Genomic DNA, 144,179 nt, shown 5'->3' with positions numbered 1-144,179 from the left:
ATACCCAATCATATATAATTCCATCTTTATTATAATTTTTTAGCATGAGAAACAAAACATTGATGAATAAATGTTGATTTCAAAATTCAACCACCAACGCGAGTTAGCTAGGAAGTGAAGATAGATTGATTCCCCACAATCAAAGGTATGAAAATCATTTTTCTTAATTTAATTTTTTTTTTCTTGATAAGTTGTTTAGTCCTGTAGGCCAGCCACATTCCTAAGCGTCCAGCCAATGGCATAGGCAGCGGCGGCAGCAACCGCACCATTGAAGAGGGTAACCGCCGCCGACAACACGTAATTCTGACCGGCGATCTTTGCTTTGGCTATCCCCAGAAGCGCCAGGGCCAGCGCCGACATCACGCACGCCCCCACGAACTTCACCTTGTCGCTGTGAGTGAAAGGAATCAACACAATGAATGACAGCAGAGGCGCACTCCCAAACACAAGGAACGCCCCCAACGTTACGACGCCGTTTTTCCATGGCTTCTCTGCTTCGTCCGGCGGCACCATCCCTTTCTCCGCCACCATCTTCTCCTCCACCAGTCTGTCCTTGTACTTTGCAAATATATTCACCACCTAATCACGTAAATTATTGATTTGTCACTGGATATTTAATTTTCTCTTGTTTTCGTTTATTTTCCCTTCTATTATATCTTTTGATTTCATTCTTGCCAATCAAATTAAAATAATCACGGTTGAGAGGTGGGTACGTAGGTACCGCGGTGGCATCGTCGGCGTCCATGCCAAGGGCTTGATACCGGCGAAGTAATTCGTCCCGTTGCGACCGGCCTTCGTAGATGACGTCCCACTCCGTCACAGCCCTCTCCTTGGCCGCCACGTCCTTCTCCGTGCTGCTCGACACAAAATCTCCGAACCCCATCGAGATCCCATCCGCCACCAGATTTGCAAAACCCAGCACCAGCACGTCCACTAACACAATTCCACATTAATTGAAAAATTAACGCAAAACACACACACACAAAAGCATATATACCGGAGGAGAGGTGGCCGGCGGAGATGGAGGATATGAGGGAGAAACAGGTGACGATGGCGTCGAGGCCGGCGTACACAACGCTCTTCACGAACTCTCCCTTCCACGGCTGTTTCGGTCGACCTTCTCTCGATCTCCCATGATTACGTCCTGATCCACTTCCTCCTTCTTCTTCATCGCGCGATCTGAGTAAAGGGACGTCGGTGGTAATGGCGGCGCCGGCGACGGAGTTCAAATTATTCTTCATTTTCGAGCTATAAATACTAATACACCACTCTTTCAGCTGAATTCCCTTTAATTGTTTCGTACTGCTTTAATTTTTTCCTTTCACAGTTTGGTAACCTGGGAGATGAGAGATCCGCTGACGTGTAGATAGAGTTGAAACTTGAAAGTATACATATGCGGGTTTCGTGTCGCCATGCATGTGATTGAGCCTCTACACGTGTTCGCCCATAACCAGTACTATTCCACGTGAATTATTATTATTATTATTATTGCCCTATCAATATGATCTTTTTGAGGACTCGAGCTCTCACCTTCATTGTTTGCTTCTTTCCCCCTTCTCCTAAAACACCGTAAATCACAAATTGTTAAGTATATTTAGTGCAAAAATATTACTAATTCTAACATAATTTTAATACTTAGTAGATTGTATATAAAATTACCGATTCTAATATGATATCAGTGCTTAATAGATTATACATTTGTAGTCTGTCCAAATTAATTTATAATTGAATGAAGCAAACATATCATTTGGGAACGAAACCGAAGAGGTACAACGTATTCACAAATTAATTCTGTAACAATTGGATAAAATTGAAGAGGCTCCATGGCATCCAATTGAAATAAGAACAGTGTTCCATAAAATTCAATTGGAATAGCAAATTTTTAAGAGCATTTAGATAATATAGGATATGTTTGGACATAATAGGAATTAATATTTAAAGTAAAGAATATTGAAGGATAGTTTGGTCATTTTAAGGTTAGTCACCTAGGACTACCAAATTTTAGGCTTTTACCTCAGTTAAAAATTTACATTCATGAAAATTATAAAATTAATTCAAATCCAAATTATTAAAAAAAATATCTACACCAAATTACTTTTGCGTTTATACACATTAAAATTAAAAAAAATGTAATTCAAATTATTTTTAAAATATATACATAGGCATATCATGTATGCTCATTAATTTTAAGATCTATTGTGTGTGTGTGTATATATATATAATTTTATAAATATAAGTTAAAATTTATATATGACTTCATACATATGTTATATATTCCTTCATACATATGTTATATATTCACACATACTAATATATATATATATATATATATATATTTACAACATTATTTTTTTTTTGCGGTATATATTATTGAGATATTATAATTATTTGAAAATATAGCAATGAAATGTGTCAAATTAATTTTTTGTTAATTTTACATACCTTAATTTATTTTTATCTGCCTAATTTATTGAAATAGGTTATATACTATTATTAAATTATATATTTATTTTATTGAGTTTTAGAAAATGATATTGTTTTAAAAAGTAATATATATTGTGCATAATAAAAATATCTAAATTATAAAATAATTGATTATATTAAAATTAAATGTATATGTCGGCCACCAACCTCACCAACCAGCCCATAATTTTTTATTTTATTCTTCACTTGTTCTGCTATAAATAGATTGTGTTTGTGTAATGTAAAGTGTGGTAAAGTGAGGGTGAACAACCAGTGAGAGATTTTGTTTTGAATTCCTCTGTATTTTTTTTTAGATTGAAATTAATTGTTTTACAATTGAAATACTCATTGAGTTTCAATCACAACCAATGACTGAGTGAGTTTCCTCCACCCATCAGTGGTATCAGAGCATCCAAGTTCACTGAAATTCGCCAAACAGTGGCGAACAGAGAGAAATTCAAATTTTCTTCTAGATTTGAAGTTGCTCAAAATCCAAAATTAAGCATACCATTGTGAAATTCGCGTCGAGACGATTTCAACGGTGAAAACTATGCTTTGAACGGAGTCCGAGAGCCCCCACTGCGCCATCACGCGCCGACAGACAAAACAGCGTCTGCCACACACACCGCATGCACCGTCAAGAACACTGACCGCCGGCTTCATGAGCTCCATGCGCCCACACACGTCTTCTTTTCCCATCTGGTGAGATCCGACCTGAGACCCAATCCGCGACCTGGCCCAGCAACCAAAAACCTGGCTCCAGCCCCGCGAGCATGACCCAACCTGACCTCCAACCCACGTCCAATCGCTGACACGCAACACACGCAGGATCCGCCACGTGTCCTAATGGTATTATCTGACGCGGTCTTTTGGCCATTAAGTCAAACTATTTTTTAAAAAAAAAACCGGTTTAGAATTGTTTTGGCCGGTTCAATGATTTTTAAACCGATTCTTTGCAACCCAAAACTGATTCCTAAGGTTTTTCATCCTTCTAAATACATTGGTGGCATTAGATTTTCCGAAATTAATCTCTATCACTCTATGTTTTGATATATTAAACCCGATGGCAAATGGTGCTACCCAAGCGATCATTCCAAAGTTGACACGGGAGAATTATGACAATTGGTCTATTCAAATGAGAGCCCTTCTAGGTGCTTAGGATGTCATGAACATCGTTGAATATGGGTACAGAGAAAGCCCATCAAAAGAAGCCAAAGCAGCTATGTCTGATGCTCAAAGAACAACCTTACGAGTCGATTGAAAGAAAGATTGCAAGGCGAAGTCCATAATCTACCAAGGCCTTAATAAGGCCATGTTCGAAATCATCACCTCCACCAAGACATCCAAAGAAGTTTGGGACTCTCTCCATGGAACACACAAAGGTGCAAACAAAGTAAAAAAGATTCGTCTTCAAACATTGCGAGGTGATTTCGAATCCTTAAGAATGAAATATACTAAATCTATTTCTGATTACTATACATAAGTTATGGTAGTATCAAATCAATTGAGAAGAAATGGAGAGACTTTCAACGATGAGAGAATTTGTGAAAAAAATTTGCATTCTTTAGATCAAAAATATGATTATATAGTTGTGACCATGGAAGAAACAAAATATTTGGAAACCATGTCCATAGAAGAACTTGTAGGATCACTCCAAGCCTATGAGCAGAAAGTCAAAAGAAGGAGTGATGATAAAGCATTGGAGCAAGCCCTCCAAACAAAGTTGTCCCTCACTACAGATAGATACGATAAATGAGGGATGTCACGGCGAGGAAGAGGACGAGGTCGAGGATCTCGTGGAAGAAATTATGGAAATTTTGACTCCAGAGAAGGTGGAATAGGTAGAAGAGGTCCCACTAGAGAAGGAAGCAATCAATGAAACTATATCCCACGAGGTAGAGGATAAGGAAGAAGAGGGGGATACAATAACCATCTGAATGTAGACAATAGAAACATTCAGTGCTACAACTACCACAAGTATGGACACTACTGCAATGAGTGCAGAGGTAATCCCCAAAAATCACGAAGTAAATGAAAATGCTAACTTTACAGAAAAATAGAAACCGAAGGAGAACCGTTATTGCTGATGGCACACAATTCAAACCACCAGGGCCAAAATGTTTGGTACCTTGACTCTGGAGCCAGCAATCACATAACTGGAAGAAAGAACCTGTTTAATGAACTTGATGAAAAAGTTCAATGAGAGATATCATTTGGTGATCTCTCTAAAGTCCCAGTTCCAGGAAGGAGAAATGTCCTAATCAAGAGCAAGGATGGAGACCATGCTTATATCTCCAATGTGTATTATGTGCCAGCCATGAAGACTAATATTCCTAGTCTCGGACAACTTGTGGAGAAAGATTACCGAATTAGCCTCAGAGATAAGTAGATGGTGATAACAGATGCTCGAGGTAAGCTCGTTACTCAAGTACAAATAGCAAAGAATCGAATACTTCCACTCGCCATTCAACATGATACTCCAAGGTATTTGAGAGCTATCATCAAAGACAAAGACTAGCTATGGCATCTCAAGTACGGACATCTAAATTTTGAAAGTTTGAAACAATTGGGAAGCAAGAAGATGGTGAAAGCTTTACCCAACATCCATCACCCAAATGTGATATATGAAAGTTGTGTTCTGAGCAAGAAAAACAGAAATAACTTTGGAAAGCAAGCCGACTGGAGATCTACCATGCCACTCCAGTTAGTACACATAGACGTGTGTGGTCCATTGAGACCATTTTCAAATGGACAGAATTGATACTTCCTCACTTTCATTGATGATTACAGTAGGAAGACTTGGGTCTACTTCCTGAAAAGGAAGTCAGAGGTCTTCGACAAGTTCAAAGAGTTCAAAGCACTTGTGGAGAAATAAAGTGGCTATTGCATCAAGTCACTCCGATCATACCAAGGAGGAGAGTACAAGGACAAAGTTTTCTTAAAATTTCATAGGCAACAAGGGATTCAAAAGCAGTTCACACCGACCTACACTGCCCAGCTGAACGGTGTAGTTGAGAGAAAGAACCGCACAATCCTTAACATGGTCAGGAGCATGCTAAAGAATAAGAATGTGCCCAAGAGTTTTTGGGCAGAAGCAATGTCATGTGCAGTCTATCTGCTCAACTGGTGTCCTATGAAGAATCTTGATACAAAGACACCATATGAAGCCTAGAGTACTCACAAGACTAGTGTGAGTCATCTTAGAGTGTTTGGATCCATAACCTACGCTAAGATCCTAGAGGCAAAAATGAAAAAGTTGGAAGATAAATGAAAGAATATATCCTTGTTGGATACGGCGACAACACCATGGCATATCGACTCTACAATCCCATCAATAAGAAATTCAATCACAGTTGGGATGTCATTTTTTAAGAAAATGAATCCTGGAAATTGGATCAGGCTGAATCTACCAAAGATGCAGAATTAACGCTTGAAGGAGAAGAACTCACACAAACAAGAGAAGTGGCTATCGAGTCACAAGTTTCTTAGTTGCAGACACCACCACACGATTCACCATATAGGAATGGATCTCCATCACCAATTGAGCGTGAAATCTCATATATGAGGCCTAAAGGAGCTCGAAATCTAGCTGATCTGTATGAAACTACAGAACTAATAGAATAGTATGTTACATTATATTGTCTATTGTTGACAAGCTCGGTTAGCTTTGAGGAGGCTAATAAAGAAGACAAATGGAGAAAAGCGATGGATGAGTACACTCAATTCATCGAGAAGAACAAGACATGGGAACTAACAAATCTCCTAAAGGGGCACAAAACTATTGGTGTGAAATGGGTCTACAAGACCAAGAAGAACGCTCAAGGAGAAGTTCAGAAATACAAAACAAGACTTGTCGCTAAAGGGTACAAGAAGAAAGAAGGGATTGATTACAGAGAAATATTTGCCCTAGTTGCCAGGCTTGAAACCATCAGATTACTAATTTCATTATCAGTACAAAATAGATGGAAGATTTACCAGCTAGACGTGAAATCAGCATTTTTGAATGGTTTTCTAGAAGAAGAAATCTATATCAATCAACCACCTGGATATGTGAAGAAGGGCAAAGGAGATAGAGTGTACAAGATGAACAAAGCACTCTATGGCTTGAAGCAGGCACCTCGTGCATGGAACATGAGGACTGATGACCATTTTCAGAAGAATAGATTTGAGAAGTGTCCCTACGAGCATGCGTTATATATGAAGATGGAGACAGACGAAAGCATGTTGATTGCCTGCCTATATGTTGATGATTTGATTTTCACCGGCAACAATCTAGAGATGTTTGTCGCTTTCAAAAGGAGCATGGTCAACGAGTTCGAAATGATAGATATTGGCCAGATGGCTCAATTTTTTGGCATAGAAATCGTGTAAAGCAAGAAGGGAATTTTCATCTCCCAGAGCCACTATGCAAAAGAAATACTGAAGAAGTTTGGGATAGACAAATGCAACCCTATGACAACTCCTGTAGTGATCCAGGAGAAATTATGGTATTTTAAATAATAACAAAGAGAGAGAAAATAGAAATTGGAAAGGAAAAGAAAAAGGTAGCAGGCCTCATCAACGAAGTTACAATTGGACTCATCGACGAGGGTACGTTTCGTCGATGAGAAAATACCGAGAAAGGTTTTGGGAGATTCTAAATTTCTTCGATGAGGAGAGATTTCATCAACAAATTGCCTATTGACCTCGTTGATAAGGTGACGTGGCTCATCAACGAAGGCCAGTGTATAAATAGTGTTAAACGCAATTTTTTCATCTTAATCTTGCCGCAGAAACTCTCTCTCTCACTCCCTTCGGTTCCCCAACCTTCTCTCTAGTTTTCTGGGTCCCTTCTTTGCCTGATCGATGATCTAAAGCCACCATGACACTCCTGGGAGAGTTCTCTTCAAATCTTCTGGATTGAATCGTCGGTGGGGCTGAGTTGGAAACCATCCCAAATTCAGGGTAAGACTTTCTACTCAGTATTTGGCTACTTCACAGTTGTAGAAAGCATAGTACGCGTAGAAATACTAAACTTTAGTTCTGAAAAATGTCATTTTCAGGATGTTAAACGGGAAACCCTGCGGGTGTAGGGCTGTTTGTTTTAAGGGTTTTTTAGGACTCAGGTAAGGGGATAAACTAAGCTAGTTATTTTATGAAAATGTATGTATGTTATTACAACATTTGATTTCAGGAAAATAAATATATTTATATATGATTTATATTTGGTAAATACTGCTAAAAATGATGGTATGTTAAATATACGAAAAACCTGTTCTGTGTAGCATGAGTAGAAACTATTATGAAATACTGTTTTATAGGAATAAGATAAAGATATGGATTTTTATAATGGAAAACCGACGTATGGGTCGAGATTTTTATATAACTTGCCGGCGTACGGGCCGAGCTATAGATATGTTTTGCCGGCGTACGGGTCGTGCTATGTATATGATTTCTCAACGTACGGGTCAAGCTATGTATATGATTTTCCAATGTACGGGCCGAGCTATGTATATGATTTGTCGGCATATGGGCCGATCTATGTATATGATTTGCTGGCATATGAACCGAGCTATGGATATGATTTGCCAGCATACAGGCTGAGCTATGGATATGATTTGTCGGCGTACAGGCCAAGCTATGGTAAAATATGAAATACGGACATACGGGCCAATGATTTTCATTATATACGTAAATATGCAAAATGACATGATGATATTGCTTTGGCAACTAATAGTATGAAATATTCATGTATTACAGTTTCATTATATGTTATATGCTATCAAAACCTGGTCTAGGCTAGCGCTTGCATGGTACCGATACTATGTGTTAATGATTCATCATGATATTTGTGTTGACGTCGCTATACGGAGTGGTGTGAGATTGGATGGTCGATGTGGTTTTAAGAAGTGTGAGCGCCCCTGGTATACAAACCAGATCTGGAAGACCGTTCAGACTTACAGACTCTACTATTGACTTGGCAGTGATCGGTCAATCATTGTCAGGTCCCGCCTTCGAGCCACACAACCTAGTCATATGAGGGTAATACATGACAACAGCCAGCTAACCCACTGGGGTTGTTTTTGTATTATTATTATATGAGATGAGCTATGTTATGAGAACACAGTATGTTCTGTCATATTATGATTATACATGTTTTTCCCAGAAATATATATACAATTTTATTGGTTATGTTCATGATTATATATATATCATAGGAATGCTCATGTTGCCACGCACTAGTGTTAGTTTATTTCCCTTACTTAAAGGTGTCTCGCCTCAAAATTTTATAAACATTTCAGGAGCCCCTGATAGGAAAGCGGGTAAAGCACTGCTGATTTAGTACTGTTAATTTGCCCTCTCTGAAGGGTAAGTTTTGGTAGGGACAATTGGATTTTTTTGAGAAATTTCCTTAGGTCTTTCTTTTGAGATGTATATACTTAAATATAGTGGATGTAGTAACTCTGCTATTGAGATGGATGGTTTTTGTGTATGATATTATGATATGCTTATGATTTTATGTTTCTTACTACTTAGGCTTCCGCATTGTGTTACTATTATATCCCTGGTACCCACGGGTCCAAGTTGATTATGATCTGCTAAGTTTTGTGATATTGCTATTATATATATTAAAAAAATATATGGAAATAGAAACAGGTCGCCACAGTTTGGTATCAGAGCCTAGGTTGCTGGGTTCAGTAGACTTTAGAATGCAGCGGAAACGATACCAGAGTATAGGAAATGATTTAAGGTTGTTCTATAGTCTAGAGGCAAGACTTTCGTGGTACTTTCTATGTTTTTCTTGAGGTGATGATTTCAGAAAAGCCATAGTAAGCTATTGTTGGGTTGTGTTCCTAAAATGTAGAACTGGGGTTAGAAATAAGATGAGAATGTTAAGATAAGTGGTGAGGTTAGGTGGGTAAATTATAAGGATAGGATTTCTAAGTTACGTTTGTTGTTTTTCAGGATGGATCTAGGAGGAGGTAGTGCCCATACGAGTGGCAGTGATGGAGCAGGGCCATCAGGTGCAGGTAGGACTGACTCTGATATGTTATTACGTAGCATGGCTCAACAGATTATAGATGAGATCTCTAGGAACTCTAGAGAGCAGGGTGGTCCATCGGTTAGCCATGGGTGCACTATCGAGAAGTTTATGAAGATGAATCCTCCTGCATTCTCAGGGGGAGTTGATCCTACAGCCATTGAGAATTGGATGCAGGAGACCGAGAAAGTCTTGGTTGTGTTGCAGTGTACTAAGGAACAGAGGGTCCTCTTTGCCACCTATAGACTAACAGGAAAGGCTGAGAGGTGGTGGGCTGCTGTGAGGCTTCTGGAGCAGTAGAGGACAACGCCGATAGCCATGACTTGGGATCAGTTTAAAGAGTTATTCTTCGATAGATATTTTCCAGCCACTATCAGAGAGGCTAAGGTGGAAGAGTTCCTAAGTCTGAAGCAGGGACAACTATCCGTCCAATAGTATGCGGCGGGTTTCATCGAGCTCTCTCTTCACCCCGTATATTGTTCGTGATGAGGCGAAAAAGGCGAGGCAGTTTGAGAGAGCCTTGAGGCGAAGTACATACAAGCAGGTGGTGGTACTACAAATCCAAGATTTTGCTGAGCTAGTTGATAGAGTAGCCTTGGCAGAGGTTGGTGAGTGGCTGGATGTAGAGGAGCAGGAATAGAGGAAGAGATCTGCATCTACAAGTTATCAGTAAGGTCATAGACCGGATCAGTGGAGGAGTGGAAATCATGGCAGAGGATGGAGACAGGAGGCTAGAGAACGCGAGGTTCAGGCAGTGCAGGATCCCCCTATCTCCCAGACTTGTGGGAGGAGACACTGGGGAGAGTGTCGAGCAGGTGGAGTTATTTGCTACCATTGTAGTAGACTTGGGCACATGGTGTGAGACTGCCTTACACTACCAGATGTAGTTCCAGCTCGCAGACTATACCGAGGAGGTTATCAGGCGCCACGTGGGGGCTAGTAAAGGAATATGGCTCCAGCCAGGGTGTTTACTCTGACGCCGGGTGAGGCTAAGATGACAGGTGACGTGGTGACAGGTTTGGTTATTATGTTTTCTTTTAAATTAATTGCACTATTTAATTCAGGAGCCACACACTCGTTAGTGTCCTTAGGGTGCACTATACTATGTGGGATAGAAACACAATTATTAGATACTGAACTGTTGGTATCTGCACCAACTGAGCTGGCAGTGAGGTGTAGTAGGGCGCTCCGGGGTTGTCTAATTGATATTCAAGGGAAAATTCTATCTGCTAATCTGATAGTGCTAGATATACATAGATTCGATGTGATCTTTGGCATGGATTGGCTAGCAGCTAATTTTGCTAGCATAGATTTCCATTCATGAGAAGTGATATTCAGACCTCTAGGACGAGCAGAATTCAAGTTCGTAGGGTCACGAGTGTAATCCCCGCCTCAGCTAGTTTCAGCTATCCAGGCTAGGAGACTTCTACTGAGTGGTTGCCAAGGATCTGTGGTTGTTATAAAGGAGATGTCAGAGAATGAATTGAAACTTACTAACACGCCTGTAGTAAAGGAGTTTACAGATGTTTTTCCAGACGAGTTGCCAGGTTTGCCACCCGATCGTGAGGTAGATTTCTCTATTGATCTACTTCCAGGTACGACGCCAATTTCTAAAGTACCTTATCGAATGGCGCCAATGGAATTGAAGAATCAGCTGCAAGATTTTCTGGATAAGGGCTTTGTATGACCTAGTGTATATCTGTGGGGAGCTCCACTTCTATTTGTGAAGAAGAAAGATGGGTCTATAAAGATGTGTATAGATTATAGGGAGATTAATAAAGTGACGATCAAAAACAAATATCCTTTACCCCATATAGACAATTTGTTTGACCAGCTCCAGGGTACATGGGTGTATTCGAAAATTGACCTCAGATATGGCTACCATTGGGTAAAAGTGAAAGCAGAAGACGTCTTGAAGATGGCCTTTAGGACCAGGTATAGGCATTACGAGTTTCTTGTTATGCCATTTGGTCTGACAATTGCTCATGTTATATTTATGGATTTGATGAATGGGATTTTTCTTCCATATTTAGATCAATTTGTTGTTATTTTTATTGATGATGTACTGGTCTATTCGAGGAGCATGAGACACACTTGAGGCAGGTTCTGCAGACACTACGGGAAAAGAAATTATACGCCAAGTTCAGTAAATGTGAATTCCGGCTTGAGAAGGCTGTGTTCTTGGGGCATGTTATATCTGGAGATGGCATTTCTGTGGATCCTAGTAAGGTTGAGGCCATAGTGAATTGAGTTAGACTGAGGAATGTTCAAGAGATCAGGAGTTTCTTGGGGCTAGCTAGGTATTACAGTCATTTTGTAGAGGGATTCTCAGCTTTATCGGGGCCGTTGACACGACTGACTAAGAAGAATGTCATATTTGAGTGGGACAACAATTATGAGCAGAGTTTCTAGGAATTGAAGCAAAGATTAGTCATAACACCAGTATTGGTCATCCCGTCAGGGGTGAGGGGTATGTCATTTACAATGATGTGTCCTTGAAAGGACTTGGCTGTGTATTGATGCAGCATGGCAGGGTGGTGGCGTATGCCTCCAAAAATTCAAAAGAATATGAAAAGAACTACCCTACCCATGATCTTGAATTGACTGCAGTTGTACATGTATTGAAGATTTGGAGGCATTACTTGTATGGCGAGCGGTGTGAGATCTTTTCCGACCAGAAGAATTTGAAGTACTTTTTCACGCAGAAGGAACTGAATATGAGGCAGAGAAGGTGGTTGGAGCTAATTAAATATTTCGACTGTACCATCAGTTATCACCCAGGGAAAACAAACGTGGTAGCTGATGCGTTGTGCGGGAAATGTGGGGAATCAATATTGGCGGCTATGGAGATCCACTATCCGATCATGATGGATTTGGAGAGACTCAGCATTGAATTAGTGGAGAGTGGTTCTCAGGCTCACATTGCCAGTTTAGCGGTGCAGCCTACTTTACAAGAGAGGATTAAAGCTGCCCAGAAGGAAGACCCGGAGTTAGTAGAGATGATGGACAGAGTGCAGAATGGTCAGAGGGAGGAATTCAATATTGCAAATAAGGGGGCCTTGCGGTTCCATTCCAGATTATACGTTTCTTCCGATACTGAGATCAAAAATACTATTTTAGAGAAGGCTCACAGATCTTTATATACAATCCATCCCGGCAGTACGAAGATCTATAGGGATCTGCGGGAGTCGTTCTGGTGAAGTGGTATGAAGAGAGAGATCACCAAGTATGTAGCCCAGTGTCTGACGTGCCAGCAGGTAAAAGTTGAGCACAAGAGGTCGGCAGGTCAGTTGCGGCCGTTATTTATCCCAGAGTAGAAGTGGGATCATATATTTATGGACTTCATGTCAGGACTTCCAACGGCGTTACATGACTAGAATGCGATTTGGATATTAGTTGACCGTTTGACTAAGACCGCCAATTTTTACCTATATAAATCAGCTACTCCCTTAACTGTTTGGTAGAGATCTACATTCAGGAGATAGTTCATTCTCATGGGGTTCCAATATCGATTGTGTCAGATGGAGACCCGCATTTTACATCACACTTCTGGAGGAGCTTGCAGGAAGCTCTAGCGTCTCAGTTATCATTTAGCACGACATTCCATCCTTAGTCAGATGGGCAGACTAAGAGGACGATACAGATATTAGAGGATATGCTCCGAGCGTGTGCATTAGATTTTGGGGGTAGTTGGACTCAGTTCATGCCGCTGGTGGAATTTGCGTATAATAACAGTTATCATGCTAGCATTGGCATGGCACCGTTTGAGACTTTATACGGTAGGAGATGTCATTCTCCTTTATTTTGGGATGAAGTGGGTGAGCGGTGAGTAGTGGTACCAAAGCTTGTTCACCAAGTGCGTGATAAGGTTTGACTTGTCAGAGATAGAATTAGTGCAGCTTAGAGCTGACAGAAAAGTTATGCTGATAATCGCCATAGGAATCTGGAGTTTGATGTTGGTAATCATGTATTTTGAAAGTAGCTCCGTTAAAAGGAGTTATGCGATTTGGGAAGAAAGGTAAACTTAGCCCTAGGTTTATCGGTCCATTTGAGATTCTAGATAAAGTATGGTCGGTTGCCTACATGCTAGCTTTGCCACCTATGTTGTCCAAGATCCACGATGTATTCCATGTTTCTATGTTGAGGAAATACGTCCCAAATCCTTCTCATATCATCAGTTATGGTGAATTAGAGTTCATTGATTCACTGGTGTATGAGAAGGTACCAATACAGATTCTGGATAGGAAAGTACAGGAATTACGTAACAAAGAGATTCTTCTGGTAAAAGTTTTATAGAGGAATCATGAAGTAGAAGAGGCTTCTTGGGAGTCCAAGGAGCAGATGAAGCATAAGTATCCACAGCTATTTTAAGAAGCTTAAGTAGCCAGGCAATATTTCTTTTGTAGGTACATGGAATGGTTTAATTAGTGTAGCATTTTAGTTTTCGGAAAATTTTTATTTTGTATACGTGATTTCCCAGGACTCGAAATGTAACCACGGTATTCCTCCACCATAAGTGAGGGTAAGTAATAAATTAAGTAGACTGCTTTGTTTTAAGGGATGATGAGTTACGTAAACAGTAAATTTCGAGAATGAAATTTTTATAAGGAGGAGAGAATGTAGCGATTCAGGAGAAATTATGGTATTTTAAATAATAACAGAGAGAGAGAAAATAGAAATTAGAAAGGAAAAGAAAGAGGCAGCAGGCCTCATTGAAGAAGTTACAATTGGACTCGTCGACGAGGATACATTTCGTTGACGAGAAAATACTGAGAGAGGTTTTGGGAGATTCTGAATTTCATCGATGAATTGCCTATTGACCTCATCAACGATGTGACATGGCTCGTCAAAGAAGGCCAGTGTATAAATAGTGTTAAACACAATTTTTCAGCTTAATCTTGCCGCAGAAACTCTCTCTCTCACTCCCTTCGGTTTCCCAACCTTCTCTCTAGTTTTTTGGGTCCATTCTTCATCGGATCGACGATCTGAAGCCACCACGACACTCCTGGGAGAGTTCTCTTCAAATCTGTTGGAGTGAATTGTCAATGGGGCTGAGTTGGAAACCATCCCAAATCAAGAGTAAGGCTTTCTACTCAGTATTTGGCTACTTGATAGTTGTAGAAAGCGTAGTACGCGTAGAAATACTAAACTTTAGTTCTTAGAAATGTCGTTTTCAGGATGTTGAACGAGGAACCCTACGGGTGTAGGGTTGTTTGTTTTAGGGGCTTTTCAGAACTCAGGTAAGGGGATAAACTAAGCTAGTTATTTTATGAAAATGTATGTATGTTATTACAGCATTTGATTTCAGGAAAATAAATATATTTATACATAATTTATATTTGGGAAATACTGCTGAAAATGATGGTATGTTAAATATACGAAAAACCTATTCCATGTGGCATGAGTAGAAATTATTATGAAATACTGTTTTCTGGGAATATGATAAAGATATGGATTTTTATAATTGAAAACCGGTGTACGAGTGGAGATTTTTATATAATTTTCTAGCGTACGGGCCGTGCTATGTATATGATTTGCCGGCTTATAGGCCGAGCTATGTATATGATTTTTCGACGTACGGGCCGAGTTATGTATATAATTTGTCGACGTACGGGCCGAGCTATGTATATGATTTGCTAGCGTATAGGTCAAGCTATGGATATGATTTTCCAGCGTATGGACTAAGCTATGGATATGATTTGCTAGCGTATAGGCCGATGATTTTCATGATATACGTATATATGCAAAACGACATGATGATATTGCTTTAACAATTAATAGTATGAAATATTCATGTATCACAGTTTCATTATATTGTATATGATATCAAAACCTAGTTGGCTTGGTCTAGGCTAGCACTTGCACGGTACCGATGTTATGTGTTCACGATTCATCATGATATTTGTGTTAATGCCGCTGTATAGAGTAGTGTGAGATTGGATGGTCGATGTGGTTTTAAGAAGTGTGAGCGTTCCTAGTGTGCAGACCAGGTCTGGCAGACCGATCAGACTTATAGACTGTACTATTACTTGGCAGTGGTTAGCCAACCATTGTCATGTCCCGCCTTCGGGCCACACAACCCAATCATGTGGGAGTAATACATGACAATAGCCAGCTAACCCACCAGGGTTGTTTTTGTATTATTATTATTTGAGATGAGCTATGCTATGAGAATACAGTATGTTTTGTCATATTGTGATTATACATGTTTTTCCCAGAAATATATATACAGTTTTATTGGTTATGTTCATGATTATATATATATATATATATATATCACAAAAATGCTCATGTTACCACACACTAGTGTTAGTTTATTTCCCTTACTGAGAGGTGTCTCACCCCAAAATTTTATAAGCATTTTAGAAGCCCCTGATAGGAGAGTGGGTAAAGCACCGCTGATTTAGTACTATTGATCTGCCCTCTCTGAAGAGTATGTTTTGGTAGGGATGATTGGATTTTTGTGGGAAATGTCCCTAGGTCTTTCTTTTGGGATGTACATACTTAAATACAGTGAATGTAGTAACTCTGGTATTGAGATGGATGGTATTATGTGTATAATATTATGAGATGCTTATGATTTTATGTTTCCTACTGCTTAGGCTTCCGCATTATGTTATTGTTATATCTCTGATACCCATGGGTCCAAGTGGATTATGATCTACTGAGTTTTGTGATATTGGTATTTATATATATATATATGGAAATAAAAGCAGGTCATCACAACTCCAGTTGAAACAAGATTGGAATTAAGAAAAAATGAGCAAGGAGATGTTGACCCCACATATTTCAAGAGTTTGAATGGAAGCTTGAGGTATTCGACATGCACCAAACCAGACATACTCTATGAAGTTGGACTAGTCAATAGGTACGTGGAGACTCTTGACCAGTCCCACTTGAATGCAGCGAAGAGGATACTCCGCTATGTTAAGGGTACCATCACTGATGGTATGTTCTATTCATCAAGAGGTGATTGCAAACTTATTGGCTATTCAGATAGCGAGTGAGGAAGAGATCTTGATGAAAGAAAAAGCACGATGGAATTCACATTTTTCATGGGAGATACAGTGTTTACATGGTCATCAAAGAAGCAACCCATTATAACGTTGTCATCATGTGAAGTTGAGTATGTTGCTACTAGCTCATCTATTTGTCCTGGTATATAGATTAGGAATGTACTGAAGTATCTAAGATTTCTTCAAGATAACCCCACAGAAGTTTACATCGACAACCGATCAATGATTGCACTTGCGAAAAATCTAGTTTACCATGAAAGAAACAAACATATTGATACTCGGTATCATTTTATCAGGGAGCATGTCAAGAAGAAAGAAGTGGAGTTGATATCTTGTAAAGCGTATGATCAGATTGCTGACATTTTCACGAAACCACTCAGGTGTGATATTTTTTTAAGACTGAAGACAATGCTCGAAATGACAAAGCCAGGAGAGTCAAGTTTAAGGGGGAATGTTGAAAATTAAACTTGAACAGTGGGATGGTGGCAGAAAAATTTGACGGCCGACACCCCACCTCTGTTGAATTTGGGCAAGAGTCGGCCACCAACCTCACCATGTCCACAATTTTTGATTTTAATCTTCATTTTTTCTGCTATAAATAGATGTTTGTGTGCGTAATGTAAAGCGAGGGTGAATAATCAGTGAGAGATTTTGTTTTGAATTCCTCTGTATTTTTTTTAGATTGAAATTAATTGTTTTACAATTAAGTGCAATACTCTCTGAGTTTCAATCACAACTAGTGATTGAGTGAGTTTCCTCCACCCATCAGTATAATTTAATAAATATAAATTCTAAAGCCATCAAATTATTGCAGGCACCTTTTTCAATTTTTAATATTTTAACTCATTGTGAGATGATCATAGCATGAAAATTCATTTTATTGCTAAAAAAATTATAAACCAAATACTAGTAGTCTTTAATTACATGTGTATAATCATAATGCATATTATTGATATATTATATTTGAATTTAAAAATATTTAAATTAAATGTGTAGAATTAAATTTTTTTTTCAAATTTCACATTTGAAATTTTCATTGGATATTAGTATGGTGTATATTTATATTTTATTTTATTTATATTAATTGCACATTTAAGTTGTCCTTCCATAAAGTGCAAACATGCTTATTAGTTTGTGTATGAAACTTAAAATTTATTATTATTATTATTATTATTATTATTATTATTATTATTATTATTATTATTATTATTATTCTTGTTGTTGTTGTTGTTGTTGTTGTTGTTGTTGTTGTTGTTGTTGTCATTGTTGTTGTTGTTGTTTGTTAAGGATATCAAGGATATCAATTCCGAACAAGAAAATCCTAACCATCAACAAACAAGATATCGGATATCAACAAATATTCAAACAAGATGATCTGTGAAGGATATCAAGGATATCAAACAAGAAGATCCTAAGCGTCAACAAAGGATTTGTTAAGGATATCATAGGTATCAATCCTAAACAAGAAGATCCTAAGCATCAACAAACAAGATATCAGATATCAACAAAACCATCGACGGTTATCTCAAGGATATCAAATCTCGTGCTTCCTATGAATTAGGCCATTTGATTTTCAAACTTTGTATTCTGTTGGTGTATATCCTACATGATATGCTGGTTATTAATATAATCCGATATCTCAACTGTAAAGTCTATATAAGCTTAATGATATACACAGTTTTGGTATCTTGCCAAAACTATCTTTTCTATTTTATCTTTCATGGTATGAGAGCTTATCTAGCTTATGTTTTAAGATCATGCTTCTGCTTTTCTAAACATGGCTAAGTTTGGTTCCTCCTCCTCGTCCAATTTTATTTTTCCCAATCCAACGCAACTTGTCTCTATCAAACTTGATGAGACAAACTATCTTATGTGGACTACTCAATTTAAACCTATTAGTAAGAGTCACAATCGACTTGGTTTTATTGATGACTAGCTCTAACCCTTGTGCTGCTATGTTTGTCGACAATAATGTAGCCAAAAATGAGTCTGTGAATCTAGCCTACACTAGTTGGCAAAGTCGTGACCAACTTCTGCTAATTTGGATCATCTCCTCTATTTCTCCTCGTTGGTGTCCTCTCTCTGTGGTTTGGATGCATCATTTTTGGGATGACAATCCCTTGCTGCTCGTTTTGCTTCTCAATAGAAGTCCTGGATTTCCCATTTGAAACGTCAACTACAAAACCTCCAATAAGGTTCTATGACCTGCACTTCTTATCTGTCCGAAGCTAAGTTCTTAGTTGATCAATTATCTATTGTGGGAAATTCGGTTGATGATGACGATCTCATCTCTTTTATTATTAGGGGTCTTAATCCCACTTTTACACAGTTCATCACCTCTTACTCATTTCATACTCGGGAGAGTTCTATGTCTTTTTTTGATTTTAGGTTTGAACTTTTGAATCGTGAAATAATTCTCAACTATCATGCCACACTCAATCCCGCACCATAGACGACCCCCTTTGCTTTATTTATCACTCATCCAAAATTTTGGCCTTTGAAGCATAAACTACAATTTTCTAGTTCTTCTAGCTCCAACACTACCAAGCCAAATTGTCCATTAATAAACCTTCGACCTCCATATCTACCAAGGACATTCACCATGTTTCCTCTTCCAACTCTGGTGCTTGTTTGCCCTGCTAGATTTGCAAGGACACTGATCATAAGGCATTGGACTATTTTTAGTGGATGGATTTTTCATTTCAAGGATGTCATCCTGCTACAAAGTTTACAGCCATGGTTGCTGATATTAATGCTGATTTTTTGAATAGTCAATGGCTTGCGGATAGTGGTGTTAATCTACACGTAACCAACAAATGCTGAGAATCTTGATTCCAAACACTCATTTGAAGGTAATGAAACTATTGGTGTAGGTAATGGTGTAGATTTTTCTATTAAAAATATTGGTTCATCCTTTGTCCATTCGCATAATATCTATTTTCTCCTTGACAACATTATTCAATGTCCTCAAGCTGCTACCAATCTTCTTTCTATTAACAAATTTTGCGTTGATAATGATGTTACTTTTCATCTCACACATAATGCATACTCTATTCAGGACAATCAAATGAGAATCACGCTCCTTTAGGGTCAGAGTGAAAATAAGCTCTATCCTATCAATCTCGCTAACCTATCACACAATAAGCGCAGGTGGTTTACTGCTTTTATGGGAATCAATGCACCTAGCTCTCTTTGGCATCAACATTTGGGCCATCCATCTAAGTCTATCTTGCGTCATGTCTTATGTAACTCTAAATTGCCACTTGTTGGTTCTATGCAAAAGAATGTTGTTTGTGAATATTGCCAACTTGGCAAATCCATTCAACAATATTTTCCCTCTTCTCATCTTGAGACTATAGGTCCTTTAGATTTGGTATATTCGTATGTTTGGGTTGTACCTCTTGCTTCACATAGTGGTTTTAAATTTTATGTAACATTTATTGATGATTTCAGTCGATTTACATGGTTGTATCCAATTGCAAATAAATATGATGTTTTCAATTCTTTTGTTCAGTTTCAGCTACTGTGGAAAAACAATTTTCTTTTCCTATTGAACCTTTGCAAACTGATAATGGTGGAAAATACATCTTCTCGTTTTTTTCTCAGTACATCATAGAAAATGGTATTGTACATAGGCGAACATGTCTACATACTTCTCAACAAAATAGTACTGTTGAACGAAAACATTGTCATATTGTTGATATGGGACTCACTTTACTTGCACAATCTGGACTCACTAAGAAATTTAGGGTTGAATCATTTTTAACTGTGGTATATTTAATAAACAAGTTACCTATGCCATTTTTAAATAGTGAGACTCCTTTTTCTAAACTTTACAAGGTTGCACCCAATTACTCTTTCCTACGCAATTTTGGATGTCGATGCTATCCTTTGTTACGTCCTAATTCTAAAAAACAAGTCGTCATATTGCAATATCTCATGCATTTTCATTGGTTATTGCTCAAGTCAAAAGGGTTATATGTGCTTGATCCCGTAAGTGAGCATGTTTACATGTCTCGCAGTGTTGTGTTTGATGAAAATATTTTCCAACTAAAATAAGGATTCTGAATCACTATCCTACTGATGTTGTGAACCCTACTGGCACGTCCTTTTCTATAATTCAAATTCCAATTTCTCCTGATTTTTTGTGTTCATCACCTATCCGTCGGGTAAACTCTTCCATAGGTTCTCCCATAATAGCTATGCCTTCTGTGTCTGCTTCACATGTGTCACCCGAGCCACATGATCAACATGTTTCACTTGCCTCATCTCATATTCAAATTTCAACCATGATGCCTTCACCTTCATCCCATCAAGATATCCCTGTCCAACGTGCTATTACTCGCTCTGTAATGTCCCAACCCCCTAAGTGGGCCCAGAGTGCTACTAATCCATTTATTTACCTGATAATCCACATTCTAATGTCATTTATGCAGCGGAAAACATAACTATAATCTTCCAACAAATATAATACCAGAGTTTTCTAAATCTATCTATACACCGTAATAAATCATCCTTCCACCTGTATTCAACATATATACATAACCCCAAAAACATCCAGTATTCACAATCATTCTTTTCTTATCAACCTTAAAACATAAAACATAAAACATAAAATATAAAATATTAACATTCCCAAAACATCATTAAAATATTTATACCATTTTTCTTATATCTCCCAAAAATGTTATACAACCTCGAGCCCTCTAAGCTCGATCTCGAGGAGGTCCTAAAAAAGATACATTTATATTCGAGTGAGACACATCTCAGTAAGGGAAGAAACAATATATTAAAACAGTGTGTAACCAACATGAGGTTTGCATATAACATATTATTCATCATTTGCTCATTAACACAATTTCTGAAATCATTTTCTAATCCTATTCAAACACATGTAAGGTATTTTACCCACGAGATTACCTAACGATAGGGGTGATTACCTACCCATACAAGTAGCACCCCTCTGCTCTGATACATTAGGCAACCCAAAGGTCACAGCTAAAGCATACCAAGGCACTCACCTTACTTAGTAAGCTCTCAAGTGATAGATTAATCTCGTACTCACACAGTTCATACAAAAGTTTACTGATGAAGGCTCCCAAGAATAGGAAAATCTACTAGTCCATACAAGTAATTTCCCTCTGCCCTAGCACGTTATGCAGCCTGCTGCCACATCTGATACAACCAAGGCACTCGCCTTTCGCAGCAAGCCCTCGGGCAATAAGTTTGCCTCGCCCAGACGTAACACGTTCTACTAGCATAAATACTGATAATATCATAGTACATTATTTTGTTTGCTATTATTCTGCATTTCTCAATTGTTCATGTTTCCATCTTTTACTTTTCATTTCATTTCACTGTACATGGCTCTTTCCCATTTTACATTGTTCACATTTCATATTTCATTTCCATTTCATTTATTTCCATTTTCATTTCATTTCATTTTAGACCCAGCATCTTTGAGCTGTTTTACCCAGTATCTTTCAGCTGTTTTACCCATCATTTTTCAGTTGTCATTCATTTATCCAACATCTTTTAGATGTTTTACCCAACATCTTTCAGCTGTTTTACCTAGCATTTTTCAGCTGTCGAACATTTACCCAACATCTTTTAGCTGTTTTACCTACCATTTTTCAACTATTTTACATGGTTGCATTAACACTCACATGCAGCATATTTCATATAATATTTTCACACTCAGTTCATTTCCTGTATATCTTGCATCTCATACATATAACATATTTCCACACAACATTCCTATTTACTCATGTCACACTATTTAGCAGTAAAATTCAAACATTGCCTGCAAAATATGCTAACCCACATTTAACATTCATATACTAGAAAAATATTTTTAATTTCTTGCATAATTATTTTGAAAAATATTTCACTTTCGTCAGTTCAATTTCATATATACGTACTAATAAACAGCCCTAAACTCAGAAAAACATAATTTAAATGATTGGCATTTAAAACTCATACCGAAACATATACACGTATATATGACACAATTCATTTTTCATTAAATTCATAAAAATTCTAATTTAATATATATTTTTTTTCCTTACCTGATTTCTTGCACTACACCAATAAGGACCCTGAAAAGATACCTGCGGCGCTCACTTGAACCCTAAAATTAAAAATTCTAGTTCTATTAAATTAACCCTAAATAAAATATTATTTTAATATTTCCTAGGCCCATGCATTCCAAATCATTAATTATACCCTCAACTATAGTCAATTTACCTAATTTCTCAAATCCCACTCTCGCTTTGGAGTGGGATCTAGAAAACCCCAATTAGAAATTTATTCGAGGAAAAATGACGACGATCGTGACTAGGACACCGTGGTGGTGCCCGATTGTCAATTTAACGATAGATTTAAAGCAAAATTGAGAAATTAGGAAAAAATTACCTTACCCCAGGAATAGTACCTAAGCCACTTCCACGACAAGTCCGCTCTAGTAAAAATGTCAACGGCAGAACTAGGAATCTAACGGCACCTTCCGTTTCCCGATCCGCTGCAAATCCGTTGAGAAATTGAGAGAGAGAGAAAGAGAGAGAGAGAGAGAGACGAAGACGGAGGCATTGGCCGCAGGAAGAATTCTCAGGGGGGTGGCGTGAGTCTCTGGAATACCTCCTCAAGGTTTATCCTTTTATATATATATACATAAAATATTATATTATATTATATTATTTAATTAATACTAATAAATATTCAATTAATTTAATTTTTTTTATTTTAATTTTAATTTTATTTATTTATTCATTTATTTATTTATTTGTTTATTTTTATTTATTTATTTTGGGATCACTACATTCTCCCCTCCTTAAGAAATTTTGTCCTCAAAATTTTACTAACTAATCATCTTTTCACATCACTAAAATTTATCAACTCATGCAGTTCAGTATATATCACCAAATAAACTTTTGTAGCATCTAAAATTAAATACGATCATCACTATCTTAAACATAAATTCATACCTGCCCCCCTGGCATTCTCTGGTTTAGGCTGGATTAACGAGTAAACTCATGCTGGACCACTTCTGCCAAGTGGTATTGGTTGCTTTCCTCGATCCTAATTCTATGCAAGCACAACAGGTTACAGTCCCTAACAATTTTTCCTGACATGCCCTGGTTTACCGCACCTGAAACAGGTAGGAGTCCTAAACCAACATTCACCCCTATGCCTCTTGTTGCATGTCTGGCATATGGGGTAAGACTGATTACCTTGATAACCGGTACCCACTACATATTTTCCTTTCTTCCCTGACCCCTGACTGACATCAGCTTGGAAACTAGGTGGTGTAGGCCTCTTCTTCTGCTCTGCAGGCTCTGTACTGCCCTAGATGCTCTTTTCCAGCACCAAAGCCTTATCAACTAAATCTAAAAAGTTCTGAACCTAAAACCCCACCACTAGCTCACAAATTCTGCGCCTCAGGCCTTTTTCAAATTTCCTGGTCTTCCTTACTTCATTTGGGATTAGAAATGGAGCAAAACATAACAATTTAACAAACTTGGCCGCATATTCACCTACCGTCATATTCCCTTGTGTCATATTAGTAAATTCTTCAATATTATCCTCTCTGATAAATGAATGAAAATACCTATTGTTGGCCTGGTTGAATGTCTAGAGGGGGGGTGAATAGACTTTCTTCACGGATGTGCTAACTTTCTACAACCACAAAAATCTTACAAAGAGCAAGTGTATAAAGTTGCTGTGTAAAGATGCAGGAAATCACAATAATAATAAATGAGATATGAGAGAAGAGAAGCTGAATACAAAGATATTTACGTGGTTCGACACCCCACCTACGTCCACGCCTTGAGACCAACTCAAGGATTCCCAAAATCCACTATAATCCTCCTTCGGGCAGAGAAGCCAATACATAGCAGCTCACAAAGAGCTTTCAACAAGGTGCTCACTTAGAGACACCCAACAATAGCTCACAAAAAGCCTTTCTTTACAAGAAGTAGATGAGAAATAAATGTAAACTTGAATACTCCCTTTGAGCTGATTACAACAATAAAATCCTTACTCAATGTCCTCTTGTCAATAGAGTAGAAGCAAGACTAAGAGTGTCAAGAAGAGGGCAAGTGAGTGTATGAACAAACCCTAGAAAAACACCAATGAATGATCTTTTTACAATATCAACTTTCTTGGTGGGGAATAAATGTTATTTACTCCTATTTAAACACCAAATGGGCGAGGGCAAAGCTGGAGAGTCGTTGGGCATTTATGAATATGAGACAAGGGTCAAACTAGCCGTTCTACAGCATTTAATGTTCACTACTGCCTGACATTTGTCGACGAAGTTAGACCTTCATCGACGAGCTCTTCAATCAATTCATCGACGAAGCCCTGTGTTCGTCGATGAGTTGCTGGTTTTAAATTCAGGTACCTCTTGGTATATTTTCATCGACGAGAACCCTGTGTTCATCGACGAGTTCTTCATTCCATTCGTCGATGACGCCCAGTATTCGTCGACGAGTTATGGCTCTGAATTCATATGCCTCTCGGTATCTCTTCGTCGACGAGAACCCTATGTTTGTCGACGAAGTTTGTGTTACACTCGTCGACGAAGCCCTGTGTTCGTCAATGAGTTCCTTCTTATGATTTGTTCTTTTAAGTACAAAGAAGGCCCTTGTCCATTTTGGGGTTTCTTTTCACACTTTTAAATAACTTTACTTGTATTTTGTTGTGCGTGTGTGATACGCTCATTCCTTGCTCTTAGTTTTGAGTTTTACTTTATATACAAGATATTTACAAGATGGTCTCTCTCTCATTCTCACATTCATCCTTCAGATGACTTTGTATATTGTGTATCGTCCATGAATGCGTTTAGAGGCTTGTGCTTTTGGTCGTGGTATGAGTTGCTTTGACTGTTTGTTGGTTCAGATGCCGTTCTGTATAGCTGAAATATAACTTAAAGAGAAACATTAGTAGCCTTAAGAACTGCTAATGGGTTGTTGTCATCAAAACACAGTAGGAATTAAAGACCCTTAACAACTTGGTCTAACACCTTTCAAAGAATAGCTCTTTGAATCTCTCCCAAGTCAAAGCTATCTTTACCAATCTCTGTTCCTCTAGTAGCTTCACAGAAAGCCATCAACATCTCGCATCTCTGGTCATCTTAAAGGCAGCATAACGGGCCTTCTGCTCGTCCGTGCAATCGAGTACCTTCAATATCTTTTCTATCTTCTGAACCCAGTTCTCTACAATCGCTGAATCAGATCCCCCTTCAAAAGTAGGAGGTTTCAACCTCATAAATTCCTTAATGCTACTGCCCTTATCCACAGTTGAGCAGTTTTGTTCCCTGGAATCCTTTCTCATTTCTGCCCTGACCTGCCTACCTATACCTCTCAACATCACAGAGGTATCAATTTCTTCTTCACTGGAGGTCTCTGAATCATCTTTTCCTTCTGCCTCTACATCCTCATATCTAGGATCCATCCTGAAAATAGGACAAGAAAAAGATAAGAATTCCATATCATAACCTCAACAACACAATTATATAATTTAAATCTACTATACATCCAAATTCCTCATATAAAGACTAGTTTCACAGCTCAGAAACGAAATCATCTAAGGTTTATCGTGGCTTTCTGAGGCCGTCAACTGCTTCAGAAAAATCACAGGAAATGGTCGACGTATTTCCACCTCTAAACTACAAAACAATATCCTATACTTTCTTACACCAAACCTACTTCTCAACACTTAACCTAACCTATCCACTTGGCATTCTTATCCTAACTGATTCCTATACTCTGGTATAAATCATTCCTAACCTAATACTCTAACATTTCCATATCCAAGCGATGTGAAATTAGTCACACTTTCGACTGAAAATTGCCCTGATACCATCTGTAATGCCCCAACCCCCTAAGTGGGCTCGGAGTGCTACTAACCCATTCATTTACCTGATAATCCACATTCTAATATCATTTATGCAGCAGAAAACCTAACTATAATCTTCCAAAAAATATAATACTAGAGTTTTCTAAATTTATCTACACACCGTAATAAACCATGTTTCCACCTGTATTCAACATATATACATAACCCCAAAAACATCAAGTATTCAAAATCATTCCTTTCTTATCAACCTTAAAACAAAAGACATAAAATATAAAATATTAACATTCCCAAAACATCATTAAAATATTTATACGTTTTTCTTATATCTCCCAAAAATGCTATAAAACCTCGAGCTCTCTAAGCTCGATCTCGAGGAGGTCCTACAAAAGATACATTTATATTCGAGTGAGACACATCTCAATAAGGGAAGAAACAATATATTAAAACAGTGTATGACCAACATGAGGTTTTTATATAACATATTATTCATCATTTTCAAATCATTGACACAGTTTCTGAAATCATTTTCAGATCCTATTCAAACACATGCAAGGTGTTTTACCTACGAGATTACCTAAGGATAAGGGTGATTACCCGCCCATACAAGTAGCACCCCTCTACTCTGATACATTAGGCAACCCAAAGGTCACAGCTAAAGCATACCAGGGCACTCACCTTACTCAGTAAGCCCTCAAGTGATAGATTAATCTCGTACTCACACAGTTCATACAAAAGTTTACCGGTGAAAGCTCCCAAGAATAGGGAAATCTACCCGCTCATACAAGTAGTTTCCCTTTATCCTAACATGTTATGCAGCCTACTACCACATCTGATACAACCACGGCACTCACCTTTCTCAACAAGCCCTCGGGCGAAGAGTATGTCTCACCCAAGCGTAACATGATCTTCTAGCATAAATACTGATAATACTATAATACATTATTTTGTTTGCCATTATTCTGCATTTCTCAACTGTTTATGTTTCCATCTTTTACTTTTCATTTCATTTCACTGTATGTGGTTTTTTCCCATTTTACATTGTTCACATTTCATATTTTATTTCCATTTCATTCATTTTTATTTTCATTTCATTTCAGACCCAACATCTTTCAGCTATTTTACCCAACATCTTTTAGCTGTTTTACCCAACATTTTTCAGCTGTTTTACATGGTTGCATTAACACTCACATGCAGCATATTTCATATAACATTTTCACACTTAGTTCATTTCCAATATATCCTGCATCTCATACATATAACATATTTTCACACAACATTCATTTTTACTCATGTCACACTATTTAGCAGTAAAATTCATACATTGCCTGTGAAATAAGCCAACCCACATTTAACATTCATATACTAGAAAAATACCTTTAATATCTTGCATAATTATTCTAAAAAACATTTCACTTTCATTAGTTCAATTTCACATATATGTACTAATAAACAGTCCTAAACTCAAAAAAATATAATTTAAATGGTTGGCGTTTAAAACTCATGCTGAAACATACACACACACACACACACACACACACACACACACACACACATATATATATATATATATAACACAATTCATTTTCCATTAAATTCATAAAAAATTTGATTTAATATATATATTTTCCCCTTACCTGATTTCTTGCACTACGCCAATAGGGACCCCAAAAAGATGACTTCGGCGCTCACCCGGACCCTGAAATTAAAAATTCTAGTTCCATTAAATTAACTCTAAATAAAATATTATTTTAATATTTTTTAGGCCCATGAATTCCGAATCATTAATTATACCCTCAAATATAGTCAATTTACCTAATTTCCCAAATCTCACTCTCACTTTGGAGTGGATACTAGAAAACCTAAATTAGAAAGTTACTCAAGGCAAAATGACGACGATCGCGACTAGGACACCATGGTGGTGCCCGATCGTCGATTTAACGGCAGATTTAAAGTGAAATTGAGAAATTAGGAAAAAATTACCTTACCCCAGGAATAGTGCAGGAGCCGCTTCCACGACAAATCTGCTCCAGTAGAAATGTTGGCGACGAAATTAGGAATCTAACGGCACCTTCCATTTCCCAATCCGCCGCAAATCCGTTAAGAAATTGAGTGTGAGAGAGAGAGAGAGAGAGAGAGAGAGAGAGAGAGAGAGAGACGGAGACAGAGGCCTTGGCCGCAGGAATACCTCCTGAAGGTTTATCCTTCAGGAGGTTTACTTATATATATATATATATATATATATATATATATAATATTATATTATATTATTTAATTAATAATAATGAATATCACAAACTGGGCATTCTCGGTCTCGCCAATTTCCTGACTTTGTGACCTACTATGCCTTGCGTCATCCACTTCAACTATTTCATACGGTTGCCATCCCTCTTGAGCCTAAAACTTTTACATAGGTAGTCCCTAAACTGGAATGGCATGCAACTATGGAATCCAAGTTCATGGCATTTTTGGACAACGGTACATGGTCACTCTGTCCATGGCCTTCTTCTCATCATATTGTCAACAACAAATAGGCGTACAAGATCAAGCAGAAACTTGATGATTCTGTTGATCATTATGAGGCCAAGTTGGTTGGCAAAGGATTTGATTAAAGGTTTGGCATCGACTATTTTGAGACTTGTAGCCTGGTTTTAAACCGACAAATGTTCGCATTATTCTTGCTTTGGTAGTACAATTTTATTGGACTACACGACTGCTAGATGTGTCCAATGCTTTTCTTCAAGGGTACCTTGATGAAGAAGTTTATGTGGAGCAACCAAAGGGGTTTATAAGTGTTAAGCATCCTGACTTTGTCTATCAATTACATCGCTCTCTTTATGCCCTTAAATAGGCACCACGAGCTTGGTACACTCGTCTCTCACAGGCACTTTTTGATTTTGGTTTCTATGGTTCACATGTTGACTACTCACTCTTCACTCTTCACATATATAAATTGCACATTTTTATACTAGTTTATGGTGATGATATCATTGTCACTGGTAATGTGATTCTACAATTTTCTCTGTTATTTCACACTTGAAGCTTGAGTTTGTGATGAAGAATTTGGGTGATTTGAGCTATTTTTTTTAGGATAGAGGCTACACGTGATGTTACTAGTTTGCATTTACTCCAATCTAAATATATTGCCGATTTACTTGATCGTGCAAATATGGTTGGTGCTCGACCTTACAAGGCTCCCTATGTCTCTAGTTCGAAAATGTCTAAATTTGATGGTGATTTATTGATCGATCCCTCTGAATACTGTCATATTGTCAAGGCCCCCTACAGTATGTTACCTTTACCTGTCCTGATATTGTGCATTTAGTCAACCAGTTATGTCAACATACGCAAGCTCCCACTAGCACCCATTGGACTTCGACTAAGAGAGTCCTTTGTTACTTAAAGCATACTACAGATTTTGGTCTTCACTATAAACCAAGCACTATTTCCTTACATGTCTTTTGTGAAGCGGACTAGCCGCGTAGTCCGAATGATATGCGTTCCTCTACTGGCTTTGGCATCTATCTTGGGCAGTGTTCGGTTTCTTGGACTTCTAAGAAACAACCTATTGTTTCTAGATCTAGTACTGAAGCAGAGTATCGAAGCTTGGCCTTTACAACAGCCAAAGTATATTGGATCCATATGCTTTTTCAAGAATTGCGCATTTAATTATCTCCCCCCCCCCCCCCCCAAGTCAAAAGAAAATTGAGCATTTCTCCGTTATGTGCTAAACACCATGACACTCAAGGGAAGTTTCGATCCTCAAACAAGGAAAAATTTATCCTGCGTCCTTCCTCTGAAAATAAAAACCAGATTGCGATCAAATAGATTGTTAATCATTCCTTAAGTTCTGCTTATACCGTAAATAAACAAACTGAAATGCTCTGATTTGAAGCGATGACTGAAGGGATAATTTTTTATGCCCAGTAATCTCAATCTTTAAATACGCTGGTAGCACCAGCCAACGGCAAGATCCATCAAAATTTGAATTCCCATTGAGTGCAAACATAACAAGTTTTATGTTTTGGTGAAGTGCGGGTGGTCTCACAATCAGTTTACTTTAAATTAACATCATAATTTCTTATTTTGGTGAACTCTTAAATTAACAGTGGGTGATTTATTCTAGGGCTTTGACAGATGTAGAGGAGGCAGGGATTGAGACGCACGGCGGTGAGTGCTGTTCTTTGGACCCTATGGCTCAAGCAGCGCGAGAATTTTTGCAAGGCCGAAACAACCTCTTCCCATTTTTCACTTTTGGATTCAATTTTCCCCTTTTAACTCCACTAAAAATTCAAGTTTTATGGGTCCAACAATGGTTGATACCAAACTTTTTCATTCTTCGCATCTAGGTGGTTACAAACCAAGGCCATGCTCGAGTCTAATTAACCTCAAAATAGGCAAAATTTTTCAATGTCACGTATTACGTATCAAGCACATCATCACAATTCATTTTGTGGGTCTTATGCACACCTATCATATGAACCATTGTGATGTGCCCAATCAGAAGAATTTTTCCAACCTAAAATAGAAATAGGATCCGTATAGAGAAAATAAAAAAGAATCCAGCTGGGAAGGATACATAAATTGGAATACTTTTGGGGGGAGCTACGACTTCCTTGACAAATACAGAAAATTATAGAAAAGGTACGAGCTAGGAAGTGACAAATCCAAGGGTCGATCCAAAGGGAATATAAATCTTTTGGATTTGGAATCTGAATGCAACCCACTTCCCATTTCACAGTTAAGCTACTCAGTTCTCTTCACTGAGACACAATTGCAAAGCATGTTCTGCCTCCTTAAGAAAATGAGCAGTGAGTTGCTTTTGGCCTTGTCGATATACTATGCTAGACCACCTGTTTCTGCTCATCAACTTGTCTTCAATTGATCCATTTGTCTCTTGGCTGCAAGAATTCAGAAAGAAAATAGCATGCTTTAAAAATCTGATATTTCTGGTTAAAAAGGACATAAATCAAGCAATTACTGTAAATGAGGAAAAAAGAGTTCATGAAGTGTCGCACGAAAAAAAATGGTAAAACAATCAAATCAATAGACCCAATAACATGAATCAGAGCAAGAGAAAGATGAATTCAGCCATTTCATAACACAACATTCAGAAACTTGCCTGTAGTTTAGACATCATAAAATACTTATATTCCTTCTATATGAGAACCAGAAGCGTTCTATATGTTCTGCATGGCATTTGAATTGAGTCTTTCTGCTATTTCCTCACATTTTTGTAACAAATTATATCATAGCATTTGTGATGAGACCATCTAGTTGTACATTATTTTTTACCATGTGTATTCTTCACTGATTTCTGTGATAAGAGCCTTCTCAAGCAGCTCAGCGTCACGTTCCTCTTTTCCAGAGCCTTCTTCAAGATCCATCATCCTTGCACATAGAAGCAATGAAATTTCGTAAAAACAAATCTTCTTGAAATGGTACAATTTACAGTAAATAATTAATAATCTCAATTGAATAAAATGATTGAACAGAATTGAGCACATAATTTTTTTTGGAGCAATAAGGATATGTTTGGGTTCATAGAATATCTATTCTTAGAAATAGGAATAGGATGGAACACAATAAAAATGCAATGAAAATTGTATAGAGATGTAATAATATACAAAGAAGTAACTCATGCGAAAGTGTATGCTATTCCATCTAACAGAGTACGGAAGGAATAGACATTCCTAAGGTGAAATTTGGGAATAATTGCATATTCCTTGTTATGGATTCAGAAAAAATTTTGCATTGTTACTTGCATTATGGTAATAACACAATTTTTTTTACGTAAACTATCATATTCTTCTATTATAACCACTTTATTCCTAGGAATACAGATTCTGCAAACTAAACATAACCTAAAAGAATTTACAATCAGCCCACTCTATGTTTTAAGCCCAAGTCAGCTCTAAAGAGGAATTGAATCCCGGTTCCCAGTAAATATTTGTCTTTATTTTACAATATGTGTAGTCAAAATACTAGGTTTAAACTCGAATTATTCAAAGTTGAAGAATTGAAGAAATGATTGAGGAATTATTATTATGATAACATTGGATTCACTTCTCCAAAGCATCAAATTATTATCAAAGGTCTAGTTTCCAATGAAAATTTCGGAATTTGAGTACAAATTTGATTCCAATTATTAGTAATAAAACTTCAAAATACAATATGAGGAAAACTAGAAGCCATTCAGTTACTTATGTAGGTTGGATCTCTTTGATGTTCACAAATGTCTCAATTAGAAGTGATATTTTAAAACACAAACAGCATCTCATCATTCTCAACATTCTCAGTAGAAAACTCACTAGTCCAAAACATTTTGCATGTGATTTTTTGAAGTTTAAATTTGTTAAGATATAAGGTAAAACTGGAAGACCTATTCTCACAATGATAGGTTTCTGCCTCTATTTATAAAAAATGTCAAGTCCACATGACTAGCCATAATACCCTTACTGATGCTTATCAACATAACACTAGAAGATACTAATAATGCTAAATGACCAAAAGAACCATTAACACTCCCTCTCAAGCTAATCATAATACCTTTATTAACTCATGCTTACCAACATTAGACTAGCACATGCTAATAATGCTAAATAACCAAAATAACCTTTAACACTCCCTCTCAAGTTGGAGCATATATATATACATATATCATATGCTCCTAGCTTGTTATGAATTAATTTAACATGAGCAACCACCCCCAAAAAAAAATCAGCAAGCTACAAATCAGGCTTCACATGAGTGGTCGCAATGAGCTTTACACAATTTTTTCCCAAACAAAGAGGCAATCAACTTCAACATGTTATGTCCGCTCATGCAACACTGGATTGGAGGCACATCAACTCCAAAATGTGCAAAACCCATTTCTTCCAACATATTCTTCAACCAAACAAGTTCACATGTAGTGTGTGTCAACGGAACAGCAAACAGCAAAGCAAAAGATTTCTTTCCTCACTTCAGCCCACATTTATTTCCTTATATTTCAATTCATTATTTTTTACAGTTAGCATATATTTAGTTTACATGTACAGGGCTTGACAAATTATAGTTTACTTGTATAGGGCTAGAATCATGCTAGACCTTATTTACTTTCCATGTATAGCATTCTTGTAAAGTATATATAATATACAGAACTCAAGGCCAATTCATTCAGCCATTCACAAAATATTTGACATGGTATCAGAGCCAGCCAACTGCTAGGTTTTTTCTCCCTTCGATTTTTTTTGTCTTCTCGGTTTCGTGGCTGTTGTGGTTTTGTTTTCTCTTCTGAATTTTTCTCTGTTCTTTCGGTACTTCTGTGGCTGCATGGCTGTCGGCACAGCAGGTTTCTGGGTTGCCATTTATTCTTCCAGTTTATGTCCTTGTGATTCTCGGCAAGCAGACAACATTTTTTTGCTGCTGTTTGTGACTTTCAGCAAGAAGGCACATCAGGTTTCTGGTTTGCCACTTATTTCTACAGTTTCTGTTGCTGTTTGTGACTCTCAGCAAGCAGGCATAGCAGGTTTCTGGTGTGCCACTTATTTCTCCAGTTTCAGTTGCTGTTTGTGACTCTCGGCAAGCAGGCACAGCAGGTTTCTGGTTTGCCACTTATTTCTCCAGTTTCTGTTGCTGTTTATGACTCTCGGCAAGCAGGCTTGTGACTTTCAGCAAGTAGGCACAGCAGGTTTCTGGTGTGCCACTTATTTCTCCAGTTTCTGTTGCTGTTTGTGACCTTCGGCAAGTAGGCAACAACTTTCCGTTGCTGTTTCTGGCATTTATCTTCTCAGCACATCAAGTTTTTGGTTCAAGATTTAATTTTTAGGGCAGTTTTTTGGTTCAAGATTTAAATTTTTAGTGCAGGGTGGTTGTTCTTGGTTTTTCTTTGTACCTGCATTGTTTATTTTGGGCTTCTAGATTTTCTGGTTGTCTGTTTCTTTCAGCACAGTCTGTTTTTTTTGGGCGTCTCAATTTTCTCCATTATTTAGCATGGACTCTGCACCTATGTGCGCCAAGTTTACGGGCAACAATTATTCCATGTAAGCTTTTCAGTTTGAACTTTTTCTTAAGGGAAAAGATCTTTGGGATCATATTGATGGCACGGATTGTGCACCCAATCCTGATAAACCTAAGGAGTCTGCAGCTTGTCCTTCATGGGCTGTGGTTGATGCTCGGATTATGTCTTAACTTCTTGGCTCGGTTGAGCCACATATTGTCTCCAACTTGTGACCTTATCGCACCACTCAATCCATGTGGAATTATTTCAAAACAGTATATCACCAAGATAACGGTGCCCGTCATTTTCAATTAGAGCATGTGATTGCCATGTTTCAACATGATAATTGTTCCATCCAAGACTATTAATCAGGGTTTCTGACTCTTTGGAATGAATATTCTGATCTGGTTACTGCAGATGTTCCTATGGCTTCTCTTCCCATTATTCAACGTCTTCATGAGACTAGTCATCGTGATTAGTTTCTTATGAAACTCCGCCCCAAGTATGAATCTGTTTGCTTGTCTCTGCTAAATTGCTCTCCTATTCCTTCTTTGAATGTTAGTTTTGGTGAGTTACTTCATGAAGAACAACGGCTTAGTACTCAAGTTACTCTATCACAATCTCATGGTAGTTCCGAGTCTGTCCCTGTGGCTTATGTTGCTCAACGAGGAGGACCGCCTATGCATTCTAGCACTTTACAGTGTTTTTGCTGCAAAGAATTTGGACATATCGCTTGTTCGAATTAATTCTGCTCTTATTGCAAGAAGAAGGGTCACATTATCAAAGAATGTCGTATCCGCCCACAGAATCGTCAGGCCTGAGCATTCCAAACTTCTGTTACTGTACCCCCCACAGTGACTTTCGCGACCCCTAGCTCTTCTTCAGGTAACTTCTCTGTTCCTGCACCTCCTCCAACGAATTACTGCACACCCGAAATGGTGCAACAGATGCTAATTTTGGCATTATCATCAATGGGGCTCCAAGGTAACAATTCTACTAATCTTTGGTATGTCATATGTGGACTCGGGTGCCTCTAATCACATGACAAATAATCCCACTACCTTGTGTCATGTTTGGCCCTACATTGGTCAATTTGCTATTCAGACTGCCAATGGCAGTTCTTTGCCAATAGCTGCTGTCGGAGATGCCTCTTCTAAGTTCACTAATGTGTTTCTTGCTCTTCAATTTTCCACGAATCTTATTTCCGTTGGTCAATTAGTTGATAACAATTGTGCTGTTAATTTTTCTAGTAATGGTTGTGTTGTGCAGGACTAGGTAACGGGGGAGCTGATCGCAAAGGGACCTAAAGTGGGCTGCTTGTTTCCACTACTTTTGCCTGTTCCAACATGTTCTCCAGTTCCTTCTATTTAGTCTTTTTCTTGTAACAATGTTTCAAATCTTAGTATGGTGTGGCATCGTCATTTAGGTCATCCCAATACTCAGATCTTATCTCATGTATTGAACTCTAGTTTACTTGGTAATAAAGAATGTTCTTTATCTCTTGAGTGTGGTTCCTGCAAACTTGGTAAAAGCAAAACTTTTCCCTTCCCTTTGCATGCTAGTAGAGCTTCTCAGTGTTTTGAGCTCATCCATAGTGATGTTTGGGGACCTTCCCAGGTTAGTTCACATTAAATACTATGTGACTTTCATTGATGATCATAGAAAATTTACTTGGGTCTACTTTCTTTGCTCTAAATCTAAGGTTTTTCGTACTTTCACTGAGTTTTTAGCATATGTTGACAATCAATTTTCTGCTTCTATTAAGACATTGCATGCACATTCTACTGGTGAATATGTGTCTACTGAGTTTCAAGCATTTTTGGCTTCTAAAGGCATTATTCATCAACGTTCATGTCCTGCTACTCCCCAACAGAATGGAGTAGCCGAATGGAAAAATCATCATCTCCTAGATGTGGTCCATACTCTCTTGCTAGAATCCTCTGTTCCATCCTTGTTCTGGGTTGAGGCTTTGAAAACTGCTACTTACTTGATTAATCGTTTACCTTCTCAAGTCGTATTCATGGAGTCTCCCTATTTCCATTTATTTGCTAAGCAATCTAGTTACGATAAACTCTATACCTTTGGTTGTGCATGTTTTGTTCATTTATGTCCTCATGAGCGACATAAATTATCTGCTCAATCTATTCGATGTGCATTCTTGGTATACAATGTGTGTCAAAAAGGATTTGTTTGCTATGATCCTACATTACATCATACACGCATTTCTAGGAATGTTATTTTCTTTGAAAATCAACATTTCTTTCCTATGTCCTGTGCACCCTCCTCTCATACTGTGATTCTCCCCTCCTTTGAGGAGCAGTTCTTGGATCCTCATCCAGTCAGTTCTCGTTTTAAACTAGGTATTATGTATACGCGGCACCCCCGCCCACAGTCTCTTCCGGTAGCTCATCTGATATCTGATCCTACCACGCTCTTGATTCAGTCAGTTGTAGCACCTCCAAGGCCTTTGGTATGTTGCTCTTCTTGAGTGACTGTACCCCTGGACAGGTATGGGTTTCCCTCTTCAAGTTTTGGTAACTCTGTTTCAGCTCTTACAACATTGTCCAATTTAGATATTCCCACTTCCTACTCACACGCTGCCAAGCATGATTGTTGGCGACAAGCTATGCAAGAAGAAATTGCCGCTCTAGAGGCCAATCACACCCAAAACATTGAGCCTTGTCCTCCCACCATTGTTCCTCTGGGTTGTAAATGGGTTTACTCACTCAAGGTCCAATCTGATGGAAGTCTAGATTGTTACAAAGCTCGCCTTGTTGCATTTGGGAATAATCATAAATATGGTGCCAATTATGAAGAGACCTTTGCTCCTGTGGCTAAGATGACTACTATTCGTATGATTATGGCTATTGCTGCTTCCAATGAGTGGCCACTACATCAGATGGATGTCATGAATTCTTTTTTTCATGGGGATCTTAAAGAGTGTATTTATATGAAGCCACCCCTGGGCTTGTTTCCCTCCCTGACTTCACATGTGTGTAAGCTTCATCGTTCTCTTTATGGTCTCAAACAAGCTCCAAGGGTTTGGTTTAATAAATTCCGCACCACTTTATTACAATTTTCATTCAAGCAGAGCGAGTATGACACTTCATTGTTTCTTCAAAAATCAAACATAGGTATTGTTGTTCTTTCGGTTTATGTTGATGATATTGTGATTACTGGTACCGATTCAGCTTTACTTGCTCAGCTCAAGACTCATCTCTTAGAGTCCTTTCATATGAAAGATCTTGGGTCTCTCACATATTTTCTTGGTCTTGAGATGAATTGTAGTCCCTCAGATATTTCACTCAATTAACATAAGTATGCTAGTAACTTGGTGGCCACAGCTGACCTTCAGAAGGGTACTTCTGTTGATACTCCCATGGAACTAAATGTCAAGCTTCGCAAAGAGGATAGTGATTTACTTGTTGATCCTAGTTTATATCGGAAGTTGGTGGGTAGTCTTGTCTATTTCACCATTACTAGAGCATACATTTCTTTTGTTGTACAGCAAGTCAGCCAGATTCTTCAAACTCCTCATCGTTTTCATTTAGCTATTGTTCGTAGGATCATATGCTATGTTTAGGGCACTTCTGCCCGTGGTTTATTCTTTCCTACAGGCAATGCTACTTGCCTTGCTGCTTATAGTGATGCTAATTGGGCTGGTTGTGCGGATACACGGTCACTCCATCACTGGTTGGTGTGTGTTCTTAGGTGATGCATTGATCTCTTGGAAGAGTAAGAAGCAAGATAGAGTTTCTAAGTCATCGACGGAATCTGAATACCGGGCGATGTCTCTTTCTTGTTCTGAAATTATTTGGCTTTGAGGCTTGTTTGCTGAGTTAGATTTGTCTGAGACCAATCCTATACCTCTACATGCCGATAATACGAGTGCTATCCAGATCACGGCCAATCCTGTCCATCATGAACGCACAAAGCATATTGAAGTTGATTGTCACTCTATCCGTGACGCATTCGGAGCTCGTGTTATTACTCTTCCACACATTTCCACTGAATTACAATTTGCGGATATCTTCACCAAGCTCTCAATTGTCATTGACATTGCTTTCTAAGTAGCAAATTGATGCTTGTTGATCAACCCGCATCAATTTGAGGGGGGTTGTAAACAGAACAGCAAACAACAAAGCAAAAGATTTCTTTCCTCACTTCAGCCCACATTTATTTCCTTCTATTTCAATTCATTATTTTGTACAGTTAGTATATATTTAGTTTACATGTATAGGGCTTGACAGATTATAGTTTACTTGTATAGGGATCATGCTAGACCTTATTTACTTTCCATGCATAGCATTCTTGTAAAGTCTATATATAATATATAGAACTCAAGGCCAATTCATTCAACCATTCACGAAATATTTGACAGTGTGAGACATGACCTTATACTTGCCTCAACACTTGACCTCGCCACCCTAGTTTGTTTCTTACTCTTTCAATAAACCAAATTACAACAACCAAAGATATAATACCTGATTGTGGATCTTCTATCAAACTGTGACCTAGGCGAGTCCGCATCTGCATATCCCTAAATATGAGTTGACCCTAATCCTAATATAAGAGATCTCTAGGTGCATCTTTGAGATATCTCAAGATGCAAATTATTGCATCCTAGCGGCTCGTTCTCAAAGAATCAGGCAATTGAGTCACAACACTTGTTGCGAAAGATATATCATGTCAAGTGATAGTGAGATAACTTTCCAACAAGAATTTGATGTCATCCTAGGTTAGGAAACAAATCACCCATATTTCACACTAACTCTCTCTTGGAATCAATGGGTGTATCTATAGGTATAGATTCAACAACCTAGTCTCTTCTATAAGATCAAGAACATAGTTCCTCTACGATAAGACAGTTCTAATAAGAGATCTTGGGGTTTCTATACCCAAGAAGCACCTTAATAGTCCCAAATCCTTGCTCTGAAACTTAGTCTAAGAAAAGCTTTAGGCCCTAGATACCTTGATCGTCATCATCAATAATCACAATATGATCTTCATATACAATAAGCAGAATCCTGTTAGATGGAGTATGATGATAAAATACATAGTGATCTATTGCAGATCGTCGGAGGCCAAACTTAAGTACTACAACACTGAATTGACTAAACCATGCTCTAGGAGACTATTTTAAATCATACAAAGATTTCTTAACCCAACACAATATGCCTGGCTCCTTTAAGCAACAAACCCAAGTGGTTGCTCCATATAAACCTCTTGAAGATCACTATGTGGAAAAACATTTTTCGCATCTAACTGATGTAGAGGCAAGTGACGTGGAGGCTAAGGAGATGAATATATGTACTGAGGCAAGTTTGTCAATCGGGGAGAATGTGTTTGAATAATCCATACACCTGAGCATATCCCTTAGCAACAAAGCGGGATTTCAATCAAGCCACAGAACCATCTAGATTAATCATTACAGTATACACCCAATGACAATCAACCACAAACTTAAGGGGATAGATATATTAAAACCTACTCCCACCATCACTCAAGCCTTAGGGAAGATAACTAAATATGGGATTTTACAACCAAGGAAAGAGGATGGGGCATTTTATTGTTGAGGGATTGAGGGGAGATTTAGGAATGTACAGAAGAAAGAGAGATGGAGGGAGTAGGATTTAGAACTTTACTAACAGACATAAGATTGAAGATATATTTAGGAATGTACATAAAAAACACATGGAGGGAGTAGGGCCCTTGACTGTAATAGTAGACCCATCAGCAAGGGTAACTTTTGGTAAATTTTTAGCACACTAGAGGGTAGAAAAAAAGTTGATGACACCTATTATACAGTCAGTAGTAGCAATGTTGATAACCCAAGGGGCTGGTGGGAGAGATACCAGATGACATGCGACTATAGGATTACCCTTCTGAAATCTAAATAAAATATGTAATGTGATGAGATACTTGTTAGGATGCTTGATACTGCAAGAACCTTAAATAATCTTCCTCTGAAATAGTTATAGAACGTTGCTCACCTAAACAAGTGATTGATAAGGGAAACACACTTTTGGGATTTGGGGACTCCATCCCAGCATGCACACAACCTTGATGAAGCAGCAAATCAGAAATACACAGAAACATGCTTAGAATTCATGGAATCCATCCCAACTCACAAACGAAACCAATGAAAAACAAGGGAACATTTGGACCAGCTGAATGAAAGATTCACCAACAACCGGACATAGCACTGCCACAGCCCCCAAAAATTAGCCTACACATACCAACTACGAAACAACAACTAACAAATTTCTAGGAGTGAACAATCAAGAAAGGTTGAATCTTTGAAGAAAAACATGACCAACAACTTGATATTATAGTCTATGGAAAAAAATTAAAGCATTCTGAAAAAAAAATCGAAGCAAAATCAGGCTGGGAAGTGGTCTCAATTCCGGTGCATGGAGTTGGAGCTTCCAGCAATCATCAGGCGCATGGGGGTGTGTGAGGACTCTTCTGACAATGGTATTTCATCGACCTATAGATTAGAGGGTATTGTGACTACTTAGGTGGTTGTTTTTATGAAATGTGGAAAGATTCCAATGGTTTGGAGAAGGTTAGTGACAGCCAGGTTGTTTTCTTGTAACTTCTGAGTTTTCTGGCAATCCCTAAACTGGTTTCTAGGCTAAAGAGGTGTGGTTGATCCTCCTCTGATGGCATATTTGCATAGGATGATCAAGTTTAGAGTTTGGTTTGGCAATAGAGTTTTGGTTGGATCTTCTCCTGGTACGACATTAAGATGTTAGGTGAAAACGGAAGACCTAATATCATAGTGATAGGTCTCTCTCACTATTTATAATAAATGTCAAGAACACGCCACTGACTGTAATACCCTTATTAATTCACGCTTAGCAACATAACACTAGCAGATACTGATAATGCTAAATGATCAAAATAACCATTAACAAAACTAAACAATAATTTAATGCATATTATTCATTTGAAAGGTACAAGATGTTGTTGATGCAGCACTGGGCCATGAAAGTTCCTCTCTTATACAGAATACAGATTTTAAGCAGCAATATGAACAGGAAAAATGCAAAGAATGCTAGGAAATTGAAGAGGGAACAGAATAGATGAGTCTGATAAGAACACACGCCTGAAATTAAATTACCAAATTCTGAGAAAAAAAACTCAAATGGCATAAATGTCCCCAAAAAGAATGAACTGCTACAGTAGCACGAATGGTAATTGCTACAGTAACATAAACTGTAATCACTACAGTAACTGGGCAGTAAATCTGGCCTAGATGACTCTCCTGAACTGGATGCTCCTGCATCAATGGCCACTGTGCAAAGAGTCCAACTATGGCAAACAAGTCTAAACTAAACATGGATATCCAGATCAATCTTCTTCAATTCCACTTCTGCAATCCAAGAATTTTTAAGGGCTGGGTTGCACAACTTCACTGTGATGCTCTTATATTGACTTCTAGGCTTACCTCCTTGTACATCCTCAATCATGTCCATAGGCCCTCTAGGAAGTTGTTTTAGATTCGGCTGTAACTCCTTCCCATCAAATCCCTCAAATTAATACAAATATGAAATTTTGAAATTAGGATTGATTTCTAAACTTGGCAGTGGCGCAATTAAGCATGCATTTGAGCTGATCTCTTGAGCACTTTACAAGGCATAGAGTTCTTTGACTTCAGCTTGCAGTAAGTTCGTTTAGGAAATGTCTCATTTCAAGACTTCAAGTGCGCTAAAACCATATCTCCCTCTTCAAGTTCTTTAGTTCGTTGGTTCATTGGCTGTAATACCTCCATGTTGATTGGCTGTAATAGTATATGATTCATAAATGGTTTTGAGCACTACAGTTTTTCATGAAATCATCAACATGTTCTTCAAAAGCCACAATTTCAGCGCTTATTCACAGGTCATTTGGCCAAGGGACTATATCCGAAAGATGTGTGTTTAGTCCATAGCTGCTTCAAATGATGGTCCTGTTATTGAATTGTTGTATGCAATAGCATCTCATATCTTCACTACTCCCAGCCAAGCCTCTCAAACATGTTGCCCAAACTCCAGTTAACTACTTCCTTCTGGCCATCATTTGTTCGTGTGTAACATGCTGCTAGAATACCTCAGTTGAGTCCCCACCTTTTCCCCAAGGTCCTCCAAAAATGGCCCATGAACCAAGTTCTTAAATTTCGATTCTACTAAAATTTTGAGGCTTACAAAAATACATAAATTTCAACGGAAAATTTTGAGATCAATGTTGATTTTGATTTTAAAAAATTATGGAAATTACTAGTAAAGCATGGAATTCTTTTATCAAACTCTAGAAATAGTCGATAAACATAATAATGCAAGATTTAGAACTAAAATATTATAAATGAAATACATCAGTAACATGTATGTGGTGTATAAAGTGCAGTAAGTGTAATATAACAATCTTATTAACATATTCATTTAAAGTAAATGAAATTTATAAATGAGTTAAATATTATTTATTATACAAATACCAATCATTTAAATATAATTGAGAAAATAAAATGTTGTAGCGAGTATTCAACTTTAATTTTCCATACAATTTTGAAAGTATGAAGCTATCATACATATCCTTCTTGTAAGAATCTTCAGTTTCAATGAAAATTAAGATTAATTAAGAGAGAAATTTCCATTTGGGTGTCAAATTTCAAATTTAAGTTTGAGAATCTTTTTTCTTGTAGTTAGAATTTCGCCAAATTTTGAAATTTCAATAAATTTCAGATGATTAAGGGAAATTTCATCAGAAATTTTGCAACATGGAAATTGACTGCTCAATTTCAAGGGTGGCGGAGAGTGGATATTTCAACCGGAAATTTCAACAATTTCATGGAAATTTAAGACAATGCCATGAACTTCACGTCTTTAATAGAAGCAATGGACGTGGAATGCATGCTCACCACCACTCAAAAGAATAAATCCATAATGTGCAGCATCTGCTGACTTGGAATATGGGAGGTAAATGCTCCATTTTTAGATAACTAGTCATGTGCCATTTCTCCGTTTTCAAAAGACACAATAGAAAATCCAAATTAATAAGGGTTCAAGGAGCCCTAGAAATTTGTAGTCAGGTACACAAGCTAGTGCCATGTGACCCTACAAAACAAACATTTTTCTACACCTTTCACAAATCTATCCACATATTTATACATCTTCCAAGAGTAAAACTGATCAGCCACCATTGTTGATGTCTTTTTGTCCCTTCTGAAATGACCCCAAGGCCCTGCTAGCCACTTCTTAAGTCTATCTTGGAGAATACCTTGGAGCCCACGAACATATCAAGCAAGTCAACCAAGCAAAGGAACCACAAAACACTTTTCTTACCATAATTTTGTTTATGGCACAATTATACAGATAATTCCTTGATGTTTCATTATTTCTTTAGGTTTGTGCAAGGCTGGAACAATGCAATGACTCTTACTTTTGCTCACCAACCCTCTGGTCAACAAAATCTTCAACCTATTTGCATTGTAGCACTGTGCTGGATGCATTCCATAGTGTCACAGTCCGACTATTTTCACACCGTTGTGAAAGGGCCGTGCGACAAAGCACTCTTGTTTAACTAGTCAGCCTATCGTTTACCAACATTCATCCACTAAATACTTTCATAAGCATTCAATCAAATGGCAGCAGAAACAGTAAGCATTCATGAAGGCAGTGGCAAGCAAGCAGTAAACATTGAATCTACGCAATTCATTAACAACAACTCCATTGACAATGTGTGTTTAGCGAGGGAGGCAAGTAGACTAAATACATTGACAATACCTAGTGAGTTTTACAATGACTGATGAACACTCACCCTCCCCTAAAGAGGTTTTTATATAATTATCATCCTAGCACTAGGAAACATCAAAGTGACCAAGGAGTCATACTGCCTTATTTGGCATACAAATAAACTACTAGCCAAAAATAACCCTACACTAGTATTTACATGATGGAAACTCATCCCAAGCACATGAGACAAACGGTCACAAGCAAGCATAATGCCCTGAACAAGCTTAGCGCGTGACACTCTCCCCCACTTATGCGGTCAACGTCCTCGTAGACTTTGGTGGTAGGTATACTTCAAGTTTGTCCACGAACGGTTGAATATCTTCTGCAGAAATCCATCTGATTTCTTTGTCATTAAAGCATTTCCACCTCACTAGGAACTTCTGCCGCTTCTTCCTTGAGGATATGAACTTTTTGTCTACAAGGATCTCTTCAACTTCACGTCTGTGAGGTTGCACTTTCTTCAACTCTGCTCTGTTGGACTGACTTCTGCTCAGGTCATTGGTGTTGACGTTGAACGGCTTGAGGCAGTTGAAATGAAACATATGATGCACTTTCATCTGCTTGAAGTGTTGCGGTCTTCTCCCCTGATCTGCCTTGGGACTCTTTCCTTTATACGGCTCACCCACTGTGTGAGGTAACAACAGCTGCTGACCTATAACAAGCTCAAAAGGGCTCTTGTTGGTTATTGAGCACCTTTGGGCATTGCAACAGAACGACGCCACATCAAGTCGCTGCACACCATTCTTCTGGTCGTCGTTGACCAAATGGCACAAGTACTCTTCTAGTAGCTCTCTAAATCTCTTCATCTATCCATCTGTCTATCGGTGAGAACTCGAAGAGATGTCAAGATGTGACCTGAATATCCTGAAAAATTCTATCAAGAAGTTGTCAGTGAACATTCAATCTTGCTCACAAATAATAACTTGGGGAACACCCCAATGTTTCACAACAATCACAAAGAACAATTGTGTCATCTCCTTTTCCGAATAGTACTTTGGTGCGGCCATGAACGTACCATACTTCCTCCACTCCACTTTGTCTTGTTGGCAAATGAGACTAGTCAGGGTATAATCAACCACATCATCCCGCATGTGCGGCCAACAATACCTCTTCCTCAATAGTCCTGTCATTGGAGTCATTCTCCGCGAATACCCCTCAACGAACTCCCTGCAATAACAGTAAGGCCAAGAAAGGAACGCAACTCCTTCATTGTCGTGGGGATTTTCCGTTCTTGAATCATCCTTACCTTCGCCATACCCCTCCGAATACGACCTTGTTCAACCACATGACCAAGGAATTTGTTGCTCCACTGAGCAAAAGAGCACTTCTCTTTCTTCACATACAGACTGTTTCCCCTCAGCCTATCGAACACCTTTCGTAGATGCTCTTCATGTTTCCACTAAAACAACACCGATGCTCCTAATGGTGCTTTGAAAGGGCGAACACATCCCAACTCTACTATCTCTAGAGGGCGCCATTCGACATGGCCCTTTTGCAGGTGGTTTCACTCCAGATAACAATTCGATCTCATGCTCCACAGTTTGTCGTGAAAGCAAATTGTGAGGCAGCTTATCCGATAACACCTCCTTGTACTCATCCAACAACGCTTGGATGGTCATAGGCACCAGCTCTTGGCTTATTTCTTTGTCTACCACCACCATGGCTAGATGTGTCTACTCACCCTGACTCAATCCCTCATTGAGTTGTATAGCTAAAAGGGGTTTCCCGTCGTTTCCTTTCGTTGCAACAACCTGCACCGTGCACGAGTGATCTCCCATCAGACATAAGGAATCTGCCGAAGGCATCAGCACTGACCTCATCCCCCTTGGGAACTCCATTCCTAGAATGACTGGAAAGTCATCCAATGGCACCACTGTGAAATTCGCATGACCTTCCCACTGTGCAAGCTTTATAGTAACTTGTTTGGCTACTCCCAAAGTAGGCTGAGCTACAGAATTAACCGCTTTCATGCGCCTAGTATCCTTCTCTAAGGATAAGTTGAGTCTCCATGCTTCCAATTGCGAAACAAAATTATGAGTAGCCCCCGTATCCACCATAGCGTGGGTACTCTCCCCATTTATCCTCAAGTCCACAAACATTAACCCTCTTGCTCGTGTAACTTTCGGTGCTTTCGCCTGCTTTTCCAATGCGCTCACCAGCCGCACTGAACCTACATTGGGGGCATCATCCTCTTCCTCCTCGCTTTCCACCACTTGTCCTGAAGTGGAAGCTTGTAAGGCATTGAGTAATCCCTTGTGTTGACACTCACTCACTCTATGAGCTCCTCCACACAAGTAGCATGAAATTTTACTCTTCCCCTTTGCATTGGGTGTGTTGAATCCTTTTGATGACTAAGCTTCCTTTGAAATTGATGATTTAGAGTCAGCTCCCCCACTCTTGGGTTTGCCTTTCCTTGAAAGACTTTCCATTATTTTCCTCTCCGCCAAACTGTTTGGACGAAGCGATATCATCACCAGTGTAGTCAGCCAAGCATTCTGCAGCAGCTTGTGCAGTAGACAAGTCTTGAACTCTTTGCCTATGAAGTTCAGTTCTTGCCCACGGTTTCATCCCCTCTAGAAAATAGAACAACTTGTCCTTCTCCGACACATCCCAAATATCCAACATAAAAGCAGAAAATTGTTTCACATATTCCCTGATTGACCTTGTATGCTTGAGATCTCTCAGCTTTCTCCTGGCATTATACTCAACATTCTCAGGAAGGAATTGGGCCTTGAGCTCCCTCTTTAAGTCTACCCAACTATCGATTACACAGCATCCATTTTCAATTTCTTTGTACTTGATACGCCACCACAATTTGGCGTCACCAACCAAGTACATGGTCGCAATATCCACTTTCACCTATTCTGAGGCCATCCTCACAACGCGAAAATACGGCTCCACGTTAAACAAGAAGTTCTCTAACTCTTTGGCATCACGGGCACCCCCATACGTCCTGGGTTCTAGTACCTTGGTCTTGTTAACTCTCAGAGTGTTGGAGTTCCCCATAGCAAGAGCCATTAGATTCAGCTTTGCATCTAGATCCACCATCTGAGATTGCAAAGTTTGAATTGTATGGCGAAAGTCCTCTGACATCTCACCTAGCAAACTTGCTTGATGCTTTTGTGATCCCATCACTTCATCAACAAGTTCTCCCATATGGGCCACCTCCGCGGCCACAGTATTGGTTGTTGTCTCAACCAGTGCTTCCAGCACTCTGATCCTCTCAGCATTGTTTGGTGCCATGGTCACTTACCAAAGCTTTCCAAATCCCACAACGAAGGCAATCGAATTCATGTAGCAACCCAACCTTGGGCTCCGATACCAAGTGTCACGGTTCGACTATTTTCACACCATTGTGAAAGGGTCGTGCGGCGCTAGCTAAAGCACTCTTGTTTAACTAGCCAGCCTATCATTTACTAACATTCATCCACGAAACACTTTCATTAGTATTCAATCAAATGGCAGCGAAAACAGTAAGCATTCATGAAAACAGTGGCAAGCAAGCAGTAAACATTGAATCTATGCAATTCATTAACAACACCTCCATTGGCAAGTAGGCTAAACACGTTGATAATAGCTAGTAAGTTTTACAATGACTAATGAACACTCACCCTTCCCTAAAGAGATTTTTATGTAATTATCATCCTGACACTAGGAAACATCAAAGTGACCGAGGAGTCGCCTTATTTGGCATACAAATAAACTACAAGTAAAAAATAACCCTACACTAGTATTTACATGATGGAAACCCATCCCAAGCACACAAGACAAGCGGTCACAGGCAAGCACAATGCCTTGGACAAGCTTAGCTCGTGACACACAGGCAGGCAAATTTGGTTAAGCTGCACTAGGCACCCATAACAGCATGCTGAATGCTTCTCATTGGTGGCAAACCCCACAGTAAATTCATCATCAATCAACTCCTGGAACTCCTTTAATAGATGCTGGATTTTAATTGATTAGTCACCAAACTCCACAATCCACATGTTTGTCCTGATTTACAGCCCTATCAAACATTCTACATCAACATCAAATTGTTGGGCAGGTAGGAAGCCATTTATTTTTCTAGATTAGGAGGCATTAGTGACCCCTCTCTCTAAGTGGTTGAAAAGTCATTATTTTGCTAAATTTTCAGAAAGAGCAAGTATTGGCTTTGGTGTGCTGAACCACATCATTACCATATGCAAACAATCTTAGTAGAATGTAACATGCATCCATAGTCACCACAGCACGCCAACCAACATCTTCAATTTTATCACCCAAAGCTAATTTCACTAGGCAGTGTGAAGTGACGCTATTTTTTATTTTTAAATCTAAGCAACCTTCTAATGCTTTCACTTTTGCCCCCAATGGAAATCTCAGGTAAGTGACATGCAAAGGGATCAATACACAACCCAAAATCAGAGCCAATTTCTAACCATAAAATCCTATTTCCCAATGAAAACAATGTTGCTCTTTCCCAGGTTTAGTTTTAGCCCTGAAATATCTTCAACTACAAATAGAATACACCTTAAGTTGACAGTTTGCTTCTCTTCAACATCACATAATATTATATTGTCATTCCACAAATAAAAGTTGTGAAATATAACAATCTTTGCTGCCAATGCATCGCATTTTAAAGTCTAGTGTTAATGTTGAAATACATTGTTGGCCCGCAATCTAATAGATTAAGCTTTTAGGTAAAGTGGTAATCTAACATGATCTCAGAGCTAGTCACTAGGAGGTCTCGGGTTCTAGTCTTGTCACCCATGTTTATTGTGTTGTGCTTGAAAAAAAAAATTGTTGCATTTCCTGTCATCATGTGTTTATCTCTCCAGTGCCATTGGGCTGCAGGGGAGTATTAAAGCTTAATATGCATTTTTGCCCACAACCTAAAAGCTTAAGCTTTTAGGTAAAGTGGTAATCTAACATCTTGGAACAGCCCTTGACTGACTCTCAGCTTTTTTAATCATTTTATGAATATTTCCAACACAAGGATAAAGAGAGGAGGAGGGGGGAGATACTTGCCTCAACCCTCAAGAAGATGCAAAGAAACCTGTAGGTAGGGGGGTTGACCAAGACTGAAAATCTGAGTATAGTAATATAGGACCATGCCCATTTCTCTTACATTTCATTTGTTTAGGGAAAGCATACAAATGAAATATGACTTTTTTGTCGTCAAAATTTAAATGTGTTATACTATTTTGCCACTTGTTTGTATATCATGTCATTTAGAATTGATTTAGAAATTTATATCAAATCTTACGATTTGATTCAATTCAATTCTTGATTCTTGATTCCCAAAATTGGAATTTCGATTCATGATTTGAATCTTGATTTGACAACTATGATAGGCAGCTCTAGCTGTCTCCTACTATTGGTTTTTCCGAGGATGGAGGACTACACTAAGATCTCCCACAATGCACCAGTGATCTCCCCAATTCTCCCAAAGAACTTAAACCCTGCTGCAGCATGTTTCACGTGTCTTTCAAGAACTCCTATCCCCTCTTCCATACACACCACTGAAGGCCCACACCTTTTCCATAGCTACAAATCTAAACTCAACACAAAATAGAGCACTCTCCCTTTCTCCTCTTGGATAGTATCTTTAGTCCACAAGGTAAGCATTACCCCTGCCATGCCATTAGATTCAATTCCACTCCAATCCATGTGTTCACACACCCAAAATGTTCTGACAGTTCTTCTTTCATAGTAGTCCAATTGGTTCTCCTGCAAGCATACTAAGAGGGTGTTCGGAAAAATTAAGCATAAAGCGGTGGATGCTAACTTAGAATGTGATCAAACTCCTTAACACGGAAAAGTATAACTTGTTTGGAAAATCTTAAAACATCTGAATATGTTTCTTTTTTTTAATAAAAAAAATAAAATTATGAAAATACAAGAACACAATTCTGGTTTATCAAGTCATATGCCAATGAAAATTACATATGCAATAAATTCATAAATACCATCACGTCAAATTCAAATTTATCAAATCAAAAAAAAAAAATCTAATCTTTTGGGTTTGCATCATTCTGATGCATCAACCATCTTCCATGGGTTCTAGCTACAGTCTTCAAACTTTAAGCTTCAAGCTTATGGCAAAGGACGTGATGGAAGCTGTGGCGGGGGCATGATGGAGGTTGTCATGGTAGCATGATGGAAGCAGTGGTGGACGTGGATTGAGAGTATGATGGCAGGCACTAGCAGTGAGCATGGTGAGAGGCATTGCAAGGAGAATGGTGGAAGGAGGTGGTGGAGGCTGTGGTGGGAGGTGGTGTCAAAGGCTCCAAATCTGGTGGTTTTTCTGGTGGGAGTGTGATGGGAGGCTCCATATCAGGGTGGGTCGACAATTTCCTACAGACTCATGGGAGGTGGTGGGATGGTGGGAGGTGATTATGGGAGGTGAAGCAATGGTGAATGAAAAGTCGAGGAAGAAACAGGGATGAGGAGAGAGAGGGTGGGTTGTGTGGAAAGGAGGAAAGAGTTTGGGGATTTTATCACTTTGTATTTTTTCTAGGGGCAAATGTGTAATGACACGGAATTTAAAATAATTAGAAAATATAATGAATAAAATGGATTAAAGGATAATAAGGGAAAAGAAATGATTTTTTAGAAGGAAAAGCAAGCCTCGTCGACGAATGTACTGTCCTCGTCAACGAGTGTCCTTCTAAAGCTCGTCGACGAACTTTGTTCCTCGTCAACGAAGGAATCCCGAGAGAGTATATTTTGGAACTCTGAATTTCGGCGACAAACGTAACTTCTCGTCGACGAAGTCTCTACAGTGTCTCATCGACGAATCCACGTGTCGACGAAGCCCTGTCTATAAATAGGGTCTTCATTTTTCAGCGTAATTCACGAACCTTCTTCACTCTCTCTCTCTAAAATACGAACCTCCACTCTTCTCTCTTCGATTTCGGGCCGGATTTTATCCGGTTTGAAGATCCGGAACCGCCACGAGGTTCATAGGATCATTCTCTGCAAGGCTGTAAGAACTGATCGTTGGGTTGTGAGGTTTGGGAAACATCCCAAAATCAGGGTAAATGAATTATTTTGGGATTTCCTTAATGAATAATGTTGTATGGAGTCTAGGAAATAGTAAATAAGTGTTTTCCTTAAGATTTGAGTTAATTGGAATTTATTTTAATTAAGCTAAGATTTTTGGATTCAGGGTCCAAGTGAACGCTATGGGTATCGGTTCGGGGATCCTGCCAGCGTAGTTTGAAGTCAGGTAAGGGAGAAATTTATATGTTAAATCAGGTTTTCATGAATTAAAATGGATTATGTGTTATTTATGTATATATGTTTTTAAATGGGTATAAAATGCCAACCATGTAAAAATTATGATTTCTAAACCTAAGGTTGTTTATATAGTTATGTATATGTGAAAGTAAATGGATGAAAGTGAAAAGGAATTTTCTGAGGAATTTATGTGAGAAATGAAATGTATTTTTAGCATATAAATGTTAAATGTGAGTTGGCTTATTTTGTAAGGAATGTATATGAAATTACTGTTAAATTGTGTGGCATGAAATTTTGCACAAATAGATGTTAAATGTATAAGATGCAGGTTAAGTAAAGTATTATGAATAAAATATGACATGGACTATGTTGCCTGTGTATGTTAAATGCAACCATGTAAATGTATGACAGCTGAAAGTCATGTTAGCAGATTCTAGCGCATTTCTATGTGGACTAACTGTAGCAAATTCTAGCGCATTTCTATGTGGACTAACAAATGATGGCTAAAGAGCGACTGTAGTACGAAGGAATGAAATGAAAATGTTATGCAATGTAATAACAATAGAATGACCATGAAATGAAATGACAAATGTGAACAAAGTAAATGAGAAAGAGTCACTTAAAGTGAAACGAAATGTAATGTTTAAACTATGAACATGAACAGATGTGTATGAATGAATAATGATAGAAAGGAATAAAGTATTATCATATTAGAAGTATCTATATAAGTAGAACATGTTACGATTGGGCGAGGCAAACTCTTCGCCTGAGGGCTTGCTGAGAAAGGCGAGTGCATTAGTAGCTTCAGATGTGACAGTAGTTGCATAATGTACTAGGGAAAAGGGAACCTATTTATATGGGCGGGTAGATTTCCCTATCCTTAGGGCCTTTGCCGATAAACTATTGTTGAAAGCGTGAGTACGAGATCAATTTAACACTTGAGGGCTTACCGAGTAAGGTGAGTGCCCTGATATGCTTTAGTTGTGACCTTAGAGTTGCCTAAGTATCAGAGCAGAGGGGTGCTACTTGTATGGGAGAGTAATCACCCCTATCCTTGGGTAATCTCGTGGGTTAAATATTTGCATGTGATTGTTTAGGTTTAGAAAACGATTTCAATGTTATGATAATGATTTTGTAAAGGTATTTAAAATGATATCTTTATACCTCATGTTAGCCACACGTTGTTTTAATATGTATGTTTCTTCCCTTACTGAGATGTGTCTCACCCGAATATGAATTTTTTTTTTTTCAAGACATGCTCGAGGTCGGGCCTAGGAGCTCGAGGGTAATTTAGCATTTTTGAGGACTATAAAATAAAGGGTATATGTTGATACTATTTTGGGGATGTATATGTTTATGTTTTATGTCTTTATATTTTAAGAATAATAAGTAATGGTTGTGGAAATACTCTAATATTTTGGAGACGTATGTATTTATGGAAATGGAGGTGATGGATGAATTTTATGTAATTTAGATAGAGATAGTAAACTCTGGAATTATGGAATGTTGGTGTTATAGAACTATGTTTATGGAAATTATGATTATGTTTTCCGTTGCGTATGTTATGGATTATGATTTATCAAGTATAATGCACCGGACTCGGGTTTATGGGTTCGGGGCGTTACAAAATGTGTCAACAAAAAGTAACAAAATCTGGTGCTGACTGAACCAGTGAGGAGCAAATGCTAGTTCAGTCAGAGCAGATTCAGAACCTATTCATAGCTCAAACAAACAGCTCTGATTCACTGAATATTGGGCCATTAAGAGTATAGATTCTATTTAGAGTCTATTAAGTGCAAACAAACGCCCCCTAACTCTGGCTTTCATTCCTTTAAAAAAAGCCTTTAAAACCACCCTTTTACTTATCCTTCAAACCCCTCATATTCCATAAATTATGATTGGATGATAAACTGGAAAAGCACTCAAACTATTGATACTGCCACCCCCATATCCAACTCTCCCTTTCCCTCTCTTATTATAATTAACAGAACAATGTAGATGCCCAAATCATAGTTTTAAATCCTGGACCCAATCAGTCGGACCAGAGTCCCTTTACTAGTTTAGGTGATGGCATGAACCTGGAAATTTAAAGAACTGGAATCAACAAGCAGGACTCATGCAGCTCAGCTTAACCCAGCCATACTGGATGAGTCGGCCAAGTTGACCCCATCACACAGTGCCTCCCAATCTTTCATAAATAAGATAAAAATCTTAAATGCGTAGCGGGGAAGCCTAGCACCCAAATCCTCAACCATGGTGAAAGAAGCATCCAAGCAGTACAGATGCTTTTTCTGCCTTTACATTAGAATATATATATATGCATGTACATATGTAGGTATGTATTTATGCATATGTATGTGTATATATGCATATGTTTGTGTGTACACAATGACATTTATTTTAAACATGTATATGTACGAACCCTAATACATGCATAACTACATAAACTAATCAAATTATTATTTTACCATAGAAATTATTAATCAAATTAAACCCTCACTTGCTCCTACTTAATATTTATCAATTTATCCAAGTATTTTACACTTTAAAAAATTTTAATGAATTAAATCCAGTCGCTATGATTTAAAATAATATTAGCAATAATATTACTATAAAAATCACCTGTTGACCACCAATTTGACCCACCAGGCCGACCAGGACCAATCCAGTAGCTTTACCAAGTTGTTAACCAGTTTGAGTTTTAAAACAATAGCCCAAGTTCCCTCGTCCTTCTAGTCTCCCCAATTTCCCCATCTGCCTTCTTGGAGACCAGCCCTCTATATTCCCTTCTTCTTTTGATGCACTCTTAAGCAGTCTAAAAGCCTCATCTTAAAAATCTTGAAGGATATCTGCGAACCTGATTTAAGATTCTTCATTTTCCCCAATCAGTCTACTCAGTTTGAGGAATAAAATTTATTGGCCTACACTCTATTGGCCCCTCCTCCATCAACTACAAGCCAGCAAAGCTATCAACTCCATAGAGGAATAGCCATATCAATGCTTGCAGTTGATTAGGTTTCTAAACTATAATCCACTGAAGCTTCAGCCCCAAAAGCACTGATCTTATCTCTTCTAAGTTATCGCTGGGAATGAACCATCACAAGTCCTTATTTCCATCCAAATCATCACCTAGAAGGAAAGGCAGGGACTGAATAGGCTCAGGTTGCTAGTTGAAGACCATTTTTGGGCCTGCTAATTTGAGGCCCAGCAAAGCAAGCTTTATCTGTTCAAAAGCATTAATGAGTTCCAAGAAATATGGGAGGTACATTGATTCTCATGAGCCTGGGAGAGTCGGCCCATAATCTGAAATCACCTCTTCTCCTTTGTTTTGGCGATTCATCCTCTTTAATACTATTGGTCGGTAGCAAACCTGGGTCCAGTCCATCAACTACTAATTTAAATTTTGGATCTCAATAGAACTTCCAGAGCATTCTGCCATGTAGTTCCATCCAAGCCTGGCAAACACGTTTACTAGAGGTTTTCTCCATCTCGAATTTCACCTATCATATAGCAAGTTGCAGCACTTGAAATTCCATGCCTCCTGTGCCTCTAAGACTTCCAACGTTGGAGCAAAAGGTACCAATTCTGGACAAATTAAAATTTTGTAGGACCATCTTCTTCATCTGACACTAATTTTGGCAGGCAATTTGATGTTCCATAGATCATCAATCTTGCCCACAAAAAGTCAGATCTATACCTATGGCTTCATCTGCTTCAACATATTCTTCCCACAGGTCTCCTGTCTTCCTGATGATCCTGTCTTCTCGCAGATGAATCAGGAAGCCCTTGAGTTAGATCCACATCTTGCTCAGCACCCTTTCTATGAGTACCTAAAGCCAAGTGCCACTAGTACAAGATCATTTTCACCAAAAAAAAACCATGTTTCCAACAACACCACCTCTGCTCTGATTCTCAATTGAAAATGCAGTACAAAGATGGAACTATTCATGTGAAGATCCTTCCACCTGCTTTCAGGCCCCAAGAAATCTTTGCCCATTGTGCATCTCTGACTAGGAACTAAACCTGCACCTGAGAATCCTACAACCATAGCTATACTTAGGATTTTCTATACCTCTTTCAAGCTCCCAACTTCAACCCAAAAGCCTTTTTCTTTTCATGACCAATTCTTCACAAGGTTCTTGTTTTTTGGGCAATACATCCTGGCTGCAATATTGCTGTCCAAGCTTCATGGAGGAGTGTCTTCAAAAGTTTTCTTCACTTCTTGGTGAACAGCACCCAACTCTCTCTCGGCAGCTTCTGTAACTCTGATTATGAAAAATCTCCCTTCCCTTCTTGTGATGCCCAAAAATCTATGATTTTGGTTGGATTTGACAGAAATGAACAAAGGGAGGTTGGATCATACCTTTATTGCTCCCAGCTCAATGGGTTCACAAACATTTGTGGTCCATCTAACTTGGGCCCTATCACTCATTATCAAATGACTCTCTCTACAGCTACCTATAATCCAAACCTCATCATGTAGATCAATTGAGAGTTCAAAAATTTTTATTCAAGTAGAAGAAAATGCCTCATTATCTTGACTATTGACCCTCAGAAACAATATTAGATGATCAAGTGCAAAGGAATTGATCGCTAACATTGTCGACAAAGAAAACCTGACCAATACCTTCAGCCCTGGCATGGAGGCAGTTAAGCAATAATATAATAAGCATTCAGAGTAGCAGATGTGAAAACCTTTGAATGGAGAGAGAGAGAGAGAGAGAGAGAGAGAGAGAGAGAGAGAGAGATGGGAGTTCCAATCTGTGATTGATTTAGCATTAAATTTAAAGCGTAAAAACAAACTATTGTATACAGAGGAAAAGAAAAAAAAAAAAAAAGATAGTGCCATTCTAAGGCAAACAATCATGCAAAACTTGGTATTATTCCGACCAATATGGAATAGCATGAGAATAGATATTACTATAATAAGACTTGGGAATAGTCGTTCCTTGTGTATTCCATGTTGATTTTTGCATGGTCATTTCCCTTAAAATAGCCCTACCTTCAATTTTTGTAAACTCTTATATCACTTTACAATGGATATTCCATTTCCATCCTATTCCATTCCATGAACCAAACACATCACCTTAGTATTTGATTATCTACAGGACAGACAAATATAGTAGGCATCCATTGCACACAATGTTGGCCACTGCTGGATGGACAAATACTTGAGGTCTTAATCACTTGTATTAATGTGGAAGGTTCCAGTCTTTTGCAGTTGCAAACTACTAGAATTTATTGTTAAAAAAAAAGGGAGGGCTAAGCCAACCCTCCGAGTCACTCCTGCTCAGCTAGGTTGACATTAATTCAATGCATTTCTGGGTTTTACTATAATTCAGGCTGGCCATGTACCTAGATCTGATCCACCAGCCAGGCCAGTCCATGTTTTACACTAGGACATGAAGTTGCTAGCTAAAAGATAAAAGGGGTAAAGAAATTGATAATCTACATTTCCATATTTAGTCAAACTACCAGTGAAATGATGTTCAATAAGGGAGTTTCCAGTGATTACTTCATATTAAGAATATCAACAAGCAGTTGCAAAGCCCCAGAATCCCCACAAGCCTCCCATACTGCTGCTCGAACTTCTGTATCAGATGGTTCCCTCTCGTCTTCAGATCCAACAAGCTACAAACGGAGAAAAAAGATATTCCATGAGGGTCAAGAAGTGAAATAAGAATTTACAAGACAAATAAAATCACAGTTTTACTTTGGTATGAAACTAAAGAATATCTCCATTCTCCACTCCTTGATGGGGGAAAAAAAACCTTAGCCAAACTTCTAGGCAAGTCTAATACTTACTAACTGTGCATGTTTATAATTCCATGGTATATCCATGTCTTATTGTTTATCTTTAAAGAATAGTCCGGTCATAAAACCATATATCAGCTTACTTCAAACAAGTTACTTTGAAACAAATTTGAAAAAGCGCATGAGATGAAGGGCTGGCTAATTTATTGGGATGGGAGGCAAAGGTAGAATTCTTACCTGGGATGCAATTTGCAGTTGGGGGCATCCTTGTTTTTCCTTATCAAAACACCTTGCGTACAAAACAGAAAACATACAAATTTGAACATTCCCCCACCTTACCCCACTCAAAAACTCAAAATAAAAGAGTACAATGAAGGAAATTAGCTCCTTCCCTATTGAGAAGTAAAAATAATTATTTCTCACATTTAATATTCACCTGGGTGCAAGGTTGAAATTCTAGAGAAACACAGTTCTGTTATAATAATATATATAAAGGGCAGCCTGGTGCACAAAGCTCCCATATATGTCGGGTCCAGGGAAGGGGTGGACCACAATAGGTCTATGGTATGCAGCCTTGCATTTTTGCAAGCGGCTGTTTCCACGCCTCGAACCTATAACCTCCAAATCACACAGCATAAACTTTACTGTTGCACCTAGGCTCCCCTTCATATATATATATATATATATATATATATATGCTAGTGTTTATATAATTGATTATCTCGATACTGGTGCACATCCAATATTCCAGGACACAGGAGTTCAGCTCTTATGCAAATGTTGAAGTTTCCTCACAACTTACAACGCTTTGAGCAAGAGCCAAAAATGGAAAAATGAAAATCATCTTTAGCTTTTGTGTTGCTTCGTCAATCATTACTTTCTTTATCATTTCATAATCCACCTCTTTTCTAATCTATTAATAGTTTTCACTGTCGACCTTCCCCCACCAAAAATTCAGTTTGCTTATTACCTTCTTCAATAAAAATGACACTACTCACCCACAACTAGGGAAGATATTGTAATATGCTATAATAAAACACTATGTATGTATATGTGTGTTTGTATTCATATTCTACATCCAATCACTCATTGGTAACTATTAAGAGTTGATTAAAATGAATGACCTAACTTGAAGATAGGTCTCTTCCTCTATTTATAATACAAATTAAATACATTCTAATGACAATAATACCCTTACTAACTCTCACTAATTAACATATTAACACATTCAATAATAATAATACTAAAAGACATATATAATGTCTAACACTCCCCCTCAAGTTGGAGCATCAATGTCATATGTTTCTAGCTTGTTACAAATGAATTTAACACAAGCACCCCCCCCCCCAACGCTTTGGTAAACAAATCAGCAAGTTGCATGTCCAACTTCACATAAGCGGCTCTAATGAGCTTCTGCACAAGTTTCTCGCAAATAAAACGGAAATCAACATCAATGTGCTTTGTCTACTCATGAAAGACCGGGTTAGAGGCAATATGAGGAGCAACTTGATTATCACACATCAACTTCGTAGGTTGAGAATGCGAAAAACCCAATTCTTCCAACATGTTCTTCAACAAGACAAGTTCACAAGCAGTGTGAGCCATAGCTCTATATACTAATTCAGCACTAGACCTTGCCACCACAATTTGTTTCTTACTCTCCAAAAAACTAAATTACCACTAACCAAGATATAGTACCCGGTGGTGGATCTCCGATCGGAAGGCAATCTAGCCCAATCTGCAATTGTAATATCCATGAATATAAGTGTAACCCTGATCATGATATAAAAACTTCTCCCAAATGCACCTCTGAGATATCTCAAGATGCGAATTACTACGCCCCAATGACTTGTCCTTGAAGAATCTAGAAATTGACTCACAACACTTGTTGCAAAAGATATATCTAGCCAAGTAACTATGAGATAATTCAACTTTCCAACAGGTCTTTGGTATCGTCCAGAAAGACACATTTTATAGCATAAGGACCCAACTCATCCACCCCAGGGATTAGTAGATGAACAAAGGACACACCCAAATATATGAGGAAGAGAAAATAAAGGTGAATTAGGAAAGAGAAACGGAGTAGGGAATTTTACCACTAAGACCAGAGGATGGCATTTTGTTAATGAGAAAACAAGCAATAAGTACAACATCACTTCAAAACACTTTAGGTACATGCATTTGATAAAGTAAGGTATAGGTGATTTCAAGATGTCTATTTTTCTGCTCTGCAACCCCATTTTGTTAAGGAGAGTGGGCACATGATGATTGACGAACAATACCAAACTAAGTCATATAAGTAGTGAATTGTGCACTGAAAAACTCTTTAGCATTATCACTTTGAAGTATTCGAACTGGCAAACCAAATTGAGTCTTTATTTCAAAAAAAAAAAAAAAGGCACAAAATACATGAAATAACTCAGAACAATCTTTTATTAAATATAACAAGTCATTCTTGAATAATCATCCACAAAGGTTACAAAGTACCACAAACCCAACTAGGACACGGCCCTACTAGGACCCCAGATATCTCAATGAACTAACATAAAAGGGCTGGCAACCTATTTATTGACTTGGGAAGCAAAAGAAGCATGATGGAGCTTTCCCAGCTAACAAGACTCACAATTGAGACTAGACACAAAACTCAAACTAGGAACAAGATATTTTAACTTTTCCAATAAAGGATGACCCAGACGACAATGAATTTGGAAAGGTGTGGCAACAGGAGTCCGGGCGATAGAAGGAGATAGCTACACAAAGTAATAAGAGTCCACCAACTTCATGCCCTCCACCGATCGTCTTCCTTGTCTTCAAATCATGAATAACCATAGAATTAGGGAAGAATGTTATTGAACAATTCAAGGATTTAGTAATTTTCTAATAGATATAAGATTAAAAGGAAATTTTGGAATATATAAAATCAAAGGAAGAGAAATAGAAGAAAAGGGATTTACAGTTCCAATTCCCTTGACTACAGTAGTGGATCCATTGGCAAGAGTAAAATAAGGTAAATTTACAGAATATTGAAAAGTGGAGAAAAAGCTAGGTATACCTGTGATATAATTAGTAGCAGCAAAGTCTATGACCCAAGGACTAGGAGGAGAAGTACTCTATGATAGGCATACTGTGTGATTACCTGTTTGGGCAAGGGATGCAATGGTAAGAGAAGCTGGCTGTGACGTTTGATACTGTTGGAACTTCATATATTCTTCCTCTAACATAGATACAATACATAGCCCCCCACTCGACCCCAAAGGTGAGGAGTTGGCGGTAGCTGCATTGGCTGCCCCCAAAGGTCTGAAGTCAATGGTGGCTGCATTGGTAACACATGAAGGTCGATTGTGAAGATCCCAACACTTCAAAAGTATGATTATTTTGTCCACGATGAGTGCACATGCGAGGAGTACCTCTGCCTCGCCCGTCTCTACCACTACGACCATTGAACCACCACCATAACTTTTGCAGTTGTTTGGTACAGAACTAGAATCACCCTGTGTAGCAAAGAATGTCCTCTCAAAGCAAGATGCAAGGATAGGGGAATGTGTGCTGAAGAAAGCACAAAGGACATGAGAATAAATATTGGAAAATGATGGTAGCTCGACACTATTAAGTATCTAGGACCGAACTGCCTCAAACTCAGGTATCAAGCCAGCTAAAACACAAATAACAGTCATCTGCTCCCTCTGCTTCTACATCTCACGAGCGTCAGCAGTTATAGGTTGCACAACGTTAAGCTCCTCTTGAATACGCTTCATCTCTCCAAAATAATCTGCAATACTCCTATCTCCTTGTTGTAATTGAAAGTACTCTTGGGATAAATCATACATACGTGTAATGCTAGTGGAGTATAGAAGTTTGACATAATCCCAAATCTCTTTGCATGTATCTAGATGCATACACATCCGTGCAAACTATCACTCCATTGAATTCCATAAAAAGGAAACAATCAAGGCATCTTCCTAAACCCACACATCTTTTCTCTTCTCATCAAAAGAACCAGATTGCAGCAAGTGGTCAGATTTCCCTAATCCTACTAAATAAATCCGAACAGCTTTAGACCACTGAACTTAGTTCTTTCCATCCAACTTTTTGAGTCGTTATTTGTGACAACAATGTAGGAAAAAAATTGGGATTCATAGATTCCATCCTAACACTCACAAATCAGCAACAACACCAAAAACAAGAAGAACAATCAAAAATAATCGGGGCAATCACAAACTATGTGAAGCACCGACACAACGACAGACGAGTCGACAGATATAGCATTGCCACAGCACTCAGAAATCAGCAACCACACCAAAAAACAAAAAGAAGCAGCAATAATCGGGACAATCACAAACTATGTGAAGCACCGACACAACCACAAATGAGGTGAACAACTCACTGATGGATATAGCAATGCTGTGCCTTAGAACTGAACATACAAACACTGCCACGGCTCCAAAAAATTCACAAAGAAACCTTCACAAACTCTGAACAGAAATTAACAGAATCACATGAGTGCATGGTCAAAAAAGTTAGAATTTTTTAGCAAAAAACTGGCCTAACAGCTTAATAATATAGTCTAAAGAAGGAATCAGAGCACAGCAGAGGGGAAAAAAAAAAAGGAGAAAGTGGCCAGAACTTCACTCACGCGTCAGCACGTGGGGTTGCCCATGTAGGCATGTGGCGTGGGGTGTCCTCCTGCGATGGGGTTTTGTTGTTGGGGGGGGGGGGGGGAGAATGGTGATTTCCAGTAATGGCCAAGGAGAATAGGGTTTAGGTTAGATCACGCATTCACGCTCCAATACCATGTTAAGATTTGATTAAAATGAATGACCTAACTTGAAGATAGGTCTCTTCCTCTATTTATAATACAAATTAAATATATTCGAATGACAATAATACCCTTACTCTTACTAATTAACATACTAACACACAGTGATAATAATACTAAAAGACATAGATAACCTCTAACAGTAACCAACTCTTGGCTCTCCAAAGGGGGAGAAAAGTTCTCCAACTTTTTACTGAGCGATATTTACTACTATCTGATACAAAAATAGCCAAATAAACAAAGGAGAAAACAGTTGCAAATAAAGACCACACCTCTTCCAGCATTGATGAAACCTGAAAGAGCTCGTTCTCTTGCATGGCTATGGTCCTCAAAGCAGTTAAGAAATCCTCAGAAAAAACAAGCTTATTTGAGTAAGTTGGCATCCTGCGCTGGCCACTCCAACTATAGCTGCAAACTCGATCCACTTTGCACTGAACACTGTTTCCCTTCGGAGTGCCTGCAGAGCAAAAACCATGATCTAGCAAGCTCCTGGGTAAAAGACACCTCATCTCTGCCTTCTGCAAACATGAATCAGGCTTATGCCACTTACAAATATTTGATAATGCACATTTATAAACTAAAGAAAACAGCAACCCATCATAGGACAATATCCTTTAATCCTTTAAAAATTAACATAATAATAATGTGTTATCAAAACAAATGGAAGGCTGACCTGTGCTTCAAGAAGTTGTGCTTTGGAGTCTGCAAATGGGCCACTCTGAAGTGCTTCTACTGGATAATGAACCTGTTGACTTTATTTACATTACTCATTTTTGTGTGACCAGGTATTGGTCATCTCTTGCAAATATATTTAGGCATATTATCTAAGAGGAATGTAGCCTCCCCCCCGCCCCCCCCCCCAAAAAAAAAAAGGGTCTGTGCAAGTTACAATGAGTTGGCACCAGGCATATATGAGGAGTAGAGATATAATGAGAAGGAATTACCATGAGATAGTCATCGGGATTGTTTTCAATGACAAATCCATACAGATAGAGCAGTTCCTGCAACAAATGCAAATCAATTACAGTAAATTGCAAGGTTAATGAGTGCTTTACATTTACTCATGCAGTGATTCAAAAAGCAGCATAAGCTCCCTGTATTGAAAAGAAAACAAGATTTTAGCAAATGAGCATGCAAAAGCACAAGCGCACAAACAATTAATTTCCTTGTCACTAACATAAAAAGAACAAAATAATATAAAATCTAAAAATTAGGTTTTTTTCCCATATAAGCCAGCAAAATCGTCTCTAATTGACCACTTATCATATTTGTTTTTTTAAAATAATAAAAGAAGATGAATTTTTCATTGGTTTAGAAAGCATGTACAAAGAGGAGAATAAGAAATCCACCTAAAAAAGAATGGAAAACAAGAAGATAAAAAGCAACAATCAAAATAACAAAGCTAGCCAATGCCATTGGATATTAGAGAACCTCACTCCTTTAAAGCAACCAGCAGCAGCACACCTTAGTGAGACTAAATAATGGAAGAGAAATTCAACTTTTTCCTTGTAAATATATGAACATTTCGTTCCAGCCGTAATCCCCATGGCACTGCAAAAATCACACATCTCCACAAAGCATCTATATTCTTGCTTTTTCTACCAAAACCAGAAAATGAGATGACCAACAAATCCTCCACTGACTCTTAAGTAAACCCAATCCTCTCCCAATAGACCAAAAAGCTTATTCCAAATATTCCAAGCAAAAGTGCAGTGCCAAAACAGATGAAAAAGCTGTTTCTGAACTGTCAACCATAATGAACACACATCAGGAGAGTGTGGTCAAAGGCTCCTAATCTGCAACAAATTGTTAAGTGTTAACTATATTAAGAACAACCAATCAAATAAAAGCATTATTTTTTTAGGGAATTTTGGCCTTCCAAATACTTTTTATGGAGCAGAAAGGAGACGTTAGCACTAGTCAAAATATTAAAGAAAGATTTGCAAGAATAAACCCCCAAAGAATTTAAGGGCAAAGAACAACTATCCCTCCTAAGAAAGGACAACAATCCTCCAACAATAAAAACCATATGCAAGACACTCTTATTTTCCTTAAACTTTTCTATTAATCTTCTTAAAAAATAAATAGCTTTTGTTGTCAACCTCCTAGGCATAAACCAAATTGATTCTCTAAAACCCTCATTTCTAGTCTTATTCTTTGTTCAATTACTCTTTCCCATAGTTTCATCATATGACTCATAATCTTAATTCCGCAATAGTAATTACAACTTTGAATATGGCCTTTGTTTTTGTATAAAGGTATTAAAGTGCTTTTACAACTTTGAATATGGCCTTTGTTTTTGTATAAAGGTATTAAAGTGCTTTTCCTCCATTCCTCCAACATTTTCTTGGTTTTTATAATAGTGTTGAATAGATTAGTTAACCATATATGTTCTTTATCCTCTAGACCTTTCCAAACTTCAATTGATATGTTATCTGGTCCTATAGATTTCCCACTTTTCATCATTTTTAAAGCCATGTTAATTTCAAGGACTCCAATTTTTCAAAATAAATAAATAAATAATCTTCTTTTTAGTCTTTTCCTCATTTGTCCCTTCCAAGTTCAAGCTTTAATTTTGGATTTTATTAAACGGCTTATCAAAGTATCTTCCCTGCCTCTTTTATGTCTTCTTTGGTTAAGACATTATCATTCTCATCCTTCATGCATTTTATATACCTTTACATTTTTTTTCTCTATCTCTGGCAAGTTTATAAATGTCTCTTTCTCCTTCTTTTGTATTTAGTCTAGTATATAAAGTATTATAAGCTCTACGTTTAGCTTCACTAATAACCTTTTTCGAATTTTTTTCTTGCCTCTTTATACTTTTCAAGGTTTTCTATATTTCTACAACATTGCCATGTTTTATACCAATTTCTTTTTGTCTTAACAGCTTTCTAGAACTTCTTGATCCCACCTCCTTTACTACCCGACTATCTTCCTTTAGACTCATCTAAAATCTTTTATTATCTTTACGATAAAATTAGTCATCCTATTCCAAACAGTATTTGCATCTACCTTACCCCCTATTGTCCAATCACACTCTTTGATCATTTTATCTTTGAATTTTATTATATTTCTCCCTTCAAGCTCCAACAATTAGTCCTCTTGTGTTGATTTGTGTTACTCTCTTCCATTTTTTAGTATGTATATCTAATACTAGAACTCTATGTTGTGTAGTCAAACTTTCACCTAGTATAACTTTACAATTCTTACAAGATAGACAATCCCTTCCTAGTCAAAAAGAAATCGATTTGGCTCTTATTTTTCCCACTTTTGAAAGTTATTAAATGTTCTTCTCTTTTTATAAAGCAAGTGTTTAGTATAACCAAATCATAAGACATGGCAAAGTCAAAAATTATATCCGAGTCTACATTTTTTTCTCCATATCCATGGCCTCCATGTGTCCTCTCATAACCTATATTTATCCTTTTCAATGTGTCATTCAAATCAGCTCCAATGAATATCTTTTCAAACATTGCTATCCTTTATAAAATACTATCCATATCTTCCCAAAATTGTCATTTAAGGATTTTATCTAAGCCTATTAGGAGAGCATATGCACTAATGACATTTACTATCTCTATGTCTAGAATTGTCTTGATTTTAATGATCATGTCCCTTATTCTTTTAGCATCTACTACATTATCTTTTAGGTCTTTGTCTATAAGGATTCCCACCCCGTTTTTTATGTTTCTCTTTTCTAATGTACCAGAGTTCAAATCCTGATTTTTCAATTTCTCTAGCTTTCTCCCCCATTTCGTCTCTTTAAGGCAAATTAAGTTAGTTTTCCTTCTAAACATTGTTTCCACTATTTTCATGCTTTTACCCGTAAGTGTCCCTATATTCTAGGTTGCTGATCTAATCCTAGTTTCTTGTGCTAACTTCTTAGCCCTCTTGTTGGTCTAAGAAGGCTTAATCTCATTTCGATGATAACAAATTAAGGTTACTTAACATGTCTATGCAAGTTTGAGTTTCAGGACTTAAGTGATCTTATGATTTCAACTGGACATACTTGAAGAATTTGAATGGAAAATTACACTTAAGGCAATGAGACATGATAAACATGAAAGTTCAAGTCATGTGAGACATGAAGCTCCTTGAAGCGGTGCATAAAGCACATATTGGAAGCTTCACAACATGAAGACTTAGACACTAAGATAGGAAAATCATATGAAAGTCTCATGTAAGTGCTTCAAAACTTAATACTCATTGATTGAAGCTCCAAGGAAATGTCATTGGACTTAGATACCTAATTTTATTCATGGAAAATATTTTCTCAAAGTCAAAAATGAGTTTTCAAATATATGAATTAAGTTTGGAACCATAATCATTGAAAAACAAGTTTTCTGAAAGGAAAAGCGACTAATGATAAACCATTAGGCGACTGTGGTGCTTCTATGTTTGAAAATATTCAAACAAAATAGGCACAGGCGACTGACCTATCGGGCACAGTTGACTGACCTCATTCTAACTTTCAAAATACGCTGATTTTATTGACCCTTCGGGAACAGGCGACTGATGCAAGTGTTTAAACGTTGAACAGCGCTGATCTTGTTTCCAAATCTTGCGTGAATGGTTTCCAAATTGAGAGAAAATTCAAGGGAAAGTTTTTTTAAAACCCTAGTGCTCTATTTAAACATATTATTCTCACACATTAGGGCAAGAACACAAATTGAAAAGCAACGGCACGCACAACTCTCTTGTATTCTCTTTGTTGAAAGACTACTGTTGTGTTCTTGATTCTTTCACTTGGAAAAGACTGATTTGATATTCAAAACTCACATCTTTCAATCAATTCTGGTGATGTACTTCGAGCTTCAACTTTCATATTATTTTTGAAGTATTATTTTTGAATCTAACGTGTACTAATCTGCTCGTTTAAGGAGCTTTTTCTTGTACAAGCAAGTATTTGTTGTTTCTTGCATTTTTGACAGTTCGGGGGATTAAATCGTTGCCTAGCGAGAGGGGATTCTCGTTAGAGAGGCTAACTCCACCTTTGAGGGAGAGAGGTTGTAACTTCACCTGGTAACGAAATTGGTAAAGGAAATCTTCGCAGCGTATTGTAGGAGGCAAGGACGTAGGTTGTGGCAAAACCATGTAAAAACAACGGTGTTCAGCTTCTTCTTCCCTACTCTTTTTATTTTTTACAAGTTATAAATTGCGTGCATGATTTTATTTTTATAAGAACTTGCTGAATATTATCTCATGCTCAATATTAAATCTTGTTGAATATTTGAGGTTGAGCTAAATATTTGAAAACCTGTTGAAAAGAGGAATCTTGTTAAACATAGTGAACTTGCTGAACATATTTTGTTTGAGATCAAATATATATCAGTTGTACGAGCAAAGCATTGATTTTTCCATTCACAAAAGTTTATAACTTTGAGTTTGAAAATAAATAATCTGAGGATTAACTTGTTTGTGAACATATTTTTTGAATAAAGTATACGTGCTGAAGCTAAACAAGTACTTTACAAAATCTATTTTGAAAGAAAATACATGTGCTCAAAGTTAGATCTTAATATTGATTTTTATTAAGGCATAAATCAATCACTGAATTTATTCTTGAGTACAATGTTGTGAATCTTCTTGAATCAAGCTGAAAGTTATAATACGAACAAGTGATCAACTAAATGTATTATCTCATATTGTAAATTCAATTTGTATATCCATATTTATATCTAAAGGCTTGTAATTAACATAGTTTTGATTGTTGCATATCTACATATATACATCTATATATATTGGAAGGTTGAATAGTTAAGGGTTGAAGTATTTAAAATTCCGCGAATAATTTTTAAATGACCCAATTCACCTCCCCTCTTGGGAACACATCCTAATTTCACCTCTCCCTTCTATACTTACCCAGCCTATTCCCTTGACCCAGGTGGATTTGGTAAGGATTCATGATAAGGATTTAACAAGTTTTACGCTGGCTGTCAACAATCTAATGCAAACCTGCTCCTTAATCTGGGTTTGGGACCAGCTGTGTATACAAAGATAATTTGTGTTACACAGGAAAAGTGCAAGTCCGAGCTTTTTTTTTTTTTTTTTTTTTTTGGGATGCAAATTTATTTCACATAGACAACAAAGCAAAAGCTAAAAAACACACGACCTGCCCTAAGCAATCTAAACTTAATTAGTGATCACTAAGGAAGTTTAATAATTAATAGTCAGTGGCAGTAATGGTACAGATCTAAGAGCAGAATTAGTTTAAGATAGGGATCCAAGACATCCAAGAGTTACTGTAGTGAGAAACTAGAAGCTGATTCTAGTTATCATTGTCGAAGTAGACCCAGAACTGTATTGCAAGCTCTTTTACAGAATTGGTTAGAAATTGTTCTTTCTTTCTCTCTCAAACCCAGAACTGTTCACTCCCTCCCTCCCTAGCTCTCTAAGCCAATCCACAATCAAATATGAACATTAGTGCTCACAAACAAAGTTTAATAATCGTCGGTGGCAGTGATGGTACAGATCTAAGAGCAGAATTAGTTTAAGATAGGGATCCAAATGATTCAAGAGTTACAGTAATGAGAAACCGAAAGCAGATTCTAGTTATTATTATCCAAGTAAACCCAGAATTCTATTGCAAGCTCTCTTACATAACTAGTTAGAAATTGTTCTCTTTTTCTCTCTTAAACCCAGAATTGTTCTCTCCCTCCCTCCCTCTCTCTCTCAAACCCAGAATTGTTCTCTTACAGAATTAGATAGTGTTAATGGTTATTTGGTCATTTGGTATTATTAGTATGTGTTAGAGTTATGTTAGTAAGTGTGAGTTAGTAAGGGTATTATGGTCATTGGTATTGTACTTGACATATATTATAAATAGAGGGCACCAATCACTGATGTTAGGTCTTCCATTTTACCCAATTATTCAACATGGTGTCAAAGTAAGATCCAACCTAAACCCTAATTGCATGACCGCAGCTAAATCAAACCCTAAACATCATAATACCATGCAAACCTGCTGCTGTAGAAGGATCATCTGCATCACCAAGTCCAGGAGCAAGTTCAGAAGTTCCTGGAAAAAAGCTGCAGTCGCAGGAAAAATCCTGGATGCTTCTTTCCTCATCAAAAACTCAATAAATAGCTCATATTTTGCAAAACTAACCACATAACAAGCCACAGAACCTGCCAATCTGCCAGCCTGCAAAATTTCACAGCCAGAGGAGCCTCCACAGCTGAAAGCCGGCAGTGCTGACCTCACATGCCGGCACGTGAGTCTTTTGAGCAGCCATTTTGCTCCAATTTCCTCCCAAATTTCTTGAATCCTTCCCTACACCATAATACCAAGTTCTTTGTCATCTTCTTTTGTCCAAAGATACCACCTTTTTAGTTGCTCATGTCCAGCATTCCAGGAGTGATTGTTTTCTAATGCCTGAAGCTCTTGGTCAATGTTTATTGAATACACTGAGGCCTGAAACAGTGGTATTGTTGTGTTCTTGATTCATTTTTATATTGTTCATCGTGTGCTTGTGGTTTGCTCCGGTTGTCAAACGTTGTGCATTGGGATGGTGTCCATGAATTCCAAGAGGATGTTGTTCACTGGGTATTTCTATTTGCTACTGTATTTAGGCTGTGTGTGTTCTGGGATGGAGTTGCCAAATCCCAAAAGTACGTTTCCACTTTCAAGCACTTGTTTGAGTGGACAACGTACTATAACTATTTCAAAGGAAGAGTATTCAAGGTTCCTACAGTATCAAGCATCTCATTACATTGCATCTTTCTCTTAGAAGGGTCATCCTATAGTTTGTATGTCATCTAGTATCTCTCCCAGTCCTTTGATGATCGAATTTGCTTCTACAAACCATATGGCAGGTGTAACCAACTTCTTTTCTGCCCTCCAATATCCTAAAAATCAACCTCAAGTTACCTTTGTTGATGGGTCCACAACTACTATTAAGGGGATAGGAACAGTAAATCCTACTCACTCCATCTCTCTTTCTTCTGTTTTGTACATTCCTAAGTCCCCTTTCTATCATGTCAGTTAGTAAGCTTAGAAAGGCACTAAATTGTCCTATAATCTTCTTTCCTGATTCTATGATTATTCAGGATCTGAAGACGAGGAAGACAATTGCCACAGGATGTGAGGCTCGTGGAGTTTACTAATTTGAGTTGCTCTCTTATCCCATTTCCTGCACAGCCAATGCTACACCACTTCAAATCCATTCCGTCCTTGGACAAATTGAAACAACTAAATCCTACCTTGAGTTTTGCGTCTAGTCTTGAGTGTGAGTCTCGTCAGTTAGGAAGACATCATCGCATTCCCTTTGCTGGCCAGGTCAACAAATATTCAAATAGTCCTTTCATGCAAGTCCATTCGAATGTTTAGGGTCCAAGTTGCATCACATCAAAATTGGGATTTACATTTGTCAATGACTACTTCAAGATGGGTTGGTTGTATTTAAATGAAAGATGTTCAAAGTTGTTTAATATCTTTTGTACGTTCTGTTTTCAAATAAAGACTCAGTTTGATAAGCCAGTCAAAATACTTCATAGTGATAATGTGGAGTACTTCAACATGGAGCTGCAAAATAGAAAAAAAAAATAATCTTGAGGAAAGCTTCGGCTCGTCATCAACTACCAGCCCCTCAACCATTTCCTTACTGATGATAATTTCCCATTGCCAAATAGGACCAGCCCCATATTCTCTAAGTCACTCGTACCCTATTATATCAACTAAATGTCCCCAAAGTTTTTTGGAGTGATGTTGTGCTCACTATTGGATCTCTCATTAATAAAATGCCATCCTTTGTCCTTGGTGGTAAAATCCTATATTCAGTTATCTTCCCTAAGGTTCCTCTATTCTCCCTTCCTCCTCATATATTTGTTTGTATGTCTTTTGTCCATCAGTTAACTCTAAGAACTGATAAGTTGGATTCTCGTGCTATCAAATGTATTTCTATGGGGTATTCCTTAACTCAAAAGGGATATCGATGTTATAGCCCCTTTTTACATTGATTCTTTGTCTTTGCTGATGTTACCTTTTTTGAGTCTACACCACACTACTCAGATTCCTTAAGTTTAGTTGACCTTAGTAAGTCTCTTCCCTAGAGAATAATCTTTAGGAGGAGGTCTATAAGGAGCAGCCACTCGAGTTTGTTGCTCCACCCCGGGGGGGGGGGGGGGGGTGGCAAGATTAGTGTGTCAACTCAAGAAATCATTATGCGGTTTAAAAGTCTTCGAGAGCATTGTTTGCTAGATTCAATGTTGTCGTAGTTGAGTTTGGCCTCCATGGTGTGCAATGGATTATGGATCACTCTATATTTTATCACCATACTCCATCTAGCAGGATTTTGCTTATTGTGTATATGGATGATATTGTGATTACTGGAGATGATGATCAAGGCATCCAAGATCTAAAGCTTTTCTTACAAACTAAATTTCAGACCAAGGATTTGGGACCATTGGAGTACTTCTTACGTATAGAAGTACCAAGCTCTTATATAGGAACGGTCTCCTCATAGAGAAAATATGTTATTGATTTTTAAATGAGACTGGGTTGCTGCGATCCAAACTTGTTGGAAAGTTAAATTATCTCACAATCACTCAACCAAATATATCTTTCACAACAAGTATAGTGAGTTAGTTTCTCGATTCTCCGAAAACTAGAAACTGAGATGCAATAATTCGCATTTTGAGATATGTCAAAGGTGTATCAGGAAGAGGTTTCTTATTTCAGGATTGGGGATGCACTCATATTCAGGGATATATAGATGCTGACTGGGCCAAGTCATCTTCCAACTGAAGATCCACAACCGAATACTCTATCTTTGTTAGTGGTAATTTGGTTTCTTGGAAGAGTATGAAACAAACTGTGGTGGTCAGGTCAATTGTAAAGTTAAGAGTACAAGGCTATACTACATTTGAAGTTTTGTACTTGTTTGGTTGAAGAACATGTTGGAAGAAGTAGCTTTTTCACATTCTCAACCTATGGAGTTGATGTGTGATAATTGAGTTGTTATTTATATTGCCTCAACCCAAGCTTCCCCAAGCAAACTCAGAATTGTATTATGTCTTGAGCGTGTGTCAGTGTGTGCCTCTATTTCTCTTGAATTACAATCCTTTTGCCATCTATGTGGTCAAAGACATAAAAAATTGGTAAAGAGAGAGACGCACAAGCACATGTGTGTGCATGCGTCTATTTCTCTTGAATTGCCGCATCTTAGTCATCTATGTGATCAAGGGCATGGAAATTGGTACTAGAGTGATAAAACCTTTGGGGGATCAAAGTAGTTTTAAACCAGTGTAACTATGAAAGATTATGTCAAGGGCCCAGCGATCTAGCTATCATATTTTCTCATTCACTCAAGAACTAATCACTCACCATTCTCTCCAAGATGCAAACTAAATGAGAAGCTTGATAAGGTAACTTCGTCTTTTGTGATGATCAAAATGTCTGTGTACACAAATGTGTTTCTTGCTGATGGAGGAAGAAGATGGGTGAGAATACAAAAAGATTAATGACAAATTGGAGGCACAAACAAAAAGAGTACTGTGGAAAAAGAAAAAACAAAAAAAATACAAACAAGCAAACAAAAAACAACAACAAAAAATTGGAATTTCTTTTAGACAAAAAGATGAAGAAACTATTAGAAATGGAAGATTCGGATTAAGAAAATCAAGGTATTGGCACAGTTTATAAATGGGAAGCTAAAGAAGTGTTCAGGAATTGGGAACAGTTGCAGTAGAAAATGGCCCCGGAGAAATTGCTAATGTGGGTATGAAATTTATAAAGAAGACAATTCTAGTATAAAGCAATCACCATTGTCAACATCTACAGCATCAGAAAAAGCTAAGAGGAGCTCCAACTGTTTCTGAGAAAATCATATACCTAGCTCCAAAGTTAAGAAGGAAAGAACTCAAAACATACATACAAGAGGATTAGCGCAAGTTGCTCAAATGAAGGGCTCTTAGGCGCATGATGGAGGATATGCTTGAGCATGATTACAAGAATCCAGAGTGCCTCATAAGTCATAACTAAGGTGCAACTTTAGCAATATAAGGCAGGTTTTGATAAAAACGAATATGGAATAAGCTATTTCAATTTCAATGAAGGTCCACATTGGGAAAGAAGTAAAAAGCAGAGAGCTATGTCCTTTCCTAACAGATTGGTCCATTCCGTACGAATTCAAGTTTCTAATTTTCATCCTTGAGGGCAAGGATGTGGTTAAGGGGAGGGAGAATGTGGTACAAAAAGCAGGGACAAAGTTGAATCATTCAATAGTGATAGCGGCTTAGTCCCAATGTGGTTAAGAGGATGAGATATTATGTGTTCGAACCCGAGGAAGCAGTCACATGGTTAGACTTTAACTCATGGTCTTTAATCTTTGGCCACCAACTCTATTCCACTTTGCTCTCGTTGGGGCTCTATCAGGCTATGGCTCAATGGCCTTAGGTAGTGCCTCCAGCTCCAACAAACAGCCCAATGGAAAGGGTCCATGGTCCATTAAAAACTTGTCCAACTAAGTCCCTCTTGGCCTCCCCTTCCAAATGGGTAGGAGCTCTAACGATCACATTAAAAGAGGATTTCCATGAGTTGTCACCTCCTACCCTTTTTATCCAGCCAAAAAATAATAAGAAGAAGAAGTTCAATAGTTAGCAATTAGCTAGTGGCTGTTAAGATAGGGATCTAATATGTTGGCCTAACAAGACTTAATCTCGTTTTGATGATAACAAATTAAGGTTACTTATTGTGTTTTTAAGTTTCAGGAATCAAGTGTTTTACAAAGTAAAATGATTCTACTTGACAAGATTGAATGAAGCTTAAACTCAAAGCTACAAGTCATGAGGAATATGAAGTGTATTGAAGAGTTGATCAAAGCTTGGACAATTATTGAAGCTATACGACATGAAGACTTAGGAATTTATTTGTATTTATATTTTTAGAGTCTCATGTAAGTACTTCTAAGTTCAATATTGTGTTCGAAGCTCTTAAAATTTATTCTGGACTTAGAGACCTAATTTAGAATATGGAAAATATTTTTATAAGGTCCAAAATACATTTCAAAGTTAACAAAAACAAGTTTTGGAATCAAAATATAAAAAACACTAAGTAGTATAGTGTATAGGCGACTGATGATTATCTATCAGGCGGCTGATATGCTACTTAAGTGTTAATAAGGAAACAGAACAGGGTCAAGCAATTGAACTCTCGAGGTTAGGCTACTGAACTACTACTGCCTATTCTGGAGCGCTAGTTTGAATTAGTTCACGCAACTGACCTCATGGTTCAGGCGGCTGAAGTCTATGTTTTAAACTTATTAACAGCATTGATTTCTTTCCAAATTTGAATGATTTGGTTTCCAAACTTGGGGAAAACAGTAACAATCTTTCCTACTCTATACAAAGATTACTTTTTCACAAATTAGGGTAACCAATACTCACACATACAATTCAAATCTTTGCTATTCTCTTGATATACATTCCAATAAACTGCTGTGAGTTCTTGCTGAAAGCCCTAGACAAAATTCTGATTTGATTTTCTAAATTCTTCATCCTACAATCAGAATACTTTAGATATCTTTGTGAGCTTCAACTCTATATTGATTTCTTGAAGTATATAGTGCTTTATCTTGTACAAATTCCGCTCTTCTGAGAGTATTTTTATTGTATGAACTATTTGTATTGCTTGTTTTACAAACTGACAGTTCAGGGTTTTGAATCATTGCCTAGCAAGAGGGTGTTCTCGTTAGAGAGGGGTCTGCAGCTACCAACGGAGAGAGGGATACTCCACCTATTGAATGGAGTGGTAAAGGAAATCCTCACAGCACATTGCATGAGGCAAGGATGGAGGTGGTAAGCCGAACCTTGTAAAAAATACGGTGTTCGCTCTTCTTTCCCTATCTTTTAAATTATGCACTTTATAATCTGCGTGTATGCTCTGAATTTGCTGGGAAACTTGCTGAACGCTGAGTTTTGATTGTGTTTGCTTCAAGTTATTAAATTGGTGATTTGTATGGTTTATATTCCTGGCTGAAAATTCAGACCAATACTGATATTTGAATTTAGCAATAATTGGTTGAAGTTAAGTTATTGTGGTTGATTAATTGTTCAAAGCACAGGTAGCTAATCTACCTGATTTATAGTATTGAATTCTTGTCTTAAGAAAATACTTGGTTGTTGGAATTCAGGACTGATTGCTGAAATCACTGAAGGTAAAAATTTGAATTCTATTTTCAGTTTCTTATATACCTAGGATTGTCTATTGGTATAGTATGTTCACTGATTAGAATTTTTTGATTGATATTGGAGTGAGGCTTTGATTGGTACAAATAAAAAGGTTTAAAATAAACTCAGATTCCGCTAAATAATTTTTAAATACCCAATTCACCCCCCTCTTGGGATTACATCTTTATTTTCATAGCAGTTATAGAACGAGTGAAGAAATGAAGAAAACCATAACTGATTCCCACTATCATTATATCCAAGCAGACTGACAAATGTGTTATCTAAAAATTGACAATCCAACTTGATAATCTGATCTCAGTTTTCAACAAATAGGCATAAATCAATCAAGAACATAACATAATCCGTCACACAAATGCATCCCAAATATATAGGCATGGATATGCACTGAAGTAATCAGATAACTTACCAATAGGATGTTCAAAGATTCTACCAAGTAAAAAGAGAGTTAATAAAATATATATAGTTTTGATGTGTGAAAAATGAGACCTTGCTGAACACGGAAATTACCTCATTTCCTTTGTTGCCGTAACTTATTGATATTTCTTTCTCAATTTGAAATGTGCTGTGTCCTGCTTTCCAATTGGAAAAGAAAATGGGGAGGGACGCGATGAGCAGTCAAATATCCTAGTTACTTATCCAAAAAGGGAAGAGAAAATGAAATAAAAATATTAACTTGGCAAAACAACAAGAATTCAGGGGGATGATAAGACCAGAAATAAGGTACATAGAGAAAGGAACTGCAGTTGTTTGTCCTGTTCCATCAACTTCCCAAGTTGCCGCAGGCTTTAAATCTGGATGGCAGCATTATAAAAAAAGTGAGGTGAAATTACATATGAACCTTTCGCCAATATATTAGGAAATTAAACCATGAAAAAATCAGCAATATGAGAAAGAAAAAGATCCTCTATATGGGGAATCTCTTATTCAACAATCAAAATCCATACCTCGATTAAAGAAAAGTAATGACTTCAACCATCAACAACAAAATTAAGAAAACAAATAGAGACACAGAAGTACATACAATGTTGAAAGATGGGGCTCAACTTAAAATTCACAAGAAAAAGATAAGAGCCAATAGCATCCAACTGGAAAGATTCATTATTAAGGACCATAATACAGTTGCTAAGGGCAACCACCTTCTAGAGCCCATAAAGTTATCTCAAGATATTTTGATGCAAATTGTATTTGAACAAAATGATGCAAAAGTTCTCTAATAATTGTTCTTGAAGATCCATGGAACCTAGTCAAACAAGGGCAAGAAGAAAATATAACTGTTAAATATGGTAAAATGCTTGAGAGAGACGTTGATGAGAGGGGTCAAATGCTAAGGCCCTGACACCATTAGAATCCATGGAAACAACATAATATGAAAGAAATAAACTTCTTAGCAGTATATTATCTCTCCTTGTCAGTGTGCATGCACAAATAGACATTTCAGAATAGTAAATGAAGCTTGAAATGATTGGACACCAGGGTTACCATGGTTGCAAAAATCAATGCCAGGGACAAGACCCTCAACCCAAACAGCCTGCCCTTGTATGGGAGTGGATGCCATTCCAGTTACTCCTTTTTCAACTCTCTGACCAGCAAGTGCTAACATGAAAAGATTGTACATCACTTTAACTAGAAGTGTAGTGCCAAGTGGGAAAATGCATACTCCAAAACCTCCAGCTAAATAAATGGTATCAAAAAGTAACATTTTTTTAATGAATAATTGATGACAGAATAATGAGCTCACCTTTAGCGTCCTTTTCATGAATTGACTGTCCACTGGATATAAGATTTGAGCAAGCCCCAGAAGCTTTGCTTAAGCTTGTACGACTGTCTTGCTCTTCATGAAATTGTGGAAATACATAAGAATGTGGAAAAGGAATGTTTAAAGCACGAGTCCAAAAAACAGAATTCGCCCTATCATGATACCAATTGTGCAATATTAGCTTCTAATTCATAGCATTAATCAACATATATCTCGGAGATGGTTAAGACATTAATATAGAGATCTTCAGCAAAATGTTCAGGACATACATACCAAAGGAAGTCCTCAAAGCACACTTCTCTGGAAAAAGAAACAACAATGATTGAATTCAGTGTCTAGAAAAAGTATTAGAAATATAACATTTGGATAAGCATGACTATATTTAATTTTGAGTACCATCATTTGGACCATATGGCTCTCTATACATAGCCAAAGGGTAACCAAAAAAAAAAAAAAATGAAGGTTCAAGAACTCATATAGGTCCAAGCAGCAAAAAACATAAGCAAGAAGATATGTATCTAACCAATATCAGGCCATGTCAGACTATAACTTAAATAAACAGATCTTTTATTAGAGCAAGAAAAATCATTAACTGCATTGCCTACCACAATAGAGTGCTACATTGCTACCTATATCATTGCTTTGGGAGACTGTATTCTATCAGGGAAAAGGAACCATGTATGCACTTCAATGACTGCAGAGTCGTGCCAATATATGAATGAACAGATTAAAATAGTTAATACAACTGCAATTACCAACCATGATACTTATAAGAACCAGCGATTTGAACAAAAATGCATGACAGGTAAAAAGTGATTCTAAATCATGGTTTTAAATAAAGGCCGCGACCGTTACGTAACGCCGTTACATAATGATTTTTTGGGTTACCGATACCGTTACATACCGCAAAATCGGTGCGAATAAAAATCACGGCCGTAGTGGCCGTTACGGACCGCGACAATTATGTAAAGGCCGCTACGACCATTACGTAACCGCTATAGGACTATTACGCCCAAAAAAAAAAAATTTATTTTTTATTTTTTCTTCTCACTTTTTCTCTCTTTCATATATCATTCTCAATATACCAAGTGGCAAGAGGGGGAAAAGATTATAATGAGGATGACAATGATACAAAATTTACTATTTCTTTAAATACTCACAATAGATGCATTAATTAACAATTTCAAGACGCTAACTTGTTAGGAAATTTTCTTTTTTTTTTTTTTTGATAATCTTAGTAATGTGATATTTATGTTCTTTATTTTTCAACTTCTTTCTTTTCTAGCTATTTTATAGTTATATTATTCGTATGGCTTATGTGTTTAATAGATTAATGGAGTGTATAATGAATTTTTTTTTATTAATTAATTTAGCACACATAATAATTTATCACAGATAAGAACAATGAGAAGTATAAATATGCACACGTGTAATTTTCTATGATTGGCGGTTTAAAACAAATGTAAACTTGTTGCCCTTACCAAATAACTTAGTTACTCGAACTAAAGGATCCAAAATACACTAAAACTCTTTCTAAGAATGGCTAAAAGTTTAAAACATGCAAGTACGCTAATATGCACAAGGTTGTGCGTGCTTCAAAAAAATTCACAGCCGTTACACCTGCTTCCCTCTATGTAACATCCACTACTCCCGCTTCCCGTTACACCCGTTACCGTTACGTTACGCTAACCGCTACTGCGATTTAAAACCATGTTCTAAATTGAGCTAATTTTTTGCTAGGTTCAAAACTTCAAATCATAAATAACCACACTTAAGATCTTGCCACCAAATTTTGTTTTTGATCATCAACCCTAGGGTTACTAACACATCTAGCAAATGATTCTAAGATACCACCAATGAGGGTGGGGTGCAAACAAACAAATATTGGCAGAATAAAAGGTTGACTCATGAATCCAATAGTAAAAACCAGTATGCTGATGATGTACCAAAAAGGACAGTTTATGTTTCTCTACGCCAAGTCACCGCCTGGTCTAAAAAGATTAAGCAATTAGATTTTGAGCAAACCATGCATATTAAGAACTTTCCCCACATACATGCAGATAGTCACATAAGGAGACAAACATGCTGACTAGAACCAATAAGAGGAATAATTTAGGATGAGGATGAGCCTTGACCAAATTGTTAGGGTACCGCACTAAAACCAGAAGGACATAGATTCACGTCGCAGAAACAACCTCTCTAATTATAGTGGTAAGGCTAGATGCATCATGCTTTATCCAAATCATCAATATGGAGTGGGAGTTTCGTGCACTAGGAGTTGCATTTTTTAGGTGAATAACACAGGATAACAAATAAAGTAAATCACAAATAAGAAAAATTGGACCTAGAACTCCAGGAAACCCTGGATCTGATACTATCTGAAATTTTTTGTTCACGTCGTAACATTTGGACATCATACCAAGTAGGCTCCAACTTGGCCAAAAGCTTAAGTCATTTGGTGGACATATCCAACTACTGTAGAAACATATTAAAATTCCCGCTCCTACATGATGTCAGATTCATCAACATCCACCTCACAACACCTAAAACAAATCACACAGTTCGGCCTGGCATGTAGAACCATAAACTTGACATGGTCATTGGTCATACCATGCTAAGTCACCACATGATTGCAAAGCTTAAGCTATTAGATTGTGAACTAACAATATACATCAAGCCCAAATCAAATCACACGATTGAGCCTGGCATACCGGACATGGTCACACTGTAAGTCACAACATGCTTGCAAAGCCTAAGCTATTAACCAGCAAACCATATTTCACCGGGTGTTCCCTCTTCCAATTTGTCCTGAATTTTGGCTTTTGTAACTGAAAATTTGCATTTGATTTTTCAGGGGTTTAGGTATTGTGTGTTTGGAAACCCAGATATGTCAACCATTGCGCATTGCAGACTTACCCCTTAGATTTTCATTTCATAAGTAAAGGACATAAGCATATAGAATCCAAATAGATCACTATCTAGCACATACCTCTATTTCCTTCCCATTTGATCTAATCCTTACCGTCTTGCATCTAACAAATACATATTGTATGTCAAGCCTTAACACTGTATAGTCTATACTGTAATGCCAACTCAATCTCTATGATATTTTACAAACCCTACTCCCAATAAACTTGAAGCCCTGGCTAAACAAAATGATACAAAATGGGCCAAAGCAATAACTATTTGACAGTGTTCACATCATGATAAAATAACACAATTGCAAAAGCTATTGAGCATTTACACCAATAACATATGGCCTACATACAGTTAGAGGTCAGGTGAACATTCTTCAAGGTAGGCCTCAACAATATGTTAACAAAGCAACACCCCATATGATGATGGCCTGGTCATGGCTGAACCCAGCCTTCAGACTTAAGTTGGCTAGCCCAAGTCCAATCCTAAAAAGCATCAATGCCTCATGTGAACCTACATACACAAATCATATTATCAAGAACTCAAGGCCAAAACAATATTTGATTGGTACCTCCAAGGGTTAACAATGCCCAACACTACAGGCCAAACCACATGTCCAAGCCTACCATATCGTCAGGATCCTCCCTTGGCAACCATGGCCACTCTAGTTATGTTCTATCATTTTTATCTAAAAAAAGTTCAATTTCCTTTAAAAGCATGAGATTTGTTATCTCCTCATCGAATTTTATCCATTTCAATTGCAGCCTTCCACTCCCTTTCTTGGAACCTCCAGCATGCAATATCAAGCACCTACTAAGGGCAAATATCAGCATTCTTCTTTATAGCCCAGTCATGAATGAACATTTTCTGTAATTCTGTCACAATGACCCAGTCAAGAGACAAGGAATCACAAGCATTGTTAAAAAGCAATGAAGCCACCTACATGGTGCATACATTGCAAAATTCAGTCGTTCAAATAATTCTTACACACTGAATTGTGAAGTCAACAATTAATAGATAATTGAAAGGTCTATATGTATTGTCACTGAAAACTAATGAAGCAAGATCATATGCAAAAGCTGCAGCATAGCATAATCTAGTTACCAAAAAGGAGAACATAAATGTTAGCACACATGATTATGAAAACCCTGATGCTTGAGCATGCATGTAGAAAACCCATAAACGTGTATGACTTATTATGTACTTACCAACTTTACATACCTTTCTGGATCCCCAGTAAGGGCTAAAACTTTTTTCACCAAAATCTTCACTCTATCATCATATAATGACTGCAACTTTTTCTTCTGTAAGATAAGCCAGCCTAAGTTATTTATGTCCTAACATTTAATCTTTAAAAAAAAAAAATTAGTTCAATGACTCAATTTGAATAGTTGATCAAACTATTATAATGAACTCTGTCAATGACAAGTAGAATTAAGAAGAAAAAAAAAACGAGAAGAAACAAAAGTTATGTTTACAAAAATATGTGGAATGAGCTAAAAAGGCTTGCATATATCTTGCTTCATCACATTTCACCATGATGATCAGGATTTCAGAGTTGTAAAACTAAGCGAATTGTTTTTTGTGTTTAATAAGCTAAAGGTTATATTGGCAAGGGAAGATTGCTCCCCCTTAACATTCACAATTATCTCATATGTGAATAGTGATACAAGTCATTGCAACTCAGTGAAGATGAAACAATCAGAGTAACTCAAACTTGGATGTCCCAACTAAACTTTATTCCTCAAATATATGATATATGTCAATTTTTTGTAGAATTCCAACATATGGAATTAGAGCAGTACCAAACAACAAAAACCATCGATATGAATTGTTAGAGGCTATATATGACTTTTAGTATTATTATTATTGAGTGTGTTAGTATGTTAATTATTGAGAGTTAGTAAAGGTATTATTCTCATTAGAATGTATTTAAATTTGTATTATAAATAGAGGGAGAGACATATCTTCAGGTTAGGTCATTCATTTTACATCAAATCTTAACATAGTATCAGAACATGATCCTATCTAAACCCTATTTCCCTCAGCCGTCACTGGAAAACACCATTCCCGCAGCTGTTCTTCCCTAATCCACCTCGATCCCACACTAAATCACAAAACCAACCATATATCCACAATCACGCCCCTCGATGACCCACCCCACAACTCCACGCACCCCCACGGGCTGGCCAAATGCCAAGAGGATCAACCCCACGCACCGGCGCGTGAGTGCAGTTCTGGCCACTTTTTTTCTTTTTTTTCTTCTGCCATGCTCCGATTCCTAGACTATATTATCAAGCTGTTGCCAGTTTTTTGCTCAAAAATTCAACCATTTTCAACCATGCACTCACAGTATTCCTTTAATTTCTCTTTAGGGTATGTGAAGGCTTTCTTGTGAGTTTTTTGGAGCCGTAGCAGCATTCATAAGTTCATTTGTGAGGCTGTGGCAGTGCTATATCCATCAGTGAGTTTGTTCACCTCATCCGTGGTTGTGTTAGTGCTTCACATGGTTTGTGATTGTTTCGATTATTGATTGTGCTTCTTGTATTTGATGTGGTTGCTCATTTGTGAGTGCTGTGGCAGCACTATATCCATCGGTGAGTTGTTCACGTCCCCGTCATTGTGTTAGTACTTCACATAGTTTATGATAGTCCCAATTAGTTTTAATTTCTCTTCTTGTTTTTGGTGTGAATGCTGATTTGTGAGTGGTGGGATGGAATCTATGAATCCCAAAAATTTGTTTCCTATATCACTGCCACAAATAATGACTCAAAAGTTGGATGGAAAGAACTATGTTCAATAGTCTAAAGCTGTTCGGATTTATTTAGCAGGATTAGGGAAATCTGACCACTTGCTACAATCTGATTCTTCTGATAAGAAGAGAAAATACGTGTGGATTCAGGAAGATGCCTTGATTGTTTCCCTTTTATGGAATTTGATGGAGCCACAGATTGCACGAATGTGTATGCATCTAGGTACGTGCAAGGAGATTTGGCATTATGTCAAACTTCTATACTCTAGTAACATTACACATATGTATGATTTATCCCAAGAGTACCTTTAGTTACAACAAGGAGATAGGAGCATTGCAGATTATTTTGGAGAGACAAAGCGTATTCATGAGGAGTTTAACGTCAAGCAACCTATAACTGCCGACGTTCATGAGATGCAGAAGCATAGCGAGCAAATGACAGTTCTTCATGTTCTAGAAGGCTTGAGACGTGAGTTTAAGGCAATTGGTCCCAAATACTCAATAGTGTCGAGCTGCCATCATTTGTTAATGTTTATTCTCTTGTCCTTCGTGCTTCCTTTAGCACGCATTCTCCTGCTCTTTCCTTTGACTCTGAGAGGACAGCCATTGCCATACAAAGTGAATCTAGTTCTCTACCAAACAACCGCAAAAGTTATCGTGGTGGTTCAAGTAGTTGTAATGGTAGAGACGGACGAGGTGGAGGTACTCCTCGCAAGTGCACTCATTGGGGACAGAATAATCAGAGTATTGAGCAGTGTTGGGATCTTTACAGCAGACATTCACGTGTTGCCAATGCAGCCACCACTGACTTCAAACCTTTTGAGGCAGCCAATGCAGCCACCACCGACTCCTCACCTTTAGGGTCGAGTGGGGGCAACGTATTGTCTTTATGTGAGAGGTAGAGTATTCCAAATTCCAGCAATATCAAGCATTACAACAAGCTTCTCTTCCCATTGCATCTCTTGCCCAAACATGTAATCACACAGTATACTTGTCATCCAGTACTTCTCCTCCTACTCCTTGCGTCAAAGACTCCGCTGCCACTGATCATATCACAAGTATACCTAGCTTTTTCTCCACTCTTCAATATCCCGCAAATTTACCTTGTACTACTTTTACTAATGAATCCACTACTACAGTCAAGGGAATTGGGACTATAAATCCCACTTCTTCTATTTCTCTTCCTTCGGTTTTATACATTCCCAAATTTCCTTTCAATCTTATGTTCATTAGTAAAGTTGCAAAACCCATGAATTCTTCAGTGACATTCTTCCTTGATTTAGCGATTATTTAGGATTTGAAGATGAGGAAAACAATTAGCAAAGGGTGAAAAGCTAGTGGACTTTATCACTTTGATCCGCTATCTCCTTCTACCGCCTGCACTACTGCTGCCACACCTTTCCAAATTCATTGTTGCTTAGGTCATCCTTCATTGGAAAAGTTAAAATGTCTTGTTCCTAGTTTAAGTTTTGTGTCTAGCCTCAATTGTGAGTCTTGTCAGTTGGGAAAGCACCATCGTGTTTCTTTCACTTCCCAGGTCAACAAAAAGGTTGCAAGACCTTTTATGTTAGTTCATTTAGATGTATGGGGTCCTTTTATGTTAGTTTATTCAATAATGACTTGGTTATATTTAATAAAAGTTCTTTCTAAGTTATTTCTTGTATTTTGTGCCTTTTGTTTTGAAATAAAGACTCAATTTGATTTGCCAATTCGAATATTTCGAAGTGATAAAGCTAAAGAGTTTTTCAATACACAATTCACTACCGTATATAACTTAGTTGGGTATTGTTCATCAATCATCCTATTCCCACACTCCTCAACAAAATGGAGTAGCAGAGCTAAAAAATAGACATATTCTTGAAATCACTCGCACTTTACTTTATCAAATGCATGTACCTAAAGTGTTTTGGAATGATGTTGTATTTACTGCCTGTTATCTAATCAACAGAATGCCATCCTCTGTTCTTAGTGGTAAAATTCCCCACTCCATTCTCTTTCCTAATTCTCCTTTATTTTCTCTTCCACCTCGTATATTTGGGTGTGTGTCCTTTGTTCATCAACTAACTCCTGGGGTGGATAAAATAGATCCTCATGCTATAAAATGTGTCTTTCTAGGATACTCATATACACAAAAGGTATATCATTTGTTATAGTCCTATCTTGCATCACTTCTTTGTTTCTGCTGATGTTACCTTCTTTAACCTTACTACACCCAGTTACTGAGCGCTTGTGAGCTCAATGAGTCTCTTCCTTTGCCTAAATCTTGCATATTCTATGTTGCCGTCTTTGCCCAACCATCCATCTAAGTCTCCATGTAGCTCGAGTCCTTCTCATCGCCTTGATCATCCTAATTTGCAGGTGTATTCACGATGGTGGCTCCAAGGAAGAGAGTACCCTCTAGCTTCTACTACCACACCTTTGGTTTCCTCGTCTGATGACCATACTTTCCCATGATGTTGATCCTCCTATTGCTGTTCAAAAAGATAAACGCACATGTACTCACCACCACATTTCCAACTATGTTTTTTATGACTCCTTATCACCCTCCGTTATTGTTTTGTCACTACTCTTCCTAAACGCACATCTACTACCCTTCTTAAATCTGTTTCGGAAGCCTTAGCCCATTCAAGGTGGAGGGATGCTATGGTTGAAGAGATGAACTCTTTACATGACAATGGTACCTGGGACTTGGTACCTCTTCCTCCTGACAAGTCTGTGGTTGGTTGTCGCTAGGTCTACACTCTAAAAGTCAACCCTAATGGTTCTATGGCTCATCTAAAGGCCCGTCTTGTTGCTAAGGGATACACTCAAGTGTATGGTCTAGATTGTTCTAATACTTTTTCTCCGGTTGCCAAACTTACATTAGTACGTCTATTTATCTCCTTAGCTACTACTTGTCACTAGCCTCGCATTAGTTAAATGTAAAAAATGTCTTCTTGCATGGTGACCATGAGGAGGAGGTTTATACGAAGCAACCACCTGGGTTTGTTGCTCAGGGGGAGTCAAGCTTAGTGTGTTGGCTCAAGAAGGCTTTATATGGTTTAAAATAGTCTCCTAGAGCATGGTTGGGTCATTTTCAGTGCTATAGTACTTGAGTTTGGTCTTCAACGGTGTTTCGTGGATCATTCTATATTTTACCGTCATACTTCATCAGGTAGGATCCTTCTTGTTGTTTATGTGGATGATATTGTTATTATAGGTAATGATGATAAAGGTGTTCAGAGTCTCAAACTTTTTCAACAAACTAAGTTTCAAACCAAAGATTTAGGACCATTGAAATAGTTCTTGTGTATAGAAGTGTCAAGATCTCGTATCGAAACTGTTACTGTTGTGCCACAAAGGAAGTATGTTCTTGATCTGTTAGATGAAACTGGCTTGTTGGGATCTAAACCGGTTGATACACCCATAGATCTTAACAGCATGTTAATGCTGGATATGGGTGATTTGCTACCTAATCCTAGACAATACTAGAGACTTGTTGGAAAGTTGAATTATCTCACAGTTACTCAGCCGAATATATCTTTTGCAACAAGTGTTGTGAGTCAATTTCTAGATTCTCCGAGGACAAGTCATTGGGACGCAATAATTCACATCTTGAGATATCTCAAAGGTGTACCTGGGAGAGGTCTTTTATATCGTGATCAGGGTCACACTTATATCCATGGATATACAAATGCAGATTGGGCTGGATGGCCTTCCGATTGGAGATCCACCACCACGTATTGTATCTTGGTTGGTGGTAATTTGGTTTCTTGGAAGAGTAAGAAACAAACTGTGGTTGCAGGGTCTGAATTAGAATATAGGGCTACGGCTCACACTACCTGTGAACTTGTCTAGTTGAAGAATGTGTTGGAAGAATTGGGTCCGCATTCTAAGCCTTTGAAGTTGATGTGTGATGATCAAGCTACTCTTCATATTGCCTCCAACCCAGTATTTCATAAGCGGACAAAGTACATTGAAGTTGATTGCCACTTTTTGTTCGGGAGAAACTTATGCGAAAGCTCATTACAACTGTTTATGTGAAGTCAAACATGCAACTTGCTTGTTTGCCAAAGCGTTGAGGGGTGCTTGTGTTAGATTCATTTGTAACAAGCTAGGAGCTTATACCATTTATGCTCCAGCTTGAGGGAGAGTGTTAGAGGTTATACATGTCTTTTAGTATTATTATTGAGTGTGTTAGTATATTAATTAGTGAGAGTCAGTAAGGGTATTATTGTCATTAGAATGTATTTAAATTTGTATTATAAATAGAGAGAGAGATCTACCTTCAGGTTAGGTCATCCATTTTTAATCAAATTAAAATATTTTTAAATAGCACCATTTCAGGAAAGCCAGAAATCAATTCTAAAACATCAGCTAGTAGACTGCTTCCATTTCTCTAAAAACCACATTCACAGTACTGACAATATAACTTTAAATGTTACATCCCATATGGCTTTTTTCTAGCAAAAACCCATTATAAACTAGTACAAAACGTCACCAGCCATTAGTGCAACAAATGGATAATTTTGTAAAGAGCCTCATTTCATGAGAGCCCAAAATTGATTTTACACCATTAGCTCCATTGGTTTCTCCCATTTCCTACAATAATCTCATTTAAGATTATGAACTTATGCATTTACATGATGTGTAAAACCATGAGAGCAATTTTGGGTGCATTAATTTGCAGCCTAGTATGGGATAAGACTGGTAGTCCTTGCATAGCATTTCTTTGCTGCAGAAAAATTAAAATAATAACAATATAAAGAAGAAGATAGCACAAATAGGCAGCTGATGTTTATCGTATGCATACAGTGCAGAGTTGGCTGCTCCACCTACTTAGCCAACACCCCCCACCACACATACAAACACAAAACCAGGCAGAAAATCCAATTCATGGACTAGTGTCATGCGCCTAGAGTTGGCTACCCCTTTGGCCAATCTCATGCAGCATTATGACAAGCAATCCCTTACTTGAGCAATGCCTTAGTCAACCTTTCCCTGCGACAATAGAAAGAAAGTCAAGGAACCACCTTTCCCTCCCTCAGATCCCAAAGCAAGTAGGGAAAAGTTACATAGAGAAATTTCTTTACTATTTTTAGGAGAGAATACAAGCATTAGATGTGCGTTTACAGGTAAGGTGGAGACTCTTTTTATAGGCTCCCATGCCCACCCACCTACCCTAGGATCGTGCAACCTTTCCCCCAAATCTGGTTGAGGTTAATTCTTCAGAATACACATAGAATATACTTAAAATATTCTTTCCCACAAGCCAATAAACATTCCACTCCTCAACTCATAAGCATGCTCTAGAATTCCCTACAATTCTCCTTGGGGAAAACCTAGATTACACTCAAAAAACCCCTCCATTATAGAATCATCAATGACCAATGTGACCCGGGCATGCATGGCATGATCTTCCCTTACTAGCTTAGCACATCACATTCTCCCCCACCCATTTTCACAACACCCTCATTGTGGTGTTTTGGAGATGCCTTCATGTACCAAATTCCCTTGCTTCATGTACTACATCTATTCCATGATTTGCCCACATTAGGCACCCATCCAAAATTGATATCCTCGGTGGCTGTACTTCTTCCTTTGGATCTTGCAAACTTCTTTAAAAGATCCAATAGCAAACTTGTTTTCATACCAACTTCACAAGACTAGAGTTGGCACCCTCTTTAGCCAATCCCATGCAAAATAAGACAAACAGATCCTTATTTGAGCCATGCTTTAGTCAATCTTTCTTTCTAACACTAAAAAAAACTCCAAGAAAAGAAGAGTGGTCAAGACGTACACCTCTAAATCCAGTCCTGACATCTTATTCCTTCAGAAAACTAAGCTCAAGGATGAGAATTCATTCCTAATCATAAGTCTTTGGGACATTAGAAATAAAATCTTGGTGTGTCTTCCTCCGTCAAGGACATCTAGGGGTCCTTCCAACTCATAACACCACCACTGGAATTCCCTACAATTCTCCACGAACCGCCTATGGACCCAATCACAAATGTGCTCAGTCCTACATGGCATGATCCTTCCTTGCTTGCTTGACACATGACACTAGATAGGGTTCACAGGTATAAAATCAAAGAAAAAAAATCAACCCTTTCCTAGTTATTTTCAACTGCAAGAGAACTGCCTCTCCTATTCTTTGTTGCAGTGGTGGCTGCCACAAATCTGGTCACAAGTAGTCCAATCTCCCTTTTCAATTCTCAATTATTTTTGTTTGGTTACAGCAATAGTGATGCAGTACATAACACTAAAGGTACATGAGGAGGAGAGAGATTTAGACGCAAGGGAACGGGAGAAAGATGCATATACGAGGGAGAGAGTCAATTGTAAGAAAGAACAAATGTAAGTCAATTAATCATTTGTTTACATCATATACCAATATTTATAGGCAACTAGGAAACCCTGTAGATAAAACTATAAAAATTACAAAATAAGCCCAAAAGAATTTCTTTTAAAAAAAAAAAACTATAAAATAACCCAAAATAATTTAAAATTCCCAAAAAAAATAAGTAAATATCTCAAACTAATATAAAACCCCCAATTTCATCTATGCTTTTTATAATACTGTATATGAGGCAGGAAAAGCAATCCTTGGTCATATTACTCTAGCTAAAAAGAACTTGACTCCAAAGAGTAAAGTTCTCAAGTACCACTCTTACAAGATCAGGATAAAGTACAAAGATCATCCTCGGGAAGCCATGTAGCATCTGAGGCAAGGCGACCTCTCCATTGAAGTAACTATACATTTGATTCGTAGAAATGGAATGTAATCAAATTTTTCAATTGACTTCTTTATGTTCTCTATTCAATTATTTATTCTATTCCATGATCACCCTATTTCATTCTGCAAACCAAACGTAACTCAAGTACCAAATGTAACCGAAGCCATATTGGATCCTACATGCAGTTTTCCATTCATCTCCTAGTCTAGAGAGGATCTTATGATAACCACTATGCAAGTATATCATGAAGTACCAACTACCAACTAGAGTCAGCTAGCATTACAAGCATATACTCAAGTCTTGCGATAGGGAATACTTAATGGCAATCTTATTGATGGCTCTACTATCCATGCACATCCTCCAAGATCCATCATTCTTTGAGGTAAGAAGAGTAACCGACTACCACTGCACACGAGTACAAAAACTGCCACTGCATGAAGGACCAATTTGCCACTTCTAAAATAGTTTTATAAAAGGTGTACATTAAAGAAAATCTGGGATTTTAAATTTCTTTGGGGTTATTTTATAAATTCATTTATTGTTCTGGGGTTATTTCATATTTCTTGATAGTTTTTATCTTTATCTTATGATGCAAAGGTAGTTTACTTTTGTACGATTAGTTAAGTTACATTTGTTCCCACCCCCCCCCCCCTCTCCCCCAGGTAGATCTCTTTCTCCCTCTCCCTCCCATCTGAATCTCTCTCTTCTTATTAGCTTTCTTTTCTGTTCTGTTATCTTCCATTTTCATTCTCTCCTCTCCCTATTTTCTCACTCTAATCTATTTCACCCTTTTTACTCTTTCTTCTTTGTTGCTCTACATCAATTGGGCATCTCTCTGTTGTAATACCATATCTGCTTATGTTTTTGAATGGAGAAATAATTGGTGACTGTCCAAAATTTTAATGGATATCGTGCGTGGGCGGGCTGGGACAGTACCAAATCATTACCACAGGGTGTTTGTTGGGGCAGTGTGATAGACATGCAACCAGTGAATTGGATACCAACTTATGGTTTGGTTGAAAGCAAAAATTAAAATACATGTACATATCATGACATTCATATTAAGGGTATTTTTCTCACTTCAATGTCTAACCCATTCTAGCATATGCTGCACTGAATGATGTGGTAAGATAACAATTAATCTGCATTGGCCAAACATAGGCAAGGATAACTGTCACATCCAATTCTATTCTGTCCTATTCAATCCAGTTTAGTCCAGTAAAAACTGTCCTGCAAAACAAATGCACCATAAATGCCCATGCAACATCCAGGCTGTTAAAAAAGCTACTTCCATAACTAAAATAAAAATAATAAGAAAATCAACCACAAAACCATGAAAATCAAGACGATAATTAAGCTTAGTTGAACATATAAGGTAGCATAGGAAATTTTCTTCTATAGGTGCAATTGTAAGTATCACAATTCATAAAAGCTAAATTCAACTAAGTTCCACTTGTAAAACAAAGAAAAATGAAGATATCAACAATCAACCTGCAATTCAGTTGCTCTGTATAGTGTCGTTCCCTTTAGCTCCAAAAGCTCATCATCTGTGAACCAGAGAGGGTTATCAAAGCTGGTTGGAAGCATATCCAGGTACCTATCACAATTTGATCGCATTTTATCTCCAGCAACCCAAGAAAAACATCCAGACAAAAAAAATAACCAAGTGTAAGCATTTCTTACGGCTTCCACGAAGAATTCTTACAGAGACGTTCCACAGTTAGAAACAAAATCATCAAGAACCTGTCATCTACTTCACCTTCTTGAAACATTGCTCTACATTCAGGTCCTAATACAGGATCTTGCAAAACCCTCATTGGAGTTATAGCTAAATCTAACGGAACAACAAGTAGAATACCTGCATTTTTTTTCAAAATTAATAAAAATAATAATTTCCTTGATTTCTCCATTGTTTGTCATGGCAGCAAGACATTCAGATAATAAGATTACTTATATTAATGAGCATGTCATCCCAAAGCTGGTATGTCTTACATATAGCCTAGACAAATGAAATTTGAAAGCAAAATAGGAATCCATTTTCCAAGATGAAATGCATAACTTAAAATGTAGCACCCATACAGTTGATCTGCAAGTGTTGGAGGATGTCATGTGATTTCAACCATCAACTTTTTCAAAAATCTAAACAGAGCTAAAATAAAATTAATTTTTAATTCTTGTGTATGATGTTCATCCAGTTTCAAAAAAATAAGAAAGATGAAAAAGAAAACTAGAAATGAGAAAGAATGAACACAACACATCAACCATTAGCTGCAGAGGTCGTAGTTTTCTTGGATCACAAGTACAGAATGTCCTTTTGGAGCTTGGAAAATGTAAGGGAAAGGAAAGGAAAAAATGAAGGAATCCAATTTTTTTTATGTTTAATTATCAAGGAAAGTGAGAAAGACATTAAAAAAATTTAACAAATCTTGAACAAAAATTTGATTTTACACATCATTAACAATTGATTTTTCTTAATTCTTTATCATATTAGAACAATTTTTCATTTTTAATAATATTTATTGTAAAGGGAAAATACAGTGGAAAATTAATTTCCTTCTAATTTTCCTTTTCTTCCCTTTCCCTAACAAAATCCTTGATCTAAACAGAATTTTTTTTTTTTTATAACAAAAGAATATTTCATTAATAGATAAAGAATTTGCAAGATGAAGAATGAGATATCTTCGAGACAAAGTGTGACACTCCAAAACTAAAACCCAAGAGAAAAGAGATTATCAAGTCAGTGTGTTCCTCCAATCTCTTTGGAACTCCTAGAAGCTAGCCTCTAAATATCCATAACCAAGACACACAGTGAGGCCAAGCACTCAATTTTTTCCCAAACCAGCATCTGGTTTAATTTTTTTCCCAGAAAATATATGAGTATTACGTTCCATCCATAATCCCCATAATACCGCAAAACCCACACTTCCATAAAGCTGCCCTATCCTTCCTTCTACCAACACCTATGAAGGATGTATCTCCTCACGTATGAGATGACGATAAATGAAAGAAATACTGAAGGTATCAAACAAAAGAGGTCAATAGCTCTAAAAGCTGCAAAAGAAAGCTCTAGTGAAGATGAAGACAACGAATTAGACGATGATAATATAGTCTTATTCACTAGAAGACTAGGAAAATTCTTCAAAAAAAACAAGAAATTTACTCGAAAATTCAGAGGCTCAACATATGATAAAGGAGAAACTAGCAAGAAAGAAACAAAGAATGAACCTCCTACATGCTATAATTGCAAGAAAGTTGGACATATAAAACCTGAATGTCCACAGCTAAAGAAAGACGCCAAGAAGAAGAAAAAGAAGGCTACTACGTGGGATGAATCAAGCTCGAGTGAATCAGAAAATGAACCAAGTGATCAAGACGTAGCAAACCTTTGCTTCATGGCAAAAGATGACAAGGTAAATTCCTACTCTAGTTCATCTGAAGATTCTAGTGATGAATCGTGCAGTGACTCACATGAAAGCATGCCTTCATATAGAGAAATTTAGGCTGAACTATTTTCCTTGCATAATAGGTTCATAAAAGCAACCAAAAGAAACATAGCATTACAAGAACAAAATGAAAAACTAATGAAACAACTAGAGACATCAACATCAGCTGAAAAAGAAAAGGACTCACTTATTGAGGAACTCATGAGTAAAATCAACAAGATGTCTCGAGATCTAGTAAAGCTACAAGTAAATGGTAAAAATATAAAAGACCTAGAAATCTATGATCTCAAGAGTAGAATTGAGGATCAAACTAAAATCATCTACAATTTTACTAGAGGAAAAGAAAACTTTGATAAGTTGGTTGGATCACAAAGAATGTCTATGGATAAAGAAGGTATAGAATTCAATGGAGTTGAAAACAAGAAGAAAAAGAACCTCTACATGGACTACTTCGTAAAAGCCTCAAAAAAATTTGCAAGCACATCTTCCACAAATGCATATGAACACACAACATTTTTCTTGTGCAAGAAAAAGGGGCACATAAAATTTGAATGTCCTTACAAGAGAAAAAATGTTAAAGTCAAGAAAGAATGGAGAGTCAAAATTGAAACTAAAACTGAATCAAAAAGACCTAAGAAGGTTTAGGTACCAAAAGTAACACCTTGAAACCCTTCTTGTAGATATGTTTTAGGTCCACCCCATCAAAAGACAAATTGTACTTGGATAGTGGATGTTCAAGACATATGACTGGAGACAAATCCAAGTTTACCCCTTTGAAACTAAAAGATGGTGGACGTGTCACCTTCAGAGACAATACTAAAGGTAGAATAATCGGCATCGGAAAAGTCGGTAAGGAACCCTCTTTAATAATTGATGATGTTTTATTAGTAGATGGATTGAAACATAATCTGCTTAACATTAGTCAATTGAGTGACAAAGGTTTTGATGTAACCTTCAAACAAGATAAATGCATGGTTGAACAAAGAGAAAAACATGACACCTTATTCATTGCAAATAGGGTTGACAATGTATACTGCATAAATTTTGAAAACCTGATATCTCAGGATGTCACATACTTCATAGCTGTGAATGAAGCCAGCTGGCTATGGCATAGGAGATTAGGACACGCTAGTATGGATCTATTATCCAAATTAGCTAAAAGGAATTTAGTTAAAGGACTACCCAGCACTAAGTTTGTAAAAGACAAGGTACGTGATGCTTGTCAGCTTGGAAAGCAAACTAAGACAAGATTTAAAAAGAAGAAACACATCTCCACTGGTCGGCCTTTAGAACTTACACTTAGACTTATTTGGCCACATCAGAACACAAAGTCTAGGAGGAAAGCAATACGCATTCATCATTGTTGATGACTACTCCAGGTTTACCTAGGTACTTTTCTTATCCTCCAAAGACGAAGTGTGTAAGATGTTAATCAACTTATGCAAGAAGCTTCAAAACGAAAAAGGGTACGGAGTTCTAAACATTAGAAGTGATCGAGGTAGAGAATTCAAAAATAAAGACATTGAGAAATTCTGTGATGAATATGGAATAACTCAACTTTTTGGCACCTCACACTCCTCAACAAAATGGAGTTGTTGAAAGGAAAAAATAGGTCACTTCAGGAAATGGCTAGAACCATGCTAAATGAGCATAACTTACCTAAGTATTTTTGGACTAAAGCGGTAAATACCACATGCTATGTGATGAATAGAGTCTCCATTAGAACTAGCCTAGAGAAGACCCCCTATGAACTTTGGAAAGGACGAAGACTGAATATATCTTACTTTCACGTATTTGGGTGTAAATGCTTCGTATTGAATGATAAAGAGGACTTAGGAATATTTGACGCAAAATCAGACGAAGGAATTTTCTTAGGATATATTTTGACTAGTAAAGTAGTTAGAATCTACAACAAGAGGACCCTATCAATCATAGAATCAGTCCATGTAGCTTTTGATGAGGCAACTCCATTCTATAAACCATCTGATATTGAAGAAGATGAAATAAAACAAGGACTAGAAGATTTAAAAATTCAAGAAGTAAAAGATAAGAGTAAGGAATCAGGCTCATCGTTAGATAATAGCCCACAAGAACAATCAGAATCACCTAAAGAATGGAAATTCGTAAGGAATCACCCAAAGGATCAAATCATCGACGAACCTTCACGAGGAGTATCCACTAGGTTTCATTGAAGAACATGTGTAATCATTGTGCGTTTTTATTTCAGGAGGAACCTAAGAACATAACTGATGCATTAAATGATGACTCATGGATAGTAGCTATGCAAGAAGAGTTAAATCAATTTGAAAGAAATAAAGTTTGGAAGTTAGTTCCTAGACCTACTGTTCATTCAGTTATCGACACCAAATGGGTATTAGGAATAAGAAAGATGAGAACGGCATAGTAGTGCGTAACAAGGCTAGACTAGTAGCTCAAGGTTACAATCAAGAAAAAAGAATAGATTACGATGAAAATTTTGTTCCCGTAGCAAAAATGGAAACAATTAGAATGCTACTAGCCGATGCATCTTACATAGACTTTAAACTTTTTCAAATTGATGTGAAAAGTGCGTTCTTAAATGGATTTATAAATGAAGAAATATATGTAGCACAACCTCCAGGATTTGAGGATTTTCATTGCCCTGATCATGTGTTCAAACTAACAAAAGCCTTACACTGACTAAAACAAGCTCCTAGAGCTTGGTATGAGTGGCTAAGTGGCTTTTTGTTGGAAAATGGCTTTTCTAGAGGAAAAATGGACAGCACATTGTTTATTCAGTCTAAAGACAAAGATATGCTCATCATCCAGAGATTTGTGGATGATATCATCTTCGGTGCTACAAATGAAGATTTATGCAAAGATTTTGCAAAATGCATGCAAGACGAGTTTAAGATAAGTATGATGGGCGAGCTGACTTACTTTCTTGGTCTTCAAATCAAGCAAGCCAAAACTGGGACTTTCATAAATCAATCAAAATATATAAGAGACTTGCCTAAGAAGTTTAATATAGGTGGAAAGTCATTAGGGACTCCAATGAGCACTTCTATAAGCCTTGATAAAGATGAGCAAAGAAAACCAGTAGATATGAAATACTACCGAGGCATGATAGGTAGTCTGCTTTATTTGGCAACCGATGGACCGTTTTCAAGCAGCCCCTAAAGAATCTCATCAAATAACGGTCAAGAGAATATTAAGATACTTGATAGGTATTATTGACTTAGGTCTATGGTATCCCAAAGATACAAGCTTTGAGATGATTAGCTATTCGGATTCGGATTATGCCAGATGCAAAATTGATCGAAAGAGTACTAGTGGTACTTGCTACTTTCTTGGACGATCTTTGGTGTTTTGGTTCTCCAAGAAAAAAAATTTTGTGGCACTATCTAATGCGGAAGCAGAGTACATAGCAGCAGGTAGCTGTTGTACATGAACTCTTTATATGAAACAATAGTTAAAGGATTTCAATTTGGAATATTCAGCTGTACCAATTAAGTGTGATAATACCAGCGCCATAAATATTTCCAAAAATCCTATCTCTCACTTTAGAACCAAGCATATTGATGTTAGACATCATTTTTTGAGAGATTATGTGCAAAAAGAGGATATCATACTTGAGTTTGTGAATACCGATGATCAAAAGGCTGACATTTTTACAAAACTTCTTTTAGAGGATAGATTCATCTCTATAAGACGTGAACTAGGATTATTGCATAGTAGAGAAGTAGTTTGAAGAGGAAAATTGAATGAGTGAATGTCAGGCGACTAACTCTATGAGGCACAATCGACTGACTCGCTACTTTTTTGTGAAAATTCAAAGAAACACACTTGTCTGGCGACTGACACATCGAGATCAATCGACTGACTAACTGCAGTTAAAATACCAACAGTGCGTAAAACCCTGACTTTTTAAATCCTCAGTCTCTTGACCCTATTCCTCTCTTCTCCAAAATTTTTTCTCCTTCATTCCCAAGTGTTCTCTCACACAAAATCTTCCGATTAAACCTTGAAGATCATCTTCCTACCTCATTTCCCCATTCTTTTCAAGATTTTTACTAATCATTTTTCATCAAAATCATCATGCCAAGAATAAAGACTACGGCAAACAAAGGTTCTTCATCAGAGAAAGATGATAGCAATAACATAGAGCAATGGCTTATGACTCCTCACACAAAGCAACTATACCGGGATCATCTTCGATCTACTGAACCTATTTTCGGTAAGGTGTTAGATACTACTTTCTTTGAAGAAGACTTTCCCGCCATTTTACCTATGTTCAAAGCTTTAGGATGGAAAAGGTTTATCACTTATCAAGAAAAGGGAGTATATCCAAACTTGGTTAAGCTTTTTCTATGCCAATATTATCAAAGGGGACACTATGGCCTCTACCCAAGTCATGGATAAACTTTTTGCCATTACTCCACAATCCCTAGCAACCATTCTAAATATCAAACAAGGAGAGTTTGAGTGTCCATCTATTGGTCAATCATGGATTATGGCTCAAGATTTCTCCCCTGAGGAATTTCTACCTCTAGTTATGTCTAAGGATCATGGCTCGAAATCGCGGTCACAGGCAACATCTCATAACGGTCGCGAGTGTCGCAGGTCGCAGCAGACGTGAGTGTAACGTAACGGGAAGAGGGCGTAACAGTCGTGAATTTTTTTCACACATGCACAACCATGCCAAAATCCAAAAAAAAACATGAAATCCATTAATACATGATTTTTAATAAATTTTGAAGGCTTTCATTCAACCTACAAATGTTTTTCAATAGGCGTTATGATTTTTATATTAATTTTAGTACATTGTTTACAAAAAAAAAAAACATATTTTTTTATAATTTACATTACTTTAATGAGTAAAAATATGTAGAAATGTAAGAATCAATTAATTAAAGTCATAAAGTTACTAAAAATGAATCAATAGACTCAATACTTAATATACACATTACACATACATGAATTTAATATCAATAAATAGTTGAAAATACATGAATACAATATTACAAATTTATAACATAACACATGTCACCACCAAAAAGAATGACGTGGAAGGTCTTCATAATTTGCATTTGTATCTTAAGATTGGGATTAAAAATTATCTCCCCATCCTTGTGGAAATACATAGCTGAATAAACCCAAGTTTGCGTCATTTCGTTGTTGCTCTTAAAAATATACTGGTGGTGAAAATCCAACTGATATAGGGGGTGCATAATCTCCTCTTTTTTGACCATATCCTGAATAATGTCCATAAGTTGGGGCTGGGGCTGGCTTTGGATAGTGTGTAGAAGAAGACTCACTAGATCCTGAGATTCCTGATCCACTAGGATAAAAATGTGAGTCATGAGATGCATAATGTGGATATGCTAGATGAGATCCATATGATTGTGATGATGAACCATCTAAACCAAAGTCGCCAAAACTATGAACCACGCCATATGAATCTTCAGCAGAATCACTAGGGTCACCACGAGCACTCATTCTCCTAGGTTGTGAAGATTGGTTCCCTGGAGGAATACCCAAGTAATAATTTTCACGTATGTCATGCAGCCCATAACGATCAGAAGGATGTATATCCCTTACAAATGATGTCCTTGTGTCATATCCATAATTATATTCTACATCGCCGCCTCCACCTCCACCACCACCACTACCACCCCCCCAACCCCAGATTTAGCACCACTATTACCATCATCATCACTTGGTGGGCTCAAACCGAGATTGTCATCACTTTGTGTACGTTCAGGACTTGAATTTGAATCATCATGCGTGTTTATTGGTCGTTGATCACCTCCTTCCATAGTACCACCAACTTCTTCATTTAACCAATTTGAATTGTCCTGACCGTCGAGTAGTGGTGTCTCTCTCTCCTCTAACCATTGACTTAAAGGATCATCTTCTTCGAAAATGTAGTCTAAATTGATAGGATTGAAACCCTCTTCAATTTCTCATTGCCTTCTTCTCATTGTATGTCTTAACTTTAACATTATGTTGTAATGTACAAAAACAAGTTTTTGTAGTCTCATGTACTTTAACCTATTTCTTGTTTTCATATTGATGAGGCTAAAGGTGCTCCAATTACACTCACAGTTCAAAGCTGATGTGGTCTGGCTAAGAACTCTGATTGCTATTCTTTGGAGCTCAAGAGCACACAAGCCATAATGAATCCACTATTCCACTGCATGAATAATTAAAAAGAGTTTTATGTCAGTATAGCGTATATTTCAAAAGTCAAATTTGAACATAAAGAGAGAAAATAGAGTCATTCATCCATTATTTAGCTATATAGCCTATATTTACCAAGAATTGTTTGTTTCACTGCCCTTTGAGCCAACGGGGTTCCAAAAGTCTCCTGCCTATCTCGATATAGCAACAACTAAAAAGGGATGATTGTGAAATATAATTAATTAATTAATTAGATGTATTAATAATTATTCTTGAAAATAATACAAAATACTAGAACAATTCATTATTCAATTTATTAGAACCAATACTTACTTGATTAATAGCCCGAATTTGAGTATCTATATCGGGTACCAACTTGGTTATAAATTTTTTAACCCCATCCATGACTTCTCTAGCAACTTAAGGAGAGGGTGGGGCACCATAAAGAAATTGTGGGTTCAAAAAATATCCTACAATTAAATTTAAAAACATATTAATCAATAGTTTTGTAATGCAACTATGCATAATTTAAAAGCTAAAATAATAAGAAATTGTATTTGATTTACCCTTACCAGCAGCATGCAAATCTTGGTGCAACAGAAAACTCCACCGGTTGTCAATAATTTTCCAATAGTTTTTGTAAAACCGGCAATCTTTTTGAATAGCCAACCTCGCCCTATCAATTGCCTCGTATATGAAGCCCATGGTTGGTTTTTCATCACCATCAACTAATTTAAGAACCTTCACTAAGGATTCTTACACTTTAATTATATAAGAGGCCTTTTACCAAAACTCTTTGCCTAAGATAATTTTCTTCGAATCATATGTTGGGCCTGATTTTACCATCTCAAATCTTGAGTTTTTCCAAGCATCAGACGTAAACATTTTCCTTCATGCTTGTTTATGCTTGACAATAGTCTCCAAAGCAATGAAGTTTGTGGCAAATCAAGTGATGGTAGGGCGAAGTAACTCTCTATTATTTGTGAATTTCTTCATGAAATTCACTGTTCATGTATGGTTGTAAATAAATGAGGTTATTGTTCTTGCATCTTCTAAGACCTTCTTCACGTTACTTTTCTTACCAATATCTTTAAGAATAAGATCTATTCAATGAGCTGCACATGCTATCCAATAGAGATTGAGCTTCTTCTGCATTAATAATTTTCCACCTGCCTTCATTGCAGCTTCATTATCAGTGACTACTTGGACAACATTCTCCTCACCAATTTCTTCAACCACCTCGTCCATTAATTTGAAATGAAATTATAGATTCAATAATTACTACTATTTAGTTAAAAACATGCAAGTCCATAATACTATTTGCATATACAATTAAAATTAAAAAATTACTTGAAATAATATTCAACTGTTCTGCTTGGCACATCAGAGGCATCAACTAATTTATGAAACACGGTGCCTCTATCGCAATAAACTAAAAAGTTTATAATGTGTTTTCTAGTTGGTCTTGAGCAACGATCACACATAAGAGTTACACCTCTCTCCTTCCAATTTCCAGCAAAAGAAGCTATATAATTTTTCATTTCTTGATACTCTTGCTCCAAATAAATTTCAGATATCTCATAGGATGATGGACCCTTCACCCCCTTTCCAACCTTTGCAGCAATATCAAGCATAAGCATAAATGGAGAGTCAGCTACATTCGCTAGAATCCAATTATAAATTAAGAACTTTCCAATTGCTTTTCCTAATTTACTTTTTAAACCTTTCAGTAACTTAGCGTTGATTTTTGGTTGTTTTGCACTCTTACTTCTTTCTAAAATAGGATCTATTGCCTTTAGTCTAGCTTCAGGAGCATCAGGATTGATCCATTGTCGTCCACTACCTCCAGCTTCTCGACCACTATAAGATCGAGCTCTTACTCTATTGAAACCACTGGTAGCACCACAGCCAGAGCCACCTCCCTCTTCATAAATATTACCCCCTCTAGTTGTTCTTGCTCGAAATCTTTGTCTCTCTTCCCATTGTTGCTGTGATCGTATACTTTCTTATCGAGCAAATCTCATACTTTCTTTTTGCAAGTCTTCATCGCTCATATTCTCAAAATCTCCTTTAATTTGGGCTTCTACTTCTTCTTGCCTTTTTTGTTTATCTTTTTTCTTCTCAGCATACTGTTGTAGATGTTTCATCATTTGTTCTCTTACTTGTGTGGTCACATTTGAGCATCCAGTTACTTGACCCTTTTTATGTGTCAATTGTTGTTTCAAGCGTGTAATGCCCCCTTTAATTATCTTCCCACATAACATACACATAACAACATGTCTATTACCGTCCACCGTAGTACCAAAATGTCATCCAATATCCTCACTATGTAAGTTCTCATTTCCTCTATCACATGACATATTGATAGACTTAATTTGATGATCTCTACACAAAACATAGAGAAAATACAAAGTTACAACCTTTCTAAAAAAATGACAGGTATAATATAATTAGTAATTTAGTAAATATTAAATAATAAGTACTAAATAGTCCTTCTAATTTTAAATACTTATTACGTAAAAATAAAATATAATATTTGATTAAAAACAATAAGTAATGTTTATTATTTTTATATTTAAATAAACGAAATTATAAAATATTAGATATTTTATTACAAAAAAATATATTCCTTTATCTTTAAAAAGATATTTTCATTATTTTTTATAACTTGATTTTATTTTCATTTATAACTATAAGAAATTAACATTGTAATTTTAAAAGTGAAAAAGACATTTGCTCTACTTTCATATACATCACGGCATCACTAATAGAGATCTATACAATACAAATTGACTATTTAACTTTTTAAGCATTTTCTCAGTATATGGATTAAAATAAAATTTTTCTACAAATTCCAGTAGTAATTAGTAAAAATAAAAATTATTAATGTATTAACTATTAGGTTAAAAAAAATTTTATTAAGTTATCAATTTTTACTTTATTTGATAACTAAAAACAAAAAATAGATAATGTAAAAATTTATTTTACCTAATTTTAAATTTAAGGTCAAACTGATGTTTTAAAACTTAAAAAATATTAATAAACAAGAAATATGTGATGGAACTAGATTTTCATAATTACCTTTCAAAAAATATAAGACAATTAAAATATTTATAAATTAAGAAAATTTTATTTTACATAATTATTATTGATTTCTAATTTTTTACTCTATTAAATTACTCTTTTTTTTAATTCAATTTAATATACATAATTTGCAACAAAATATAATTTTAAAAAAAAAACATAATGAAAAGTTTAAGACTTAAGTACTATGGGTGTTGAGTGTTGACTAATTTTTTAAAGCTTATCTCATACGTTGGAGATGAGCAGAGAGTCTGAGTGAGACCGAGAGAAGGGAGGGGACTCGGAGGAGCCTCGAAGGAGCGAAGCATGAACGGCCAATGACTCCAAGCTCCAAAGCCAAAATCGAAGGGTTGGCTGGTGGCAAGTGCCAACGACTGGCGGAGGGAGCTGCCGAAGGGCTATCGGCGACTCGCAGAGGCGGCGGAGCTGCTGCAAACTTGTCACCGGTGACTCGCCAAGCTGCTACAAGTCTACAACTCCTGCAAGGCTGCGAAGATGAGTAGATCTGCTCACTCTTAGGCTTCAAAGAAGTGAAGCCTTCTTATTGCTTTGGCCAACAAAATTTCAAGGTAAGTTTTTACTTTGCAGTTTGCTCTTTGAATGTTAGACTTAGATAGTTAGATTGAATGGTAGATGGGTGGTTGGGAGAGGGGGAAAGCAGTGCTGTAGCAGGGATTCAGATTTCTACAAGCTGTCGGCCATGTAACGGTCCGTAACGTACCATTACGAAGTGTAACGTTGGGTAACGGCCGTTATAGACCGTTATGAAATGTAATGTTGGGTAACGGCCATTACTGACCGTTACGGCAGTGAATTTTTTCCAAACCGCATTATCGGCCCGTATCGGTTTCGAAGCCTTCGATTTCCATTACGTAGCGTAACAACTGTTATTTAAAACCATGCTAAGGATCCTATCTACTTTGGTCATCCTCCTCTTTACAATCAACTTAACCTACAAGCCTAAATCCTACAGAAGTTTATCACTTACAATATTTTGCCAAGGATAGGATCACACGATCACGTCTCCTATTTGGATTGCTTTGTAATGTGGTGCCTACTTAAAGGTAAAAAGTTTGATTTTCCAAGCTTAATTCTGAAATGGATGATTTCTAGAGAAGAAGCTCATTGAGTAATTCTTCCGTGTAGCGAAGTTCTGAACCTTGTTTTTGCACATCTCGACGTAGCCACTCCATCCACATTGTTCATTAAGCGAACCCATTATGACCTATTTTCTTCCACTACACTTAAGCAAATGGGGTATGAACGTCATGATCAAGGATGGTTTCCCAAACATGGTTGACAACGTCGACAAGCTCAGAAACCACAGCCACCTGCTCAGCAACCTGCTCCTCCGCCAGATGACACCCCTTCATGGTTGGTGGCCTATCAACAGCAAATAACTGATTTTCGTGATGAAGTGCGTTCAGGTTTTTGCTCACTTCAAGCACATTACTCTTCACTTGATCAAAGGCTTGGACGGATTGAACAACACATGGCCAGTTCATCTTCTTCACGTGGTAAGGCTCCTATGGAGACTAACTCTAGAGAGAATGAAGATGATGATGATGACAATGAAGAGGACGATGAAGAAGAAACTGAAGATGCAGATGATGCTTAGATGTTTTCTTAACTTGAACAAACTTTGGATGTAATATGTGCATCTAATACAATTTTTTTTCTTTTCTTTATGCTTTTTTTATTTTTTTACATGCTATTTTGGGACTTATTACCTATCTTTTGTGCATGTTGAATGCTAACTTTCTGTTTTGTACTTATGATGGCTCAATGCATTAGACTCTATCTACTTCTCTTGATACTCTTCTCTTTTTGATTGACGTCAAAAGGGGGAGAATTTTGGGAAAAACTGAGTTTACATTTGATATCGAAGTTTGGGCAAAACTGAGTTCACATTTGTTCCATTGTTCCACTCTGAGCATGAAGGTTATGCAAGTACAAACATGATGTAAATTCTAATGAATCTGAGCATGATAAAACAAATTTGAGTATGATGACATCTGATCATGAATGAAATTCAAATTTTATTGAAAATGGTATATGTTTCATTCAGGGGGAGTTATAATTAACAATTATTGATATCATGATACATGAATTTTGATATACAACTCTAATATGCACTCTTATTACTTTACAAATCTTGTTGAGAGTATGCTTATTGTAAGGGAGAGCCTTATTTGGGCTTACTCATTTTTGCACCTTATTTGTCATCATCAAAAAGGGGGAGATTGTTGGCCTAACAAGGCTTAGAATCTTATTTTGATGATAACAAATCAAGGGTACTTAACATGTTTGTTTAAGTAAAGTTTCAAGGCTCCAATGCTTTCATAAAGATCAAGATAAAGTGCTTGAAGAGTTTCAACAAAGCTTGTACTTAAAGCTATAAGGTCTGATGAAGTTAAAGCTTAATAAAATTAGAAAGCTTCAAGTTGGATATAGAGAGCAAGCGAAAGCATGAAGACTTAGTTCTTAAGATAGATTTATCATATATAAGTCTCATGTAAGTACTTCACAATTTCAATATGGACATTTGAAGCTCTTAGGAAATTTCAAGTGACTTAGAGACCTCATTTTAAAATCATGGAAAATATTTTTCATAAAGTCTCACTTATGTTTTCCAAGATCAAAGTTAAAGTTTTGAAATCAAATTTTGAAAAACACATAAGCTGAAAACAGGACAGGCGACTAATGGATTTTCATCAGGTGACTGACATTTCTATGCTGACAATTTTAAGCAATCAAAGCCGAGACAAGCGACTAACCATTTAGAGCACAGTCAACTAACTCAACATTGAGTTTTCAAAATACGCTAAACTTAAAAGGCTCAAGCGACTGACCCTCTGGTCACAATCGACTGAAGTTTATGCTTTAACTTTAAAACAACGTTTGGAAAGTTTCCAAAACTGATTTCTTGACTCCCAAACTTGGAGAATACTTGGGAAATACAGCAAGAAACTTGGGAAAATGGTAATATGCTTTATTACTCCATAAATACTTGTTATTTTCACAAATTACACACAACAATAAAGCACATACGAATTACAAATTCAGTGTTATCCTGCTGAAATCTTTTAAAAAGTACTGCTGTGCTATTGCTGAACCAATCCACGAATTTCTGATCTATTCTACTGATATTTTCAAATCTAAACAGAACCCTGGTGATATTTGTCTGAGCTTCATCTTCTATATTGTTTATTGATTGAAGTATATTGATTTCAATTGTACAAATCTGCTCTAACTGAGAGTACTTCCTGTACGAACAAAGTTGTTTCTTGGTTTCTTGTTTGTTTGATGATTCAAGATTGTTGGATCGTTGCCTAGCGAGAGGGGATTCTCGTTAGAGAGGCGAACTCCACCTTTGAGGGAGAGAGGTTGTAACTTCACCTAGTAAAGAAGTTGGAAAGGAATCCTCACAGCGTGTTGCTTGGGGCAAGTACGTAGGCCGCCGACCGAACCTTGTAAAAAATCTGGTCTTCAGCTCTTCTTCCCTTCATCTCTTCACTTTATTGCAAACATATAATCTGCGTGTATGATTATTTGGTTGTTGAGAATTTGCTGCATATTGGAATTTTTGCTGAAATACTAATTTTGTTCATATTTGAAATCAATAAACTATTTTGGATGTTTGATTGGATAAATTCTGAATATTGAAATTTGAGAACACAACTGGGATAAACATTGTGTGTTTAATTATCATATTGAAGACAAAATATAGAGTATTTAAGATCAAACTTTAGAAAGTCTATCTTGAAATTTTTCATTGAAATATACAGCTGATCTTACATATTGTTTATCAATAGAAGAATTAATATTAGAAGTTGGTTTGTGATATTGTTGGTATTGTGATTGTAATCAAGTTATATTGAAAAGGGGTTGCGTGACTATTGGAAATTAATTTGAAAAGGGCAATACTTAATTAAGTTATTTGTAAAACAAAGTTTAAAAAGAAATTTTAAAAACTCAATTCACCCCCCTCTTGGGAGTACACCTTAATTCTCATCCCTTAATGAAAAAGAGTTGACGGAGCTGTCCTCTTTTTTGTCATTATTGAACAATAGTCATCTTTCTTCAACTCGGGATGCTTGGTCTTGGGTTCTGGATCATTCAAGGGTGTATCTTGCCCCCCCCCCCCCCCCCCAAAAAAAACAAAATTAAGGCTTTCATTTGGCTGAGTGTGCTTAATAAAATCAATATTAATAGCATGTTCTGGCTTAGGAGACCTTTGAAGGCCTTACCTCTTAATGTTTGCATGCTTAGTTACTTGAATTCTGAAACAGCACCTCATCTGTTTTTACACTGATTATGGTTGGAGAATTTGGAATAAACTATTTTTCCAAACCCATGCAAATATTTTGTAGTGAGATGAGTCCAAGTTTACATAAATTCAAATCCAAAACCCAAAATCCATGCTCCAAACCAACCTCAGGTTTTTTTAGAGGGGATTGGTAGGGAGGATATCATGGTTTTACATCTTGTTTCCCAATGACATTATTTTGTTTTGGAAGATGTGGTTAGGGGTTTCAAGAATTCTATAACTCAGTATTTGGGAGAGACCTTGGATTTGGATTTGTGTGGATTTGGACAAAAGTCAATCCAAAATTGTATTAAATTAAATAAAAATTCAAGGCTCGAAATCCATGCTCCCAAACACAGCTTAACAGTTTTACATATTTTTTAGGTTGCTTTCGGGCTGGCAATTAGTTTAATCAAAGTCTAGTATGATTGCCCAGAACTCGAGTGTGCTGGACATCTCACATTATGCTTCATTAGCTGGACATAGAGTGCAAGAATTGCCTATTATGTACTTAGGTCTTTCTTTAGGAGGTAATACTCATGCTATTTGTTTTTGGGGTGGTGGAAGAATAGTTTTTTTTGTTTAGGTGGTTGTATTATTATAGTTTCAGCTTGCCTCTACTTTTTGTCCCCACTTTACGATTCCTACTATGGTGGCTGAAAGAACAAAATTATTAATGAGATATTCTTTAATCGGGGCAAGGGTTAGAAAGACCATTTAGTAAGTTGGGAGGTTGTTTTAAAGCCTAAATCTATGGGAGGATTTGGGATGAGGAGCTTAGTGTACAAAGAACATTCATTTGTGAGGAGGGGGTACAAGTGGCTGTAAATTTTACTATATAAATTGAATCCCTTTGGGATAATGTAATCAAAAGTAAATATGGCCTCCATAGGATGATTGGATGCAAAGGTGGTGGGGAATGTTTCCCATGGTAGTCCTTGGAAATTTATTTGACAAACTTATCCCACTTTTATTTCTTTGACTTGGGAGGCAGTGCATGATGGGGGATGCTAAAATCCAACTTCCGGAGGATTTTGCGGACAGGGATACTCCTCTTTGCGAGGCATTAAAACCATCACATAATCTTCCCACTACAAGGAAATGCTCCTCAACAAACAACAAAACCAAGCCTTAGTCCTACTAAGTGGGGTCGACTATATGAATCCTTTTCCGCCAATTTATGCGATCATGGACCATTTCTTTTGATAGATTCAAAGATATTAAATCCTTACTCACTATATCCTCCCAAGTTATTTTAGGTCTACCCCTACCCCTTCTACTGCCTCCCACAGTAACTAAGTCACTTTTCCTCACAGGTGCACTATAAGGCCTACGTTACAAGTGTCCATACCATCTGAGTCGTCCTTAACTTATCTTATCTTCTATAGGAGCTACACCTAACTTACCACGAATATGTTCATTCCTTAATTTATCTTTCAATGTTATACCACTCATCCATCTAAGCATCCTCATCTCGGCAACTTTTACTTTTTGGATATTATGTTTCTTCGTCGCCGAACATTCTGATCCATATAACATAGCTGGTCTTATAGCTGTCCTATAAAACTTCCCTTTCAATTTTAAGGGTATTCTACGATCACATAGAACACTTGAAGAACTTCTCCATTTTACCCAACCTGCTTTAACTCTGCATTACATCATCTTCAATTTCTCCTTCAGCTTGCATAATAGATCCAAGGTATCGAAATCTACAAGTGCTATTTATTTCTTCATCAAGTTTAACTTTGTCTCCAATATTCCTCCTATCATTACTAAAATTACATTTCATATATTCTGTTTTATTTCTACTTATCTTAAAGCCTCTAGATTCCAAAGCTTCTCTCCATAATTTTAACTCAGCCTCTACTCCATCCCTAGTTTCGTCAATTAATAAAATATCATCTGCAAACAACATACACCATGGAACCTCCTTTTGAATACTCTTAGTCAATTGGTCCATCACTAAAGCAAAAAGATAAGGACTCAAAGCAGATCCTTGATGTACACCTATGGTAATTGGAAATTCTCTAGTTTCTCCATCTATAGTCTTTACACTAGTCATTACTCCATTGTACATATCCTTAATGGCATCGGTATACCTACAACATACACCCTTTTTTTCTAAAACCCACCATAGAACTTCCCTAGGTATCCTATCATAAGCTTTCTCAAGGTCAATATATATCATATGCAAGTCCCTCTTCTTTTCCCTAAACTTTTCCATTAATCTTCTTAAAAGATAAATAGCTTCTGTGGTAGATCTCCCAGGCATAAAACCAAATTGAATTTCTGAGATCTTCGTTTCTAACCTTAATCTCTGTTCAACTACTCTTTCCCATAGTTTCATCGTATGACTCATAAGTTTAATTCCACGATAGTTATTACAATTTTGAATATCTCCTTTATTTTTGTATATAGGTATTAAAGTACTTTTCCTCCATTCATCTGGCATTTTCTTAGTTTTTACAATTGTATTAAATAAATTAGTTAACCATATAATTCCGTTATCACCCAAGCATTTCCAAACTTCAATTGGGATGTTATCTGGTCCCATAGCTTTCCCATTTTTCATTTTTTTAGTGCAAACTTAACTTCGTTAATCCTATAATTAATTTCTACAAGACAATTATGATATTTCCAGGAATTTTTGGTTCTCTTGTAATCTTTTTGATCGGAAAATGGAGAATTTACTTCTTTAAGCACTAGACTTGATTCTTGTCAGTTCCTATCTTTACTGAATAGGATATTATGGCCTTCTGATAGTGCGAGTTATTTTCCCTGCAAATCCTTGTATTCTTCTCCTGTTCAGACCCCAAGTCAAACTCCTTGCTTATTCAAAAATTTTATTGGAAGACCAATGTTCCTTTTAAGGCAAAGGATTTGATTGCTACATGATTTTGATTAGGATAAACACCAATGGTATTGGTAGAAGAGACCTAATAAGGCATCATTGCTTGATGTGTGTGTTGTGTGCAAGCAGAGCAGTGAGACCATTACCAATCCTGCACTGTCCCTATGGTGAGACTTCAGAGGTTGTGGAATCTTATTTTTAACATTGATGGTGAATGTTCGGTGTGTCCGAGTACTACGGGGAAGTTGTTTCTTATGACATTTTGGATTTTGAGCAAGGAAAGGACTGTAGACTTAAGGGATTGCAGTCTATTGGTTATGGTGCAGTGCATTTGGCTCAAAAGGAACTTGAGGGTCTTTCTGGATAAAGCTCTCCCTATTCATTTTCTTTAGGATAGAGGGGCTTTTTTGCCTCACTGTGGGCATCAGTTGCAGGTCTGACGCAGAGGCAGCATCAAAGATCGGCAGCCATGAGGAGAAAGATGAAGAAATTAAAGAGAAGGGGAAGAGAGCAGAGAGGAGATACAAGGGGGAAACACATATTCACTCTCTCAATTCAAATTCAACAACCTACTTGCAACATGGCTTTCACACACTATTTACAAGAAAGCCTCTTAACACATGAAATTGCACATATACCCCTAAAACAACTTAAAATTACAAGCATACTCCTACTATACACAAATATTACAAACAAGCCCCCAAATACACATAAACCTATTCCAGTTAATACTAAAAACACATAATAATACTAATTAATTGAACACAGCAATCCTCATCCTATTCTTCTCTTTTAATTGAACACAGCAATCCTCATCCTATTCTTCTCTTTTAATTGAACACAGCAATCCTCATCCTATTCAACTCAAGTGCTGGCTTTCAAAGAATCCAAGCTTGCTTCTCCCTTTTCATCCTCCAACACTTCAAAATTTGAGGCTGAATTTTTTCTAACTGGGGGAGAGTTGATGTAAGACAAGAAGCAAGCAAGACCTTGGGAGGATCCTTGTAGGAGAATAATTAAGAAGAGTAGGGTTAAGGAATTGTAAGGCTAAGTTAGTAGTTTATTATGTGTACTTAGAATTAATTAGTATAGGATTATGTGTATTTGGGGGTTGTTTGTAATGTTTGTGTAAAGTAGGGGTATATTTGTAATGTAATGTAGTTTTAGGGGTTTAAGCGTAATTTCGTGTAAAGAGGCTTTCTTTAAACAGTGTATGAAAGCCATGTTGTGGGCAGTTTTTGATGAATTTGAATTGAAATGAACGTGAGCTTTCCCCCTGGAGTCTCTTCTCTCCTCCCTTCCTTCTTTCCTTCTAATTTCTCCATAGCTGCAGAACCTTGATGCTGCCCCTGCATCATCTTGTTTCAGGTGTCTGCTCATATTCAAAATAAATATCAAGATAAAACAGCTAATCTATGAATTCTCTCTTGGAAAATTTACCATTGAAAGAAGGTATCCTGAAGATAAGGCATGGAAGCCTGTGTAACATTTCTCAAATTCATATCTTTTCAAGAATCAAAAATGCTGGCCCCAATTCATATTTCTTCAAGTTCTAAGAGCATCACCAATGCTGAAATTTTTCTTTCAACAGAACAAAAATTTAGAAAGAAGAAGGGAATAAGGGGAGGAGAGCAAAAGAGAAGAGAGAAGAAAGAAGGCTGCTGGGCAGCAGAGAACAGAACAGAACAGAGAAGAACAAAAGGAGAAGAAAGAAGAAGGGGGAGGAAGAAGAAGTAGGCGAAAGAAAGGAGAGGGGGAGTGCATGAGAGAGAGGGAAACTGAACGGGATTCTGATTCAAATTGTGTCTAAGACATTACAACGGAAGTACTTATGCATCTAACATTACAATTAAAACAAATATTTACAAAATAACCCTTAAGTACTTAAAATACACAAAACAACCCTAAACTAACTCAATTTCTAAAAAACCAGAAATTTTCCCGAACTAAAATAAAATCATTAAAGCGACATTTTCCCTTCCATGTACTACAAATGCTAGCAAATCATTTAACTATAATCCATAACAAGAAGCAACCAAAATGTCCCTGTACTGTCTTTGTCAAAAACCATTCCTATTAACCATAATCCATCTCCTTTATTACGTAATTGATGGTAAACAGAAATAATGTTCAAAAACTCCATTATTGATATCAACATACATTTTATAGAACAAAACATAAAGATCCACAATCATACATCAGAAAATACACCAAAGACCCATGTGATCAGCATGTTCCCTAAATGTCTTTGGTGCCAACCCCTTAGTTAAAGGATCTGCTATCATGAGCTCAAATATTTGGCCGTTATAAACATCTAAAGTTCTCGATAAGTAAGCCTCCATCATAGGCATAACACCTATATTAGATAAGATACAGGAAGGGTAGTTACATTGCCCTAAAACTTGGTAGAAGGGGGGCGAGAAGACCAAGATTAACTTGAACATATACAGTAAGAATTTAACAGTGCGCTTAACTTTCAGACATATTGCCTTAGATCAAGCTGAATGGTAGAAGAAGATTCATATAATCAATATCACCAACTTAAGGCCTTTGTTGTTGTTGTTGTTAATAACTGTTAATGGCTATTTTGGTCATTTTAGCATTACTAGTATGTGCTGGTATTATGTTGGTAGGCGTGAGCTTGCAAGGGTTTTTTTGTTAGTGGTATGTACTTGACATATATTATGAATAGGGGGAAAGACCTATCACTGTGATTAGGTCTTCCATTTCACCCAATTATTCAACATGGTATCAAAGCATGATTATGAGACCTAAAGCCTAATTGCCACAGGCACTGTCAAAATCGAAGGCTAAACCCTAAATTTACTGCATGTAGATGAATTTCCAGCAACACCATAGCCCTGAAAAACAGCCAGAAGCTGCCGGAGGCAAAGCTGTCTCCAGGAATTTCCTGCATGGCACTACCAGTTCAGGAACACAAAAACCCTTATGCTGCGTTTGGGAGGAGATAGTAAGGATTTAATATCCTTGAAACTATCAATAGAAATGGTCCATGATCGCATAAATTGGCGGAAAAAGATTCATATAGCCGACCTCACCTAGTGGGACTAAGGCTTGGTTTTGTTGTTGTTGTTGTATCCAAATCCAATGCAAATCCAAATCTAAGGCCTCTCCAAACATAGGGTGATAGATTTTACAAAACCAACAGCATGGCCACCCACAGACACTGCTGATCTGCCCCGCACTGAAACCCCATCCCCAGAGCTCCTTCCACACACCCTTACGCGCCAGTCAAAGCAGGCAGGGCCAACCCCACAAGCCAGCACATGAAGCTTATTTTGGAAATGTTTCTGGCCCGAATTCATGTGGTAGTGCTCGAATCCCTCTATGAACATATTATTGAAGTTTTTCGTGATGTTTTTCTCCAAAGATCTCACGTTTTTTAGTTGCTCATGTGCGGCACTGGGGAAATGGTTGCTTGATGGTTCCCGAAGCTGTTTGTCATGTTTATTGAGCTCATTGCGGCTGAAACAGTGGTATTTGCTGTGTTTGTGATTCTTTCGTCATGTGCTTGTGGTTTCCATTGGTTGTCAAAGGTTGCTAGTGTTGGCATAGAAAAGCATGTTGTTCGCTTTGTATTTCTGACTCGCTGCTGTATTGAGGTGGTATGTGCATTGGGATGGAGTCCCCAAATCCCAAAAGTGTGTTTCTGTCAATAGTCATCACTCATTCAAGTGAGCAATGTACTATAACTGTCTCAGAGGAGTATTCAAGGTTCCTGCAGTATCAGGCATCCCAACAAGCATCTCATCAAATTGCATCTTTTGCTCAGAAGATAATCCTACCATCTGTATGTCATGTGGTATCCCTCCCACTGGCCACTAGTCCCTAGGTTATTGACTTTACTGCTACTGACCATATGGCAAGCACTGCTAACTTCTTTTCTGCTCTCCAATATTCTAAAAATCTACCTCAAGTTACCTTATTGATGTGTCCACTACTGTACTTAAGGGGATAAGTACAGTAAATCCTACTCTCTCCATCTCTCTTTCTTCTATTTTGTACATTTCTAAATTCCCCCCTTCAATCTCATGTTCATTAGAAAAATTACAATCACTCAATTGTTTTGTAACCTGCTTTCCTAATTCTATTGCTATTCAAGATTTGAAGAAGAGGAAGACAATTGACACAGGGCATGAGTTGATGGACTTTACTACTTTTGAGTCGTTCTCTCCTCCTATTGCCTATACACCCGAGTTCCTACTCTGAGTTTTGCGCACAATCATGAATGTGAATCTTGTCAATTAAGAAAGGATCACCGTGGTCCCTTTGCTTCACAAGTTAATAAACCAGCAGTTAGCCCTTTCATGTTAGTCCATTCAATGTTTGGGGTCCTAGTTGTGTCACATCAAAGTTGGGGCTTTAGTATTTTGTTACATTTGTTACAATGACTTGGTTGTATTTAATGAAGGACCGTTCTAAGTTTAATATCTTTTGTGCCTTTTGTTTTCAAAAAAAGACTCAATTTGATACACTAGTCTAGATACTACATAGTGATAATTCTAAGGACTACTTCAATACTCAACTCACTACCTACATCACTATTGAGATTTTGATTAAATGAATGACCTAACTTGAAGATACGTCTCTGCCACTATTTATAATACAAATCAATTACATTCTAATGACAATAATACTCTTACTAACTCTCACTAATTAACACATTAACACACTTAATAATATAATAATAATAATAATACTAAAAGACATAAATAACCTCTAACACTCCCCCTCAAGCTAGAGCATAAATGTCATATGCTCCTAGCTTGCTACGAATAAAATTAACACAAGCAACCCTCAAAGCTTTGGTAAACAAATCAGCAAGCTGCATATCAAACTTCACATAAGCAGTAGTAATCAACTTCAATGTGTTTCGTCAGCTCAAGAAAGTTTGGGTTGGAGGCAATATGAAAAGCAGCTTGATTATCACACATAAACTTCATAGGCTGAGAATGTGAAAAATCCAATTCTTCCAACACATTCTTCAACCAGACAAGTTCACAAGTAGTGTGAGCCATAGCTCTATATTTTGATTCAACCATGGTTTGTTTCTTACTCTTCCAAGAAACCAAATTACCACTAACCAAGATATAGTACCCAGTAGTGGATCTCCGATCAGAAGGCGACTCAACCCAATCTACATCTGTATATCCATGAATATAAGTGTGACTCTGATCACAATATAAAAGACCTCTCCCAAGTGCACCTTTGAGATATCTCAAGATGCAAATTGCTACGTCCCAATGACCTATCCTCGAAGAATCTATAAATTGACTCACAACACTTGTTGCAAAAGATATAAAGATATATCCGGCCGAGTGACTATGAGATAATTCAACTTTTAGCAAGTCTCCAGTATTGTCCAAGATTAGGTAGCAAATCACCCATATCCGGCACTAACTACTTGTTAGGATCCATGGGTGTATCAACTGATTTGGATCCCAATAATCCAGTTTCATCTAACAGATCAAGAACATACTTCCTGTGACAAAACAGTTCCTATGCAAAATCTAGACACTTCTATACCAAGAAGTATTTCAACAATTCCAAATCTTTGGTTTGAAACTTAGTCTGTAGAAAAAATTTGAGACTCTGAATAACTTTATCATCATCACCTATAATAACAATATCATCCACATAAACAACCAGAAGAATTATGTGCGACAATTAAACACAGAATGATCCACATCACATCGTCAAAGACCAAACTCAAGTACTACAGCACTGAAATCACCAAACCATGCTTTGGGAGACTGTTTTAAACCATATAAAGCCTTCTTGAGCCGACACACTAAGCCTAACTCCCCCTGAGCAACAAACCCAGGTGGTTGCTCCATATAAACCTCCTCCACAAGGTCACCATGCAAGAAGACATTTTTTACATCTACTTGAGGCAAATGCTAGTGACAAGTAGTAGCCAAGGATATAAACAAACGTACTAATGTAAGTTTGGCAATAGAAGAAAAAGTATCCAAACAATCCATAGCATACACCTAAGTGTATCCCTTAGCGACAAAACAGGCCTTTAGACAAGCCACAAAACCATCAGGGTTGACTTTCACAATGCTAACCCAGCGACGACCAACCACAGACTTGTCGAGGAAGAGATACCAAGTCCCAAGTACCATTGTCCCGTAAAGAATTCATCTCTTTAACCATAGCATTCCTCCACCCAGAGTGGACTATGGCTTCTAAAACAAATTTAGTAAGGGTAGTAGATGATAGAGCAATAACAAAACAATAATAGGAGGGTGATAAGAAGTCATAACAAACATAGTTGGAAATGGGATGTTGGGTACATATGCATTTTCCTTTCCAAACAGCAATGGGAGGATCAATATCATGGGAAATATGATTATCAGACGAGGAAACCAAAGGCGTGGTAGTAGAAGCTAGAGGGGACTCTCTTCCTTGGAGCCTCTGTCAAGAATACACCAACAAATTTGGACAATCAAGACAATGAGAAGGACTTGAACTACATGGAGACTCAGATGATTGGTTGGCCAAGGACATAAAAGTAGAATTTGGAAGATCAGGCAGAGGAAAAGGCTCATTGAGCTCAAAAGCACTCAAGGACTGGGTGTAGTAAGGTGTAGACTCAAAGAAGGTAACATCTACAAAATCAAAGAAGCGATACAGCACAAGACTATAACAACAATATCCCTTTTAAGTATATAAGTAGCCCAGGAAGGCATTTTATAGCACGAGGATCCAACTATCCACCCCAAGAGTTTGTTGATGAACAAAGGACAAACACATGAATATACGGAGAGGTGAGAGAATAAAGGTGAATTAGGAAAGAGAATGGAGTAGGCAATTTTACCACTAGGAATAAAGGATGGCATCCTGTTGATCAGATAGCAAGCAGTAAGTACAGCATCACTCCAAAACACTTTAGGTACATGCATTTGATAAAGTAAAGTGTGAGTGATTTCGAAGATATGTCTATTTTTCCTCTCTACAACCCCATTTTGTTAAGTAGTGTGGTCACGAGATAATTAATGGACAATATAAGCCATATAAGTAGTGAATTGTGAACTGACATATAGTTTAGCAGTATCACTTTGAAGTATTTTAACAACCAAACCAAATTGAGTCTTTATTTCAAAACAAAAGGCACAAAATATATGAAATAACTCAGAATGATATTTTATTAAATATAGCCAAGTCATTCTTGTATAATCATCCACAAAGGTTACAAAGTACTGGAAACCCAACTTGGACACAACTCTACTAGGACGCCAAACATCATAATGGACTAACATGAAAGGGCTTGCAGCCTGTTTATTGCCTCGAGAAGCAAAAAGGACATGATGGTGTTTTACCATTACAAGACTCATAATCAAGACTAGACACAAAACTCAAATTAGGAACAAGATGTTTCAACTCTTCCAATGAAGGATGACCAAGACGACAATAAATTTGGAGAGGCGTGGCAGCAGCAGTGCAGGCAGTAGAAGGAGATAGTGGCTCAAAGCGAGAAAGTCCACCAGCTTAACGCCCTCTGCCAATCATATTCCTCATCTTGAAATCTTGAATAATCACAGAATTAGGGAAGAATGTTATAAACAATTCATGGATTTAGTAATAAACAATTCATGGATTTAGTAATCTTGCTAATGGACATAAGATTGTAAGGAAACTTGGGAATATACAAAACCAAAGGAAGAAAAATGGAAGAAGTGGGATTTACAATCCCAATTCCCTTGACTGCAGCAGTGGATCCATCAGCAAGAGTAACACAAGATAAATTTGCAGGATATTGAAAAGTGAAGAAGAAATTAGGTATACATGTGATATGATCAGTGGCAGCGGAATCTATGACCCAAGGATTAGGATGAGAAGTACTGGATGATAGGCATACTATGGGATTACTTGTTTGGGCAAGAGATGCAATGGAAAGAAAAGCTTGTTGTGATGCATGATACTGCTAGAACTTGGAATACTCTTCCTCTAACATGGATACAGTACGTTGCCCCTGACTTGGCCCCAAAGGTGTGGATTCGGTGGTGGCTGCATAAGCTGCCCCCAAAGGTGTGAAGTTGGTGGTGGCTGCATTGGCAACACATGAAGGTCTACCATGGAGATCCCAACACTGCTCAATAGTATGATTACTTCGTCCACAATGAGTGTACTTACAAGGAGTGCCTCTACCTCATCCATCTTTACCACCACGACCACTCGAACCACCTCGATAACTTCTATGGTTATTTGGTAGAGAACTAGAATCACCTTGAGTAGCAAAGGTTGCCCTCTTAGAGCCAAATGCAAGAGCAGGAGAATGTGTGCTAGAGGAAGCACGAAGGATACGAGAATAAACATCGGCAAATGATGGCAACTCTACACTACTAATTATTTGGGACTGAACTACCTCATGCTCGGGTCTCAAGCTCACTAGAACCCAAAAAACTGTAATTTGCTCCCTCTACTTCTGCATCTCACAAACATTGGCAGCTATAGGTTGCATGATGTTAAGCTCCTTATGAATACGCTTCATCTCTCCAAAATAATCTACAATGCTCCTATCTCCTTGTTGTAACTAAAAGTGCTCCTGGGACAAATAATACATACGTGTAATGTTACTAGAGTATAGAAGCTTGGCATAATCCCAAATCTCCTTGCATATATCTATATGCATACACATCCATGCAATTTGTGGTTCCATCAAATCCATAGGAGGGAAACAATTGAGGCATCTTCTTGAATCCACACTTCTTTTTTCTTCTCATCTGAAGGATCAAATTGGAGCAAGTGGTCAAATTTTCCTAAAGCTACTAAATAAACGTAAATAGCTTTAGACCGTTGAACATAATTCTTTCCATCCAACTTTTGAGTCGTTGTCTATGGTAGGGATACAACAACAACAAAACCAAGCCTTAAGTCCCACTAGGTGGGGTCACTATATGAATCCTTTTCCGCCAATTTATGCGATCATGGACCATTTCTTTTGACGAATTTAGGGCTATTAAATCCTAAATAACTATTTCATTCCAAGTTATTTTGGGTTTACCCCTACCCCTTCTACTACCCCCCACAGTAACTAACTCGCTCTTCCTCACTGGCGCACTATATGGTCTATGTTTCAAGTGCCCAAACAATCTGAGTTGTCCCTCCCTTATCTTAACTTCAATAAGAGCTACACCAAACTTATCGCGAATATGTTCATTCCTGAATTTATCTTTCAGTGTAATACCACTCATCCATCTAAGCATTCTCACCTCGGCAACTTTTACATTTTGGATATTCTATTTTTTCGTCACCCGGCATTCTGATCCATATAGCATCGTTGGTCGTATAGTCGTCCTATAAAACTTCCCTTTTAATTTAACCTACTTTAACTATATGCATCACATCATCTTCAATTTCTCCTTCAGCTTGCATAATAGATCCAAGGTATCGAAATCTACGAGTATTATTTATTTCTTCATCATCAAGTTTAACTTTGTCACCAATATTCCTTCGACCATTACTGAAATTACATTTCATATATTTTGTCTTAGTTCTACTTATCCTAAAGCCTCTAGATTCCAAAACTTCTCCGCAGAATTCTAACTTAGCCTCTACTCCGCCCCTAGTTTCATTAATCAATACAATATTATCTACAAACAACATACATCATGGCACCTCATTTTGAATTTTCTTAATCAATTGGTCCATCACTAAAAGCAAAAAATAAGGGCTCAAAGTAGATCCTTGATGTACACCTATGGTGATTGGAAATTCTCTAGTTTCTCCATTTATAGTCCGCCCCTAGTTTCATTAATCAATATACCTACTACATACACCTATTTTTCTAAATCCACCATAGAACTTCTCTAGGTACCCTATCATATGCTTTCTCTAAGTCAATAAATACTATATACAAGTCCTTTTTCTTTTCCCTTAACTTTTCACTAATCTTCTTAAAACATAGTTTCTATGGTAGATCTCTCAAGCATAAAATCAAATTGATTATCTATGGCAACAATGAAGGAAACATATATTTGGGATTCATAGACTCCATCGCAACACTCACAAACTTGCAGCCACACCAATGTCAAACCAAAAAAAAAAAGGAACAATCAAAACTAATCAGGACTGTTGGCCCGATTTAGCGTCTAGAGGGGGGGTGAATAGACGTTATTCGAGGATGTGCAAACTTTCTACAAACACAAAAATCTCACCAAGAGCAAGTGCATAAAATCACAGTGTAAATATGCAAGAGATCACAATAATAATAATATAAAAGAGATATGAGAGAAGAAAAGCTTAACACAAAGATATTTACATGGTTCGGCACCCCGCCTACGTCCACGCCTTGAGACCAACTCAAGGATTCCCAAAATCCACTATGATCCTCCTTCAGGCGGAGAAGCCAATACACGGTTGCTCACAAAGAGCTTCAACAAGGTGCTCACTTAGAGACACCCTTACAATGGCTCACAAAGAGCTTTTCTTTTCAAGAAGTAGATGAGAAATAAATATGAATCTGAATGCTCCCTTTGAGCTGAGTATTACAACAGAAACCTTACTCAATGTCCTCTTATCAATAGAGTAGAAACAAAACTAAGATCAGCAAGAAGAGGGCAAGTGAGTGTATGAGCAAACCCTAGAAATGTAAGCACCAATAAATGATCTTGATACAATATTAACTTTCTTGGTGAGGAATAAATGCAATTACTTCTATTTAAACACCAAATGGGCAAAGGGAATGCTAGAGAGCCGTTGGGCATTTATTAATGTAAGACAAGGGTCAAACTAGCCATTCTGCATCATTTAATGAACGCTGCTGCCCGACGTTTGTCGACGAAATCTGAAATTAGTCGACGAGCTCTTCAGTCAATTCGTCGATGAAGCCCTGTGTTCGTCAACGAGTTGTTGGTTCTGAATTCAAATACCTCTCGGTATCTTTTTGTCGTCAAGAACCCTGTGTTCGTAGACGAGTTCTTCATAACATTCGTCAACGACGCCCTGTGTTCGTTGACGAGTTATGGTTCTGAATTCAGATGCCTCTCGGTTTCTTTTCGTCGAAGAGAACCCTGTGTTCGTCGAATAAGGTATGTGGTCCACTCGTCGACGAAGCCCTCTGTTCGTCGACAAGTTCCTTCTTCTTAAGAATTGTTCTTTTGAGTTCTAAGAAGGTCCTTGTCCGTTTGGGGGTTTCTTTACACACCTTTAAATAACTTTACTTGTTTTTGTTGTGTGTGTGTGATATGCCCATTTCTTACTCTTAGTTTTGACTTTACTTCTATATACAAGAGATTTACAAGATAGTCTCTCTCTCATTCTCACACTCATCCTTTAGATCACTTTGTATATTGTGTAGCATCCATGAATGCGTTGAGAGGCTGTGCTTTTGGTCATGGCACAAGTTGCTTTGACTAATTTGAGACTTGTTGGTTCTGGTGCTGTTCTGTATAGCTGAACATGACTTAGAGAGAAAAGTTAGTAGCCTTAAGCACTGCTAATGGGTTGTTGTCATCAAAACACAGTAGGAATGAAAGACCCTTAATTACTTGGACTAACAAGGACAATCACAAACTATGTGAAGCACCGATACAAACACGGACGAGGTGAATAATTTACCAATTGAGATAGCACAGCTATAGCCTCACAGTCTTAAATTACAAGTAGTGCCACAGCCTCACAATATTAACTTACGAACAGTGCCACAGCCTCACAATCTCAACTTACGAACATTGCCATTACTCCAAGAAACTCATAAAGAAGCCTTTACAAACATCAAAGAAAAACTAACAAATTACCACGAGTGCATGGTCGAAAAAGGTTTGATCTTTGGGCAAAAAAACATGCCCAACAACTTGATAATATTGTCTAAAGAAGGAATCAAAACATGGCAAAGAAAGAAAAAAAAATTGTCCGCCGAAAACTCTCTTACGCGCCGGCGCATGGGGTCGGCACTTCCGACAGTTAGCCAATGCACGGTGGCTCATGGGCTGTTTCCAGAAATGAGGTTTTGTGGGATTAGACTTCGAAGGTTTTGCTTTTGGCTATATGGTTGGTTTTGTGAAATAATGAAGGGTGGAGGAGGATCTATTAAGGCAACGACGGGAACGTGTTTCCCAGCAACGATGGCTGAGTATGATAGAGTTTAGGTTGGATCATGCTCTAATACCATTTTTAGATTTTGATTAAATTAATGACCTAACTTGAAGATATGTCTCTCCCTCTATTTATAATACAAAACAAATATATTCTAATGGTAATAATACCCTTACTATCACTAATTAACACACTTAATAATAATACTTTAAAAAAAAAAAAGGTAGCCCGGTGCACAAAGCTCCCACATATGTGGGGTCCAAGGTAGGGGCAGACCACAACGAGTCTATAGTATACAGCCTTACCTTGCATTTTTTCAAGAGGCTGTTTCCACACCTCAAACCCATGACCTCCAGATCTCGTGGCGATAGGTTTACCGTTGTGCGTAAACTCCCCTTCACATTTCATAATAATACTAAAAGGCATAAATAACTCTTAACACTCACTAACTCTAGTATGATCCATCAGTCGTCTTGTGCCCACACTCCACAACAAGATGGAGTTGTGTCAAATGAGCGTCCCTAAACTTTTTTAGAATGATGTTGTGCTCACCACTTGCTCTCTCATGAATAAAATGTCATTCTTTGGTCTTAAAAGTCCCATATTAAATTATCTTCCCTAGTGTAGAGTTTGGGAGCATCGATTTCAAGCCTTCAATTTGGATTTGTGTGAATTTGGATGGTACTCAATACAATTTTGTACTACATTTTGTCCAAATCCACATAAATCCAAATTCAAGGCTTGAAATACAAGCTCCCAAACGCAGCATAAGGCTCCTTTGCTCTCCCTTCATCCTTATATATTTGCTTGTGTGTCCTTTGTCCATCAATTAAATCCAAGAACGGATAAGTTAAAAGCCCGTGCAATCAAATGTATTTTTCTAGGTTATTCCTATACTCAAAAAGGATATCCATGTTATAGCCCTACTTTACATCAATTTTTTGCCTTTGCTACTATCATCTCTTTTGGGTCTACACCATACTATTACGATTTTTTTAGTTGTGTTGACCCTGATGAATCCCTTCTTCTACCTAGCCTTCCCAATCCTAACCTATTATCTCTGCCCAATCCTCTTGCATCTTCATCCAATTTGAGTCCTTGTTGCTTGGATAGTCCCAATTTGCAAGTGTACATAGGATGACTCAAGGGAGGAGAGCCTCCTCCAACTTGCACTTCTACACCTCTAGTTCCCTCATCAAATGATCCAATTTCACAAGTGGTGGATCCTCTTGTTGTTGTTCAAAAAAATAAGCACACTTGTACCTAACATCCAATCTCTAATTTTGTTTGCTATGATTTCCTGTCACCCTCAAACGATTGTTTTGTTAGTGCTCAATCTTTTATTGATTTTCCAAATTCTATGCCTAAAACCCTATCCCATTATGAGTGAAAGAATACAATGATTAAAGAGATGCATGGATTACTAGATAATGATACTTGGGAGTTGTTACCTCTTCCTCCTAATAATTTTGTGGTTAGTTGTCATTGGATATACACCATGAAGGTCAATTCAGATGGTTTCGTGGCTCGATTGAAGGCCCGCCTTGTTGCAAGGGATATACTCAGGTGTATGGTTTGAATTATTCAAACACATGCTCCCCTATTGCTAAACTTGCCTCAGTACGTTTGTTCATCTCCTTAGCCACCACCTGTCGCCAGCCTCTACACTAATTAGATGTGAAGAATACTTTCCTACATGGTGATATTTAGAAGGAGGTATATATGGAGGAACCATTTGGGTTTGATGCTCAAGGGGAGTCAAGCTTACTATGTCAGCTCAAGAAATTGTTATATGGTTTAAAACAACCTTCAAGGCATGGTTTGGTCAGTTCAATGTTGTAGTATTGGCTTTCGACAAAGTGTAGCAAATCATTTTGTATTTTATCTTCATACTCCATCTAGCATGACCCTGCTTATTGTGTATGTGGATATTGTGATTACTAATGATAATGATAAAGGTATCATTCAAACCAAAGATTTGGGACCACTGATATCGAGACCTTGTATGGAAACCTTCTTGTCATAGAGGAAGTATGCTCATAATCTTTTAGAGGAGATTGGGATGTTGGGATACAAACCTTTTGATACACCTATGGATCCTAATAGTAAGGTACTGTCAGACACGGGTGACTTGTTGCCTAACCTAGGATGGTACTAGAGACTTGTTGGAAAGTTCAATTATCTCACAATCACTCAACTAGATATATCTTTTGCAACAAGTGTTGTGAGTCAATTTCTTTATTCTCTGAGAACAAGTCATGAGATGCAATAATTCGCATCTTGAGATATCTCAAAGGTGCACCCAAAAAACGCCTCTTATACCAGGATTAGGTTCACACTTATATTTAGGGATATACTGATGCAAATTGGACCAGGTCACCTTCCAACAAAAGATTCAGAACCGGGTATTGTATCTTTGTTGGTGGCAATTTGGTTTCTTGATAGAGTAAGAAACAAATTTGATAGCTAGGAAGCATTGATTTAGAGTATAGGGTCATAGCTCACACTGCATGGGAACTAGTTTGGCTGAAGAACATGATTGGAGAACAAGGTTTTCCACATTCTTAGTCTATGGAGTTGATGTGTCATAATCAAGTTGTCATTCATATTGCCTCCAACCCAATCTTCCCTGAGCAAACAGAATTCAATGAAATTGATTGCACCTTTGTTCAAGAGAAACTTGTGTAGAAGCTTATTACCACCACGCATGTGAAGCCTAATTTGCAACTTACTGATTTATTCACTAAAGCCTTCGAGGTGTTTGTTCTAAACTCATTTGTAACAAGCTAGGAGCATATGATATATATGCTCCAACTTGAGGGGGTGTTAATGGTTATTAATATTTTAGCATATGTGCTAGTACTATGTTAGCAAGTGTCAATAAGGGTTTTATGGTCATTGGTATGTACTTGACATATATCATAAATAGAGGGAGAGACATATCGGTGTGATTAAGTCTTCCATTTTACCCAACTATTGAAAATAGCTTCTACTTCAAAAGTGCCACAAAGGGTCCCACAACAAACTTGAATAGTTCCTAGAAATTGCATAGATGTGTGTCTCTCTATGTGTATTTATGTGACTATATACAAAGCCTTTGGAAACTTTATGTGTGTGTGTGTGTGTGTGTGTGTGTGTTTGTACCTCCATATAAACAAGGCCCCAAAAGGGGTGAGGCTCATAGCACCACCCAACCACCCGTCTGTACAAATATAAGCCCGTGCCACAAAGGCCGTCACAAATCCCCCAAAGGATTCAAACCCCCATTCTCTCAAAGCGAAAAGCGTGCATACACACACGCATTGAGAGATGAAGCAGCTCTTATTAAGGCTTATTGCTTTCTTTCTACATTTTATCGTCAACCAAACAGAAAGTAAGCTTAATGCATATGAACAGACTGTAAATTAAAGAAAGAAAATGCTAAAATAATAAAATAAAAATATTAAAAATACAAAAATTAATTTTTCTTCTTTCTTATAATTTTTTCATAACCAAACAAAAAGCACAAATATAACGAAACAAAAGATAAATTTATGAACGATGAAACGGGCGCCAACAACTCAATGGGATATTATATTTACCATCAGAAACTTCATTTGACGAAAATAATCCAAAACGTTTAGTGGAATCGCAGTACTTGATCTTGCAACCACGAAGCTCCACTCCGTTTGACTGAATTGAATCAAATTTTAAAAAATAAGAAAAATCAGCGAAGTAAAAAATATTATAATTGCCTTTTAACCACAAGGATGATTTTGACTGTGATAGAGCGCAACCTGTAACCATTGGAGGAAACGCTCGAGCTTGGGTTCTAATTGGGTCGCCATACCTCTGCTTGTGCAGCGGGGGAGTCGACTGGCTTAGGTGGGATTTATGGCATCGTGCGTTGGGCATAAAGACGTTCAACAAACGATGTTAGCCTGTGCATTTTGCCATGGTCCCACCCTTCCAGCGAGAGAGCCACTTAAACGGCCTCAAAGGGGCAATAATGTCAAATTGGTGAAATTAATGTAAATTTAGATTCACTTATGGAGATGTTGAAATGATGTTGCAGCAGATTTGGAGAGTCATCATAATGGCCTTTTTTTCAGGTAAGTGATCTATCATTCTCATACCTTGGTTACTAATGCATGAGCATAAATTTGATGAAAATATTACTATTTTAAAAGAAAAATAATGTGCCATTCTTGAAGCTCTTTTAAGCACTAAGCAAGCATCTTAAAGAGCACTTAGGAGCAAACTTTTGACCTTTTTGAAATGTTTCAATGTGGGCTTTGGAGGCCCATAAAGAACTAATTGGAGAATGTGATCACACAACAAGCTCATTTTGGAGGTTCAAATGAGCACCAACATTGGCCCCTAGATTTACCTTAAAAGGGTATTGTCTTGTTCCGATTGGACTATCAAGTAATGTCACACCTTCGTATGTTTGCTTAAGTGGAATATGAGGTCACCTCTAATTATGGCTTACAGGTTGCTAGTGGAAGGTGCGCTTACATAAGGATCATGTTGCGGAAATTAGAGTAACCCTCAATATTTGTGGGTTGTGAATTTTTAACACTTTTTTCGTTTGATCCACGTGTAGTTCCTCAGTGACCATCTTAGTTGGAGCAAGGTTGACATGCCACAAGACTGGACTAGTAGTTGGATCTCTAAGTGTTTCTATATATTTGGAATGAGTATGGCTAGACAAGACTTAGTGTAAACTTGTCATTGCATGAGTGTGACTATGTCACATGTTAGGCACATCAACTGCTTCATTACAATTAGTATCATAAAGGGTCTTTCCTTTGCAAGATGAAATCAAATTAATACCATTAGCATCAACTCTTTTATAGGAATTCAACATGTAACTTTGACGTGGGAAGGATCAATCTACCTATAGGTGAGCAAAAGTTGCACTCTCTCCTTTAATCATGGTACACATTGTGCGAATTCACCTTTGATACAGGATTACCTTAGACCTTGACGTGCAAGGATAAAGGTTTGTTTATGAACAAAAATGCTTAAGAATACCTTATGCTTTTAGGTCACTATTGAGACAACACTATAAGATTTCTCTTATCTTGTGGCATTTGAGTTTGATTTACAATCAAATGTTATTCTCGTGAGTTTGACCAAGATGACTAACAGACATATATGAACCATCAGCAGTATAAATTAAGGGACGGGATTTAAAGACTGCTTATATGTCACTAAAGAGGAATAAGATGTCATATGATTGCAATAGACAGAATCAATAAACCAAGGTGAGAGGTGCCTGTGGAGACTGATAAGGCAATAGAAGTGCGGGATAGAACCTAGGTGATAATTGCCTCAAGGTCAGCTAGTGGAGACAACAACAACAGGCTTGAAAGAGTAAGAAGCCTTAGCCTTGAGAGCATCCCTAACATCCTTGGCCTTCTTCTTAGGACAATCGAAAATACGATGACCGTCTTCCTTACAATAATGGCAATGACCATTGAAACAATGCGGTTTAGAAGAAGCAACAGTTGCAGCAAAAGTAGCCGGGGTAGATGAGCTAGACGGAGCAATAGCCAAGACCATATCGGTAGAATGAATCGAACGAGTCTGATGTCATGTCTCTTTAGAAATGAGTTCCGCAAGAGCAACCTCAAGTGTAGGAAGAGGAGATCGATGTAACAAAGAAGCTCAAGTATTCTCAAATTCATCCTGAATATGCATCATAAAATACATGAACTGACGACGATCTCGATATGCAGCAAAAAGCTTAATCGACTGCTCATCAGAAAAAGTAGGGTCAGCGTGAGAAAGTTTATCCCAAATGCCACTAACCTAAGCATGAAACTCGGAAATAAACTGTCCAGGTTCCTAACGCATCTGGAAAAGCCGAGTTTCCAACTGAAATTCGAAAGCAGCATCACTACCACAATTGTATCGTTTTGCCAAAAAATCCCAAGCAAGCTTGGCATTATGAAACTTAGGAAGTAGACTCTGAATAGTAGGAATTGATGTATTAATAAACCATGAAATGATCTTACAATGAGTACTTTCCCATTTATCAAGGGCCTCATCAAACTCCTTGGTGGTTTGCTTGTCAGTTTTTGTGGGTTTTTGTTTTGTTCTAGTGACAAAACGTCATAATCTCCGACCAATCAAAAAAATCGAAATTTGTTAGGCCCAAGCATTGCAGTTGGAGCCATTCAAAACAATCTCTATGGGCGCGAGCAACATCATGTAAAGACACCATAAAAGAAACACTGAGCGATAGAATAAGTGCCTCAGTTCCTCAGAATCTGATCAGGTTCAATCAGACTAAAAAAAAAAACAGCACCCAGCCCTGTATGCGTACGTAAGAGGACTTTGTTCATCTCATGAAAATCATCCTGAAAAAAAAAAGAGCAGCTGGAGAAAAACTAGAACTCTGAAAGAAACAATTTTTTTTTTATTAAAAAAAAATCACAACTTGAGAGTCAATGCAATTTCTTGCACATCTTCTTCATAAAAAAATTGAATGCCTGGCACTTCAGAAAGGGCAAGAGCATGGACGACCTCCCCCACCTCATAACCCACGCTGCAATTCCAATTTTTCCCCTTTGCTACACAGCAAGGAACGGACAGTAGGAGCACGAGGGCGTACGTGTGCAGAGAGTAGGGAGCACATTGAGTGTGTTGGTTAGAGGCGGTGGTGGACAGATCTATGGCAGCAGGGGAGTTGGTGCAGCGACTACTGAGCATGACACTCGGAGAGTCATGGTCATCACTGGAGATCCTAGAGGCTGGAGCAGGGTCGTGGTCGTGGCCGCACCTCGCACGTAGACTTATAGTTCTTCTTCTTCTTCTTCTTCTTCTTCTTCTTCAATGGAGAGAGAGCGAGAGAGAGAGAGATTTGTGTAACCAAGGAGAAGAAAAAAAAAATCAAAGATTGAACATTCTGGTGCTCTCCTAAAGCCCCAGGCAAAACCCCTGTCAGAACTCTCTCCATCTCTTCGTCGTCGACGGTGGTTATGGAGCAGGGAGCGGCGGCGGCAACTGAGAGACTCAAGACGAGTGAAGACTCGAGAGAATCAGAAAATGAGATACTGAGAGACATTATGAGATGAGAGTGGGACTGAGTGACCAGAGACGAGAGTCTCTCTAGAGACGATGATGATGACGTTGTCAGAAACAATGGGCGGCGACAAGGAGGTTTAAGGAAAAGAAATTAGGTTTAGGCGGCTCTGATACCATGTTGAAATTAATAAAACTTTATTAATCTTCTTGTACTCATAAAACTGTACAAGACCATCCTTTTATTAGGAGATATACAAGAGTATTTTGGGGAGATATATGAGAGAGATGTGCTAACAACAATCAACTGTTATTCTTGTAATGTCCTCGCTATACTCAGAGGTGAAATTCTTATATGCAAATGGGCAATTGCAAGAGCTTTACCAAATGAGTGTTTCCTTGAACTTGTAATGTTTATATTCCATAGAGAGTTGAGATTCTTGTATCTAATCCCTAAGCTACATGATGCAACTATGATTTGGTCATTGTGGTAATAAAACCTTATTGGGTGTGGACTTGGAAGGGACCACAAATGTTGATTAGAGGACTTCGTTGTAACCTAAGAGGTCTATGGCTTGGGTTCTAACTAATAGGAACACAATTGAAAGTTGTAAATTGTGGAATAGTTGCACGGTGGGTCGTTTATGTGTCGATGGTCATAGGGCCTTATGTTCACTATTACCATAGGTTATTTAAGTGATGTTGTTAAAGGGCACATGTTCTTGGTTGGCTAAAGGGCCTTTGGGTAAAGACTCGAAAAATTAAAATGATTAAAATAATTAGGAAAAATAATAAATAAAATAATTAAATAAACAAATAAAAGGAATAGTAAAAAAATTAATTAAATTAAATTAAAATTATTTATTAGTTATTAATTAATTAATTAAACATTAATAAATTGAATTAATTAAATTGAGTAAAATGGTGGTTATGTATACATATATATATATATATATATATATATATATATGTAAATATGTATATCCTATATAAGTATATAATATAATATGTTATTATGTTAAAGTAAGTGAAGGAAAAAAAAAACAAAAAGGAAAAGGATAAAGAAAGCTTCCTGAAGATTTCAGAGAAGTTGCGCCTCTCCACTCTACTTCTCTCTCTCGTCAGTTCTCTCCCTTTCGTCCTACTCCTCTCTCTCCTCAATTTCTTCTCCAACACTTGGCCAATTGGAAAATGGAAGGTACCAATGGATTTCTAACTCCGCTACCGATATTTCTACTGGAGGGGATTTGTCATGGGAGCAACGTACCATTCTTGGGGTAAGACGAATTTTCCTAATTTACTCAATTTCTCCTTAGATCTTCAGCCAAATCGACGATCAGATACCACCATGGGGTCCTAATCGCGATCGTTGTCATTTTGGTTGGAGTAAATTTTCAATTTGGGTTTCCTATGCACCACTCCAAAGCGAGAGTAAGATTTGAAAAAATAAGTAAACTGATTATATTTGAGGGTATAATTATTTATTTTGAATTTAAGGGTCTAGAAAATATTGAAGTAATATTTTATTTAGGGTTGATTTAATTGAACTAGGGTTTTTGAATCAGGGTCCAGGTGAGCGCTGCGAGCATCTGTGTGAGATTCCTGTCGGTGTAGTTCAAGGATTCAGGTAAGGGGAAATTTTATATATTAAATCAGGTTTTTATGAATTAAATAAAAATGGACTATGTCATATATGTATATGAGTTTTCATGTGGGTATAAAATGTCAATCATATAAATTATATTTTCTGAACTTAGGGCTGCTTATTTAGCTATGTATATGTGAAAATGAACCAATGAAAGTGAATAATATTTTTAGGATAATTATGTAAGAAATGAAAGGTATATTTTCAGTATATGAACATTAAAAGTTGATTGACCTATTTTATAGGAAATATATGGATTTTACTATTAAATTATGTGGCATGAGTAAATATAAATTCTATGCAAATATATATTATACGTATGAGATGCAGGTTATGTAAGGAATACACTAAGGATAAAAATGCTTTAAACAGGGTTAATTTTTCTAATGTATTTTAAAACATTCCTAATAATACTCCACATGTCCTAAATGGTTAGATTTTTGCCCTTGTCAATATATAGGGTTTCATTTGTGTAGATTAGCAACTAATTAAGAAAATCATTAGCAAAAATTCTCTCTATTTTCAAAATCTTACTTTGCCCAAATACTCTCATATCTTCATTCCCTTGATACATTTTAGTATTGTGAGAGCATATTGATTGTATTAGTGCTTGTTAAATATTACTAATACTCTCATTGCCTTAATTGTTTATTGACATTGATTTTGGGGGAGTTTAGTTAAGTTTATCTCATATATTTGAATATTATAAATCTTGTGTTGGGATAAACAAACAAGCTTAAGGATCTTTGCATTGTCATTGTAAGATTCCTATAGCTTTGATTTTGTTGTGCAAAATATTTTTCTACAAGTTACAATATTTTCAAACTACTCTTGTGTTCATTTCATTGAACGAAATCTTTTGAGATAGTTTGAATATCTAATTAGCATCTTTGAAACTCTGATTTGTTATTGAGATTTAATATAACTTGTTTCAAAGATATAGCTTATTCAGAACACTTTTGAACATTCTAGTGATCACATCTTGTTGAGTGTTGTTTGCACAAATATTCACATCACTGAACTTACATATTCTATATTGTTAATGTGCATGTGATTGATTACATTTGGTACATATCTGCTTTATTGATAAGCATAATCACTGTATCGGTTATATTGTGAAAAATATTATTGTATTCCAAGCATGGCCTGAGAGGGGGGATAATCTAGACCGGTAAGGATTATTTGTAAAGGTTGAGGTCGGTCCTGTGCTAATTGACCTAGTTGTTTAGGTGTCGGTCCGCCCGTTAAGTGAGTCTTATAGTGATAATCCTTGTACTTGTTAACCAAGGCTTGGACGTGGGCAGTTTGTCGAACGTCAATAATACTTCTAAGTGTCATCTTTATTTACAATTTTCTCGTGCATGCTTGGTTGATCTAATTGTGCAATTTAATTTCTGCTGTATATTTAAATTATTTTAATTTATCTACAATAGATTGACCTTAGGGCTGTGTAATACTATTGTTAGAGGATTGACTTAGGGCATTAATTTTGAAAATATCAATTCACCCCCCTCTTGGGATTACAGTAAAGCTAACAAACTATATGTGTAAAGTCTATAATTAATTCGCAAAAAGTCAATTTTGTATGATGGACAAAATATGCTATACTTTAAGACATTCATACAAAAGCATATGTATATAACATTTAAAAAATTATTTAACCAGTTAAGATCATATGTCCATTTAGGGGGTTTACTTAATTATGCAATAACCAATACTATCATATAACAACCAATCATAATGATATATATGTTAAGCGAAATAGATTGGATGTTTCACGAAAGTTCTCATATTGGCTTGATTTTCCTAAGGTTCTTAATATAATAATAATGTATACTAAAATTTAAATTTTTAAGCACAAAACACTATTTAAGCATTTAAAACATTATTACCCCTTATAACCTAACAAGAATCTTATGAGTAAAAAAAATAATTATTTTAAGATATCTCATAAGATTGCATGCAAATATAACTCATGATTCAATAATGAATTTAACACAAGATGTAAATCATGAATCTTGGCATGAGATAAAGTAGAAGGATGAAGATACACCTTTTCAATTAACTTGGCTTTATTTGACAATACTCTTAGAAAATAAGAGACATGTTCTCCTAATTTGCCACTAATGGGAAGTTATTTCTCAAACATATGATATTACAAATAAATGCTTCATTTTAGAATGTCACTTGTTGTTATGATTATTTTTACTAAAATTCATTTCATAAATGCTATGTTTAGATATTCTACTATGTATTCAAACAAGAGCTTATATCATCAAAATGAATTATGTGACTAAGAAATACATTTTTTTCCATAAGAGATGGATTTACCTATCATAGCATGTCTTTGAACTAAAAATTCAAAACCTTAGTAACTTATATAGGAAAAACAAGATTTTTCTACCTAACATGCTATTTCATCTCATTAAGCAAAAGTCAACATTTTTCAAAAAGAAACCAATTGATAATGACATATACAATTAAAGCATTATATTGGCTTTATAATTTCAATCTCATCAATATTGGCATGATCCTTAAAAAATTTCCAGCAAAATAATTTAAACAAATTAAAATACAAAAATAGCACTATGACAATTCACTTGGTCAATACTTATTTCGTTTATCCTAGGGTTGGTCAAGTCCATCTAAGTCCTATTTCATAATCCTAGGTCACAAGGAAACAATTCAAGGAATTCATGTGTTTCCTTTTGGTACCCATTCCTCCTTGGGTCTCAATGGGTTTTTCTTCACAACCCATTACATTTTTATTTCTTTGCCTCTAGCTCCTCTAAGTGGACAAAAATATCTAATATGACCCTTTCTTTCTCAATATAGACAAATCTTGTTTTCAAATGAGGGTCTTGACTAATTTGCATTACTTTTGCTTGTTGAGGCATAACCTTGTGATTTATAAGAGAATTTTGAATTCTTTTTGGAAACATTATTTTTCTTAACTCCCAAAGATTTCTTTGAGTTTTCTTTTCCTCTTATTACTTTGCCATGATCTTCATTTTTCTTTTTCAAGATAGTATTTTCCTTTCAAACATTTTTAATTTGATTTTTCGAATTTTTCACCTCAACTTGAAAAGATCCATCGTCTTTTTTAGCCTTTTCTATAAGCCCCTCATTTTCCCTTTTTAAAGAACAATTTAATTCTTTCAAGATAAAACAAAGACAAGGTTCCTTGCATTTGGACTTTAACAATTTTCCTTCCAAATTTTCTTTCTTTTTTTTCAAAGTTTCATGCTCTTTTTGAGAATTTAAAACAAGCTCTTCATTTATCCTTTTAAATGATTCATTTTCTTCTTTTAAAAGAAAATTCCATTTGTGTTGACAAAGCAAGTTCTTTCTCAATATTTTTGTTCTTCCTTTTTACTAAAAGTAATTCATCAAACAATTTAATACAACTATTCACAATTTCATCATATGAAGGTACATAATCCTCCTCATCTGAACCTACTTCATCTTCTTGTTCGTTACTCATGAAGCAAGGATGTGCTTTTTTCTCATTGATGGTTAATCCATCGATTTGATCCCAAGTAGCACCATTTATGACATTATGATCCCCATTTAGAAAATTTTCTTCTTTTTGATTTAGGGGGCAATTTATCATGTCATGCCTAGAGTTATTACAATCACAACATTCAATGCATGACTCTTCTTTTTCTTTTTGTTACATTCCTTTACTTAAAAGTTTCTTAAGTTCTTTGGTGAAGAATGCAATATCATTATCTTTAATTATTTCTTGTTGATTAACACAAGACGATTCTAAGACAAGACCATTTTCTATCTTAGGTATTTCTAGATTTCTTGCTTCTTCAATGGTCATAGATGACTTAGGTAAAGATTGGAGAATTTTTTGAATATAATCTTCTAATGAATAAATTCTACCAAATGCTTTCAAGTTGTTATGAGGTGTGTGGACTGAGTGAGCATGGAAGAAATTTCTTCACCATCATTTAATTTAAACAACTCAAATTCTCTAACTAGCATGCATATTTTTGTTTGTTCATTTTGAGATGGGTTTCCATAGATGTTTTCAAGTGCATCTCAAATTTCTTTTGCAGTTTTACATTTGCAAATAAAACTATGTACAACATCATTCAAACTACAATAAATAATATGCATTGCTTTAAAATTGAGTTCAACTAACCTTTTTTCGCTTGATGATTGTTCCAATAAAGCCTTTAGAATATCCTCATTTTACTTTGTGATTGAGAAGTTTCCTTTGGAGATGATTTCCACAAATTCAAGTCGTAAGCTTGAATGAAGACGACCATTTTATTTTTCCATACTAGGTAGTTGGAACCGCTAAACATCGATGGTTGATAAATGGATCGTCCATATGAAGAGGTACTCACCCAATACTCCATTTGATCTTTTACGCTCTGGATTTTACTCTAAAAATACAAGCACCTCGCTCTGATACCACTTGTTAGTCGTCCCAACCCTGGGAGTATATAGTCTAGAGGGGGGGTGAATAGACTCTTTTCGCGAAATACGTATTTTTCTACAAAATAAAAACTCTTGACAAGATACAAGAAATTATATCACAATATAAATATAAATCATACACAAGATATAAAATAAATAGTGTAAGGGAGAGAAAGAACAATACCGGTGTTTTTACATGGTTCGGCACCAAGCCTACGTCCACACCTTAGCACCAAGTCAAAGATTCCACAATCCACTAAGGACACTCCTTCCCCGGCGGAGAAGCCTTACAACTCAAGAACAAATCCCTACACTCGGGAACAAATCCATACCGCACTCACCAAGAGCCTTTGCTTCAGTTCACAAAGAACCTTACAATAATGGTTCACAAAGAACCTTACAAGAGATTGGAAATACAAATTAATGCTCATTAAATGAGTCAATATGTAATACAACCAAATCCTCACTCTATTCTCTCAAGGAATGAATCTTACAAGATAAGTGAGTAAGAGAGGATTGAGCACTTGTGAAGAATAACTAAAATGCAAAGTGCAAAGTGCTTAGGTTTTAGATAAAATGATATTTTTCACAAATATGATCAACAATGCTCAAAACCATGTTAATACAAGTCTAATAGCTTGTATTTATGGCTCAAGAGCCAAATGAGCCGTTAACTAGCCGTTGGGGGGAAGAAAAATTATTTTATTTGGTAAACTAACCATTTCCCACTCGTTGGAGCAGTTCTTCCCATTGGACTCATTGACGAGCCTCTGCTCTCGTCGACTAATCACACACTGCAACTCGTCGACGAATCCCCCGTGTTCGTTGAATAGTGCCCTGAATTAGAAAAAGTCATCAACATGAAAGTTGTGGCATTTTGTCTTAGATTTCCAAGGACACCAAGATCGTCTTTTTTGGACTTTTCTAGAAAAAAGTATGCCTAAAATACCAAAAAGTGTTTAAGACTCAAGGCTGCACTATGATAGTGACGATTGCTTTGTTTTTCTTTGTCAAAAAGTGTTTTAATAACTCAAAACATTCTTGGACAAAAGTATATGAAATATATTAAGTCTAATGAAAATTAAAATTTGTCCAAATGAGTTTCCTTTTGAATATAAGATATCTTGATTAATAAAACACGTTTGAAAACCCATTTTGATATCTTATATGCTTAGTATGTCCTTTTATAAATATACTTGACTTTCTTTGAACCTTTAAGACATAAAACTTGTTTTAACACAGTCGTGACTAAGTATAAAATTGTTCTTAAAATTAAGATGTTAAAAACTTGTCCCTTTGAAAACATATTTGAGTTTTAGGATTCATTTGTCAAACTTTTGTTTTAACTTAGAAAACTATAAATATTGAGTTTGTGACTTTAGTGTAATCCTATATACTCATGTGTCCTAAATGTATGTATTTGCTCAACTCTTGCTCATAAATCATGTAAGAAACACACTCGCAAGAGTTACAAAACATACTACCTCACACAACCCTTATTACAAATAATTCTACAATTAAGCTTCCTTTGGTTGTACTTGGGTCCTTTTGAGTATGTGTCCATTTGATCTTTCCTTCTTGACGTCTACTTGGTCCGATCTTTGCCTTCTATCCAATAATTAATGTAGGAGTACCTGTACTAAATATGATTTGCAAAGATAGGAAAACACTAGGAACAACATATATGTTAATATTATCAAAACACATTAAACAATGATGGTGTAGCTACTAAGGCTAACAGAACTAATCATAGGTGTCATCAATGAGTGAACTCATCTAAAATAAAGCATTAGCTTTAGGCGTTATTAAAGCATTACGTTCATAGGCACTCAACTCTAAAGAATTATTTATCTTAGGTCCAATGAGAAGTCACCCTGAATCTAGGCTCTAAAGACTATCATTAGGGGGAATGGAAGAGATAAGATGTTTATTAAGGAATATACTGAAAAATTTCAAAAAATTAAAAATTATACTAACTAATATTCTGATTTCTACATGATTGAGAAGTATATTAGCATCATGACTTTTTCATGAATAAAATTGATAGGCATGTATGAGTAAGGGTGTAATTGGTTCCCTTCGGTTCGATTTTAGTTTGAATTGGAAATTGAACCAAAAATTGAATTGAAAATATTGGTTTATTAAAATTGCAAATCGACATCGAACCAATACCATAGTTTTTTGGTTCGATGTCTAATTGACGACTTAGATGGCATACAAAAATAAAGCCCCAAACTTTTACTTATATATACAATACAAGCCCAACATAACTTAAGCGTAGTCCACTAACGAGAAGGCCCACAAGCAGGCCGTAGAGTAGGGTGGGAGCCCTCCCCAGGCAGTGGGTTTTAAAAGAAACTAAGGGTTGATATTTTCCAGGTACTTCTGATGTGAAACAAACATCTCGAGTTTTTTCCTGATTTATCTTTTTTTTAAAAAATATATATTAAATAATACCTTTTTGGGGAAAATAATTCTTGAAATGACTCTGACGTAATCTCGTTACTTCAAGTAGCGAGATTTGCCATGTGTCATTCCGAGAGTAGCGAGATTACGTCAGAGTCATTTTGAGAATTATTTTCCCAAAAAAGATATTATTTAATATATTTTTTAAAAAATGATAAACTAGGAAAAAACTCCTACTCACTCACCCTTTCCTCTCTATCGTGTTTAGCAAAGTTTTTTGTTGTTTTATGACAGCAATGAATCTGATTCTGTTGCCTAGAAGTTGCTGCTGCTGTTGCTGGCATTGTCAGGTTGGACTATTTTTTTATAGAAGTATAACGCTTCTTTTATTCTCTTTTGGTTTTCTTTTCATTTTGATTTAGCGTTCTGCATGTTTTCTTTTAACATCATTCATTTGTTTTTCTCTGACAATGGGTTTTAGTGATTTTGTTCCCTTTAATGGAGTTAGGATTTTAATTTCCGCATTTCTGACATTTCCTATTTTGAGTTTGTTCGTATATTATCCTCTCTCTCTCTGTTCCACCATTTTCCGTATAAATTCTAATGTCATTTTTATTTAGCTGATATGGGTATTTCAATTTTCTTCTGTTAAGGGATAATTGCCCTTTTTTAAATTGCAGAAAAAATTGAAATGATGAAGAGTAGAGGATAAAATCTTGATTATTTTCGTATGTAAAATATCAAAGTAAAGTTTCCAATTTTTCTGGATTTCAAAACCTGTAAAGAAAAACGTATTTATTAAAATATTAATCCAATTTTATTGCAAAATTAATCTTTTCGGCAACCAGCCAAAGCATATATCAACTAATCCTCTAAAGTTATTTTTTCTGTGGAGTTTCGTGTAAGTGAGAAATTATCTCTCTCTCCTACACCGTCTCTTTCTTGCTACTGTGAAACCATTTAAATTTAGTTAACTTTGAGAAGGGTAACTCATAAGGATCCACCTCCATTAATTTGGATTGTTAAAAGATTGGGATCATGGCTGAAACTAAAAGATTGGGATAATTGTTGTTTCATGTCACTGTTTATTCTTTCTCTGTATGTCTCAACTAATATATTACTCATTAATCATTACTATAATTAATTTTGTTCCCTGGGAGCAGTCAAGTTGTGGGATGACCGTCTATAAGGGCTTATAAGATGAACAACTTGGTGAACACGACAAAGAGGAGAGGGTGAGTGAGTAGGAGTTTTTTCCCAATTTATCATTTAAAAAAAAATATATATATATATATATATTAAATAATATATTTTTTTTAAAAATAATTTTCTAAATGACACGTGACAAATCTTACTACTTCAAGTAGCTAGATTTGTTTAAATCTCACTACTTGAATTAGCAAGATTACGTCAAAATTATTCTGAAAATTATTTTTCTAAAAAAGGTATTATTTAATCTATATATATTTTTTAAAAATAGATAAATCGGGAAAAAACTCCAAACATCTCCTTGGTGCCAACTCCAAGTCTCCAAGCATGCAACAAGAGTAGCAGTCTCCTCTCTGGCTCCCTCCCCAAATCTCATTCCTACTCGGAAGATGGATTTTCTTGGTCTCCCTTACAACTATATAAAACCCCTTCCCCATTGAAATGTTTCCAATGCAATGCATTAAAACCACTATTTTTGAAATCTAATAATTTTAAAGCAGAAGATTTACTTAATATAGGAAATTAGATGTAATAATTTTAATTTATAAATTTGAATATTTATGAAACTGTTAGATTACCACTTTACTTAAAAATTTAAATTGTTAGGTTGTGGACCAACAATGTATATCAAACTTTAACACTCCTCGCATGTGCAATCTGATAGCACGTGGAGAGATAAACATATGATAAATGACACTTATAATAAGGAATGCAATATTTTTTTTTTTTAAATTGCGGACAATAATACTAAAACCCAGGACCTCTTGGTGACCAACTCTGATACTATGTTAGATTACCATTTTACCTAAAATGTTAAGCTGTTAGGGCCAATAATGTATATCAAACTTCAATAGGAACTGAAATATAATATTTAATATATAAAATTTAAATGATACACTTTGGTTTCTATTTTTTCTGATTCTATTTATTTCAAAAACTAAAATCGGAATCGAAAAATTCTACGTAATTAAATACCAAAATTGAAATCAAAACCAAAATATCGAGCCAAATTGGTTCTTAGTTTTTCAATAATTTTTGTAGTGTGAACACCAATTTGGCTAAAAAAAATTTAGTTTTAAAATTTTACATATAATTATGTAATTTAAATCATTAATCTTATCTCACTTAATTTTTTAATATGAGACAAATTGAATTAAAATTTACAATATTTAAAATTACAAATAAATTTTAACTAAAAATTGTGTATGTGCATGGAACTTATAAAAATCCTCGTCCATACACCAATTTTTTAGTAAAAAATACTATACAGAGTATTATCATTTAATTAAAAAGTGTTGATCAATTCAACATTTTTTCCTTAATATAAAATAGATGGGTCAACAATATTTCAGACGCATCAATTTGATAAAAAAAAATAGTTTAATTTGAACTATTTTAAAATAATTTCTATTAAAAAATATTAAAATTTAAAAAAAAAAAAAAAAAACTCCATTAATTTGGGCCATCAAAAGATTCCCACGTGTTAGAGATGGAGGAAGCGAGGCCCACCACTACGAGCGGCCCCGTGTCCACCAAATAAGCCCGGGCTTTAAACCCCCACCATAGTACTCGTCTCGATCGGGCCACCAACCAGGACCACCAGGCGGCCAAGTGGGCAGCTGGGGCTACAGAGCAGGACGAGACTTGGGCCCACAATGGGTCCTTGGGACCCGCAACCGTCCATCACATGCCTTTGCCAGCCAGGCAGATCCGGTGGCCCCCACCACATACCAAGACCACCTAATCCGCACGGTTCACGATGACGCATCGTGTACGTGTGGACCCCACTCTACCACTACTCTCCAACAAACTCTTCGCCTGATTCGGGCCTACCTTAGACGTGGCCCCTTTTAAAACTCCCCCTCACGTGATCACGTGCACTCCTTCCTCCCTCCCAAACCCAAAAGTCCACACCGAGTCAGCGACTCGGCGAGTGACCAGACTAGAGACCATGCCTCATTGCCTTCTTCCGCGTCTACTGCCGTTGAATCAAAATCAAAAGTTACAACACAGAAAAAATAATCCCATATCTTCTGAATGTCTGTCTGAAAACTCATATTTTGAGTCTGAAATTTGCATGAATTTAAACAAAATTTAATACAATTCTATACTAAATTTAGTCCAAATCATACAAGTTCATACTAATCATAGAAAAATTGCTTTTAGAAAACGCCATGATTCTTCAGTGATCTGAAGGCGATGTTTGGGGGCGAGCCGAGGAGGTGGTGGTCATGAACTGAAGCTCTTTTTTCTCGTGAACCTCCAAAGAGAAGTCTCTAAGCATCTGAGCAGCAGTAGCAGTAGTTGTAGCTGTGGTTGTTGCTGTTGCTGTTTCTGTTGATGTTGCTTTAGTACTGTTTGTTTTCACGGCTGAAGCGAACGACGGGATGGGCCTTGCAGAAATGTTTACTAGAGGCGTAGCTGCGGACGGAAACGTCCATATCGGAGACGGGTTCGCAACTCCGGCAATGGCGGTCGTCGGAGGGACCATCCACAATGCTCCAATGGCGTTCGTCGGTAAGGCCCACATGGGCACGAGCCTTTGAACCTGGGGAGGAGTAACGGCAGCCAGGCCGGCGGAGACGGGACCGGTGTCGTTTACGTCGACCTGCACGCTGTCATCGGGTCGTTTTCGCTTCTTCTTCGTGGGGTCGGCTCCGTCAGCGTCGTCGGAGGATGAGGTGGCGATGGCGGTTGCCGGCATCCTGAACGACCCATTCACTGACATGGCAATCGACGGGACGGATACGGAGCTGGTGGCAGCGACGATGGCTGGCTCGGCGTGCTCGAGTAGCCACCGGATGGTTTCGCCGTCGGACCTGTGGCCGAGTTCTCGGGTCAGCTGGAAGATCCGAGCGGCGCACGCGGCAGGCATTCGGATCCTCCGGCCGCGTCCTTCCACCTTCGTGTGGCGGTCCTTAGCCGATGCCTTCTTCGGTGGCGTCCATGCCTGCACAGGTACCGGCATCTGAAGCGCCGCGGACACGGCCCCCATCGCCGCTGTCTGTGTTGGCGACCTCATCTCTGCGTGCCGCTCTTTCTTCAAAGAAATCGCCGACGCCGGCGCGGCGATGTCCAGCGACTGTAAAGGTGGGTCAGTGAACGGAACCTTAGAACAATTGGCGGGGTTAGTGGGGCCCTGGTGGTTGTGACTGATGGGTTTCGAATCACCTTGGCCATTGATTTTAAGATCTCCGGTTCGTGTATCACCACCATCGTCCGCTTCTTGTTGCCGAAAGGAAGCCATTCAGAAAGCAAGAGAAGGTGGGGAAGGTGAAGCAAGCAAGCAACTCATGAATTGAAACACACTTACCTCGTTCACTAGGACACCGTTCAAAAGAAGGATTACTGAATATATGCATATATATATATATATATATATAGCAAAAGGTCGTGTGATATTTGAAGTGGGGATATTGAATTAAAAATCAACGGCCAGTAGTGCACCTCACAACTCTGTGGGCCACTAGATGAGAACACGTGGTGGGCCCCATCCCCATGGAATTATCTGTTCGGTTTCTGTCAATGAACCAAAGGCCGTCATCTGTTGTGGGACCCACCAATACACTTATGTACAACACCCAAATTATGGACAATGTTTAGCGACTCCCTGTGCCATTGTGGGATTTGTTTTACTGTTGTTATAAGATGCGCATGGATTTAATTGAATTAATCGATCAAGTTTGATCGGATCGGATCAGTTCGATCGATTTGGTTTTTTTTCAAAATTGGATAATTTCGAGTATTCGATTTTTGGTTTGAGTATGAGAAATTTTTAATTCAATTAATTAAATTATTAATTAATTAATAATTAATTGTAAAATAGTAATATTTATATATGATATATATTAAATGTTTAATGTTTTTCACTTTTAGGAAGGCTAGCCCTAAATCCCTCTTTGGCGGTCTTGAATCCCTCTTCCCTCTTGAGTCTTGGCCTCTTCCCTTCATTCTTCAAGTGATCAGCGATCGACCAGCTCTTGCTCACTTGGCGACGGTAAGAATTCACAGCTCGCAGACTCGCAATACTTTGGTCCTTTCATCCTTCAGGTTTTGCAAGAACTGATTTTGAAATTTTAATCATTTTATGGAATATTTCAATGTTGCTTTCGCCTTTCAAATCCATTGTTTGAAAACACAACTGAGTTTGGATTCGGATTCCAAGTGAGATCCTTTTAGGGTTCAAATTCATGAAATTAAATCTAACCTCGAAACTGGATTTTATCTAGGTCTTACCCTAAGCCTTAATGTAATGTGGCAATTATTCTAGTGGTTATGGAACTGTTATATTCAGTCATTCAAGTTAGGGGTTCTATGTTTGAATTCTAAGATCTTGTGTTAATATAATAAGTCCATGACTAGTTAAATAGTTACTAAGAAATCTATTAGTTCTAAAGTTTATTTTCTTTAACCTTTTACACTATTTATTAAATTTTTTTTATTTTTTTAAATTTTATTTGAGGCTAATTAATTTTTTATGATTTCATTTTCAACAGCATACAAATATTTGCTATATACAAAAAGGAATTGAACTGTCAATGCTTAAATTGTCAATGCCAAATGACAATACAACATTTTTTCTTCATTTGAGAAGGATTTTCAATCAAAGCTCTGTGGTGTATTATTAGAATATGCAATTGAAGGGGCTTGCTATGGAATAGCCTTAAGATTTGACTGTAATGCATATGGATAACTAAAAAAAAAAAAAAAAAAACGATCTTGCATACTTGGGTTAAACAAAAATTCGATCTTTCAAACCTCGATCACAATAAAAATTCGATTTTACAAATCCTAATTATGTAATTAGGATCATACCTGCGAGATCTCTTTGGTTTGATCTCGAATCTGCAAGCACGAAGAACTCCTGAATCTGCAAGTACAAAGAGGAACTCCCGGATCTACGAGATCGAAGAAGAACTCTTGATGACAACCAGGGATATTTTACTGTATTCCTTAAACACGCCTTGCTCCGCAGAGAGTGGGCTCATCAGCGGCGGCTAGGGTTTGCTTCTCACAAAGATGTCTGCCCCTTTGTATGCGTTTTTGTCTAACTCTTTCTGCTGAATGGAGCGCGTGTATATAGGCTGCAGCAGAGACCTCTAGGCAAATATGACTAGAGCTTCCAACATAATTAAGAATTCCTAATCTGACCCGGATTAATCCTTAATTACGTTAATTACTATTCATACCACTAAAGAATTATAATTGCACTCCCTGTCATATGCAAAATTAAATTTCAAGCTCCTTTTATTAAATGCTTATTTATCTCCCCACATAAAGATTACAGATACCCATCAATTAAATTAAATTACTAACAATTTAATTAATTGACATATTAATTCCCTGATACCTTCCACTTAACTTATTTGATATGTCGGGTTTAAAATCCACTTGTAGGGTTTGACACAATCAAAACTTATAAGCTTCCTCAAGGGGGTATCATCAATACCGATACTGGGACGTGGATTCCATCAATAATTAATGTTCACCATACACATAATGTCATTACCCAACTCGCTGAGTTTATTGACCCTTAAAGAATCTCACTCTTCTATGAATCAAAGTAATAAACACTACATGCCCGTGTCCAATAATCATATCAGGATTAAGAGCATAAGCACTCATAATAAACATGAGGTATTAATTGTTTTATATAGTCAGTCTAAAAATAATTACCCAAAGACAGTCTTGTTCAATACACATAAAGTATACTAGCACAAGGAGTTGGAACTATACTATTCCCCATAGTCAAGACAAACCTATTAAAACCTGGTGTTACAGTCCTACCAATGGTGTGTCCAATTCCATTTAAGACTGTGAACAATAAACTTATATTCTATAAGAACGGATGATCTAATCTTCTGTGTGTAAGCCATACTCTACACACTAGATCACCTACTGTATAGAATAAAAGACACACATGCATAATCATTAAATAGATAATGTCAGACAAACATTACTCACAAAGATTCTCATTAAAATGGAATAACTGAAGTTATTAATAAACAATAAAACTGATTACATAAAACATGTCTTTCAGTATAAATCTCTAACAATCTCCCACTTATACTCAAAACCATGCTATCATACATCTCACTTCCATTCCCTTCACATAACTATCAAAAGTACTAGCTAGTAAGTTCTATAATGCCCCGTACCCGCCAAGTAGGGCCCTAAAGTCACGTGTCACAGACACCTGCTTCTGATACCATACACCACAATTATGCAGCGGAATTAAAACATATAATCTCAAATTCAAATACCAAAGTCAACCTAAATACATATATGTACCCCATAAACAACTACCACTACTTGTTTATATTACATACCA

The 144,179-nt window shown here is 37.0% G+C and overlaps 3 protein-coding genes across 5 annotated transcripts; all 3 read right to left on the bottom strand.

Moving 5' to 3' along the window:
- Positions 1-11: 11 nt before the first annotated feature.
- LOC131165486 (uncharacterized) lies at positions 12-1,371 on the bottom strand. Of its 2 annotated transcripts, none has more exons than XM_058123346.1 (3): positions 998-1,371; positions 722-933; positions 12-579 (listed from the first exon to the last, which is right to left on the bottom strand). In XM_058123346.1, exons 1-3 carry the CDS (start codon positions 1,239-1,241, stop codon positions 196-198), a joined length of 840 nt encoding a protein of 279 aa, XP_057979329.1. In that variant the 5' UTR covers positions 1,242-1,371; the 3' UTR covers positions 12-195. The 2 variants fall into 2 exon arrangements, with proteins under 2 accessions (XP_057979329.1, XP_057979330.1); XM_058123347.1 differs by having other exon boundaries at positions 722-870; positions 998-1,351.
- A 29,337-nt stretch (positions 1,372-30,708) lies between these two features.
- LOC131166827 (ribosomal lysine N-methyltransferase set10) lies at positions 30,709-125,079 on the bottom strand. Of its 2 annotated transcripts, XM_058125415.1 has the most exons (16): positions 124,920-125,079; positions 124,725-124,815; positions 90,915-91,089; positions 90,723-90,828; positions 80,985-81,067; positions 77,121-77,147; positions 76,830-76,999; positions 76,571-76,684; positions 75,802-75,882; positions 75,599-75,660; positions 62,845-62,901; positions 62,574-62,645; positions 62,173-62,418; positions 56,846-56,961; positions 31,651-31,746; positions 30,709-31,256 (listed from the first exon to the last, which is right to left on the bottom strand). In XM_058125415.1, exons 1-16 carry the CDS (start codon positions 124,968-124,970, stop codon positions 31,106-31,108), a joined length of 1,698 nt encoding a protein of 565 aa, XP_057981398.1. In that variant the 5' UTR covers positions 124,971-125,079; the 3' UTR covers positions 30,709-31,105. The 2 variants fall into 2 exon arrangements, with proteins under 2 accessions (XP_057981398.1, XP_057981399.1); XM_058125416.1 differs by lacking the exon at positions 90,915-91,089 and having other exon boundaries at positions 90,723-90,778; positions 124,920-125,058.
- A 14,811-nt stretch (positions 125,080-139,890) lies between these two features.
- LOC131165885 (transcription factor TCP19-like) lies at positions 139,891-141,251 on the bottom strand. Its single transcript, XM_058124031.1, has one exon. The coding sequence runs from the start codon at positions 141,093-141,095 to the stop codon at positions 140,031-140,033; it is 1,065 nt and encodes a 354-aa protein (XP_057980014.1). The 5' UTR covers positions 141,096-141,251; the 3' UTR covers positions 139,891-140,030.
- Positions 141,252-144,179: the final 2,928 nt, after the last annotated feature.

The sequence above is a fragment of the Malania oleifera genome, chromosome 10 (genome assembly GCF_029873635.1).
Source record: "Malania oleifera isolate guangnan ecotype guangnan chromosome 10, ASM2987363v1, whole genome shotgun sequence".
Taxonomy (NCBI): Eukaryota; Viridiplantae; Streptophyta; class Magnoliopsida; order Santalales; family Ximeniaceae; genus Malania; species Malania oleifera.
The sequence above is the reverse complement of the archived record's forward strand: the minus strand, read 5'-3'. Positions and strand labels throughout refer to the sequence as shown.

Excerpts from the sequence above, each read along its gene's own strand:
- LOC131165486 (XM_058123346.1), bottom strand. The coding sequence starts at position 1,241 with ATGAAGAATAATTTGAACTCCGTCGCCGGCGCCGCCATTACCACCGAC. Across the intron at positions 934-997 it reads CGCCGGCCACCTCTCCTCCG|TGGACGTGCTGGTGCTGGGT; the intron begins GTATATATGCTT and ends GAATTGTGTTAG. Across the intron at positions 580-721 it reads ACGCCGACGATGCCACCGCG|GTGGTGAATATATTTGCAAA; the intron begins GTACCTACGTAC and ends TTACGTGATTAG.
- LOC131166827 (XM_058125415.1), bottom strand. The coding sequence starts at position 124,970 with ATGGCGACCCAATTAGAACCCAAGCTCGAGCGTTTCCTCCAATGGTTA. Across the intron at positions 90,829-90,914 it reads AAGAATTCTTCGTGGAAGCC|GTACCTGGATATGCTTCCAA; the intron begins GTAAGAAATGCT and ends AAATTGTGATAG. Across the intron at positions 62,646-62,844 it reads ATCCCGATGACTATCTCATG|GTTCATTATCCAGTAGAAGC; the intron begins GTAATTCCTTCT and ends TAAAGTCAACAG.
- LOC131165885 (XM_058124031.1), bottom strand. The coding sequence starts at position 141,095 with ATGGCTTCCTTTCGGCAACAAGAAGCGGACGATGGTGGTGATACACGA.